Consider the following 144,179-nt stretch of genomic DNA (forward strand, 5'->3'; position numbering starts at 1 on the left):
GAGTTCTATGGGAATTGTTGCAAGGGGGCGGCACTGGTCTTCTCTCACCTCTGTGCCACCTGCCTCAGTTTTGTGTGACTTTGATCCCACTAAGCTTCGCTCATTAAAAAAAAGTAGACCCGTGACATCCCCTGCAACATCTTAAAAGTAATTTATACAGGCTGGAAGCACGCTGGGAGAGTCACCAACTAACAACACAGCAACTCCAACAGAAACACAGTTTTCTCCATCTGCCACACAGAAAGTGGACAGCAACATGTGCGATGCACCCAAGATCCAGGGAATCCAACTAGGAAACCCAGTATCGGGATATAACCAGCACATTTTTCTTAATAAAAGCAATTTTAAAGAAAGTCTAAAGCTGTCTTTTCGCGTCTATTTCCAGTTTTACCTTTCTTCCTGGGTAGACCATCACAGAATCAGAGTCATTTCCAGGACCGTGGTCAGTGATGCTTCGGTCCTATTGAACCTCTCCCGTGATCTCTGCCTCGGTGGGCACTGTGCAAGACCAACAGCTGTATCATGCCTTCCTGGAACACTTAATAGGCTTGATTCCCATTGCTTTGAGAAAAGGGAGACAAAAGAAGGCACCCCTTAACCATGGTCTTTTATGCCATCTCAGTGTTGAGGCCAACACCTAATGCCCATTTTCCTACACAAGGCAACCTGTAAAGAGGTAAAAACACACAGACAGACGAAGTGGCCAGTGCAAATGTATAAACTGACCCCTACCTCCCCCCACACAGACACAGAACTTGGCTCTGCAATGGAGAAAAAAAACCATGGTTAGTTAGCCTGGAAAAATAAAATCAAAATTAAAACACCACTGCCAACGACATGGACCCCCCCCCAAAAAAAAATTTTTTTTAAATAGAAAATAGAAAAACAATAATCACCGGAAAACCTGTGTCTTGTAAAGGTTTCTTTCCAGCAGAAGATGCAGAAACATCCCCCCCTCTCCCCCCGGTGGTGCCAAGGAAAGGGTTTTCCTCAAGCACCCCCGGGGTCTTCCCCGCTCCCCCCGCCCCAGGCGCCGGTGTAGACGGCCGGTGTGGACGGTTTTCCGGAGATGAGAAGTCGGGATGTGTACTTTATCGGGAGCGGGTGCACTTTTCCCCCCGGCCCCCCTTTGCTCGGCCTCCAAGATGGTAGGAAAGTTGTCGTTTCGGAGGCCGAGGAGCGGCTCTCTGGTGTTATGTCCTCGCAGTGCCTGTAGTGGTGCTGTAGGAGGCTGCCGCCTCTTCTAGTGCGGCCCCGGCAGCCCTGCCTTCTTGGCTGCAGAGTATATTCAGGGATTTCCCCTTAATAATCACCGACCCCGGGAGCACTTTTGAGTTTCCAAAATAAAAATATGATCCTCACCCCTCTTGCCTGACCGGGAAAGGCTCCCGCCGGAGCCCAGGGGGAGCAGCAGCAGCGGCAGCCGAGCCTCCCGGTCCATCGCCAGCGCCTCTCACTCCGATCTGTCAGCCCGGCCGAGGGAAAAAGGGGGGAAGGAGGAGAAGAGAGAAAAAAAAAAAAAAAAAAAAAAAAAAAAAGCAGCTGAAAGGTAAGCAGAGGCGGCCCGAGGCCCGGCCCACATCCCCGGGCTCCCGTAGGGCGGCGGGCAGGGCCGCGCGGGCAGGGCGGGCGGCGAGCGCGCTTACGTGAGGCCGGGGATCCGCCGGCCCGCGTCAGGCCCCGGGCAGAGGATGAAAGGGTGAGAGGGGCCGGCGCCGGGGCGGCGGGGCGGCGGGGCGGCGGGGGCGCGGGGGCGCGGGGGGCGGCCCCGCGGGGCTGGGGGGCGGCCGGGGCCCGGGCGGGCGGCGCGGCCTGCGCGGGCCGGGGTGGGGGGGGGGCGCCGGGGCGGGGGGTGGCGGCGGCCGGCTAGGCCTCGGGCGGCCGGGCCCCTCAGCGGCCGCGCCCTGCCCCGCGCCCCGGGCCTCCGCGCGGCCCCCCGGCTCCCCCGGGGCCTCCGGGCGGGACGGCGGCGCTGCGGGGCTCGGGGCGCCCGGCCGGGAGGCTCCCCGCGGGGCGGCAGGCCTCGCAGTGGGCAATGGGCGCCCGCCCGCCCCTTCCCCCCGGTCTCCCGCACCCCCTCCTCCTCTTCCTCCCCGTCCTCCCCGTCCTCCTCTTCCTCCTCTTCCTCCTCTCCCCCCCCCCCCCCCCGGGATTCCGGTAATAGTTGAATTTATTTATCCCCCCTCGGCGCTCCGGGCGGCCGGGCCGGGGCGGGGCGGGCGGCCTGGCGGGCGTGGGGTGGGGTGGAGGGGCGGTGAGGAGTCAGGTGCAGCCGCGGCCCGGAAAGTTTCCTCTCAGGCCCGAATTGGGGGCTGCCCTCCTGGCGGGGAGCCCCGGTCCTAGCGCCCGCGACCCCCGAGGGCGCGGGGGGCAGACTCGGCTAGTGGGCAACTCTTTGCCAGTTCCCGTCCGTCCAAGGTACTCCGCCCCGGCACCCCTCGCCCGCGCCCCACCCGCTCCCCGGCCGGCCCTGCCCGGGCGGCCCCTGCGGCCCGCGCCCCCGCGCCCCGCGCCCCGCGGCCCCGCGCCCCCGCGCCCCGGCTGGGGAGGGGGCCCGCCCTGCCCCTTCGGAAAAAGTTTTCCAGGGAATTTTTTTTTTTTTTTTTTTTTTTTTGCTTATTAGTTAGTGACTGGGCTTTTGCTGTGGGAGAGGAGGAGGTAAATTCAGGTGGTATCTCTACAGGGCCGGCTCTCCTCATCGCCTCTCTCTCTCTCTCTCTCTTTTTTTTCTTTTAAAAAGCTCTTAGTCCCCGAAAGCGGGGGTGTTGGTTTCCGAGGAAGCACCCGCCGCCCCGCGTCCCTCCCGGACTCGCGTGGGTCTCGAGCCCCCGCCCTGGGCGGTCCCCGCGGAGGGAACGACGTAGGGAGCGGCGGGGAGACTGACAGGAGAGGGGGCTGCGCTGCTGCGGCGGCCCCCACCCCCTCCCCTGCCCTCCCCCTCCCCTCCCCTGCCCTCCCCCTCCCCTCCCCCTCCCACCCCTCCCCAGGCCTAGGAGTTTCCTGCCCTCTGTGGTCAGGGGCTGGTAATAAATCCGCCCCAGGAGTGGAGCCCAAGGGTGGGGTGGGGTGCGGTGAGGTGTGTGTGGGGGGACCCTGGTTGTCAGAACCCTCAGGAAGCCTTAAAAAAGATCGGGAGGAGGGAGAGGAGGTGGGCAGGGCAGCTCCTGACACAAGGTCTAACAGTTTAAGGATGAGTGGTTGATTTATCCTGACAATAATAACTCTTCGGATTTGTGGGACAGCCTTGGCGTTCGATGGCTAGAGCTAGAAAAACGGGGGTTTTAAGGAGAATTTGTTATTGCCCCCAACTCAGAAGGGTCGGTGGAAGAGCCCCCCCCCCCCCCCCCCCCCCCCCAGGGAACTGAACATAGCTGACACAAGTGTGGTTTGGGTAGAAATTCTTTTTTTTTTTTTTTCTATGTTTAAACGGATTTAATTTTAGCTTGATTTCTGGTGCCATGAGCTTTGAAAGTTGCAAAAAAAAAAAAAAAAAAAAAGTCAAAAAACTTAAAATTTCCAAATCTAGATTTCCTGGTTTTCAGGGATGGGATGTTTCCTGTGGCTACACTTAACCTCCTTCTGGTTGTTCTTTAGTATGGAAGTGGAAATGTTAATGGGCCCTGCCCCCACCACCAGCTCCCGGTGTGGGCAACTTTGGAGGTTATTTTTCCTCTTTTCATTTGTTCCTTTTTTACTGCCCCCCTCCCCCCCTTTTTGAGGGGACCTAGGGCATTATGCTCTGTGGTTGTGAGCGTGTCCTGCCTCCTATAGCAGGCTGTAGTTCCCCGGCGGAGGTGTTCCCCGTTCTGGCCGCACAGCCCCCAGAGCACTGTTACCTAGTGAAAAGCTGGCACTTGCAGGGCAATAGATAACCCATGACTTGGTCTGACTTCTGTCAGGCGTGGAAGTGAGACTCCTTCTGTGATTCTTACTAAGTGTGGCTTTCTTTTCCTTTTGTCTGCCTAAAATAAAACTCCTTCTGTCTCTCCACCATGACAGATATCCAGCCATTTAGCATTTTGCTTAAGAAAAGCTTGGTATTTGAGGTTGTATGGATCTCATACAAAAAAATGCAAATTACATTTAATGGTTGTTTAACTTTATTGATTAACTGAAATTGCTTATTGACTTGGGCATTTTCATATACTTGCGCACCCAGAATTGCTACTTCTGTTATAGCTCGCCCTTATTTTTAGAGCATGTTGGATGGGAGAAAATCGTTCAGGGAGTCTCTTTTCCTAGAACATGTGAGGATTTAAAAAGATCTCTTTGCCCCATAATTCGATATCTTTAAGGGATATTGTGGACTTCTGAGCTTTCAAAAGCCTTACGTGTGTACAAATCCCAAAAGTTTTCTACTTTTCCCCGTCCTGTCCCAAACCTACATAAATTTCCTAATCTGATCGCCTCATGGGCTACTTTATTCTTGAGGGAATGGGAGGATTTGATTTTTTTTTAAAAAGTTACATTTTATTTGAAACTACTGAGACTTTCAGGGCAAATATTGAATTCTAAATTGCCAAGGTAATATATTTTTCACCATTAAATATTTAGTTTCGAAATCAAAAGTAGATGTTTAATTTGTAAGTCTGAAATGAGCATGTTCTATTTCCTCTGAAAGATGGTATAAGGAAATTTGTATACTCCCACCCCAGCTATTTTCCTCAGCAAGTGATTTTAAAGAGACCAAATACTACTATTTTAGAGACATGAATTTTAGTTTATACGGATTTTAAAATTTTGAAGTCAGAGCACAGAAAATTAAACCTGTCATTTCAAAAAAAAGTGCTGATCCATTCATTCTTACCTGAGATGTTTCCCAAGGGTTCGAGGCTCTCACTATCCAGGTTTGGAACAGTAGTTCTAAATAATGAGAGGTCATTTATCTCTGAATGCAGTTGGCAATATTCTCAGACATGTAACACCCCGTTTCTCCCCACATACACCTGGTAACTTGTAAACAATAGATGAATAGGTGAGACTGGGTCGGAGGCAGCCAATTGTCCCCAAAGCAGATACTCTGCTGCATATACAATGGAGTCACATTTAAGTCCTTGTAACTCATGCTAATGCCATTCTGCTTTGCAAAACAAACAGCAATGGAATCTCCTTCCCACTCCCATCAGGTACCCGTCTGTCCCAGAGTCCTCACAGTCATGGCTGATTTTAGAGATCATGCTTCTGGCTCTTTTGAGATACTTGCAGAGATAACTCTTGGCTAAAGTTAAAACCTTAAGCCTCTATCTTTTCCCACCTTCACTTAATATGTCAGGCTACGTCCTTCTGATTCTTTCCCAGATTGTAGTTTGTTTTTAAACAGCTTCTCAGTTAACTTTTATTTGTAGTGTGGTATCCTGCAATCAGACACATTTGGACTGGGCTTTGGGTTCTTTTTTTTTTTTTTTTTTTTTTTAAGATTTTATTGATTTATTCATGAGAGACGCAGAGAGGCAGAGACACTGGCAGAGGGGGAAGCAGGCTCCCTGTGGGGAGCTCAGTGTGGGACTCTATCCCTGGACCCCAGGATCACCACCTGACCTGAAGGCAGACCAGACCCTCAACCACTGAACCACCCAGGCGTCCCTGGGCTTTGGGTTCTAATCCTAGCTCTTCCACTGGGTGGGTCACGTAATCTTTGGTTTCGTTATCTGTAAAATGAAATGTAACATTTTTTTATAGAAGTATTAGACGAGATAGCCCATGTGTGTGGCTCTTAGTAGGTGCTCATTAACTAGTCCGCTAACCCACCTTAACCTTTTTTTTATTAAAACATTTAAATACTGTCTCTCTTATTTGCTTGTTTGTTTTTTTCTGACTAAAAGTCATGCTCATGTTCATCCCGCCCAGACCTTATTTTTCACACTCAGGAGACAACCACTGTTAACATTTTTTGTTGTGTTCTCTCTCCTTGTGTGATTTTGTGTGTGTGTGTATACTTGCAACACACTCTTAGGATCTTGCATTTAACAGTATTGTGTAGTTTTGTGTTGGTTAAGCGCTTGGGCTCTGAAGTCAAACAGGCCTCAAATCTCATGTGACTGGGACAAATTGCTTAATTTCATGAAGTCTCGGTCTCTTCATCTGTGAAAAGGGGTGATAATAACACTTTTTTATAGGGTTGCCGTGGCTATTAAATGAGGAATCGCACATAGTTTTTAGAATGGTGGCTGATGCGTGACTTTTATATAATATTTTTTTCCTCTGAAGGTTTTTGCTATTCTAGATGTGAGATTTTTCAGTGTGAATAAGTTCTTGGCTCCATAGGTATTACTAATACCAGTAAGTATTTAAGTACAGATAGAATATTATAATTATCTTCATGGGGCAAATAAATGTTTTTGTGCCAATAAAAAGTTGGCAGTATATTCATAGAAGCCTCAGCAGCTTGATGGTGGTCTAGCTGTTGAATTCTGGGAGTTGGCGGATGTAAAGGACTGGTAAGTGCACCAGCAGGCAAAGAAAGTGGGGTTACTTCTGGTTGCTTCTTTGACACACTTGGTAGTTCTTGGCCTGCTGGCAAGTGTGCCGCATAGCTTTGAGGAAGCCCTAGTCCGGGACTTAGGTGGGTTTATCCTGGGAGGGTGGGGTGTTTACCTGAGGCATGATGGGAGTTGCCAGGACCGGTGTAGTTTCATTCATTTACTGGATTGGCTTCCTATTGGTCACAGTGGCCTCCTTATACGGAGACATATTCTCTGCCCTTGAGGAGTTTTTAGTCTAGTGAGGGGGAAAAAAAAAAAAAAGGATGCCATTTACCACATTGAATGATAAGGGATAGATTAGCCTGGAGGAAGAAAACCTATTTATTCTGGCCTAGGGGTAAATCTTAAAGAGAAGTAGGACTTTCCAGGATTTCTAGACTTTTAGAGTTTCTGCCCTAAGCGATTGGGAGGAGTTAGAAAGGCATTCCAAGAGGTGGGACCTGCTAGTATGAATAAATGCCTGAGGACAAAAGAGTATTCTGTGTTGCAAATTGTAGGAGTGTAGGAATAGGAATAAATAGTGGGAGGTCTCCAAGGCTGGGTCCTGAGGAGTTTATGTGGTGGGCTCGGGAGTTTCGTTCCTTTTATCTTCCTACCAGACCCTTAAGGCCTTTGGCCAAGTAAATTATTTGCGTTTTAGAGGATCCGGGTTGTACAGAGTAGAGTGAAGGAAAGCAAGACTGGAACAGGCCAGTGAGGCAGCTGCAAAGATGGAAGGTTTGAACTGAGGCCATGGCATTGACAGTGGAGATGGAGAGAAGTCAGTGGAGAGGCTGCTCACAGAGGTAAAGTGGTCTGCATAGGCTGGCCAGACGTAAATTGGGGGATCATCCTTTCAGACATGACAGCTGAAGCTGTAGAAGCAGAAACATTTGGCTTAGTCTGGTTCTTAATCTTTTGGGGGAATCTGATGAACTCTGGATTCTTCTCCAGAAGAATGCATTTATGTGTGTTTACAATTCGTGCATGTGGTTTAAAACACTGGAATCATAACCCGTAGTCTTGGGGTAGATGTAGAGTGGAAGATAAAATGAAAGGCTGCAGAAATGTTTTGTTTGATACACTTTTTATATGTGTGTGGCTTTATCACTGCCATTTCATAGATGAGGAAACAGATTTATGAAGTAACTTGCTCAAGGTCCGGCATCTTTATTTTAACAATGGGCTGCTGATACTTTATGGGAAGGAGATTTTGTGGGGAAATCTGGATTCTACCTTTTGAAAATTTGCTAAGATTAAAACCGTAGATCTGCGTTTTTCTTTCCTTCTTTCTTTCTTTCTTTCTTTCTTTCTTTCTTCCTTCCTTCCTTTCTTTCTTTCTTTCTTTCTTTCTTTCTTTCTTTCTTTCTTCCTTTCTTTCCTTTTCTTTCCTTTCTTTCATCAGGACAACTGGGACACCTGGGTGGCTCAGTGGTTGAGCATCTGCCTTTGGCTCAAGGCATGATCCCAGATCCAGGAATCGAGCCCCACATTGGGCTCCCTTTGAGAAGCCCACTTCTCCCTCAATGTCTCTGCCTCTCTCTTTATCTCTCATGAATAAACAAAATCTTTAAAAAAGAAAAATCAGGACAACTTGCTGGAAGTGGTTTGAGTGAGCCACCTTTAGATGAGTAAAGTTGGCCAGCCTGCCCCTGGCCCACCCCTGTGGCACGGCACATATAGGCATTTCATCTTGCATCCCTCCAAAACAAGAATAAGAAAATCTTGGGAAACATCAATATTTTACGTGTGGGAGCAAGAGAAAGGAAGCCACTGAGCTGCCAGAAAGAGATTTTCAAGAAAGAGAAAGTGGTCAACAGTGTCAAATGCTGCAGAGGTTAAGTAAGATAAAGATGGAAAAGTGTATATGGAATTTAGCAACAGAGACCATTAGTTTCAGATTCTTAGAACAAAAGAACTTTGAGGACTATAGCTATAACTTAGTTTTTCTTCTGGTCCTACAATATAGGGTTTCTGCAACAATTGAGAGTGACTGTGGCATGGATAGGGACACAGAAAGCATTTGTTGTAAAGGACTATTAAGTGGAGCTCATAAATGCTGTGACCAAATGAGCGCTGCTCATTGGTGTTTGTTTTTTTTTTTTAAGATTTTATTTATTCATGAGGCAGAGACACAGGCAGAGGGAGAAGCAGGCTCCATGCAGGGAGCCTGACGTGGGACTTGATCCCTGGTCTCCAGGATCACGCTCTGGCGCTCTGGACTGAAGGCGGCACTAAACCGCTGAGCCACAGGGGCTGCCCAAAAAGATGTTTTTTAACGTTGGATTCTTAATATGGATTATAGGAAACAATTCTTAGTGGATTCTGTTAACTCTAGCCCTAAGAAGTTTGGGAGGGTCTGACTTAATGGAGAATTACCCAGTACCATTCAGAAAAGCACTAGCAGCTGGAGAGTGCATTTTAGCCCTGCAGATTCTAGATTAAAATGATAATACCAATAAACTACTACTTACTGCTTCTAATAGTAGTTAAGATTAAGTGATTACTATGTGCTGGGTACCATGCTAAGTACGGTTCATGAAATACCTAATTTAATTCTCCTAAACGACTCAATGAGGTACATGCCATTATAGTCCTCTCTTTACATATGAGAAAACTCAAACCTAAATAGTTTGCCCAAGGTCACACACCTAGTAATTGGCAGAACCAGGTTGGACCATCACCTTTGATACGCACCAGAGCCGAAGGGTGCTTTCACCTGCTTGGTAAACCAGCCTTACCTTTCTCATGAATCAGCTGAGGAACTCAACCAGCGTAAAGGCCATTTTAATTTAAATTCATTATGCAGACTGATTTGTACAGTGCTGTTTGAGCACGGTGTTAGGCACATAATCGATGTTCAGTGAGCACTTATTTACTTTATTTTATTTTGAACTTTAGTTGTTCTGAGTATTATTTATATTTGGAGGTGATAGACAATTTTTCTCTCTGATCTTTCTCTTCAGATCACATCAGTGGGCAGATTTTCATCACTTCCGCATCTAATTTTACCACTTTCCATGTTGATATGTGGGATGTTAGGTTTTTGTTTTTGTTTTTTTAATGAGCATGCTCAACTGTTTCGAATCTCATTACCTTTTTGAGCTCCGTGAAGTTGAGCTAAAACTTATTTCAAAAAAAGCTTAAAATGGGGAGAAAAGTTTTTTAAGACCTAAAAGTATAGGACTCTGGGATAAGCAAATGTGTTTTTCATTGTGTTAATGAATATATTAGAAAGCTAGCATTCGGGAAATTTAGGTGCCGGATTTACAAAAATTGTAAGGTATGTTGTTGATCTAGATCTGAAACAGGGATAGAATATAAAATTACAGATAGCAATTAGGGGAAAATGCTGTGGCAGTGAAATGAACATGCTTCTGAAACACGAGACTCAAAAGAACAGTAATGACATGCAGAGTTTCCACATGGATGTGGTAGTGGTAGTCCCAAAGAGACTAATGTTCATATCTTGGTCAGATTGCTTTGTGTGTTGCTTTGGGGAGACTGAAAGGGCCATAGGTTGCTTTTGTGAAAAGCTTGTCTTCCTTTTCTCCCTGCTAATGTCTTATTCCTCTGTAATTGCAAAGAAGAAACTATGGAAAGGACTTGCTTTTTTATTTTCCAGTTAAACTCAGCATATATTATCAAGGAAGGTGTTTTTAAGATTTTTACACCTAACCATTATTCCCTGCTTTTGAATTCCAGTATATGGATGTGTTTGCTGTGGAAATATTCATTCTGTGAGACTATTCTCAGTAATCATTACTCTTGGCTTTTGGTAATGAATAAGGGTGTATATTCTGCTGCTGCTCTAAAGTGCTTAATTACTTGCATTCTCTTCTTTAAGGGAGCATAGATCCACTTATATTCCAAACAAGTTATTTCCGCAGCTGAAGATAACATCTACAGTTGCTGGTTAGGATTTTTTTCTTCTATTTTGAAGTGATACTGATCATGCGTAAAAAAGTAGAGCTTAGGGCACAGCTTTTCTTCTTCATGGATTAGGCCCTGCGATAGGGTTTTAAATATTAGGGTCTGTAAGAATTTGATTAAGATCATGTGGACTTTATATGTTTCTTCTCTTTATATCTTTTTAAGATTTTTTATTAGAAAGCATGAGCGGGGGGAGGGGTGGAGGGAGAAGCAGACTCCCCACAAGCAGGGAACCCCACTGGAGGTGGGGTTCCATCTCTGGACCTTGAGACCCTGACCTGAGCTGGAGGCAGACACTTAACCAGCTGAACCACCTAGGTACCCCTCCTCTCTTTGTATCTTACTACAAATGTTACATGAAGGCTCCCTGAATTTCACCTTTGGAGTTGGGGTAAAGAACTTCAATTGTACGAGGCTACATGTAAAAATGAAGAAAAAAGTAGTATTTTTTCTGAGATCTGCCTTAGTGCTCGTTATGATTTCTTTTTTAATTAAAAAGAAAAACTCATTGATGTAGAGAAGACCAGATGAATGATTGTTTCCAGTTTATAGACAAAGTGATTTTGATATTAAATAACACTCATTTAGTAGGAAGTTCGATTTTGAAGCAGGGAGCCATTTTCCTCCAAGATTCGTTACGTAAAGTGAGTCTTAATACTTTAGGGAATTGGAAATATTAAGTATGAAGATTAAATTGAGCTTTTTTTTTTTTTTTTAGAGAGCGAGAACATGAGCTGTGGGGGAGGGACAGAGAGGGAGAATCTTTTTTTTTTTTTTTTTTTTTTTAGATTTGTTTATTTATTCATGAGAGGCACAGAGAGACAGAGAGAGATAGGCAGAGACACAGGCAGAGGGAGAAGCAGGCTCTATGCAGGGAGCCTGATGTGGGACTCGATCCCAGATCCTGGGATCACACTATGAGCCAAAGACAGACACCCAACCGCTGAGCCACCCAGGCTTCCTGGGAGAGAGAATCTTAAGGAGCTTCCACATCCGGCCTCAAGCCCAATGCAGGGCTGTATCTCACAACCCTGAGAGCATGACCTGAGTGGAAATCAAGAGTCGGTCGCTTAACTCTCAGAACCACCTAGGCACCCCTAAATTGAACATTTAATAGAGGGATTTGAAAATCAAGTGTTGGTTGATTTAAAAAAAAAAAAAGGAAGATGGAAAGAATTATACAGAGTTGGCTTTTAGTAGGATTTTAAAATATTAAAAATCAAAGAAATGGGAAGAAAATTAATCACAGAAAAAAAATTAAGATCGAAGAGAAGTTGTTTATAAGATGTTGAAATTAAACACCTCTTTATAATGTCATAGAGGTGATTAGTGAGAGTTTTGGCAACTTGTCACAAATACTGAAAGAGTGCGGTTGGGTAGATTAGTGAATTCTTCGAGTTAGAAAGATGTTGAATAGGCAGATTTAATGCATTCTTATATATTTTTCAAACATTACTTGCTGAATAGCAATTATGTGACATCTATTTGATGTTCATGAGATGTACTGGAATATTTAAAAATTTTCAAGTTTTAAATTATACTTTGTCTTGCTGTATGACTGTGGCTATTAGAAATCATTGTGTAGACTATCTGAAGTCCTAATTTGGTGATTTTTTAAAAAGTTATTTAATGGTCCCTGAGTGAATCTAGTAACTGTTGTTTCAGGTAGACCACCAGGAATTAAGAGTTAACCATCACAGGGATGCCTGGGTGGCTCAGAGGTTGGGTTGCCTTTGGCTCAGGGATCCTGGGATCAAGTCCCGCATTGGTCTCCCTGCAGGGAGCCTGCTTCTCCTTCTGCCTGTGTCTTTGCTTCTCTCTCTGTCTCTCATGAATAAATAAAATCTTAAAAAAAAAAAGTTACTGTCACAGAAGCTATTTATGTAAGTAGCAAGTATTGATGAGCACCTGTTAACTTCTGGGGACTGTGTTAGGCCTTGGGATATGGTGATGAACGGAAAGTGGTTTACCCTCTGGGAACTTCTTTTTTAGGAGGGAAGACAACAGAAGAACGGGCAATTACAGTAGAATGTGATGATTGCACAGAATAACTCAGCCTTTGGGAATCTGCAGTAGGTTCTGAAGCCTTGGCCTAGGGCTGACCAGAGGTGGGGAAGGGGCTCACAAAGAGGGAAGATGACCACTGCTCTGGACAGAAGGAGCAGCCTCTTAGATTCAGTGAGACTAGGGGATCCCTGGGTGGCTCAGCGGTTTAGTGCCTGCCTTGGGCCCAGCGTGTGATCCTGGAAACCTGGATCCTGGATTGAGTTCCACATTGGGCTCCCTGCATGGAGCCTGCTTCTCCCTCTGCCTGTGTCTCTGCTCTTCTTCCTCTCTCTCTCTCTCTCTGTCTCTCATGAATAAATAAATAAAATCTCAAAAAAAAAGATTCAATGAGACCAGAAGTCTGGGTGCTCAGAGCTGTGGGTGAGGTCCTCCAGCTATGTGCTTCTTTTTGAATGCATCTCATCTTATAGACTATATCTTCTAAAGGAGAAAATTCTGTCTTTTTTTCAGTTTGTCTTTATTTTAATTCCAGTTAACACACAGTGTTATATTAGTTATATTAGTTAAAACTTGTCTTTTACTAATAATATATTTCCCACAGTTTCTGAGAAAATGATGGGCTTTTCAGAAATGTTTAATAAATAGTGAAATTAATTGAGTCAAACTTATTAACTTTTTTAAGCTTATTAACTTTTTAATAGCGTATTGATTCTTTAAAAAACTAGATTACAGAAGTAATATGTTTGTTGTAAAAAATTAGATAAGACATTTGTTTTGTGATTTTAGTTTTAATTTTGATGTATTTTACTATACAGAATTTTAAAATGTATTTCTGGTTAATGATGGTGAAGTACTGACATATTTGTTCTCTCTAAACCAACTAGAAATAAATAAGGAGTGCAAGAAACAGAAAAGCAGCTCTTTCCTTTGATAACTAACGAAACCTTATATACCAGAGTATGTGAATTAATGCTGGTATTTGCAGTGGAAATTGAACTGAGGCAGGAAGAAGGATGGCAGGGGAGCATGAACTCGGGCAGAGTGAGGGTGCAGCTTTCTCCCAAGTGGCTGACACACCATGGGAACCAAACCCATAAGGTGCCTATGTGCAATGGCAAAGTTGGGATGTACATTGGGCTCCCTGAGTGGCAAGAGGTGGGGCTGAATTACAGGCTGTGCCGTCATACTGTTTCACCAAGAAGTTTAGAATGAAGGAGAAACTGGCAACAGGTAGCCTTACAGCTGCTGATCTTGGTCAACTGAAGAGAAATAAAGCCTCCATTATCATCCCCTGAAAATCTATGGCGTGTGGGCCTCTGTGAGTTGGGGAGACGAGGGCAGCATTCAAGGGAAGAGTGTTGGTGGTAATCCTTTTCAGAAACAGCACAGCAAGTGAAAATTATGAACAGTTCCCTATAGTGGGAGGTGGCATGTGGAGTTGGGGGTGAGATATGGGTCCTCTGAGGCAGGAGTCTAAAGATGAGACACAAAAGCTCAAGAAATCAATGATAAGACAACAGGAAGAGATAAGAGTGAACTGATGGAACCAGGTTACAAAAGAAAAGAATGTAGTCATTATAGAAATGAAGGTCACTTTCAAAGCAGCAGATATACACTCTAGCTGGGAATAATGGAAGTAAGCTTGAGAGATCTGAGCAATCCAAAATGGAAACCGGTAAAAATTAAGAAAGAGGGCAGCCTACGTGGCTCAGCGGTTTAGTGCCGCCTTCAGCCCAGGGTGTGATCCTAGAAACCCGGGATCAAGTCCCACGTCAGGCTCCCTGCATGGAGCCTGCTTCTCTCTCTGCCTGTGTCTCTCACGAATAAATAAGTAAAATCTTAAAAAAAAAAAAAAAAAAAAATTGGAAAGACTAGAGGGTAATAGATTTGAAACACAGTGAATTCTTTTTTTCTTTTTTTGAGAGAGACAGTGGGAGAGAACAGAGGGAGAGGGAGAAGCAGACTCTCCACTTAGCAGGGAGCCCCATATGGGGCTAGATCCCAGGACCCCAAGACCATGACTTGAGCTGAAGGCAGATGCTTGACCGACTGGGCCACTGAGGTACCCCTGAAACACAGTGAATTTAGCATACCAATAATTGACACCCCTGACATACAGAATCATTGAAGTAGAAAGAATTTGTCAAGTCATTAATAAGAGTTCCCCACAATTAAAGACTTGAAATTAGGATGGTTTCTAGTCTTTAAATGTAAAGAATATTGTTAGGTCAAAATGGGGGAAAAAAAAAATCAAGTCTCATATGAAATAAAGAGGCCGGCCTTACAGGCTTTTCCATTCTGTAAGATGTGGGAAAAAAGATGCAAAGTCACTAGTCAAGAAAAATATGACCCAAGAATTTTATGTCCAGGCAAGCTATAGTTTAATATCAGTTGACATATATTTCCAAAAAGAAAAACCACGGCTTAGTTCTTATAAGTCAGTCAGGCAGGTGGGATGTGGGGGTTGAGGGGGCAGGACTGGTGAAGGGAGGCGACTCTTGAATCAAGACATGAATTGAAAACTACGTTAAAAGGATTAGTGATTAATATTAAATGAATTTAAGTGTAGAACTAATATTAATACTGTGGCAATGTAGAAATATAAGGGAAAAATTCAGAGTTGGGGATTGGGTAGATGGTTACAAAAATGAAAATTTTTCTCGTTCATAGCATGAGATCAATCACAATAATACTAAGTCCAGCTGACCCTTGAACAACATGGTTTGAACTGTGCAGGTCCAAACTGGGATTTTTTTTTTGTATAAATACAGTATTGTAAATGTATTTTCTTTATGACTTCATTAATATTTTCTTTGGCTTTATTGTAAAAATATAGTATATAATATGTATAACATGCGAAATATGTGTTAACTGTTTACATTATCAGTCAGGCTTCTGGTCAGCAGTAGGCAAAAGTTGTATTTGGATTTTTGACTATGTAGGATATTGCTGCACCTAATTCCTGCATTGTTCAGGGGTCAACTGTATACTAATTTTCTTAGTGTGGAGTAAAGAGATGTTATCTCAAGGATATAGACTGTAAATCTTTTTTTTTTTTTTAAGATTTCATTTATTTATTCATGAGAGCCTAGAGGCTGAGACACAGGCAGAGGGAGAAGCAGGCTCCCTGTGAGAAGCCTCATGTGGGACTTGATTCCAGGATCCTAGGATCATGACCTGAGCCAAAGGCAGACGCTCAACCACTGAGCCACCCAGGTGCCCCATAGACTATAAATCTTCCAAGAAAACAGACTGTATAGTGAAATATGTAATAAAAAATTAAAAGCTAAAAGGGTTACCAAAAAAATCAGATGAAATTATGACAAACTATCATAAACAAATAGAAAATTGTAAATTGTCTATACTCATTTATTAGTAGAGAAGGATAGATTGGAGCAAAAAAGTTAAATCTACTAAGAGCTGCATCTGAAAAGGGATCAGCAAGTAATATTTTAGTGAACTTATTATTTATTTATTTATTTTAGTGAAATTTTTTATGTATCCTGACCATACAATCTCTTTTGCAACTACTCAGCTCTACTGTTAACAGTGTGAAAGCAGCCATAGACAACATGTAAATCAATGAATAGGACAGCGTTCCAGTAAAACTATTTACAAAAACAGGTAATGGGCCAAATTTGCCCTTTAAAACCAGTTTGCTGACCCATGATCTAAAACAGTGCTTCAGAAGACTTTAAATAAAAAGGTTAATAACATGATGCATAGAATAACAAACAACATACCCTGGAAACAATGAATACTCTTTTTCAAGCATACTTATTAGACCCCAAAGAAAATATCAGTCAGATCCAAAAAGCAGAGATAAATGCAGAATATGCTCTTTATTCTTTTTTTTTTTTTCTAAGATTTTATTTATTTATTCATGAGAGACACACAGAGAGAGGCAGAGACACAGGCAGAGAGAGAAGCAGGCTCCATGCAGGGAGCCTGATGTGGGACTTGATCCCAGGTCTCCGGGATCATGCCCTGGGCCAAAGACAGGCGCTCAACCATTGAGCCACCCAGGCGTCCCTATGCTCTTTATTCTTAACTAAAACTAAAGCAAAAGAAACTATAAAACTTTGCCATCTGAGAAAATTAAAAAGCTCTTGGGCCAAAGGAAAAATTGAGAAATCGACTCCAAATCAACTAGAAAGTACTAATAATTAAAATTCTGTGTTAGTGCCTATGGGATATGACTAAAGCAGTACTCAGGAAAATAAATATAAATAACTAAGCAAGAAAGCATGATATAGTAAAATAATTCAGCTCAGGAAGTTACCAAAAAATAAATAAGTAAAGAAATAAATGGAAAGGAAGCAGAAAGAAGATATTGGCAAACATAAAAGCGGAAATTAATGAATTTAGAAAAAACAAACAAACACGGGGGTACTAATAAAGCCAAGAGATTTGGACTTACCTATTTATTTGAAAATGCTAGTAACAGTTTTAAACAGATAAACTATTGAGGCTAATCATGAACAAAAGGGAGAGTGCACAAATGTCACCTGTGTATGAATACACAGAATATAAGAGTGAATCACAGATATTTAGGAAATTGAGCGTGAGTGGTCATGTTGCTAAATTGTGTTCAGGTAAATTTTAAGGCCTGATGTGCGTTGAAAGGCAGTATGAGGCCCAGGCAACCTTCTGAGGAACATTAGCTGCAGTGATATTTAAGTTGTTCCAGAAATGTTTTGTTGTTGTTGTTGTTTGTTGTTGTTGTTTGTTTTTTAAGATTTTATTTGAGAGTGAAAGAGCATAGGCAGGGGGAGCAACAGAGGGAGAGAGAGAAGCAGGCGTTCTGCTAAGCGCGGAGCCCCATGCCAGTGATCCCAGCACTCTGAGATCATGACCTGAGCCAAAGGCAGATGCTTAACTGACTGAGCCACCCAAGTGACCCCGGGAAAGATTTCCAAATAATTTTTTGAAATACTATTTTGATACCAAGTTCTGAAAAACAGAAAAACTAAGCTTCTAGACCATTCTCAAATTAAAAAATCCTAAAAATTAGCAAGTATAACTTAGCAACACATTAAAAAAAAATACACAGTGACCAAGTTCTCAGGATAAAGTATCAGGAGATCAGGAAATACGAAATACATCGGTATTAGAAAAAACTAAAAGCCACATTTTTAACAGTACAAAGGAAAAAAATGATTTTCTCTCAAGAAGCTGAAAAAGAATTTGGTAAAATTTAACCATCAATTCTGAGGGTTGTTTTTTTTTTTTTTAAAGCAACAACTCTTAGTAAAACAGGAATTACTTGATATTTCCTTAACATAACAGGAAATATGTCTTATGATGAAAGTCTGCATTATTCCACCCATTGACAATAAGCAGTTCTTATTTAACAGGCATAACAGTGGGTGCCTTTTTAAATTTTTTTTAAAGATTTTATTTATTTATTCATGATAGACATAGAAGGAGAGAGAGGCAGAGACACAGGCAGAGGGAGAAGCAGGCTCCATGCCGGGAGCCCGACGCGGGACTGACTTGGGACTGACTCGATCCTGGGACTCCAGGATCATGCTTTGGGCCAAAGGCAGGCGCTAAACCACTGAGCCACCCAGGGATCCCTCAGTGGTCGCCTTATTACTAACATTATTCCAGCAGTTCTGGCAAATTCAAAAGGGGGAAATAAAAGATGTATAAAAATTGGAAAGAAAGAGGAAATCCTCAGTCTAGATATATCACATCTGATTGTAGACCTAGAATATGTCTTAAAAGTGAAGGTTGTCCTTCTCTATCTCTCTACCCTGCCCCATTCTTCTTTCTGTGGCTTATAAAATATTCTCATACAGATAGATATATTTTCATTTATATCCAGTGTATTTTTTTTAAGATTTCATTTATTTATCTGTGAGAGACACACAGAGAGGCAGAGATATAGGCAGAGAGAAGCACGTTCCCCGAGGGAAACTTGATGTGGGACTCGATCCCAGGACCCTGGGATCACGCCCTGAAATATCCAAAAGAAACAGCATGGGTTTGCTTCAAAGTATTTCCTGTCCTTGAACAACTCGACCTTTAGGGCAGTTAAATTAAAAATTTTAATACAACTTTTTCCCCTTGTATCCTAATAAAGTAAAAAGGGAAAGCTCTTACTTTTGAATTACATTGATATCTCATTAGGTTTACTTGGTAATGAAGGTGATTCTTATTAACTAAACTAATATTTTAATATTTCAGGTGTCTTTCTGCTATAGTAAGTGAAATACTCAGGGGCAATACAGATTCTCTACCTATATTAGGTAGAATGTAAATAATAAACATTGACTTTTTTTTTTTTTTTTGCATTTTTTGACATTTTCTAATAACTTCATTTGTTCAGTGCTGAACGCGCACTAGGCAAGGTAGTTGGGGTGTTGCATGCTTTGTATCACTTGATCCTTAGAGCAACCTGATGATAACACAGCTGCTATTATCCCAATTTTACAGACAAGAAAACTGAGGTTGCATTATTTATTTAAGGTAACACTAAGAAGCAGATTTTGGGAAACATGTCTTCTGACCTTTAAGTGTATATGTGTCTTGACATTCATGGGTGTGAGGAATTTCATATTTAATAGTTTTGTAAAGAAGAGAGTATTGAGTTTTTCTGTGGCTGATATCCAGGCTACTCTGCCAAGCCATCTGGGTGATGTGTAGATTCTGGAGAAAGTGGGTAGACCACATCAGCCCACTACAGTTCTGACTTGATACCGCAGTTGGTCCAGTTTCATTGTAGACTGGTGTTAAAATATGTAAAAGTTTCTGCTGGACATTGTGTGTGCAGAGAAGTAGTGGGTATTACGTGATTTCTTTCTTCCATTTTGTTACTAAAACTCCAAACATTCCCTAAGTCATGATTGTTATCCTGTTTAGTGTAATTGGGTGCAGCATGTGGATAGCAGTGCACTAAAAGGTGGCGGTATAGTCTTTAGGCTCAAGAAGTTTATAGTTTGGATGGAATAAATGTGGGGAAATATTACAGGGAAAAAAGGTCTTTTAAAAGAGGAATTTGCCCCTTCCCTTTTGGTATTTCATAGAAACGTTTGTTGCAAATTGCCAAATATTTTGCCAATACATAAAAAAATGTGGAACTTCTGAGGGACATTTTAGGTCTGTAGGTTCATTCCAATGGTATTGTGAAGAGATTTGTGTTCTGAAAATAGATACAACATTCGATCGCCAGTAATGATATAAAAAGACCTGCCACCTTATGACATTTGTTTGGTGGAAGAGCCCTGCTGCTTTGAGGTACTTAAAAGACTTAACCAGAATAAAAGTTACTTAGTACAATTTGGAGGGGTAAGATACCTGGTATTTAACGTGGTATTTCATAATGTCTCTTGTTATTTGAATTTAATGTTGGGATGATGGATTACAAGGAAGAATCCATCCCATTAGGAAGGGTGATACCCTAGTATTTCATGTCCCAGGTGAGCAAGCCTTTCTTGTTTCTTTTTGTTAACTAGGCCTTTTGATATTTTTGTAGACAATCTGCTTCATCTTGATTCTGCAGCATTCCAAACTGTGGTATCCTTGGGGTTCTCTTAACATTGCTATGGTGCAGAAGATTTAAAATCAGGTATGGCTGTGGGGCCAGAAGTCCCTCAGTGAAATTGTCAACTTACCTCTGCCTTATACTCTCTGATTTATCATTTGGGTTTCTTTTTTTGTGGTGGTCTTTTAGCTGATGTTCACAAGGAATAGAGTCACGTGATGTATGAAGGGAAACATATACACTTCTCTGAGGTTGACAATAAGCCCTTGTGCTCATATAGCCCCAAACTGTGCAAGCAGCGGCGACTCAACGGGTACGCTTTCTGTATCAGACACGTTCTGGAGGACAAGACTGCCCCCTTCAAGCAATGTGAATATGTGGCCAAGTATAACAGCCAACGCTGCACCAACCCCATCCCCAAATCAGAGGATCGTAGGTAAGAGCTAATCATGGGAATCCATCTTTGATTTCATTTGTAGGCTTGGAAGTTTTCTTGTCTTTTTTTTTTTTTTTTTTTTTTAATGTGAATTTAAACATTGAGTTCTGGGGTAATCTAAGTAAACCTTGAAAGGTTTCTAAAGACAATAGATGGCAGTTTGAAAAAAATGGAATAGTAAACTTGGAATTATTTGAAAAGTATGTTTGACTTATTTTATTTTATTTAATAGACTTTAAGAGATTTTTTTTCATCAATCATTGTTTGTGTTTGGTTTGCAGTCTTATAAAGTAGTTCCTGATTATGATAGAAATCTGCTTAAACAACAGGTATTATAGGAATTACTTAGGTGTTGTAATTAATGGTAATAATTTTGGAATTTTTTAATCTGTGCTTGAAAGGTAGCAAGGGGTATGTACTTATTGAAAAAGAATTATTCATAAGAATGATTACTTGAATTATTGAGAAGATTTACTTTCTATCAGACTTAAGCGGTGTTTGGCATTGTTCTATAATCTTGCTTCTTTTGGTTAAAAGAGTTCCATGTAGAGTATGTTTACCATAATTAAGAAATGGGACGTGCATAGTAAGAGTAGCCTTTATCACTAGGATAGTGAATTTTTACTTGGCTGAATTAAGAAACATAGAGGTGTTTTTAGAGAAAAATGTTATGATATTTATCTTTTATATTCTCAGAAAAATTCACACTATTTCATATATAATCTCTTTTTCATTTCTTTTTCAATTCTCCAGAAACCATGTGGATCATTGTAGAGTATTAGAGAGAGATGCACAATTATTTTCCCAAAACTTAAATACTTGTTACCTTCAGGTAGAAAATGTGAACTTTTTACTTTTATCTTTAAAATATGTATACACATAACCTTCATCCTTGTTCCTATGTGTAAGCAGATGTCACCTGCATAAATTGGTTGAAAAGAAGTCATGTTTTGAGCAACTTTTACACTTTTAGGGTAAAATAAATAATTTGTGTTGATAGAGCTCCTACCTAAATGAGTGTAGCATCATGTGGTGATTTGGGAATACTCTCTTAGAATTTCTAATGAGCACTTAAAGTTTCACATTACAATACCTGAAAGTTAGAAGCAGCTGTTCAGTGAGGTAAGGAATAAAATTTTAATCTGAGGTGAGAAAGGGACCACTGGACCTGACAAACTAAACATATCTGTCCAGCTGGTTCTAGCTGTCTTAACATGACCATTTCTTACCCCTGGCCTTTTTTAATTTGAAGAATTCATGAACTTGGATTCATTTTTTTTTACTTCAAAGTCCATTGTAAATGCATCTATAATTTTGCCCCTCCCCCTTTTTAAGTTTATTTATTTATTTAAGTAATCTCCACCCATTGTAGGGCTCAAACTCATGACCCCAAGATCAGTGGTCACAGGCTCCTCCAACTGTGCTAGCCAGGCACACCCATAAGTATGTATTAAATTCAGTTTACCACATTGCACCCTGGATTTTTTTTTTTTCATTTTAGCGGAAACAAGTTCTATCTTAATAGCTGGAGCAAGAAGTAAAACAGAGTTGCTCTGAATTTCTCCAGAATATTAATTCTCTGAATCATAGGTCTTCACCTTGATATTCAAAGTAATTTCCTCTTTTTAGAACAAGATAAAAAGGGGAAGGACTTTTGTGTGGCTTTGTCAAGAGAAACTATACTTTAAGTACTAAGTTGCATATTTTTTCAAAATTGGTTCAAACCCAATGCAAATGATATTACTATTTTCATTATTTGTAAGATTGTTTGGAAATAGATTAAAGTAGACTTCAGTAAGAGGTAATATTCTGATGTTACCTCAAGAAATCCAGGTTGAATTCATATAAGCCCTAAACATGTAAATAAGTATTGATAGTTACAACTACACTATATGACATGATGTCGAAAAGATTGATATTCTTTTGAAAATAAAAAGTAAATTTCATTTTCTAATATACTTGTACAGTGGGAACTATGGCTTATTCTGTAGCTTTGGTTTCTCAGAGATAAGTGTATATTAGGTTGGTTATTTTATATAATATTTTATATATTTTTAGTGTTTTCCTATTTGCCAGGAAGTTTTCTGTATGCTTTATGCTTTTCTGAAACAGCTTAAGATATAATTCACATCTGATACAATCTGCTCATTTGAAGTACACTTCAGTACTTTTTAGTATATTCACAGGCTTGCACAACAATCATTACGGTCTAATTTACAACATTTTTCATCCCCTCCAAAGAACCTGTGAGCAGTCACTCCCTTGAATTGTCATTCATTCAGTTCATATTTGCATACTTCTTTTAAACACTGATCGTAACTGAGTAAGCTATTGTTAATTCTAGCTATGAAAAAAATTTTCCCTCTTAAAAGAGGGAAGTGTTTTTACAAGTTCAGACTCTGTGTGGTGGTAGCGCTGGCAGGGCAGGTGGCTGGAGCAGGAGTTGGTGGTGAGGCTGAAGGAGGGCTGTCATGCCCACAGCCTCTGCCCTGTTACATGAGGTGGCACCAAGCGGGCTCAGTTCGTGACCTGCTCAGGCTGCCCATTTGTACTGAGCAGAAGAATTGCATTCCTAAATTTAAAAACTATCCCACCTCATTTCTCTCCACTAATCTTTTTGTTAATTTAAAAATGACTGGGCAGGGCAGCCCTGGTGACCCAGCGGTTTAGCGCCGCCTTCAGCCCAGGGCCTGATCCTGGAGACCCGAGATCAAGTCCCATGTCGGGCTCCCTGCATGGAGCCTGCTTCTCCCTCTGCCTGTGTCTCTGACTCTCTCTCTCTCTCTGTCTCTCATGAATAAATAAATTTAAAAATGACTTAAAAACAACAAAAATCACGCAGTTATCCCTGAAACTTTTTTTCCTTCTTGGCCACAGCTTTATAAATCTATTCGGTTTAAGGTATATGTGTGACCTAGCCCAAACCATGCGCGCACACACAGTGTAGATTCTCTTTACAGTCCAGAAAGTTTTTCCTTAATAGTCTTGTTAAAATTGAGGCGTGCCTCTGATAGATGTATTTCTAAGACAAACCAACAAAACCATGTCTCCTGATTGTTTGGTGAGTCCATATTCCTTTTTTTTTTTTAATTTTTTATTTATTTATTTTTGTGAGTCCATATTCACAGTGATTTAAAAATTTGTTTGATGCAGTCCAATGAGTTTGAGGATTGACATTAATTATTTACCTTATTGCCTTTTTCCCCAAACTGTACTGTGGAGATATCACAGGTGCACTACAATAAAAATAGATACCATTTCCAAATAAGTTTGGGAAACACTGCCACCTTGAAGCATAATGTACATTATCTTACAAAATGCTTTGAGAAGCTGTTCAGCAGAAACAAACAACAAAATCATTGTCTAATTCTGTTGAAGCCAGCATTTTCCAAATTTATTTAAGCATGGAATACTCTTTATTGGCACACTTGTTAATCTTCTGAACTGCATGAGGAATACCGGTCTGGAAAACACAACTTTTCTACTGGTTGAAAGCCTCCATAGGTTTTCAGTGTGGTTTATGGGAACAACACGCATTCTACTTTCTTATTAAGTAGTAGAGTCTGTCCTTTTTAGTATTTTTAGAATACCATTTACATTACAAAAGTAACCTGCCTGCTGAAGACTACTTCAGCATGAGGATTCTTCTTAGAGTCTCAGCTGTCAGTTTCCAGATGGGGGATTTGGGGCAAGTTACATTTTTATCAAGTTCCAGCTTCCTCATCTGTATAAAGGGAATTATTTTAGTACCTACTGCAGGTAGAAACATGTACTTCTCCAGGGAGTTGTGGAACTCATTTCATCTATAATCCCACTAACTAGTTTTATTATTTTACCTTCTCCTTCCATGTTCTCTTTATCTCTCTCAATCTCTCTGTGTGTGTAGATATACTGTAGACACTTGACGTTCTTAGGGATTATGTCATAAGATCTTTGTGAATCTACAAATACTTGAGTGACATTGGAATGCATATATGTATATATATATATGTACATGTATATATGTATATATCCCCTTCATAAGAGTTTTAAGTGATCCTTTAGACTTGCTGAAGTTACTTTGTATGCTCTGAATACAAAATGACAGAGCAGAACACAATGAGAAGCAATAGCTTGATGGTTATCTAGGGCCACTCAGTATTTGAGTGACTTGCTTCTATCTGGCAACCTCTGCGCAGACACAACTCACATATTGGCCTCAGGAAAGTTGCAGGCTTTGAAGATGGCTTGAGAGTAGTGGAAGTGTTTATATTAAATCTGTGCATGCCATGAGTTCCCGTGGTCATGCTATTTTTATATACTTGGTAGGATTCACATTTTATGGTATGTAGTTTTATATTCTGCTTTTCTTACTATACATCATAAACATTTTCCTGTGTATGTGTGTTTTTCAAAGGTACTGCAACAGCCACTTGCAGGTACTTGGCTTTATCCCGAAAAAAGAGAGGAAGAAAAAGAATGATCCTATAGATGAGGTGAAGGTCAGGCACCAGATGGATACCATGGCCTTTAGCCTTGCGGTGCCCCCGCTGGCCTTGAAGATGCCCAATGGACTGGATGGAATGTCCCTCTCTCCACCTGGGGCTAGGGTCCCTCTCCACTACCTGGAAACCGAGTTGGAAGACCCATTTGCTTTCAACGAGGAAGATGATGACCTAAAGAAAGGGGCAACTGTGAGAAAGAAGTTGCAGAGCAAGTTGGCCCAGAATCGGCAGCGCCAGAGAGAGACCGAGATTTTAAAAGTTCGACAAGAGCACTTTAGTCCCCCTCCTGCGCCTTCACAGCAGCAGCCCCCGCAGCAGCACTCCCACCTGTCACCGTTATCCACTTCTCTAAAACCTCCAGCGCCACCGCCACCACAGGGGTTAGTCTGCAAGTCACCTCCACCTCCGAACACCAGCCTACCAATGCAGGGAGTGGCCCCCACCACACACACTATAGCACAAGCAAGGCAGTTGTCCCACAAGAGGCCGCTGCCCCTCCTGCCATCCAGTAGGGCTCCCGCCGCGGACCCGCCCAGGACTGACCGGGTCCTCATGAAAGCCACAGCCTTCTCTCCACACTTCTCCTGTATAAGTCGCCTGCAGAGACTGGTGAAACTGTGCACCCAGAAACATCAGTTGGACACTGATCTCTTTCCCCATTTAGGTGAGTTACCTCCTTTAACCAGGTCACATGCACGTAACAACACGTGCCCTCTCACGGGAGGCTTTGTGTTCAGAGCTGCCGTGTCTGTGACAGCAGTGGAAGAAACTGGGACCGAGTGGTCCAGCGAAGGAGTCTGCATTTAGGTAGGCCATCGTGAAGGAGATATGCCAGTGGAGAGGATCATCCTTGGTGGATGGGATACAGAAGTTGGAGTTGGGAAATTTGGGATCCCAGTCTCAGCTTCTAGTTAGTGGTGGTAGCAGCAGCCCCTGAGCTCAGCACCTGGGTCTATGAAGTTTTCAACACGTCTTATCATAGGACTTTGGAATAATGATAGTATTGTTGATACCGAGCTGACAGTTTAAAAAAAAAAAACAAAGCTTGTAAAAAAAAGTTCCCAAAGCAATACCTGTTCATGATTTAAAAGTGAAAAAATACAGGCAAAACTTTAATGTAGTAAAATATCTGTCTTTTCTTTATTGCTTCTGAATTTTTTTGCTCAAGAAAATCTTTCTGATCCCAAGTTTTTATAGGTATGTTGCTTTCTTATTGATAGTTTTATTTTGTGTTATTTAAACCTTTAGTTCATTTGGAATGTATTCGTGAATATGGCGTGAGCTGTGATTCTAATTTTAGAAAAAATCATTTGCATGACATGATAGCAGTAGAAAAATAGGAAAAGGATGGGAATAGAGGAAGAAGAAATATAAATGGTCGGCAGACCAATGAAAACCTCAATCCCCTTAGCAGGTGAGAAAATGCAAGTTAAAATAACAATGAATTACTGTCAGATTTGCAAAAATTATATCCAGTGTTAATGAGGCTTATACATTGCTGGTGAGTAATGTGACAATATTTACCAATTAAGAATATGTGTGTGTGTGTGTGTGTGTGTGTGTGTATACACACACACACACACACACACACACACACACATTGCCAGCAAACTCACTTTTGGGACTCTATTCCTATGAGTGAAAAAAATCAATATAAAGATGCATGTTCAAGGATGTTTATTGCAACATTGCTTGCAGTATTAAAAATCCACAAATAACCTTTATAACCAATAGGAGACCTTGAGTAGATTATGGTAGATACATGTCTTATAAAGTATTATGTAACTACTAAAAAGAATGAAATCTGTATCTTTTTTTTTTAATCTGTATCTTTTAACTAGATGTATTTATGTTATATTAGCAAGTAGAAAAAAATCAAGAGGTATCGTATTACCCCATTTTTGTTAAAAAGAAAGTAAATAAACAAGGGGCATCAATGTATCTGTTGATCAAGTCTATGGACAGATAGATTTTTGCCTATTGGGTGTGAATGGTTATACACTACCCGGCTGTTAACACTGGCTATCAAGAGGAGGGCAGAACCGGACAGGATGTGTTTTTACGGAGATGGGAATGGTAACTCTTCTTATGTTAAGAGTTTTATATTGTTTCACCTGTTATTAAACCATGTGTGACTTCTGATAATTAAAACAACTAATAAAACTTAAAAGGTATAGATAAAAATAATAAGTTAAAGCACCCAAACCTAATTGATACCCATTTGTTAATGCCTTGGTATATATCAGATCTATAAAATTAGGTTCCTGCTATACATAACAGTTTTATAACCTGTTTTAAAAATTTTTTGTAGTATACTATGAAGGTAGTAATTTTCCATACACAACATAATTTGTCACAGCTGAATTCATTCTCTAATTTAGGTTGTTTCCAGTTTATGTCATTATAAAGTATTATAGCCGTATAGCCTCATAGTAAAATAATTACTGTCACATCTTTAATTTTTCCTTCAAATAGATTCCTAGAAGCAGAATTGTTGATTCCAAGCATTTACATTTTTTAAAAAGCTTTTTGATACGTTGTCAAATTTTCCTTCAGAACTATTTTGTCACATTACCCTTCTTCCAGCGGGGTATGAGAATTACAGTTTCTCTACATCTTTACTGTATTGGATATTGGTTGTTATTGTGTCTTTGCAAATTTGATAGAAAATTTGCTTTAATTTGCATACCTTAGATTAGTGTTTCTCAAATTCTTTGACTTTAGAATCCCTTTACACTTTAAAATTATTGAGGACAGAGCAGCCCCAGTGGCCCAGCAGTTTAGTGCCACCTTCAGCCCAGGGCATGATCTTGAAGACCCGGGATCGAGTCCCACATCAGGCTCCCTACATAGAGCCTGCTTCTCCCTCTGCCTGTGTCTCTGTCTCTCTCTCTCTCTCTCTCTCTGTCTTTCTCTCTGTTCTCTCATGAATGAATAAATAATAAATAAAAAAAATTATTGAGGACACCATAGAGCCTTTGTATGTGAGTTACATTTCTTGATATTTACTGAATTGAAGATAAGACTGAGAAATTTTAAAATATTAATGCATTCAAAGATAAAGGGGGCAGCCCGGGTGGCTCAGCGATTTAGCACCGCCTTCAGCCCAGGGCGTGATCCTGGAGACCTGGGATCAAGTCCCATGTCAGGCTCCCTGCATGGATCCTGCTTCTCCCTCTGCCTGTGTTGCCCCTCTCTCTCTGTTTCTAATGAATAAATAAATAAAGTCTTTTTAAAAAAATAAAGTTCCCACATAGTAACATATTCTTTTTATGAAGTAGGATTTCCCAAAAGAAAAAAGGAAATAAAATGAATAGCAGCATTATTTTACATTGTTTGTAAATCTTAATGTGTGGTTTGCTGGAAGACAGCTAGCTTGTCCTATCTGCTTCTGTATTCAATCTGTCGTGGTATGTGGTTTTGATTAGTATGTGAAAATATGGCCTTACAAGTTTGTTGGAAGTTGGAAAAGGGAAGAATACTAGCTTGTAAAAAATAATTGTGGATATTCTTATTCGATTCTACACTACAATTTGACAAATGAGAGATTCTTAAAGATTACTTGCAGTTTGAAATCTGAAACCATATCAAGGAATTTTGCAAACACTACATCAATGGATTTTACATCGACCTGCTTTGCATTTTGAATGGATCTTTTAACCCATGCATGGTTTTGTAACATAATATATTGTCCATTTGGAAAATACTGGTTTACCTAGTGAAACCTATGTTCCAAATGTGGACATACTTCATTATGCAAAATTTAAAAAATCATATCCATGGGATGCCTGGGTGGCTCAGTTGTTTAAACATCCAACTCTTAATCTCAGCTTAGGTCTTGATCTCAGGGTCATGGCTTCAAGCCAGGTGTTGGGCTCCATGCTAGTTGTGGAGCCTACTTAAAAACAAAACAAAGTTACATTCATTAATATTACCACCAATCTCATTAGAAAAGTCTATTAGAAAGTTGTCATAGACTCACTGATGACTTCAAGTTTAAAGAAAATATCAAACTTTCAAGTGAAAATTTGAATCTCATTGTTGGCAACAAATATTGTACATTGTTTCCCTTGAAGTTATAGTTTCACTGTTCATTTTAGAAAAAATGACTGTCGGATATCTATGTCTTAATAACCATAGTTTGTCAGTCATTGGTTCAAATAAAAATGATGTTGAATGAAAAGAAAGCCGCTAGTTCAGGTCACAGAACAGTGGTGCAAGACAACCACTGTACTTACTTGCTGTGCAGCAGAGGTGCTTTATGACTTCATATGATCACAAAGACTGCTGTAAAGATGTGTAGTTAAGAACTAAGATTTCTTTTTTTAAGATTTTATTTATTCATGAGAGAGCGAAGCGGCTCCATGCAGGGAGCCCGATATGGGACTCCATCCTAGGACTCCAGGATCACGCCCTGGGCCAAAGGCAGACGCTCAACTGTTGAGCCACCCAGGCGTCTCAAGAACTAAGATTTAATAAACAGTCTTTGATATATAGTGCTTTGTCAAGGATATTCTTAAAACTGTTTATTTAAAAAAAAATTTAACCACAAGTCATGGTGTGAAACGTAGAATGACTGCTAGTATGGTTGGTGCCACTGTGCTGAGTGCCACTCAGGTTTACCTACCTGGTGCCAATTCGTGCCGAGGTGCCAGCAGGTTTACCTACCATGGGTTTTTTGTTGTTTTCTTTCTTTCTTTCCTTTTTACCATTAGTGCCAACACCAACATAGTGAAAAAAGCTAAAGACGTCTAAACGCATCTAATAGTGTTGACCTAAGGAACTCCCTTAGAGGATTTCAGGGACCCCTTGAGATCTTTGGACCATTCTTTAAGTGAGAACTGCTATTTTGAATTAGTAATGTAGCTTTGAATATTTGTTTATAATGCTTTGTGGACATTTGTATTTCTTGTTTATTTTATGTTTTGAGTTTTTTCACTCATTTTTATTGAAGGGCTTCTTTTTTCTTTATTGATTTGGTGAGATCTTTTTATACATAGTTCATGTTTTTTTGCAAAGTCTCCTCCCATTTGTTATCTTTGAAATACCTATGATAATGATTTTGGAATTTAGGAGTTAAAATTGTTTATGTTTTCTACTTTTTTAGAATTTCTTCCTTTTGAATCAGGTGTTTTGTTTTATTTTGTTTTGTTTCTTGTTTGGGCTCCAAAAGTATGTAATATATTCACCCATATTTTCTTTTAGTCCTTTTATTTATATCAAATGGTTATTTACATTGTAGTCCTCTATTTGGAATTCATTAGGTTTTAGTTTTGAGACAGACATCTAACTTTATTTCTTCCCAAATGTTTGCCTCTCATTCCACAATGTACCCACATCATCTACTAAATACTGATTTATACTTTTGTGTGTTTATGGATGTTGGTAATTTTTTTAGCTATGGAAACAAACAGTATGTTGTTTGTGTTGGGAGATGGTTTTCTGTCATTTTGAACAAAATGAAAACTTGCCTTTATTTTTTTTTTTAATTCCAGCATATTAGGGGGCCTAGGTTTTCAAAACAAAGGTTACTTTGGAAAAGCCAGAAATTGTAATGTACCGTTAGGACCAAGTATAGTCTGCATTCATGTCAGCAAAGAATACTTTTAGAAAAATTCAGTCTTAAAAATAAATTAAATTAAAAAGAAAAAAGAAAAAAATTCAGTCTTGTAATCGCCTTTTAAAGTACAGTCTTGTCTGGGCTGGTTTGTCTGGGCTGGTTATCTCAGTTAGTTATATTAAAACTAGTGATAATGAAGCCAAGATCAAAGGTTTGCTTTATTGGACAGTTAATTTCACAAGAGAAACAATTCCAACTTAGTTCTTACGACTTAGATTTTGACTTTTTGAGAGAAGGAATAGATGACTTAGCATTGATTATTACTAATTACACAAAAACAATAAAAGATAACTCATATCCTATTTTTAAAAGGTCCTTTTAGGTGTCACTTTGTGTTTGAAAGACCTCACCTTTCAATATCCTATCCTGAAGCTAATGCTATTGTGGTTACTTGTTTTTTTTTTTTTTTTTTTTATGATAGTCACACAGAGAGAGAGAGGGGGGCAGAGACACAGGCAGAGGGAGAAGCAGGCTCCATGCACCGGGAGCCCGACATGGGATTCGATCCCGGGTCTCCAGGATCGCGCCCTGGGCCAAAGGCAGGCGCCAAACCACTGCGCCACCCAGGGATCCCTGTTTTTTTTTTGTTTTTTTTTTTTTTTATGCTTTTTTATCACTATTTTAGTTGAGAAAAAGTACCTTTTTTTTTTTTTTTTTAAGTAAGTTACTTTTTAAGGTGACATTCGGATAGTCACCTTGGAACTAGATTTGAGGCTTCTTTATTCCAGTGGCAATGTATTACTTGATTTTAAGCATTTATAATTTGCATTTCGATTAACCTTTTCTTAATATCCCTGTTTGGCACATGTAAACTCATTTAAATTATAGAAGCAACCTGTGAGGTTCTTTCTAACATAACTGCCTAGTGAAGATGGTCTTTTGATTTTTGAGGGTCTCCAGAAGGAAGACTGAATCCTAGCTACCAAGGAATCCAATTCAAGTCTCCTAGTGGTATGAGTATATTAAAGTTATGTATGTTAGACTGTGTAACATCAGTATTTTTCAAGATACAAAACTTCTAAAAAGGCAAAACCTTTATGTTAGTAGCTAGTAATTATCCAGTCATTAAAAATAGTAGCATTTGACAAAATAAGTTAGCATTATTCACACTCTGGTTTTCTATTTTTCCCTCTAAACTTGTTTTTCAAAAGGCCAGGAAATGTGGCAGCTCTCGTTGAAACGAATTAAAAGAAACACCAAGCCACCTTAGAAATAGAATATTGTCGTCTTACCATCACTCTTCCTGCAAAGGGCAAGAGCCAGGGCATGGTCCTGCCTGATGGATGGAGTCCTTTTCCCCGGAGGTGTTGAGAAAGGGCATGAAGTGTCAGCCTTTGACAACTTATTCTAGGGCCCTTCTTTGTGGAAGTATGGAGTGAATCCACAAGTACCTTTTGACCTTTTTTTTTTTTTTAAAGATTTTATTTATTTATTAATGAGAGAGAGAGAGAGAGAGAGAGAGAGAGGTAGTCAGAGGGAGAAGCTGGCTCCCTATAGGGAGCCTGATGGAGGACTCGATCCTAGGACCCTGGGATCAAGCCCTGAGCCAAAGGCAAACTCTCAACCGCTGAGTCACCCAGGCATCCTGCTTTTGTCTTCTTTTATACCTAAACATACATTAGCCTCCTCTGCCCACGATCTTGAATATGTTTTATTTTTTTTCTGACAGGTTTAATGTATGATATTTTGATACTTAAGAAATTCTACCTTTTTGCGGGGAGAAGGGACTTGAACTCTGCTTATGTTTCTACTCTGAAGTATCTAACAGGAGTTCATCCTTGGAATATAGCTTTTTTGCTCTAATGCCAGTATTTTAAACCTGAGTATATATCAGAGGCTCATTATTAATATTTTTGTCATAATAGGGATGAACCTACTCAGGAGGCATTTATTCACACTGTGATAGTATGTGCTATGGATTTGGATATCTTTTTTTCCTAAATTTTAAATAAAAAAAAAATATATATTTTCTAACTTGCAATATCCTCTCCTATGTCCCAGGGTTGGACTGGTCGGAAGAGAGCGGAGAGGAACTGGAGGACTCAGAGCAGGCCTCGCCATACCAGGTGGCGTGGTCCATCCGAGAAACCCTCAGATATGAAAGACACACGTAAGTCTTCCTCTTTGTTTTTATTCTTAAATTACCCCTGCAGTGGCCTGATTTTTCGCTCTATATGCTAATGTTCTTTTATCGCATTGGATCTCATTTGATTGTAATGGAGGTAAGATAAATTCCTCTTGGGAAGAATCGTACTATATTGTTTGAGGGAAGCTACTCTTCAGTTTTCTTGGTAAATTTGCTTCTGTACCTTTCCCATTTATTACTGAAGGAACCAACTATAATAGAACTTAGAATTGAAAAGGGACCTTAGAGATTACTTAGTCTATCTCCTCATTTTACAGAAGAGGACACCAAGGCCCAGCCAAGTGGAGGAACTGGCCTGTGGTCCCAGGGCTACTTGGAGTCCCGCTGCCTGACTTGTGGATATTCTTAGGCCCTATCCCTATATAGAGTAGCTGGGAACATTTTACTTCACCACTGTCTTCTACAAGATTGATCCGTTCTTTTTAGGCATTTAACATGTGCTAAAATGTTTTTTTGAGATAATTTCATTAGAGGTTCTTGGTATCTGCCTTATCAGAAGGCTGTAGAGTGACGAATGCACAGCCCCTTCCGTGATAGAAAGCTTTCTGTTTCAGGCCACTGACTTAGGGATCCACTTAGTTCAGTGGGGCCATCCCAAGATAGATCCCTGTCTGTGGAGCCAAAAGATGAGTTTCAGACTCCACTAATATTGTTGTTGTTATTTTTAAGTATTGTCATTTGAATGGATCTTTGGCGAGATAGAGGGGAGACCAGTTCTCTATCTGCCCTATTTTATGTATCATTCAAGACTGCTTCCTTCCTTACCATTAGCATATTTTTTTCAGATAAAGTACAGTTGCACTTTCACCATTATAGATACCACTAGTCATGCTTCCTCAGGGGAATGCTCATGCCAGCTTAACTTGATAGGGGATATTTTGAGTTAATTTTACGAATTGCTGTCAATGAGGTAGCATGAGTAAATGCTTAGCACAATAGCTGGTACCCGGGAGATGAATGATAAATGGTAGTACAGATTCCTGTTGGAATTCTCAGGATGACCCGAACATCTGGATGGGATATATTTGCTCTTATTACTGTTTCTGTCCTCTATTCTTGCAGACTTTTCAGGATATTTCTTTTGTTGTTTTAGACTTGTGACCATCATATTTTTCTTCATCCCTGCGGCATTTTACTTCCTTGGTTGCTTCTGCTAACTGGCTTGCTCTTTGCCTTACCATGATACTCGTTTCCTCGTTCTTCTTTTCCTTCATATTTGTCTTCTTTTCACATAGCTATCCTTGTCCAGCTGTCACTTTAGTCTCCTTCCTTCCTTCCTTCCTTCCCAGATTCAGGATATTCCTATAGAACTCGTGTTGTGCGAGGCATGGGGTGCTTCATATTGGTTCCCTGGAGTGAAACTTGATTGACATAGTTCCCTATCCTTTTCTTGTCTGTGTCTACCACTGTGCCCCTCTCATGGGAATGTTTGTCCTGCATTGAAACCACCCATAGAATAACCTTATTCCAGTTTCTTGTTGCAGCTACTTGTCATTTATTTTACCTTGTGCTTAGTGCAGTAGAAAATGGAAAGCTGTAGAAAATTGGCCCTACCTTGCCTGTCCATAATATCTTCAAGAAGTTTTTGGCATTTAAAATTTCTCAAAATGTTTTACCATTTAAATTCCTCTGAGTTCATTGAATTTTTGGAAGAAACTGGTAGTGGTCTGATTACCATTCTCTGCCACCCACCTACCCACCTGCTTACCCCCCAAACCTCCTTTTTGTGAGTTTTCTTGCTAAATCAGGATTATACTTGAAGAAATCTTAGGGAGAAAGTTCGGCTTTTTTTTTTTTTTTTTTTTTTTTAAAGTAAGCTTTATGCCCAGCAAGGGGCTTAAATTCACAATCCAGAGATCAGGAGCCAAATGTTCTACTGACTGAGCCAACCAGGCACCCCTGGCCTTGTTTTGGGAAAGATTTTTGGTTAGTTTAACTGTAGATGCATGTGCTGAAGGAGATCTTTCAGGCTCTTATATCTCAATAACGGAAAAAGTTGGTATCTTAAATTCATTATTAACTGTAATTATTCCTAGTAACTGCTTACCTTTTCATATTCTTGATTGTGTCTTTGATAGAAAATGGTTCTTAATTTTTTTTTAAAGATTTATTTTTAGAGAGACAGGCAGAGCGTGAGTGGAAGCAGGGATAGAGGGAGAGAATCTTCAAGACTGCATGCTGAGCGTGGAGTCCAATGTAGGACTCTGTCCCATGACCCATGAAATCCATGACCTGAGCTGAGAGACCCAGAGTTGGATGCTTAAACAGCTGAGTCATCCAGGCGCCCCTAGTTCTTAACTTTAATGAGTACCATTTATTGGTCTTCTTTATGGATAATGTATTTGTGGCCCTTTAAGAAATCATTGCTTACCCCACAGTCATGAAGCTCTTCCCTAATACTATCTTCTAGAAACTTTGTTTTACTGATAATCTTCGCAGAATTTATTCTTGTATAATTGGTATATAATGTGAGGTGCAGTGCTAAGGATCATTTTTTTCTGCGTGGATCTTCTGTTTAACCAACACTATTGAAAAGCCTGTTGATCTTGCATTGTAACCCTTGGTATGTACATGTATGTTTATTTGTGCATTTTCTATATTTATTGGTCTTTTTAAAGAACCAGCTTTTGGTTTCATTGATTTTTCTTTTAGCTTCATTTCATTGCTTTCTGTTCTTTGTTATTTCTTTCTATTATGTTCTTCTATTCTTTCCTTTGTTTGAATTTGTTTCTCTTTCTCAAGTAGGTGATAGCTTAAATTAGGTAAACCTGAGGTCTTCCTTGTTTTCTGTCACGTGGTGCTATACATGTCCCCCAACATTTGTTATAACCCCCGTAATATAATGCTGTTGTGTTTAAGCAGTTACTTATCTTTTAAGGGGATTGAAAAGAGAAATATTTACAATTTCTAGGGATTTTTTCTTTGAATAGTTCCCTATTTCCATCTGATGTCATTTTCTTTCTGTGTGAATGGTTTACTTGAACGTCTTGTAGTGCTGTTCTTCTGGTAATGAATTCTTTCAGTTTTATGTCTGGAAGACTTGGTTTTGTCTTCATTTTTAAAATTTTCACTGAGGTATAATGGACTATGCCTTTTTAGTGGGGGATGGGAGGGCAGAGGGAGAGGGAGCCCAGTTTGGAGCCTGACGTGGGACTTGATCTCACAACCCTGTTTATGACCGGAGCCAAAATCAAGAGTCGGACACTTAACTGACTGAGCCACCAGGCATCCCTATGCCTTTTTTATTTAATTGAAGTACAACTGACACAGTGTTACATTAATTCCAGGTATATAACAGAGTGATTTGACAAGCCTGTACGTTTGCTCTGTTCACCGCAAGTGTAGCTCCCATCTGTCAGAATACAACCCTAATACTATTGACTGTATCCCCTGTGCTGTACTTTTTATTCCCATAACTTACTGCATAACTGGGAGTCTGCACCTCCCTCTCCCCTTCACCCCATTTTGCCTATGTCCCTATCCCCTGCCCTCTGGCAAGCACCAGTTTGTCCTCTATATTTATAGGTATGTTTCTGCTTTGATTTGTTTTTTTAGATTCCACATGTTAGTGAAATCATATGGTATTTGTCTTCTCTGACTTATTTCCCTTATGCCCTCTAGGTCCATCCATGTTTGAAAGATATTTTTTGCTGGCATAAAATCCTAGGTTGACAGTTTTTCTTTCAGTATTTAAGGGTGCTGCTTACATGTCCTGCATTATTTCCGATGAGAAGTTAGCTATCCTTCACATCTTTGGTCCAAGGAATGTTATGTATCTTTTTTTTCTCTCTCTTAAGATTTTTCTCTTTATATTAATAGTTTTAAACCATTTGTATAGTTCATTTTCTTTATGTTTCTTGTCCTTGTGATTCATTGACTTTTTTGGATCTCTAGGTTTATAATTTTCATGAAATTTAGAAAAATTTTGCCCTAGTCTTCAATTATTTTTCTTCCCCTTTCAATTTGAGAGACTGAGTTATACATATTTTAGGCTGCTTGAAATGATCACACAGCTTATTGATAATTACTTTTTTCCCAGTGTGTTTTTTCCTTTCTGTTTTTCATTTTGGAAAATTTCTATTACTGTCTTCAGGCTCCTTGATCTTTTATGGCACCTAACCAGCCATCAATCCCATTCAATATATTTTTCATATTAGACATTGTATTTTTCATCCCTAGAAGTCTCTTTTGGGTCTTCTTAATATTGTCCATGTCTCTCCTTGACCTGGTCATGATGATTCTACATTCTCAAACGTGTGAGATATGGTTAGAATAACTGTTTTTTGGGTTTTTTTCAAAGATTTTATTCATCCATGAGAGACACAGAGAGAGAGAGGCAGAGACATAGGCAGAGGGAGAAGCAGGTACTCTGCGGAGAGCCCGATGCAGCATTCAATCCCGAGACCAGGATCCCAACCTGAGCCAAAGGCAGATGCTCAACCACTGAGCCACCCAGGTGCCCCTAATAACTGTTCTTTGATTCTCGGCTTACTAATTCTGTCATCTATATCATTTCTGGATCTGTTTCTGTTGATTAATTTTTCTCCTTGTGGGTTCTAGTTCCCTGTTTCTTTGAATGTCTGATAATTTCTAACTAGATGCCAGGCATCGTTAATTTTACTTATTTGATTCTGGTATTTTTGTCTTCCTTTAAGAGCGTTGTTTAGGGACATAGTTAACTTACTTAGAAATAGTTTTCAAGGCTTGCTTTTTAAATTTTGTGATATGGGGCCACAGCAGCCTTTAATTGAGGGCTGATTATACCCCCCACTACTGAGGCAGTCTCCTCCTGGGTGGTCTACCCTGTGCCCTGCACTTTTGTGGGGTTTTCCCCCTCTAGATGGTAGGATCTCAAACTAAGTCTGCCCTGTGTGAGTCACTGGGACTGGTGCAGCCTCCTCTTTTCAGATAGCTCTTTCCTGGCCTCAGATATTCATATACACTCTTGCACTGATCAGTACTCAAGTGAAGAACTGAGAGAGGAACATTCTGTACATTGTCCTCAGAGTACTTCTCTGTGCACCTCTCTCCTTTCTAGTACTCTGTCCTAATTCCAGCATTCCTGAGTTAGTTGGATGTGGGCGAGCACCCCAAATCAATATCTTGTGTCTGAAATATAATTGTTAGGTATCATCTAGAGAACAAACTTGTGTCTTCAGTATTTCAGTGATGTTGAAGTTCTGAAGATAAAAGGAAAAGAAGAATAGGTTTTTTGCAGAAGAGAGGTCTAGTAAGATTGGATTGAAAAATAGTTGTGTTCTACATTAGTTAACCCAGATTGGCTATTTCTTTTTTATATATATATTCTGCTAGATTCAACTTACTAATGATTTTTGACTCTAAGATCATAATTTTTTTTTATTTTATTTATTTATTCATGAGAGACACACACAGAGAGAATGAGAGAGAGAGGCAGAGGGAGAAGCAGGTTCCATGCAGAGAGCCCAACGCGGGACTCGATCCCGGGTCTCCAGGATCACACCCTGGGCTGAAGACCGCGCTAAACTGCTGAGCCACCTGGGCTGCCTGACTCTAAGATTATTAAGATTTTCCTACAGGGCAGCTGGGTGGCTCAGCCATCTGTCTTTGGCTCAGGTCATGATCCTGGATCGAGCCCCACATCGGACTTCCCAGTTCATTGGGGGGTCTGCTTCTCCCTCTCTCCTAACCGTCCCCATTATTGTACTCTCAATAAATAAAATCTTAAAAAAGATTTTCCTTTTGTCATATTGTCCTTATTAATAAGTTTTTTTTTTTTTTTTTTTTGCAATCCTTCTTTTTTATTTTTTTTTTATTTTTATTTTTTTTATGATAGTCACACAGTGAGAGAGAGAGAGGCAGAGACACAGGCAGAGGGAGAAGCAGGCTCCATGCACCGGGAGCCCGATGTGGGACTCGATCCTGGGTCTCCAGGATCGCGCCCTGGGCCAAAGGCAGGCGCTAAACCGCTGCGCCACCCAGGGATCCCGCAATCCTTTTTTTAAAAAAAAGAATCTTCCTTTCTTTTCTGATATCCGGAATATTTTGTGTATGATTGGAATCATTTTTTCTTTGACTATTCTTGAATAGAGCTCATGATAGAACCGTTTAGGCCAGGAGTTTTGTGTGTGTATTTCATAACTGATTTAATTTTAGTTAATGGATATAGATTTTGGGATCTAATAATACTACCTGTACTTATATTGTCATTTCAGATAGATAGGTCATTTCTTTTTGTTCTCTTCACAACCTTGGGAGATAGGCGAACCAGCTCTCATGATTTCACAGGTGAGGAAAGCAGCATAGTGAGAATGCAGTAGGTGGCAGGCCTGTCACTGCTGGTAAATGATGGCCACTGGCTTTTCTCTGCCCTGTCTGCTACTCTTCCTCCACAACCAGGTGTGAAATATAGATGTTACAGCATGTTAGAAGTGGGAGGCATGTTGAGATTGTCTGTTTAGGGACCACAGGTCCCATAGACCTGTGCAGGTCTGCAAACTAGATCAGCACGGAACTTCTGAATACACTTTGGAAACTTGTATGATAATGACGGAACATGCCGCAACATCCAGGTGCATCTGTCCATTTATTGTCAACTTGAGAACTGCTGACCTGTTCTGTCCTCCCCACCATTACAGAGTGTTTTCAAACAATTGCTTTGGCAAGTGACTCTTACCTGAACTTTACTTTCCCTTTAAGACTAGCTGTTTCTCCTCTCTTTCTTTCTATTAATAACCCTTCCATTCCCCTAGTTATGCAAGTTCAAAGTCATTGAGTCATTATTGACTTTCTTATCCTTCATATGCAGTCACCAAATTGAGTTCATTCTTTTATGATAATGGCCCTCATAGGTTTTGTTCTTTCTATTATCTCTGGGGCCTTTTCCTTAGTCACTCCCTTGCCCTTCAGTTGCTCGGTGTTGGCGGTGAAATCTGTAGTCCTTCCTGCACTGTGCTCCTGTTTATCATTTCCAACGGTTTTTCCCACTCTGCCTTCGAGGCCTCAGCTGTACTTTAAATCCTTTATGTCTGAGATGGAATTTATTTCCTGCCCCAGATCTGCTCTTGCTCCTGTTCCATGATCTTCCACTCATGGAAACGGCCATGTGAGTCGTGTCCCTTGCATCTTCCTCTCCCAGTTGACAAGACTTGCCTTTTATACATTCAGGATGCCTTCCGTCTTCTGCAGTCCTGCTGCTGCCACACTGGTGTGGGTTCTTGTTACATGTCACCTGGAGTTTTATGATTTCCTCCGTGCCCTCTTCCCTGTCTCTTCCTCATTTCTTTTTTTTTTCCTCTTCCTCATTTCTACCTGATGACGGCGTAATCTTTCTCACGCATGGCTCTATTAGTGTTATCTATTGTTTTCAAACTGAAGTTCTCCACCACCAGTAGAATAAAGATTAAACTCTTTCATCTGGTGTTTAGGTTTAGAAAGTTCTCCTTACCCGCCGTCATTCACTTACGTGCACCAGCCACATCTTAGCCAAAGCGAGCTACTTAGTACTTGTGTTACCTGTCCGTCTCTGAAGCCAGCCTTGTATTCCTTTATCCTTGTAAGACATCCTTTTTCTTCTCTTCAAATTCTACACCCTCTTGATGATTCAGTTCTTTTCTCTTTTTTTTAAGATTTTATTTATTCATGAGAGACACAAAGAGAGAGAGGCAGAGACATAGGCAGAGGGAGAAGCAGGCAAGCAGGCTCCCTTTGGGGAGCCTGATACAGGACTCGATCCCAGGACCCCGGGGTCATGCCCTGGGCCAAAGGCAGACACGCTCAACCACTGAGCCACCCAGGGGTCCCGACAGTTCAGTTCTGTTGGCATCTCCTCTACAAAGCCCCTCATCCTGCAGTCTTGCTAGTGAACTTCAGTAGCACTTTAGCCATATCTGTACCTCTCTCTGTCACTTATTGTTCTCTGCCTCACATCAAAGGTTATTTATAGTACCTCCTGGCTCGACTAGAATTCCCAAATGAAAACCTGCTATGGGACTTCGGGGAACAATTCAAAATAAAGATTCCTGGGTCCCATTCCATGGAAATTCTGGTTCAGTAGATCTCAAAGTGTGAAAAGCTCCTAGATTTTTCTAATGGAAGGTCAGATACTTGAATCCTCAGGCAGCCTGCTCCACGGTTTTAGTTACTGATTCAATCTTTTGAATTGTTTAACTTTGGCAATGTGTTTATCTTGTCTAAACTGCATTGTAAGCCGCTTAAATTTTTTTCTCCTTTATAGTACTCAACATAGTAGACATACAGCAAATGTTGAATGCTAAATAAATGAAAAGATTGAAGTAAGAGCCTTCAGTTGGTATATTTGTAGTAGTCACTCTACTGAAGAGAAATACTTCTTAGGACTTATTTTTTAGACCAGAAGTTTGCGAAGTAACCTATATGGGCTATTCTGAAGGAAAAGAGAATGAAACCACTTAACAAAGTTGAGAGAAACCAAGCAATGATTTACAGAAGATTGGTAGTATATGGTTGGTAGTATCACGTGTGTGCCATTTAAAGAAGGTAAAATAACACCAGTTTTCAAGTCTAGTGTATATTATCCTTAACAGTAAAAAGTGAGATTACATTTATTCCATAAAAAAGTGACCTTTGTAATCTCACTGGGGGCAGACATGGTGACTAACCATTGACTCTCTCGTGGAGTCTAGACGTGGTCTCAGCATCTTTTCAAGGTAGCACTCTAGTGCGGTCCGCCAGTTGGTCACAGTAGCATGATGCACAGCCACCTCTGTGTAATCCCTGGAGTATGCGGTGTTGTTTAAGGTATCTCCTGTGTTAAAAATAAAAACAATAATAATAATAATAAATACTCGAGAATGATTACAACCCACATTCTGTAAGTGCCTGGCAAGAAAAGGGTAGTTAAAGCCAGTACATCTGAAAGGGCAGCTCTTTGATAAGACACTGGTGGAATTCAGTGCTCTATTTCTGGTACGACCTCTCTTTAATGAAATGATGCTGAGTGTTTCCTCATCCCTGCCCTGTCATTTACTCAGACTTTGTAGTCAGCAAAGGTAAAGGAATGATTTTCTTCCTGAGAACCCCCTAGTCTCTTAAAATTCAGAAGAGCCTGATGTATGAAGTATTTTAACTGTGACATGCGGAGCAAGGGAAGCATCTGAAGGCATTGGGTGGTCTCTGCTGCCTTATTTATTGTTGACATACCGTACTTGCCTTCAGCTCTGGAAAGCCCCTCCTTGGTGACATTGGTGGTCACCTGCCACAGATTTTAACCCCTTTGCACCCGACCAGCTTCCTCACCCGCCCCCCCCACTCAGCCTAACTTTTAATCGGTTTCTTACTTCTCTCCCTGCGCTTTCCAGGTCAGATGACGATGATACGGAGAGTAGGAGCTCCAGGGTGACCCAACTTTGCACTTACTTTCAGCAGAAATATAAGCACCTCTGCCGCCTGGAACGGGCAGAATCGCGTCAAAAGAAATGCCGGCACACGTTTAGGAAAGCCCTGCTGCAGGCGGCCAGCCGGGAGCCCGAGAGCACTGGGCAGCTGATGCAGGACCTGCGCAGAGCGGCGTGCCGCCGCACCAGGTGAGCGCAGCCGCCTCTCGGCACCTCGCCTCGGCTCTCTGTATTTGTGGGTTTGTGTTGTTTTGTTTTGTTTTGTTTTGTTTAAGATTTTTAAAAAATTTATTGGGCAGCCCAGGTGGCTCCGCGGTTTAGCGCCGCCTTCAGCCCAGGGCGTGATCCTGGAGACCTGGGATCGAGTTTCGCGTCGGGCTCCCTGCATGGAGCCTGCTTCTCCCTCTGCCTGTGTCTCTGCCTCTCTCTGTGTGCGTCTCTGTGTGTCTCTCATGAATAAATAAAATCTTTAAAAAAAATTTATTCATGAGAGAGAGAGAGAGAGGCACAGACAGATAGTGGGAGAAGCAGGCTCCACGCAGGGAGCCCGACGCGGGACTCGATCCAAGACCCTGGGGTCAAGCCCTGGGCCAGAGGCAGACACTCAAGCAGTGAGTCGCGGAGCCACCCAGGCGCCTGCGTTTTCTGTGTGTTTCGAGGGCATCGTTGAGACACAGTGGGCAGTGGGCGTTTAAGCCTGAAATAATCAGGCGTTGGCATTTTGGGTTTGTGGCTCAGATAAAGTTCTACACATGTGCAGAAGAACAGCGCCACAAGCTGTCAGTAAAAGCCTGGCTGTTATTTTGCCAGAGTTTGACTAGAATTTATTCAGTAACGTATTTGGGAATGTTACCTGTCTTTAAAAAGATAACAATGCTTAAAAATTTCATGTATTAGAAGTAATATTTATAGTTGTTGGGGTTTTTGTTTTGTTTTACTACAGAAGTAGTATTTTAGATTTCTTAAATTATTTTAAAGTTTTCTTTCTAGTGTATTTTCTGTCTTCAGAATACTACATTGCATTTCTTTTGGGGGGGGGGGAATCTTTTCTGTTTGTAATCCAGGTATTTGCTTGTTATAAATTTGAAAAAATAGAACATAAAGAAGGGAGACATTTCCACGATATCACTGCACAAAACCGAGAATGAGTACTATGAGCATTTTGATTGTTTCCTTCTAGTCTTTTTTTCTTCGTGTATGTATGCGTGTGTAAGGAATCCCCAGTGAGCCATGCTTATGTATTAAAGCGCAAAATTGAGGTCAAGCCATGTGCATAATATATTTTCTCCTTTTTTCCATTTAATATTGGAATATGACGTTTTTCTCATTGTAATAATTCTTTAAAACATGGCTTTTAATGGCTTTATAATATGACGTCAGTCCTTGGACTGTTTCTGTTTTATGTATGTATTTAAGTAAAACTGGGTCTGTATACTTTAACAGCTGTGTCCAGTTTTTTTCCCTTAAAAATATATTATAGCTATCCCCCTATGTTCTTAGAAATTATTATGAAAACATGATTTTTAATGTGTGTGTACTATTTCCTTGACTAAAATTCCATATATTGGGTATTTAGAGTTATTTGATTTTTCAGTGAAGAAATTATGGTGTTATTACCATTTTGGAAATTAGGTGGTGAAGACTAAATAATTACTTATTTAGGTTATGTACCTTTTAAAAATACTAGCTTAATTGGATTGAAATATTCCAAAATATATTCATATTTAATTAAAGAAATAATTTTACAATTTAGAAGGCATAGTTCTTTATGGAGTTTATTGTTTCACACTTTTTTTTTTTTTTTTCACATAACAGCCTTCAGGTATACACACACATACACACACACATTTTTAGGAGCTTATATACCAAAATATTAGCAGTGGCTATCTCTAAAGGGTGGTATTATTGATAAAGTAAAAAAAAAAAATAAGTAGTCTGTTTGTTCTAATTTTTGTATAGTGATCACGAATCAGAGTGAGAGGGTTTAAAACAAAACTAAAAAAAGATAACCTTTGTTTTATAGCTACTGATCATATTTTTTAGCAGATATTTTTGAAATTTCAGTTTGCTTTTCTGTATTTCGGTGTTCATTATATTTGTCATAAAAAGAATAACCTGTTTTTCAAATGCATATATTAAAAACTACTATGCCCTTAAGAATTTTCTGTTGCTTGGCATATTCAGAGTTGTTTGAAACTTTGTATGTGATCTAATATGCCTACATAATGATTGCTGCCTGCAGTATATTCCCTCACTCTAGGAGCCCCCACTCCTGTGTAGGGGAGAAGGTAGTGTCTATTCTAGAACATCTTTTAAGTATTAGCTTATTTACTGAGAGATTTATTTTCTCAGAGAAACATTCCCAGGTTCCCCTATGTTAGGATACCCTCTTATATGTGCCTGTTGTGCTCTGTACTCTGCTTCATTGTAGAATTGTATATTAATATTTCTGTCAGGCTAGACAGTCATCTTTTTTTTTTTTTTTTTTTAAGATTTTATTTATTTGAGAGAGAGAATACAAGCAGCGGGGAATGGGGGGCGGCCAGCAGAGAGAGAAAGACTCCCCGCTGAGCAGGGAGCCCCACGCCAGGCTGGATCCCAGGATCCTGAGATCATGATCCGAGCTGAAGACAGATGCTCAACCAACAGAGCCACCCAGGCGCCCCAAGCTAGACAGTCATTTTTGTGAGGGCAGGAGCAATGTACTTTTTTTTTAATCTCTAGCATTGATGAATAAATGGATAGAATTAAATAAGTGAAGAGACACTTGTTCTCTATTTGAAAGAATTCACTGATTTGACATAGGTTTTAAAATAATGATACCTAACATTTATGTTAGTTAAGGCTTTCAAGTGTACAATTTCAGTAGAGACTTCGTTTTGTCCAGCTTGAAGCAATCTGTATGTAGAGCATTGATTGTGTACATTGAATCTAGTATATTATTATGACCTTGTCAAAGGTGTAAGTAAGGGACTGTACTCTTTTGAGTTTGAGACAATTTGGTATTTGTGTAGAAAACTGTATTTATCTATGATTTTTAACCGGCAGAATCAATCCCCTACCACACACTCCTGCTTTTTTTCTTTTTTCTTTTTTTTAATTTTTTTAATTTTTTAATTTTTTTTTTAATTTTTATTTATTTAGGATAGTCACAGTGAGAGAAAGAGAGAGAGGCAGAGACACAGGCAGAGGGAGAAGCAGGCTCCATGCACTGGGAGCCCGATGTGGGATTCGATCCCGGGTCTCCAGGATCGCGCCCTGGGCCAAAGGCAGGCGCCAAACTGCTGCGCCACCCAGGGATCCTCCCCCCCCCCTTTTTTTTTTTTTTTACACTCCTGCTTTTTTTCAAAACATTTCCCAAACCATCATCAGTGATTTGGGGGAAAAAAAAATTTCATGATAACTAAATTACTAAACAGATACCAAGGTGAACTCTAATACTCAGTTCTCAAATTTATTTGTTGTCATTTGGTTATGTCACTCATGTTTAATAAAAGGTTTATTGCCCAGTGCCTCCCTGATAATCGTTTAACAGTGAACCAAAATCATTTGTTGGTGATTGGTAGTGTAGTACTTTATATTTTAGGCTCAAAAAATCAGCTGTCAGCTATTTGATATTTTTGCTTTCAAAGACTAATTTCACAAAAGACTTTTTTTTTTTTTTTTTTTTTTTTTTAAGATTTTGGTTTCTTTTATTCATGAGAGAAAGAGGCAGAGACATAGGCAGAAGCAGGCTCCCTGCAGGAAGCCCGATGTGGGATTCGATCCCAGGACCCCGGGATCACGCCAAGTCAAAGTCAGATGCTCAACCGCTGAGCCACCCAGGCACCCCTCAAAAGACATTTAAAAAGTTGCTTTTAAATGTTTTACAAGTTAAAACTTTAATGACTGCTTTTTAATAGATATTCTTTAACATACAGTTTGAATATAAACTGAGTAACATTTTTCTTTCTCATCTAATAGCTTTGTCATATATATTGGTGAATATGTGGAATAAGCCACTGAAATAGGTTAAGTATATAAACTCAAATCTGAGTATCTTGTAGCCAACAATCCTGCAGAGGCTAGTGTTGTTTGTGTAGAAACTATTGTGAAGGGAGAGGATCTAATCATACAAAAGGGAACCTTGTAGTAGATGTTTTCACATTAAAAAACATCAAAATGTTTTGGTAAATTCTCCCTTTGTTTTGTTGGGATTATTTGGATAATAAAATCTAACATCAGGCATTTTTACCTCAATTATCCAGGGGGGGTATTGAAATTCTGACTGAGTTTATTTTACTGTTTAAGAGAAAGATTGTTGAGTTGGAACATATCATCAGTTTTACAAAATGAAACCGGTAGTTCCCTCTGAAGTCTAGGTTAGATAAAAATGAGGTAATGTGTTATACGCTAGGCTTGATAGATGGCTGAACAGATTACTGAAGTGTCCCACAAAAATAATCCATTCAATATAGAGAACTGCCTTCTATTTAATCTAGACCAAGAGAATGGGATAAACTGCTGCAATAGTACAGCTTCATTTGAAATTGTGTATCCTTTTTACAGACCTAACTTAATGGCTCACTTCCCAGCTCTTGTGATTCTGATGTATCTTGCAGAACTTACTTTTTTTTTTTTTTCCCAGAACTCTTAGTTAAAGCAACTTTGATGGCAGCTCCTGGTTCTCTGTTTGCATTTACTATGTATATGAAAGTTATAGTGAGGGATCCCTGGGTGGCGCAGCGGTTTGGCGCCTGCCTTTGGCCCAGGGCGCGATCCTGGAGACCCGGGATCGAATCCCACATCGGGCTCCCGGTGCATGGAGCCTGCTTCTCCCTCTGCCTGTGTCTCTGCCTCTCTCTCTCTCACACTGTGTGCCTATCATAAATAAATTAAAAAAAAAAAAAAAAAAAGAAAAAAAGTTATAGTGAAATTTTGTTTAGATTTTCTGTAAATTCGTATGTAATTTGGGTTCTATATGACCTTCTAATCAGTATAAATCATTCCACTGAAATTCTTAGATACAGAAACAATTCAAAAGATAATTTTGATGCCCCACGTGCGATTTTAGTATATTATGTAGATGCTTTTTCTACCTCAGACATGTGTAAAGTCCTACCAGTTTGTGATGCATAAGAGAGTCAAATAAACAGGACAGTTTTATGCTTCTAAGAACTTCATTATTGTTTATTTTTATTTTTTAATGTTTGTATAAAACTATGGAAAGATCCCATTAACTAGTGAAATGAATACTTAATATAGAAGGACTGGGAACTGGCAAATTGGGACAAGGGTAGAAAAGAAACTCTTGGCTGCCTAACTTTTTATTCTTTGGTGTTTCTGGAACCATGTGAATGCATCAAATATTTAAATGTTGAATATACAGAGTGGAGATAACATTTAATGAAAGATGGAGTTGCACATATTATAAAAAGTTGTAAAAATATATCCAAAGTGAGTTCATTTTGGAGAGCAAATCAGTTACTTCTGCAGGTCATTATCCCCTTCCTCCTATATTAGATCAAGTTTTTTGCAGCTTGACATGACCAAAATCTAATGAGGATAATAATACCAGCAACTAACAACCATTGACCATTTACTAGGTATTATACTACCTACTATATGTGATAAGTATTTTAGATGTGTTGTATCTTTTGGTGCTTACCTATCAGTCAAAAGTACTCTTATCTTCACTTGATAGGTGAAAAAGTTGATGCTTAAGCAAGGCTAAGTAACTTGCCCAAGATCACGCAGCTGGAGGAGGTAGAGCTGAGATTCAGAATTAGGCCTGACTGATCTAGGCTCATGTTCTTTATCACTTTTTTGTTTATTCACTGCCTCTTAGTAAAAGGAACCAGAAATAACACTTAAAATAGGAAAAAAACAGGGATAGTTGAAATCGATAATAATACAATAATTGTTTTGTCAGTAGATTGGGGAAATACTGGAACTGGTCGTTATAACTCCTATTTACCTTTAGTTGATGAACATAGGTAAAATGTTGGTGTTACGATCTGCTAACATAGTGCTGAAAAGTTGCCCTGGATTCTTAAAGCATTTTTCAAAGTTAATTTTTCTCTTTGCTTTCTTAGCATAAGCCGGACCAAGTCGAGGGAGGTAGAGCCAGCAGCATGCAGTGGAACCATGAAGGGTGAACGGTGCCCTAACAGAGCCCTTCCATTCACCAGACATTGTTTCCAGCGTATCCTCTTAACTGAATTGAATGTGCATTGAAAAGTATTCACTCATTGGGCGCTAGTATTTCATTCTTAAGCCAAGGAAATGACTTCTATAATCAGAACTATTTTATGTTTAAAATTTTTATACAACTTCTCTTTTTCATGATGTCTTCCTAATAATTTTTTCTCTGCTTCTGTCATTGTGACTCTTTATTCAAGAATTACATTAGAATCTGCGAAACCGATACCAAGTAGCAGATTTCTTCCGTGGCCATCACTTAAATTAAAAGAATTCTGGTTCTTGCAGTGGTTCTTGTGAGAAGCAACTATAACACTCATTGATGGAGAAATCATGTCCTATTATTCAAAAACTGATTTTAGTCTTCCAAGAAAGTTACGCACAATGTGCCTTTTGGTCTGGGAATAATTTCTTTTTATGGAGCACAGTGCTGATTTGAAATGAAAGAAAGATAAACATCACTGACTAGGAAAGAAGATACATTAAGACAGAATATACTTGAGGAAAACCTTTGTGGTAAAGGGCTTCAGGCTGGTTATGAAATCTTATTACTCTCACTTTTATTAAACATTTAAAATTGAGTAGCATTTAAAAAATTTATACAGTAGCAATTACTTGCTCTTCTTTATTATCTTTGACTTTTTTGCCCTCCTTTCTGTTCTTTGTCATTAAATTTTCACAACTTTTTTAGCAGCCCTTTCTGCACAGCAAAGGTTTTATAAATAGCCTTAACTATAAAAGCATAAAGGTAAAACAGAAAGGTACCTTCTTGATAGGGTGTAAAGTATGTCTTGAGGAAATGTGCTAGGAGCTAAAAGTTTGGATGCTTAGAAATGTTGACAAAGTAAAGGTGATGTTCCAGTTTTAATGGTAAAGTTTTGATGTAAAAGTAATTTTTCATAAGTTATAAATTTGAATTTTGTGTTAGAAATGGGAAATGGAAAATCAAATTTGGATAGATGAGCTTTTTTTAATTATATCTTAAAATTTTTATTCTTGATGAGAATTATATGTGAAAGTTTTCCTTAAAAGAGAGTGATTTTTTTCTAACCATTGTAGTGGAATTTTTAGGAGATAGTGTATTTAAGAAGGAAACAACCCTCTGTTTTCCAAATAACAAAAATCAGAATGTCCATAAAGGAGACTCCTATTCGGAGCCCTTAGCAAAATAGTCTCCTTTAGTAATATGTTCTGATAAATTCAACAATGATCATTTCCCATATCAGTAGTGGGGGTTGGTCCTTCAGCTTTAAAGGATAAGAAAATTTATTACTTACAAATAGAAGTAAGGGAAAAAGCAGATTTTTTTTTTCTTAAAGGTTAATTTCTTTATTTTGAGAGAGCGTGCTTGTGCATGCTGCAGGGGAGAGGGAGAAGGTGAGAGAATCTCAAGTAGACTCCCCACTGAGCATGGAGCCCCAGATGGGCTCAAACCCACGACCCTGAAATCACAACCTGAGTCAAAACCAGAGTCGAGTGCTAAACTGACTCTGCCACCCAGGTACTCCAGGAGTAGATTTTATATAAAAATTTAAAACTTAATAAATAATTTGAGTTTCAGTGCATTATATTCCTAACTTTGAAAACCACAGATATCCTCTTGAACCGCTCTCAGCAGCTTTTCTCAAGTTGCACGGCCAAGTTTGCAGACGGACAGCAGTGCTCTGTGCCCGTGTTTGACATTACACACCAGACCCCTCTGTGTGAAGAACATGCCAAAAAAATGGTGAGTTCAGATTTTATTTTCTGCAGCTGAGGCTTTCAAACTTCTGATAGCAATCCACAGTAGAAAATATTTCTTAACTTCGTACAAACTGTGTGTAAATGTATATATTAATATATAAATATGTATATAAAATATTATATATGCTGATCATGAGCCACTGGATTAATTTCATAGCCTCATTTTTTTTTAAATGTTCTAGGAGGTATTTAGTAGTTACTCATTATTTTATTGTCTATCCCTATTCTTTACTTCCCTTCTCATTAAGGTACATTTTCTTACTACTTAACGGGTTTTTCAAGCTTTCTTTGCCCCATTTCTTTAGATTTTTTTGCTTTTTTTATATGCAATTCTGTGAATGTCTTAGATATTTGATGAAGTTTCAGCCAAAAACCAATCATTTCTATAATTCTATTGAACTTAATTATTGCTTTTGTTAATGTATCATAAGCCCTTCAGAAGAATTTGAAGGAGAGGTATGTCTGAACTAGTAGACTATCTGAATTCTATCATTACTTAAAAGAAGTGCTTTTTTACTGTTTTTACCCCGATACTTGCTGAGTCCTGCTATTTGCAAGGTAGTATGTAAGGTATATGTATTAAAAAGCTGAATAAGACCATTTTTTCCCTCTGTAAGCATTTTGCAGTTTCAGGGGTGCATCAGGGTAACTGAATGGCCATTGGACCAGGACTTAATAGTATAAGCTGTGATCCTGGTGTTGCAACCAGCTAAATGTATAACAAGGACTGTTTAAGTTAAAAATTACAGCTGAGTATAGCAAACATCTGTAGCCTATCAGTCCCACAGTGAGAGACTCACACTGGGTGAAAAGAACTGGACAGATCTCTTGATTTTACTTTCAAACTGTCTTGAATCCAAACACATTGTGCCAGCTTGGCTGGTACATTCTAGCCTTGGTGTTCAACTTTGCCTGGATTACTATAATAGTCTCCTAATTGGTCTCCCTTCTTCTTGCCATGCACCCCACCTGGACATATTCACATACCAGCCAGAGTAGGCTGTGTGTGTTCCACTTCCTTTGAGTTTATATGCAGTAAAAATCACTGTTTTTGGTCTACGGTTCTGAGTTTGACAATGCACACAGTCCTGTAACCACTTCATAATGAGATATATCACTAACACCCTAAATTCTCTTGTGCTCCCCTTCTGCAGTCTACTTCTTCCTCCATCTCCACTGTCTTCCTGTCCCTGTGATTTTACATTTTCTAGAATGTCTTATAATTGGAATCTATAGTATGTGCCCATTAGAGCAAACCTTTGATAATATTCATGTGGTCATTTTGGTTTCCTGGTCAGAGCCTTCCAGTGGCTTTCCATCAGATCCAGAATCAAATCCACGATTCTTAACCATGGCCTTTGAGAATTCCCCATCTGGTCTTTGCAATCTCTCCTGCTTCACCTTGTACCTTCCCCTTATTTCTGGAGTTCTAGCAGCATCAGCCTTCTTGCTTCTGCTTCAACACCCCCAACTCATGGGCTTTCCACTTGTTTTTCTCTTTTCCTAGGATGTTCTTTTCCTCCATTTCTACCTCCTTCCCTCCCTCATTCAGGTTTTCAATCAGTTGTCACTTCATCAAAGAAGTCTTCCACCTCCCCTCTACCCTGTCATTTTTTTTTTTTTTAAGATTTTATTTATTCATGAGAGATACACAGAGAGAAAGAGAGAGAGGCAGAGGGAGAAGCAGGCTCCATGCAGGGATCCCTATGTGGGACTCGATCCCAGGACTCCAGGATCATACCCTGGGCTGAAGGCAGTGCTAAACTTCTGAGCCACCTGGGCTGCCCCTACCCTGTCATTTTTTATCCTCATACTCTACCTTGCTTTTCTTCCTAACATTGGTATCAGCCTAATATCATACTATTAACTAATAGTTTATTGCTAGTATCCCTCTACTAAAATGTAAATTTTACAAAAGCAGGAACATTTTTTGTTCATTGCTATATCCTCAGTGCTTAAAACAGATGCTCAATTAAGTAATTGCTGAATAACAGTTAGAAACATGGCTGGGAAAGGTTGAAATTTGGAATTAGATTCCACTGGACAGAGTAGCCATTGGTAGAAGAAGCTCAAGCTTCAGGAAGTCCAGGCTGGCACACAGAACATGGTATTTGATGAGTATGAGCCCATACAATGGATGGTAAGTTAGTAAAGGCAGTGTCCTGGCATGTAAGTAGAATGAGACAGCAAGTTGGCAGGGAATCGTGTTTACAAATAGCGTAAGCAATGAACAGTTGGCATTAGGGAAGGCCCTAGGGTGCAGGGGCTCCAGTTTTCCAGAGGAGCTTTGTGGTGGACTACCAAGAGCATGGTGGAACCTCAGTCGAGGGTAGTTCTGTGTGGAGTACCTGGCCCATTACCAAAAACGTTGGCCTATGAGGTTTAAGTTTAGGAGAATAAGACAGACACCTAGCACTAGAATTAGGTGATATGGGAGTGTCTTTAAAGTAGGACACGTGTATCTTGGGCCAAAGTGTCCCTCACCTAACATCTGTACTGGTCCTAGAGGGAGAGCCTGGATGGTACTGGTGGTTGCTCAGACTCTCTTTGTTGAATTACATAGTGGATATAATAAAAGTAGACCTCAAGTATCGAGCCAGAGAACTACAGAGGCTGGGAAATAGCCTTTCTTTTTTTGGTTTGTTTTACAAATTTGTACATTTATGACTTGAGTCTGTGTTTAGATTTCAAGTATTTGGCTCATATTAAACTTCTTTCCGATTTCTTGAATTGATACTTTAATCTTATTCTTTCTTGTCTTGAATTTGTTTGCTAGCATTAATAACTTAATGCTAGTGATTATTATTAGTTTTCAAATACTGTTGTCTGTACTCTTTATGTATTTAGTTTTGGGTTACTACTGAATTCATTAAAGGTGATGTCAATTGTAAAAACCACAATTGTTTTACATACCACCAGGAAATAAGAAAAACACAGCACAGTGAGTACATTTCTTGTCACCTATAATTTTTGTTTTATATTTATCAAAATCGCTTCTGTAGACTTAATTGGACATAGATTATTTTATCTTCCCTAATGCTGAATTACTTTCCTTCGTTTCCGCTGAATTCCTTGACATGGAAAAGGCAGTATTGTCTATGTACATCAACTATAACACAGCTTTGTCTACTTTGTGGTTATGTTCCTTTCTCAAAAACAAACAAAAAAACCCCACAAAGGAATCATGGTCATGTCTTCAATAATGAGTATTTGCTTCACTGATGGCAGTTTTATACCCTGTTGCTCAACTTTTTGCACACACAACAGTTTTTCTTTCCTCTTCGTGTTAAACCAACCATGTCCATATCTTGACTCAAACAGTGATAGTACCAAGAACTTTTCTCACCCTTGCACATATGTAGGCAGTGCCAGCTACAGTGACCATCCCTGGGCCCAACAGCAATTGTAAAAGGCACCTCAATTGCAGAGATACTAAAATATGTATCTTGGAATTAGTGAAATGCAATATTCAGATTGAAGGGTTGTGGCTGAAGAAAACTGGTTATATTGTTAATTTCTTGTTCTTCCTTGCTGGTTCTTTCTCAGACGTCTGCTTACTTAATTGAAACCGTATTATAAACTGCAGTCCAGTTGTATTCTCTCCTCTCTCTACCGTATCTCCCTGGCCTGTGTAAATTATCTGAAGGACTTTACTTTGTCATGATTTCTGAGGCTACGTGTCCATCTCATTCTTTATCCCTCATGCTGTTTTTTCCTATCTCCTAGAAAATCTTCATACCCCAAATTGTTTGTGAGCCAAACTGAACTCCTTACCTTTTCTTCTGAATCCTTATTCCACTCTGCACTCTGTTCCAGCAAATGGTATCATCTGACAGTCACCCAACCTAGAAACCCCAGAGACCTCTTCAGGTGCTCTCTTCCTTTCATCCTCACCACATCCAAGGAGCTCTCAGATCTTGACAATTCTGTGCCTACGGGGCATTGCTTTTCCATACCCCGCTCACATCGCCCTTAGCCGTTTATCTTGTGTTGACTGCTGAAGTGACTCTCCAGAAATAACACCCCTGTGACTTAAAATCCAACTTTTCTTTTAATCACACAAAACGAAAAATAATTAATTTTCCTTCTATATACCCATAGAAGGTACTTATGTCATTATTGACCTATTTTCATTGTATATTTAAGTATACTTGTATTCATGTTTTTCCTGTGGAAGAGTAAGTTTTTTTAGAGTGCAATTTCATTCATTGTATTTTTACCCTACACACCTATCCCACTGTCTTTTTTTCCCCATCCTTTCTACCCACCCACATCTCTCCCTTGGCCTATTACAGTTTCATGGTGTCTTTAAGTGGGGGATGAACTGTATGTATATATTGAATTGATTTGATTTAAATTTAAAAATGAATTCTTTTTTTCTCATTTACTTATTGTTAGGCATAGTTGTAGGCATGTTTTAAGCGTTCCATAGAATGTTAAGAGATATATTTTTTTTCAGGTAGCTGTTGGGTTTTTCACAAACAATCTCAGTTTCAAAAATACCTATTTCTTCATTCTAAAGGATAATTTCTTGAGAGGAGATAGCTCCCGTAAAGTTCAGCACCAGCAGCAGAGGAAACCCAGGAAAAAAACCAAGCCTCCTGCACTTACCAAAAAACATAAGAAAAAGAGAAGGCGTGGACCTCGTCGACCCCAAAAACCCATTCCCCCTGCAGTGCCCCAAGGAAACCTCAGCATGCCCACCAGCGTCTCACTGCCAGTGGAGGCTGCCCAGATCCGGTCAGTGACAGCACCAAAGCTTATGTTTCCTTTCTATGTTCTGATAGCTCTCAGAGCACTTAGCCTTACTTTCTTCTCTAGCCTTGTGGCTGGGCTACAGAAGCTATTCGATAGATCAGCCTAGACTTTGTAGTTTTCATTCTAATTTCTACCAGATATTTGATTGAGTGAGATCTGAAATAAAGCTTTTGGCTGTAACATAGAAAGCAGATGCTGAAATTAAGAATTTAATTGTCTACTCTCAGATTGTTCTGTTTTAACAGAAATCCCATGTATGTTTTGACAGAAATATTACATCAGAAATCTGGTGCATTACCAGTTTTGGCAGGGGTTAGCCAAATGAATGAGGCTTCTGTTTCAGCTAAGCATTTTCCCTTTTTTCTGTTTATTTCGTTTTTTTAAGTTATTATTTTGACTAGATTTGAAATTTACTAAAAAGTATTAAAACACAGTACACAAAATGGTAATTCATTCTACTAATGAAGTAAACATATTATCTCAAAATGATTGTCTTAATACATGGGTACAAGCCAGAGAACTACATGACTGTGTATGGTGAGATCTTCCTTTTGCTATCACATTTCCTTCTCTGAAAGTAGGAAAAGGAGACATTTGAGTTAGGATTTCTTTCACATCTTCATGTTTGATGAACTTGTTTCTGGGACACTGGTGTGAAGGTAAAAGGGGAGTGGTGAGGCCAACCGTGTCCTCTTCCCCAGGAGCCCGTCCACGCCAGAGCTGAGTGCTGATGAGTTGCCGGATGACATTGCCAATGAGATCACTGACATTCCACATGACTTGGAATTGAACCAGGAGGACTTTTCAGACGTCCTGCCACGGCTACCTGATGACTTACAAGATTTTGATTTTTTTGAAGGTATGGTCAACACTTTGATTCAAGTCCAGTTTTTGTGTTTTTTTAAATGAGTTTTTTAAAAAAGGAAATCGTGTTTTTGAGATGTGCTTGAAGTGCTCCTCATACATACTGTCTTTCACTGTCAATGGCAAATGCAGCGCTGCTAAAGCTATTTTACCCATTTCACAAGGCAGGGATGTGCACTTTGTGTTCACCATTACTATAGGCTTAGGAGATAATGATTCGATTGTTAGGTTTTAATGTTGTTGCTTTAAAATGAGTCATTTTACTTGATTTTTTTCAACAAAAACATTTAAATTTGAGTTTATTGAAGCCTTTTAGGATTTCTCCTAATCTTAATACCTCACCCTATACTTCATTTGAAGTGTATTTTCCCAAAACAAAGTTTGCTTAATCCCACCAGTTCTCTGGTGCTTTCAGGGGAAACCTATTTTTGTACTCTTAGAATGTTCCTTTCACCATTAAAAACAGTATTTTTGTGGAGATTAGTCAAGTTCCCAAATATATAGATTTTTTATATAGGAAATGAAATTAACAGCAGCCCAAGGGCTTCTGTTTTATGAAAACTAGAGTGAGAGGAGCAGGATTAATGGGTGACACAAAAGCATTTTAAAAGATAATGGGGGAGTGGAGCGGATTGCAGAGTGTTGTGCTCACATGCACGCATGAATCTCTGTATTACAGTCTTCCACAGCCCCCCTCCGGCTGGAGGAAGGAGTTTAAGAGCAGAAGAACCAAGGGGGACTCCTACACAGCCTTTTGTCTCCCGGCTGAACCAATATGACACATCTTCTATTTTAATGATTTTGACATAAGTTTATATAAAAACCCATGTGTGGTCAGACAGTTACCATGCATTTTAAGTTAGTATTGCTTAGAATCCTTAATTTAATGCCTCAGTGAGATGAGTTTAGGGAGTGCTGTGAATAATTGAAGATGGGATACAGGTTCCAGGATAGCTCAACCTTTCAGGCCTGTCCTACAGATTAATATTTCACTCTTTCCTTCCAGTCCAGTCCTGGGAAGCTCCTCTATTCCAATATTTCATTTTGTTTAATTTTTTCTTAAAGATCTATTTATTTGGGGGAGAGAGTTTGGGCATGTATAGGGGAGAGGGGTAGAGAGAGAGGAGGGAGAGTCTCAAGCAGACTCCCTGCTAAGTGCAGAGCCCACTGCGGGGCTCAATCCCACAAGCCTGAGATCAAAATCAAGAGTCAGATGCTTAATTTGACTGAGTCACCCAGGCACCTGGTTTTATTTTGTTTTGATTTTTAAAGGTTTTATTTATTTATCAAAGAGAGAGGGGCACCTGGGTGGCTCAGTTGCTTAAGCGTCTGCCTTTGGCTCAGGTCATGATCCCAGGGTCCTGGGATCGAGCCCCACATGGGCTCCCTGCTCTGGGGGGAGCCTGCTTCTCCTCCTCTGCCTCTGCTTGCTTGCTCACTCTCTCTGTCAAATAAATAAATAAAATCTTTATTAAAAAAAAGAGAGAGAGAGAGAGAGCGAGGATGAGCATAGAGCCTGAATGGGGCTTGATCCCAGGACTCTGGGATCATGACCTGAGCCGAAGGCAGATGCTTAACTGACTGAGCCACCCAGATGCCCCATTTCTTTTAAAGATTTACTTATTTGAGAGAGAGAGAGAAATTTAAGCAGACTCGCCACTGAGCATGGAGCTTGATGCAAGCCTCGATCCCACTTGCTGAGATTTTGACCTGAGCCAAAACCGAGAGTCAGACACTCAACTGACTGAGCCGCCCAGGCACCCCGTTAATAGAATATTGCTAAAAAATAATTCAGTCGTGTGGTTTCTGTGGTATGGGACAAGTAAAAACTCTGCTGATTCTTGACGGCTTTTCTTTTACTCAGGAAAGAATGGAGACCTCCTTCCAACTACCGAAGAGGCCGAGGAACTTGAACGGGCCTTACAGGCTGTAACTTCTCTCGAGTGCCTGAGTACCATTGGGGTACTTACTCAGTCAGATGGTGTGCCAGTCCAGGAGTTGTCAGATAGAGGAATAGGGGTGTTCTCCGCAGGTACTGGAGCTTCAGGAATTCAGTCCTTGAGCCGAGAAGTAAACACGGACCTAGGGGAGCTACTGAATGGGCGCATAGTACATGATAATTTTTCTAGTCTAGAGCTGGATGAGAACCTGCTCCGTTCTGCTACCTTGTCTAACCCACCTACACCCCTGGCAGGGCAGATTCAGGGGCAGTTCTCTGCCCCAGCCAACGTCGGCCTTACTTCTGCCACTCTGATGAGCCAGAGTGCACTTGGGGAGAGAGCCTTCCCAGGACAGTTTCATGGACTACATGATGGCAGCCATGCCTCCCAGAGGCCACATCCTGCCCAGCTGCTGAGCAAGGCAGATGACCTAATCACCTCACGACAGCAATACAGCAGTGATCATTCACACTCCTCGCCCCATGGAAGCCATTATGATAGTGAGCACGTGCCGTCTCCCTATAGTGACCATATCACCTCTCCCCACACGACATCTTACTCTGGTGATAATATGGCAGCTACCTTTTCAGCAGAGATGCCCATCATGGCGCAGCACTTGCTCCCAACCCCACTCGAGGTGCCACTTGGAGGAGTCGTAAACCCCAGAACTCACTGGGGCAATCTCCCTGTCAACCTTGGAGACCCCTCTCCATTTAGCAACCTTCTCGGCGCAGATGGACATCTTCTTTCCACTTCCCTATCCACGCCACCCACCACTTCGAACTCAGAGACCACACAGCCTGCCTTCGCCACCGTGACCCCCAGCAGCTCCAGCGTGCTTCCGGGGTTACCGCAGACCAGCTTCAGTGGCATGGGGCCTTCTGCTGAACTCATGGCCTCCACCTCTCCCAAGCAGCAGCTCCCTCAGTTCAGCGCAGCCTTCGGCCACCAGCTGGGTTCTCACAGTGGCATTCCTAAGGACCTGCAGCCCAGCCACAGCTCGATAGCCCCTCCTACAGGCTTCACAGTAACAGGTGCCACAGCTACAAGTACCAATAATGCATCTTCTCCCTTTACCTCCCCTAACTGAGCGTGTCTGTGGGTTTGCAGGCAGGTGGGGAACCTGGTGTTTTCTATCTTTGTTTCCTGTTTCTCATCCCTTTCCCCCTTTTCCTAAAGAAGATTTTAAAAATCACAGGTGGGGACAAAGGGGGGAACGCTCCCTTTTCCAGTTAAACAAGTAACCCCGCGGTGGACCTTGCTTCAGTGTTCACATGTGCTCCTTTGCACTGGTGCTCATTCCCTCCTGGCAGGTTCACTCTACCCCAGTGGTTTCCTCAGTGGCTCAGCACCGTGACTGGATAGAATTGATTTTTAGCAGCAAGTCCTAGAAGTGGAAGATACCTCAGATTACCAGTGCCCTTTACTATTTCCTAGTATTCAGATCAATGCTTTCCATTCTATGACCAGGTCTTCACAGAGGTGGTTCTAGATAGAATGGTCCTATCCATTGAGTTCCCGTCTACGTGATAGCAGATGGTGCGTAGGGGAGTAGATCAAGGCTCTGACTTCACACCAACTGCTAAACACTGCACGAGGCCAGGATTCCATTCCTAATTGTGATCATGTTCGATTTAAAAAGAAAAAAATTTTAGTCTTTTGACCGCCTGTGTGTATGTGCACCCACGTGTGTGTTTTTGTGCAGGGCAGGAAGCACCTGTCCCGTCGTCGTCGTCGTCGTTTCTTTTTTTTCCTAATGAGTCTAAGGCTCTTCTTTCCCACATCTCACAACCCCAATCAGGTTGGCCATTTTCTCCCCACTGTATTAACTCAGTCTCCCGCGTAGAGAGGGTGGTGGTCCGACCAGGCGAGTTACACGACCCTGTTCTGCTAAGTCACCCAGGAGCGCAGCGGGCCGCATTCACGTCGGGGCTGTGGGGATGTCACTAGTTACCCAGCTCGTGCAGTGTGACTGCAGGGTTGCTGAGATTCTGAGGTCTGGTGGTTATTTTTGCCTTTTTAGACGAGCATTTGTTTCTCCATCCCTCTCTCACGGAATACATTCATGAGATGTAATTATAAAAAAAGACCATATTTTGATGTGAAAAAGCAGGAGAGGTCAGATAGATTTGGAAAGATGGGATCACTGAACTCCTTGATCCGTCTATTACTTTTGACTTTTTCATGTTTACAGTAGTGATTCTTCGGTAAGATTTGTAAAATGTTGAAGACACTTGTAGAATCAATGTATCAGTTGTGAAGTGATGTGTAATATCTGAAGGATACACATTTTAAAGTTTCTTTCAAAGCGGAATATGGAAACGAGACATAAATTTTACCCTTTGGTACTTTTAAAATAATTGAAGTGCTTAGGTTTAAGTTCGGGGACTTTTTTTTTTTTTTTAAGTACCAGGATTTTAGGGTTAAAAATCATATTGGGTAGTTTAGTAAGTTGGTGACTATGAAATAAATCTGTGAGGTTTCTTTTTACCTGCCTTCTCCCCTGCCCTCTCCCCAAGGGTGGAACTAGATTCTAAAGGCATCTGTGCTCTGCTTTTGCTGAGAAGTTTCACTGTCCCCTGAGATACCATTGGCTATTTATACCTGAGTCGAGTCTAATTTACATATATATATTTTAAAAGATGAGTAGAGAACATATCTATTAATGATGTGATATAATAATTCATTTGTCAGGGAATATTTGATCTTAATTCCTTTTCAATAGGTAAAGATTTGGATGTATTTTCCTACTTCCTATATGTATTCTCTTTATGCCATGCTAATTCTAACCAGTCCCTTCTTTTGAAAGCTTTTCTTTCTCTGCTTTTTAAAGGAATGATGGTGATCAGCAGGCATTATGCAGATACCATGTGCCTGAGATTATGGAGGGGAAATGTCACGTGACTGTATGAAATCATTATATGCCCTAGTTTGTATTTATTGAAGTTTCTTTTTGTGGGCCAAAAATACATTTGTAATATATTTAGTTTGTGTTTTTTTTTAATCATGATAATTGATTGGAAGATTTATTTTTAATAGCTTTGCCTTTTTTGCAGATTGAGAAATTTCTAAATTATAAATTATGTCACAAAGCAAAATTATATTTGGTATCACCATAAATTTCTATTCTGAGTGGTGAGAACAGATCATTTAAGTATTTCTCACCTGTGAAACCTATGTTAGTAAGCTTTTTTATTTTAATGTACTGTAATGAAATGATTACGAGTAGTTACCTCTGCTCAAAAGTATCACTTAGTTTGCTCCACTCTTTCACTTCCCGTTACAATCATCACTAGAAAACTGTCCATTCCCAGCAATTTGATCTAGTCTCCACTGTGTACAAATTCAAGGTTGTAGCAGAGCAGCAGCACACTATCTTATCTATCAGCCCTTCTTTGACAGCAAAGAGAAAGTCACGGGTAGTCGGTTTGAACTTTTCTGGCTATTTGTCCCTCGTGGTAGCTGCTTAAAATTCTTCAGTTATCAAAACTGAGTTTGCAGTAAGTTGCACATTTTCTTGTTTGCAATTTTCTGTTCTATGTGCATTGAAAAGCCCTTTTCCTGCTTTCTAGTAAGGAGGCATGAAATGATCAGGAATGTTGCCAGTTAACAGCTTCACACCAAAAACTTTGAGTAAATTCATTTTTGTTTAGATGCCCCCAGTGATAGCCGAAGCAGGGGCACCCGTAGAGAGTACCAGCATAGGTCTGGGGAATTAGCAAAAAAACACAAATTTGTCCTCTCCTTTCATCTCTGTCAAAACAAATAGCCAAGCTTGCGATTCGCTTTGCTCTTGCGGTTTCTTGTGAGTCCCTTTTTGGAAGCGAGAAGAACGTCTGTGAACCCAGAGATACCGGTCCCGTTTTTCTTTTAGCTGACACGGAACAATTCTAGTCTATTAGTAGTAGGTGTGCTGTTAATGTGTAGAGAAAGAAATGAAGTGTCTTTTACTCCAGAAATAGGAAAATTAGTGTCTTTTAAATAGCACTTATGCTATCATAAGGCAATACTGGAATCAAAAACAAATTTTACGTAAGGTCCTAATTAGGTGGAAACTAGCTTTTATTCTAGTGTGAAATGAGAAATAGTGGCAGAGAAGTTCACTCTGTCTCTGCAGTTCTTTGGGACCATTTATAAAGGCCAGTTAGATTGTGTTAATGTGATTTACTTACAAAGTTGCTGCAGTTCATGGATACATTCTGTGCTTGGAGAATCTGAATTCCATTCTAAGGAATGATACTCACTGGCTGTGATCTTATAGCATCGAAGGAAAGATGTGTTTTCTCTCCTTTACTCTCTCTACATAATTGTTAATATTATTTTAATTAAAGTACTTAAGACATTGTTTTCTCCTCTGTAAAAATGGCTTAGTAATTTGCACATCTGCGTAGGTTATGTAGCTAGTAAACAATTCACAGTAGTAAATAGCAATTACACTTAACCCACCAAATGACAGACTATGCAATGGAAAATTTTGTAATTATCGTCACATAGCTTATATGGTGAAGGATTTTTTTTTCCCTCTCTCTCTAGTAACCTACCACGTGAGATAGAACTGCTTTATAAATGACTTCCTGAGCAATTTCATGCTGGCAGGCAGTGTGGTGTGTCTAGTGTCCCTCCACGAAGAGATTATAATTTAATGAGAAGCAAATAGTAGGTATGGACATAAAGTTAGAAAATGTGTCTGGTTTTTTGTTTTGTTTTTCTCAGAATTGTAGTTACCGTCTTGAGTGGCATCAGGCTTAAGGAAAGCTAATACTTTATCTTTGCCAAATAATTATTTATAAGATTTATTTCTTCAATAGGCCCAGTCTCTCAACTGCAAGCTAAGAGTCCTCACTTTCTGTGACTAACACTAAAGCTTTTCCTTATCAGAGCTCGCTCACAGTCCATGATCACAACCCAGAGGCAAAGACAGTGCTTTGATTTGGAAGGAAATGGTGTCTGTGATACATGCCCGATTTGTAAGCTTTCTTCTTATGAAAAAGAATTTATATTTCTATTGACCTGTACCATTCAGTTTTGCTTAGTTTTTTTTAGTTTAAGTAGGTTCCACACCTAATGTGGGGCTTGAACTCACAACCCTGAGATCGAGAGTCACATGCGCTACCAGCTGAGCCAGCCACATACCCCTGTACCATTCGGTTTTTATCACTTGGCCCTAGAATTTGAGCATATGTAGGTAACTCCCATGCCCTTGGTTCGTGTTACTTGCCTGCAGTCTCTCCTGCACCCCTGCATCACAGGGGTGGTGGTGGCGGCGGTCGTGGGCTGCATCAGCAATGTTTGTGTGAGGCAATCGCCTTCCCTCCAAGTTCAGTAGGTTGTTGTGGATTGGTATTGTAAAAAGATGAGGATATTCATAACACTAAACTAATTATTTTGATAGGTTTGGAATTCATTTTTAAAAATTAGGTATCTAGTTTCCACATTCTTCAACCTCTTCTTTTTAGCCTTTTAACATCCTACTAAGTTCTGTTTTTAATCTGGTATAATAGATTAGTCTAATACAGTGGTCTTCTACATGGTCAACAGAACTCTGCAGGCGAATGAGGCGATTTCAAGGATTCCTTAAAAGAAAATGTCATACTGAATAGTCTTCATTTGTATCTCTTTCATCACCAACACCTACATCGTTCCAAGGATTTTTTTCCTGATGAGAAATACATTTCTTGGGGGTGAGGTAGGAGGTGGAAATATATATATGATAGAACATAGATTTTCCCCCCTCTCACAATACATTGAAAATACGGAATCTTTACTGGCATTCTATAGAAAGGTTAAACAATGACTTCTTAATATCTGCAGCCTTATGAGCTTCCCAGTATCCTGTTCCGCATGGAACCAGAATTCATGTTTAGTAGATTAAAGTGACATTTTCAATGCTACCTTTCAAAAGATTTGAAATAAGATACCAGTGAAGAACATATTTGGGGTATCTGTTCAGCGTTTCCCCCTGACCAGTGAGTTAGGAAAGAAAACCTAAAATGCAAGTGAATAGTTATGTCTCCTAATAGCCAGTGTCATTAATGCAAAAATTGTGGGGCCGACTTAGCCTCTTTTCTAAATAGCAAAAATTCTCTTTGCCCTCAGCTCTAACTTCTCTTAGCCTCCCTCTCTCTGCACTGTGATCCAGAGCCAATAAAGGACACGTCGTATTTCAGGGAGAGAGAGCAAATTTGGTATGACTTTCTTTACCAGAAACTAGGTTCCCAAATCTTGGGGATGTCTGACTACTTAGAGTGGCGGAGTTTTGGGGGATCTAAAGTTGAGTCTGAAAAACAATGTTGTAAGAGAAAAGTTGTCTAACTCTTAGTAAGCCTCTTGTCGGGCAGCCCAGCTCTCCTTCCCTTTGCCCTCCTGCCTGCTGGCCTCAGTACTCCCCTACACCCCTTCTCAAGCCTACACACATACATCCCTGATCTGCCCTGATCCTGGCCTAAGAGTCATAGACACCACTTCTTTCACTTGTTTTTGTTTTGTTTTGTTTTTTGTTTTCATTTGAGCTGGGGACCACTGAAGTAAGCTCTATATGCACCCAAAGTTCCCCTTGGGAAAATGTTCACCATGCACTGTAGAAGCTTCCAGTGCAGCGAAACCACACCAGTGCTTTTGCCTGGGGAATAGACTGATTGCCCTGAACTGACTCCACCCTGCGTCGGTAAGGCCCCGTGGGCACCAGCAGATAAGCGTGCAAGTGATGGGAAGCTGGATGCTGGTGACATTGTCTTCATCTGCTCGGAAGGGTTGCAATCAGTCCCTCTTCGCAGTGATTCTTCTTTTCACTGTATAGTGTTGAGTATGTCTCAGGGATTCCTTGTGGAAATTAGGGCAGTTTGTAAAATAAGAAACTAGTTTTAAGAGAAACTAAAGGTGACTCATTGAAGAGAGCGCAAGAAAGAGAAAGCGTTCGGTTTTGTAGCCCACCGTGTCTCGCATAGGACCTCTTTCCTTTCTCCTTCAGGCTCTCCGCTTCAGCAAACAGAATCCTTTCCCATCACGCACAGCTTTAAAAGTTTTATTTAAAAGTTTCCTTCCCCAATGAGCTTTCAGAATACTTATTGTAGATTTTAAGAGAAAAGGTATATTAATTTATACTATTAACATCACCTCATAAATTATAAGTTTTATACTAAAGCTGTATTGAGTGTAATGAATTATGTTGCCTATGTGTTTTAATAGCGTAAGAAATTATATATGAGCTTTTTGGGTTTTTTTGTTTTGGTTTTTTTGTTTTTGTTTTTTGTTTTTTTAACAAAACAAACTAGTGAAGCACCTTTTTACACTGGATCTCTGCCGTGTCAAGGTGTATAGCTATCCTTTGCTACCTTGCAGATATATAAAATAAAAGGATATCCTGGGGCCTCAATGTAGAACACCTTTAGACCATTTATTACTGCTCATAGAACTGTTGGGAATCGTGTTTCTCTAGTAAATGATCTGTGGTTTACACTTAAGACGGCTAGAAGCTTAGTTACAGGGTAAATAGAAATACATAGATCAAGCAAAACTCCCAACTACTGTAGCTGGAATTTGTAAACTAAGTTTTTAAGACCTCTTTTATTTGCTATGGAGTTATTCTTTAATTTACAGTTCCTTCTGTAAGTTGGGAAGTAAAATAGAAAAAATAATAAATTTAGATGTTCTCAGTGTCTTATTCAGGAACTTTTTTACCCCTCCTCACTAAGGAATTCCCACTGTGACTTAAAAATAGAATTAAATTACTTGTGTGCTTGTCTCCGTCTGTGTTTTTACACACATGCAAAAATATACATTGGGGGCACGTGTGTGAGAGAGATGAATGTGTGCTTAGGTAAAAAATAGAAGAAGGTAACAATGTATTGTAGAAATACGGTTTATTTAGATGAGGCTATCAAGAGTTATTTTCTCATCGTGTCTGTAGTATAAATACACCAAATTCTTCATTATGCTATTTTATGTTAAAAGGCTAGCTCTGATATCATGTGCATTTTATTTTAACCTTTTGATTAACTTATGCTATGTTTTTAAAATGACCTGAGAAACAGGTTCAAAGACCAGCCTCTCACTTTTGAGCATAAAAATATGAGAGAGAGAGAGAGAGACAAACCAGACATAGAGAGACAAACCAGACATGAGCTGTGTTTATCTGCTGGGGTGATGGGACCAGATCAGTTGAAACAACTTTTTTTATGTTAATAATAGATTTCTTTGTATTCTGAGTTAGAAAATCTTATTGATCATCTTTTCTTGGTGAAGTTAAGAAAATTATAGGCTTTCAATAAAGAATGCCATTTTTTGAAGGGACTGCTTGTTGAAAGAGTTGGTGGGATCATTTCACCATGTATACTTCAAAGCTGGGATGATTTCAGTTATTTCCAAAAATTAAAAAAAAAAATTACTCCGTTGTGCTATTTATGAAGTTAGCGTGCCCCCGACCCCCGTATTTTGGTTATTTATAGGAAAAATTATGCTACCCTTGACTTTTACCTGATTCATATGGAATTAAAAAAAGATACATTCCTATATTTTGAGTTTTGTCATTTTGCTATACTACACATTCAGTACTGGAGTATCATGTGGTCTAACATAGCCAAAACTAGAGTTGTTATTAAATGCTCCAATCACATTTATTTTTACTATTAAAAAAAATCATGTGCTTTGATATATGTCAAAACAACTTCTGATAACACACCAGAATTTGTAGTTCTCTTTGAAGCCTCATTCATCTTAGGTATAGTCAAGACCTAGGAAAGCTTTACATGTCGTTCCTTTTATAGTTGTATTTCTGCATCTCCCAGTTTCATTCACTCTTGCTTTATGGATTTTTTAAAAATCTGCATATTTCTTGTACATATGCATGCAAATGAAAGAAGGGAGTTTGTATTGGTGCCATTTCTCCCTTCAGTTACTCTGGTTAATGGGATTTGCTAGAATAAACTCCCCCTGATTGAAGGGTGAAAATAGACCCTTTTGTGTATATCTGTACAGAGATGTGTATATGGGATGTGGTGGCACTTTGCTGAATGTGAACTTGCCTTGTCAATGGAAAGATTGAAAAGTATTATGTTTATTTATACATTTGTATAAATCTATATATACACGTATGTATATGTGTGTGTATAGATAAAGCTATATACATATATTTCCCTAAAAAATGTGTGTGTGTAATAGATAAACAGCCTTTGTTAAAGCAAGATTATACGTCGATGGAAAACTCGATGATTCTGTAAGCAAGAGGAGGTGACAGCCTAGAGCACACCATCGGTGCATACGAAGATGGGAGTCCTTTGGATTATAGTCTTGTTTATGGTTATTATAATTGAATTCCTGCTAGAACTCTTACCAGTTCCATTGTTCTTCATCTTCACTGCCTTCTAAATCAATCTCATCACACTTCATTGTATTTTCCGCTTTTTATTATGTCCTTCCTAGCCGAAAGCATTTGGCTTAAGCATAATTCATTAACTTCTCAGTCATTTCTTTTAAAGATCTTTATCTCTGAAATTTTCCTGAAGATGTAGATTTTGGTAATAGTTTGTCTAGTAATTTTGAGGATTGGGTATTCATCTTCATCTCAAAAATAAACAGAAAACCAACATTCAAACAAGGCTAATCTGAAAGTTATCTAGATCATTTGGAGACCTTTTACTCACGTTGGAAAACAGCATAATTATAATCTTATTGGTAACAGCGTTAGGTTTATTTCCCCATTTACTGTCTTCAATTTGTCATTTAAAAATGTGGTTTACTTTGTGTCTTAATCATAAACTTACCATTTTCATTTTAATGGAAAGCATACAAAGTCACATAAACCTCTTGAATTCTACAACTAACTCATTTTGCTCATAAAACTGCTTTAACAAATTCTTAAGTAATGAATTTTGCTGTATTTCCTTTTGACTTTTTCCACATTTGTGACATTCTGTTTTAACTTTGCTGCAGCTCTCTAGAAAACTTGCATCCCTATATATTGTGCCTTTAAAGCTCTTATGCACACACAGACAAAAGTGTATATATACATGTCAGAGCATGTGTACATATACTTTCGTATATACTCACACAGTATGTCTCATATATTGTGGGAGTGAATATATAGATATTCAAAGGCAATGAAATGTTGCTTTCTAGATATATATGTATATAAATAGTGTTGATATACTGTATATACACATGTATATGTATGAGTTTTAAATGGCAATCTTTTACATTTAGCAAAATGCTGCCCCTACTGGAATATTGTCACTGCAGTGGCAGTTGTATGTAATGATTTAAAATACATTATCGAAAATTATTTAAAGAACATTTAAAAGTCTCATCTAAAGACATCCACACATTATTTATTTATCTTTTCCTTTTTATTGTTACTTTTTTTTTTTTTTTTAACTGAAAGGGAGACTGTCATTTTTTAAAATGCCACCTGTCCTATGGGAGAAAGAGAGAGAGCCGGGGATTCACTTGAGAACCTCGTGCATTTTCCCTCTCTCTGAAATGGAGATGTACCACAAACCAGCCTGTTTGTTTCAGTTATAAAGCAATCCTAACATTTCCATTAGCGTACGTCCTCCACCATCTTCCAGATCAACTTAATTCACCAATCTGCCTCTTCCTTTCATTAATAAATAATGATCATTGAGATCATTTTGCCTGGGGGAAGTTAACTACTCTAGCTGCAGGGAAATCTATCACCTAACTGTTATGCTGCCTTGTTCAAAATTCAACTTTGAGGGGAGGCAGCTCTCATGAAGCTGTCTTAAGCATGTTTTGCATATATTTAGTTAAAGGTCTTCCCAGACGCTTTTTTCTTGTTAAAGAGCTCGGAGTCTGCATGCACCTGCCATAGATTCAATCCCTATTCCCCACCGCTTCAGGTGTTTTCATTAATATATCAGTTTGACGCACTGAACGACAGACTAGGAAGAAAAAAAAAAACATTAAATCTTTAATTTTGCGATGAGTTGGCAACAGATTACATTTCAAGACCTTCCAGAGAGAGGAACATAGATGGACAATCCTAAATTGTAAGATGTTAACAAAAAGCAAAAGAGAACCAAGAACCAACAGTGGAGTAAGAGTCCCCCCTGAAGACCAGAACCGAGAGGTTGGGGTTTGAGTGATTTTACAGAGTAGTTTAGCTGGAACTTGATATCAGAAGCAGCCTTTAACAAAAAGCCTCTTGGCAATCAGGGTAGGTACTAACTGGAGAACTGAGGTATAAATTGAAACCAAGTTGCAGTGGGAAATCACAGGTGAGGTGGTCTCTTCTTTGGATCCTGCAAGTGACAGACAGGTTGCACAGTTTTAAAATCTCTTCTTACAAAGTAACTGCACGGTAGCAAGGACTAGCAGTTCTCAAAGCCCTTCTTTTTCAGTGTTCTCATTCACCTTGGCACACAAGTATGTTTAACAGGCCATACATTAAAAATATTTACAAAAAAAAAAAAGCTGCTTAAAGGGAACTTACAAACTGAGGATCTTGTCTGGATTTGCGTGAATAGTGGCTAGAAGCTTAAGTTATATGCACAAAAGCCAAGGGGCCACTCGTTTCTGCACAGACTGTAGCAGCAAGATGAGGAGGTTGGCAGGTTTAGTAAGAGCCCCCCACCCCGCACCGTTGTGGCGGAAAGGCGTGTCTGATTATGAGTGGTGTTGCTGGGTGGGGGCGGGGAACCACATTTTGGGAGGTGATGGGCTTTTGGTTTGTAATTTCCCTTTAAACATGAAGAGATGGCTCACATTTTCCATATATATCTCAATGAATGTACTGTATTACTGTTTTAAAAATTTGATGAAATAATAATGGATTGGTCTCCTTTTGTTATCTGGTCCTTGTTTAATTTGTTTAAGGGTTTTTGTATACAAAAGTTTACATTTTTATGTATATTTTTCTTGTGTAAAAACTGATGTAATATGTGTATAAAACACTGTATGTATTATCTGTATATAGTGTGACAAAATGATTTTTCTTTCTTTCTTTTGGATGTATTAATAAATCTTGCTGTGAAGTAGCTTTGTTTCGGGTATAATTTCCTTTGCCTGGATATAGATCAAAGCTGCAAATCCAGGGTAGGCATTTTCCCCCTTTTGTTATTTAAGTAGAGTGATTTTTCAAGATCTATTTTATCAAGAATTCTGGGGATATAAATTCATGGCTCTTTATGGTTAGATCAACAACGATTAATATTTGCAATAGCTATGGACCAAGTAAATGCTAGGTGAGCTTTGTGTGGTTATCTAGAACCTTGAAATCCAATCAGAAGTTGCATTTGAAATTGTTACATGTTGGGACGCCTGGGTGGCTCAGTGGTTGAGTCCTGGAGTCCCGGGATCGAGCCCCACGTCGGGCTCCCTGCATGGAGCCTGCTTCTCCCTCTGCCTGTGTCTCTGCCTCTATCTCTCATGAATAAATAAATAAAATCTTAAAAAAAAAAAAAAAAAAGAAATTGTTACATGTCATGATGGAGGTCTTCCAAGCCAATTTCTATGTCATTTAATCAGAAGACCTTTCTTTTTATAGCTTTAGAAGTATAAGAACTTTATGCTATATAACCAAAAGTTAAAAAAAAAAAGAAAAAGAAAAAAACCTCAAACATTCCTTTCAAGCATTGCCAAGTGTCTTCCTTGTATCTCCTTGGAACTTAATTGTTACTTTTTTTTTTTTTAAGATTTTATTTATTCATGAGAGATAGAGAGGCAGAGACAGGCAGAGGGAGAAGCAGGCTCCATGCAGGGAGCCCAACGCGGGGCTCGATCCCGGGTCTCCAGGATCACACCCTGGACTAAAGGCAGCGCCAAACCGCTGAGCCACCGGGGCTGTCCTACTTTATTTTTTAATATGTAGACTGGAACATTTCCTCTGCTGTCTTGTTGCCGAAGGATTTTGTGGTACACATAGAGGCTAGGATAAAATTCATAAAGAAATATTAGTAATCTAATTACACATTGCTTTTACTAGAGATTTACTATTCTTTGTTCTTGTGGGGCATTTAGGCTGGTTTTGCTTCTCCAAAAAAAGTTAACATTTTGAGACTAGCAGCAAATGCCCATAATACTGGTAAAATGGCTGGCGTCCCCAGCTCCACTTCTGAAATTGACAATATATGAAGAATAATGCTCGAAATTGATCTGTCCATCTCTTTGGCTATATGATAGTTGATTTTAAACTCTTGTTTGCTTCTATTAAGGATGCTCCTTTTCTAAATATCTGCACAAATGACAAACTTGAGATTGTGCTGGCTCAGTTCTGGATTGATTATTTATTTACTTACTTACTTACTTATTTATTTTATGAGGGAGAGAGCGAGAATCTCAAGCAGGTTCCACTCCCAGCACGGAGCCCCACACAGGACTCCATCTCCCTGCCCTGAGAACATAACCTGAGCCGAAGTCGAGTCAATTGCTTAACAACTGAGACCCCCAGGCTCTCCACTTGATTAATTTTTTTTTAATAGCAGCCTTAAGGAGACAAGCTTTGGAGGGAAATGTTTGGGTTGAAGCTACATGTTTAAAAGTGTGGTATTGGAGAGCCTGTGGTCACCAAGTAAAAGCAAAAAATAGGATTTATAAGAGAATCTATTTTCTTAACTCTTCATTGACATATCTTCACCCCCTTGGTCTTTTCCTGTTTCGTTAATAATAATGTATATTTTTTAAGTATGCTCCATACCTAACGTTGGTATGGAGTTTACTTAAAAAAAATAAGTTTTTTTTTTTTTAACTTCCAGACTTGAAGTCATGATCAAGAGTTGCATGTTCTACCAACTGAGCCAGCTGGGCACCCCATTAACAGTAAATTCTTGGGGGAATAAAGCCTATATTATTTAAAAATCTGCTAATCTGCATTAATAGTACCTTTCTGTTATGTGTGGATATGAACGTTAAGGTGGTATTATTTTGTTCCTTTCACATAACTGGCTTCCTGGAAAATCCTTTAACTGACATGCTGTGACTGTAGTCAGTTATTTTTCCTCCTTGAAATCCCTGTGATGGAGAGATGTCTACTGTGGTGTGTGGTTGCCATTTCTGTTCTTCCATCTTTCCGATCTTTTGTCTTTCAGGTCTTCCATTCGTTTTCTTATTCACTTTGTTATATTTTTGAGCACCCTGTGTAGAGACAGTGGGACACCTAAAAATGAATCACACCTGGATTCTACAGCCGAAGACTTTGCCATGTAGCGGAAGAGAGAAGATGGGTAACTAAACAGACAAGGTAGGAGTTGCTCCGAAGAGTGTTCTGTAAGTTCATGTCGGAAAGAGATGATTTCCAATCAAAGGAGAGAAAACTTTGTAGAGGACAGTACATGTGTGCATTCAAGGCCAGGCGGTGCTGGGACATTGAGAAATGGAGAGTGTTCCAGATGGAGGAGCAGTGTAAGTAAGCAGTTTGTGCGAGAGCAGGGAGCAGCTGAACTCAGACAGGCGTGAAATGCATGTAGGAGAGAGGTGAAGAATGGAGTGGAGAAGCCAATGGTAGGGATGGAGTGGAGAGGCCAATGGTAGGGATGGAGCGGAGAAGCCAATGGCAATTGCATAGGGAGCATGGAAGGCAGAACAGGCAGGGTTAGGATTCTTAAGGAAGTAGAAACTAGTCATGGCAGTAAAAATACAAAGGAGGGAGAAATTCAAAGACTGGGAAACAGACTGATGAGATGGTGGGACAAGAGAGGAGGTGGAATCAAAAGGAGCTTCACCCAGACTTCTGGAAGAGCGCTGCTGCCAGGGGCAGAAGTGGGCAGCACCACTCAAGGCCAAGGGTTGTGAGAGAGCCAGTGAGTTTGCATATACATATATTTTAGAGAGAGAGCAGAGAAGGGGCAGAGGGAGATGGAGAGAGGGAATCTCCAACAGGCCTCACGACCAGTGCAGAGCCTGATGCAGGGCTTGATCTCAAAACCCTGAGATCCCTGTCCTGAGCTGAAATCAAAGGGTTGGCCGCTTAAGCGACTGAGCCACCCAGGTGTCCTGAGCCAGTGAGTTTTAGATTTATGAAGTTAGGAGTTGGAAGCAGGGACATCCGGTGGGCATGGGCAACCAGGAGGGCAGTGAGGACTCAGGAGAAAGAGAGGTATAAACATTAATGGGCGTGGGGTTCATTGTGGAAGCCAGGTGTAAATGATGGAGGAAGAAAGCTAGGGGCAGATTTTGGGGAGCAGCGCTGTACAATCATTACTGTATTTTATTTACAGCCCAGAAAGAGCTCCACTTGCCCAGTCTCCCACCCAGGGAACACGGAGCTGGTATGCAGAGGCTGGCAGGCTGACCTGCATCCTTCGCCTGGTATTGAGGAACATCAGTGCCCTCCCGCCATCCCCTCCCAGCAAGGGCCTGCGGGTGTGCAGCCCTCACCCCCACACTCCTTGTTTGCCTCCCCCGCCAGGCGGTATGCTCCAGGGTCTGCATCGTTAGCTCCGGATCCCCGGCCCCAAGCACAGCGTGCTTGGCCACGATCTCACAGTGCATATTACTGAATGAGGTCAGTAACCTCAAGTCGTTTGTGAATAGACGGAAGGCAGATCTCCGGAGACTTAGAGCATCTGGTAAGAGGCAGTGCAGCGATTGGTTAGGGCTGTGGACTTTGAACAAGACTTCCTTAGTCCTAACGTTGACTCCGTTATGAACTGTGTGACCTCAGGTAAGTCCCCTAACCTCTCCCTGCTTCAGTTTCCTTATCCGTAAAATGCACTGTGAGGATTACAGGACACAGCCTGAGAGCACCCTGAGAAGGGTCCCTGGCACCTACTAAGCACTTGGGACATTTTAGTTATGCTCATTTTATAACCAGAGGACACGACTGAAGATACCCACAACATAGGCCCCTTCCTAAAATAAGCATCTGGGGGAAAATGAACAAAGAGGAGGTGTGGAGGAGGAGCACGGGGATAGACAAGAAGCCCAGCCGAGACCTTCTGATGAGGGAGTGCTGACAGTTTGCAATCCGAGAGGACACAAGCAACCAACAGACAGGCACTTCCAAAATACTCTAGGATGCAATCAGTTACTAAAATCCAGTTAACTGAAATACAACTTTGCCTTTTGCTTTGTGACTTTAAAAAATTCTCCCACGTTTCATCTTACATAGCAAAGCGTTTTGAGGGACAAAGGGACAAAATGTATCATTGTATCCTCACTTGGAGAATACGTGTTGGGTTAAAAAGTATCTAAGAAAATAAAAGTATAAAGAACTAGTAGAAGGGCCTTTATTAAAATCTGTGCCTGTCACCTGTTAACCTTAAAAACTGAGATAAAATTTAAAGAGCCAGACTAGGGGAGGGATGTACAAGTTTGAATATACATTATAAAGCTTATTTTCCTCTTTTGTTTTACCCAGACAAAATTTTCAAAATAAAAGAAATTAAAAATCAAAAATCAAAAATCAATCAATCAATAAATAAATAAATAGCCAGACCAGATATCACCTTCACGGTCTGCAGAGGCCAAATATGGTGCCCGTGGCACTTAACCCTCTTAACCGTGGAAATTTCTTTAAGACTGAAATGTTCCCTTTACTTTCTTTTCCCTTCAAATGCTGTCGTTTCTTTTTCCTGCTAGACATTATACTTGCTCTTCCCACCATTATCCCTTGATCCATTGCAATTTAGCTTTCACCTTGTCATTTTCCTGAAGCTGTTCTTGCTGAGGTCTTACCAGTGACCTTGGCTGTCCTCCTCTCTAACCTCTCTGAACCAGTCAGCACTGACGACCAGTCATTGTCCTGTTTCCCCACTAAATTTTCTCTTTCTTTCTTTCTTTCTTTCTTTCTATTTCTTTCTTTCTTTCTTTCTTTCTTTCTTTCTTTCTTTCTTTCTTTCTTTCTTTTTTTAAGATTTTATTTATTTATTCTTTAAAGACACACAGAGAGAGGCAGAGACACAGGCAGAGGGAGAAGCAGGCTCCACGCAGGGAGCCCAACGTGGGACTCAATCCTGGGTCTCCAGGGTCAGGCCCTGGGCCGAAGGCGGCGCTAAACCGCTGAGCCACCTGGGCTGCCCTCTCCACTTAATTTTCACGTGTCTTTTCTGGGTTCTTTGTTAGTTCCAACTCTCTTCTCCCTCAGTCTGAACAGGTCTCAAATGCATTCTTCAACCTTCCCCATCGTTCTTCCTCTGCACACGAGCTCCCACTGCAGGATCCTTCTACTCCCGAGGCCTAAACGCTGACCTCCCTGGAGATTAACTCCAAACCTACGTCTGTAGCTCTGATGCCTCTCAGACTTCAGCCTTACATCTCCTCCGGCTTCCTGAGGCCCTCCACTTTCATGTCTGACCATTCCTGAGTTTAATTCGTCTAAATCCAAACTTAACTTTCCCCTTTTTAAAAGTTTTTATTTAAATTCCAGTTTTAACATACAGTGTAATATTAGTTTCAGGGGTACAACATAGTGATTCAATACTTCCCATACAATACCTGGTGCTCATAAGTGCTCATCTTAATCCCCATCACTTATTTCATCCATTCTCCTACCTGCCTCCCTCCTGGTAACCATCAGTTTGTTCACTAAATATTATGTTTCTTGGTTTGCTTCTCTCTCTCTCTCTCTCTCTCTCTCTCTCTCTTTTTTTTTTTTTTTACCTTTGCTTGCTTGTTTGGTTTCTTAAATACACATATGAGTAAAATTATATGGCATTTGTCTTTCTCTGACTTATTTCACTTAGCATAATAGCTCTCTAGCTTCATCTATATTCTTGCAAATGGCAAGATTTTGTTCTTTTTTATGACTGACTAATGTTTACATACATACACCACATTTTCTTTATCCATTCGTCAGTCAATAGACATTTGGGCTCTTTCCAAAATTTGGCTACTGTAGATAAAGCTGCTATAAACTTTGGGTGCACATAACTCTTTGAATTAGTATTTTTATATTCTTTGGGTAAATACCTAATAGTGAGATTACTGACTGGATCATAGGGTAGTCCTATTTTTGACTTTTTGAGGAATCTCCATCCTATTTTTTTTTTAATTTTTATTTATTTATGATAGTCACAGAGAGAGAGAGGCAGAGACACAGGCAGAGGGAGGAGCAGGCTCCACGCACTGGGAGCCCGACGTGGGATTCGATCCCAGGTCTCCAGGATCGCGCCCTGGGCCAAAGGCAGGTGCTAAACCACTGCGCCACCCAGGGATCCCCCGGAATCTCCATCCTATTTTCCAGAGTCACTCGTTTTTCCCTTTTAAGCCAGTTCTCACCTTGAATTTTTGGCCTTGTTCATTTGTTCACTTATTCATTCAGCAAACAAAGACTCCAAGTTACCCACACTAGAATTTCCCGTTATCTTGATTTCTCCCAGTTTCTTCCAGCTTTTTATCACTTGGTGGCTAAACCAGTACAGTAGTTTCCTAGCTAGTAACCTTGCTTCCAACCTCTCCTCCCTGCAATCAGCGCTTTACAAACATTCCTGCCAGACTGATCTTCCCAGGACACTCCAAAACTGGCTGAGAGTAATTTGTGATTTCAGATCTGAACCTCCTTCAATCTCCTTCCATCCTCCATTGGAAAGTCCCAACATGGGTTGATTCTCAAGGCTCCTCATAATGTTTTTTATAACCGGCTTGAGCCACATTTCATTGTGTGATCATCAACAGCAAATGTGCTTCCCTTCACAGACCCTCTTCCAGCCAGACTTCTGTGCACACCCACCACCCTGTGTAGACCATCCCTTTGCTTACCTAAGTACTACCTTCTTTCCAGCCTGCTTTCAAGCCATCCTGCCCTCGAGAAGACTTCCCTTTCCAGAGAAACCCTCAGTCACTGTTCCTTGGCCCCACTCATTGCCTTAGAACACTAACTTGCTGCAGAACAAGCTTCCTTGACTTATATCTATCTTTGTACGTCCACTGCCTCCTCAAGAAGAAGACCAAGCCACATTAGGATAAAGACCTCTCCTTTTAAAATCTTTATTGCTTGGAATGTGGCACAGCACACACATAGAAGAAACTTAATAAATTGTTGCTTATTATGATGCCAGCAGAAGCTAAATAATACATCTGATTTCTTTGGGTAGGAGGAGGATGAGGAACCTTCAAATATATCTTGATATTTAAAAATTGGTGATCTCGTCTCTAACAATCATTTGTCACAGCATATGCTAGATTGTCAGCATTTCAATTTATCCATGTCCTATCTCCCTTAAAATATGTGCAGAGTGAGGTGCCTGAGTGGCTCAGTTGGTTAATGGGCTGCTTCTGGCTCAGGTCATGATCCCCGGGGTGCTAGGATCCAGCCCTGCCTCGAGTCCAAGTCTGGCTCCTGGCTCAGCAGGGAGTCTGCTTTTACCTCTTCCTTTGCCCCTCTCCTGTCTCCCATCCCACTTGTGTGGTTTCTCTCTCATGCACTCGCTCTCCAATGAATAAATTCTTTTAAAATATAGATGCAAAGGGGATCCCTGGGTGGCGCAGCGGTTTGGCGCCTGCCTTTGGCCCAGGGCGCGATCCTGGAGACCCGGGATCGAATCCCACATCAGGCTCCCGGTGCATGGAGCCTGCTTCTCCCTCTGCCTGTGTCTCTGCCTCTCTCTCTCTCTCTCTCTCTATGACTATCATAAATAAATAATAATAAAAAAAAAAAAAGAAAAAAAAATATAGATGCAAAGTAATAATCATTTAAAAAGCATATCATATCTTCTTTTGATTTTTATATGCTGATGGACTAGCATGCCAAAACTGTATTTGATTTTTTTTAAGATTTCATTTATTTATTCATGAGAGACACAGACAGAGAGGCAGAGACACAGGCAGAGGGAGAAGCAGGCTCCATGTAGGGAGCTTGATACGGGACTTGATCCCAGGACCCTGGGATCACAACCTGAGCCCAAGGCAGACACTCAACCACTGAGCCACCCAGGCATCCCAAAATTTGAATTTTGATATTTAAAGTATAACATTGGGATTCCTGGGTGGCTCAACAGTTAAGCGTCTCCCTTTGGCTCAGGTCATGATCCCAGGGTCCTGGGATCGATTCCCACATTGGGCTTCCTGCATGGAGCCTGCTTCTTCCTCTGCCTATGTCTCTGTCTCTCTGTGTGTGTGTGTCTCTCATGAATAAATAAATAAAATCTTAAAGAAATAAAGTATAACATCTTTGGGGGGCCTGGCTGGCTCAGTCAGCAGAGTATGCAATTCTTGGTCTCAGGATCATGAGTTCAAGCCCCAAGTTAGGCGTAGAGCCTGCTAGAAAGAAGAAAAGAAAGAAAGAAAAGAAAAGAAAAGAAAAGAAAAGAAAAAAAAGAAAAGAAAAGAAAGAAAAGAAAAACATACCTTTTTGTGTTCATGGCTATTACTTACAACATTTCTTTCTGAATATAATAAGAAACTTGGGGCTGTAATTTGTTTGTTTTATTATCATTTGTTTCCCTTATCATATTTCTGTTTAATTAATAGACTACTTGACAAAATAAATTTATTCCTGAAAAGTTGGCAGTTAATCTGATCTATATTAATTAATCATATTTTCTTGTTGACATAAATTACCAAACTGGAGATGCTCTTCTTTGGGAAGTGTTTTGGGTCTAAGATTAAATAAAAACCTTTCTAGAAAACGCAACAAAACATTAAAATCACATACAGGCATACCTCGGAGATACTGCTGGTTCAGTTCCAGACCACTGCAATAAAGTGAATATTGCCATAAAACAAGTCAACGGTGTTTTTTGGCTTCCCAGTGCATATAAAAATTATATTTATAACTATAGTAAAATCTACTAAGTGTGCAATAGCATGATGTTTAAAAAATGCCCACATACAGACATTAATTAAATTATACTTTATTGCTAAAAAAACAATGCCAACCATCTTCTGAGCTTTCAGTGAGTCGACATCATTTTGCTGCTGGAGGGTCTTGCCTCGATGTTGATGGCTGCTGACTGACCAGCGTGCTGGTTGCTGAAGGTCGGGATGGCTGTGACAATTTGTTAAAGTAAGACAACAATGAATTTGGCCACATTGACTGAGTCTTTCTTGCGCAACGATTTCTCTGTAAGCATGTGATGCTGCTTCGTAGCATGTCACTCACAGTAGAGCTTCTTTCAAAATTGGAGTCGATCCTCTCAAACCCTGCTGCTACTTTATCAACTAAGTTTCTGTAATATTCTAAATCCTTTGCTGTCGTTTCAACAGTCTTTACAGCCTCTTCACTAGGAGTAGAAACCATTCTTTGCTCATCAGACAAATACCACTATACGTGAGGAAGTGCTCAGGAGTCCGAGCTGTCTCTACAGTAGAAGTATGGGACATCTGGGTGGCTCAGCGGTTGAGCGTCTGCCTTTGGCTCAGGTCATGACCCCAGGGTCCTGGGATAGAGCGGGGAGCTTGCTTCTCTCTCTGCCTGTGTCCCTCTCTCTCTCTCTCTCTCTCTCTGTGTGTGTGTGTGTGTGTGTGTCTTGTGAATAAATAAATAAAATCTTAAAAAAAACAACCCAAAACTAGAAGTTTAACCTTGGGAAAATAACCCCGGCATCTTCATTTCCCTGTCCATAAACAGGGAACTCGGCTAGAAGACTGGTTTCTAAAGTTTGCTCTGTGAGGTCCTTGAGGGTCCTCAGAGAGGTGAGTGGGACCACAAACTGGAGTGGGATGACCCTTCAGGCTCCATGCTCCCCTCCTTTTTCATGGGCTTTTGTGTGGCCAGTGAGTTCTGGAGCTAGACATTTTATTTTATTATTTTTAAGATTTTATTTATTCATGAGAGGCAGGGAGAGAGAGAGAGAGGCAGAGACACAGGCAGAGGGAGAAGCAGGCTCCTTGCAGGGAGCCCGACGTGGGACTCAATCCCGAGACTCCAGGATCACACCCTGGGCCAAAGGCAGGCGCCAAACCATTGAGCCACCCGGGCGTCCCAGGAGCTAGAAATTTTAAATGTTTGAAACTCTTTTGATTATACGATCTCCCAGATTCCTTCTAACTCCGAAATTCTAACAGCTCTTATTTTTTTGTTTTGAAAATAATGTCTTCCCTTTGAAGTACAGATATGCTAAGCTAACTGTTTTGGATTCTTTTTTAAAAAATCATACTTTTCCCTCCTTATGCCACCAGATTCTAGCTTTGGGGGGTCTTGAAGATTAGGAAGATCCAAATTCTAACAAAGTCTGTTGAGTACAGTAATTAGGGATCATCATGCCGTGACAGAAACTCTTCAAATGCATATTCATGTACCATAACATTACCGTATCCTGGAAGTATTTTGTGATTTTGTTTGTTAGCCTTTAAAAATTCCTTGTTCTGAAAAGCTTAAAGCCTTCTATTTTTAGATTTGTTGATCTAAAGTGATGTTTCCAGGTCCCTGACAGGCTGGGGATGCTCTGGACTCTCCTGTTATGTTGTGTCCAGTGGGTTTTTCCTTAGCTCCTCGCCCCTAACAGATCCCACCTCAGGGAACCAATGTGGCCGCTGCAAGCTCCTTCCCTTGCTGACTAATCACTGCCTCTCCTTCCTCATCAGAGCCCTTTTGGCTACTTTTACTGACTTCTGCATCCCTCTCTTTCATGATCTTTCCCAAGAGACTATTTATTTATTTAATTTTTTTAAGGTTTATTTATTTATTTTTAAAGATTTTATTTATTTATTCATGAGAGACACACACAGAGAGAGGCAGAGACACAGGCAGAGGGAGAAGCAGGCTGCTCGCAGGGAGCCCGATGTGGGACTCGATCCTGGGTCTCCAGGATCAGGCCGTGAGCTGAAGGCAGACGCTCAGCCACTGAGCCACTCGGGCTGCCTCTGATTGTATTTTAAAGACACCTCTGCTGCAGCAATTCCTATTTGTTGGAATAGCAATTTATTCGTCATTTCTAAGCAGTGTTTCCTTTGGAGCAACCTTATAATCCCTTCACTGGTTGGCACTGGGAAAATGTTTGGATTAGTTTTAGTGCCATTAATAATGTTTGTCCGAGTAATAGCCTTAAAGCCTAAGTTCATCAATTATTCAAGGGCTAATTATCTGTTCTGTTTATTACCCAAGCTCCTGAGGTCTCCCTCCTCTTCCTCTGGCTACTTGTTTTACCAGCATTTCATGCTGTACCCATGTGCCCCAGTGTGGGTAGGGGAAGCAAGGAACTTCAGTTAGTTCTGATACTTCAAGAGTTGTAAGTGAAGAATTTTAGGGGAGGAGGCTTTTTTTTTTTTTAAAGATTGATTTTATTCTTTCATTCATTCATTCATTCATTTAGAGAGCACATGAGTGGGGGGAGAGGCGGACAGAGGAGAGAATCTCCAACAGGCTCCACACTGAGCGAGGAGCTGGACGTGGGGGGCGGTGCTTGATCTCATCACCCTGAGATCCTCACCTGAGCTGAAACCAAGGGTTGGGAACTCAACGGACTGAGCCACCAGGGGCCCAGGGAAGAGTTTTATAAGAGGGCTGTGGGCCTTGGTTATTGGTAATCCCAACGCTGCCCTGGCTGCCCTTGCATTCCTTTTCTCCTAGCCTGTGCACACTTCCATTCCAAGTGTAGAACGTCAGAAGTGGAAGCATAATTTAGATTTAATGTAGGAACCACCCTTCACTGCTCTTAAAAGATGCCTTCCACCTTCACTCCCTCAGGTAGCCCAGGCTATCCTTGTACATCTCTCATAAGATGATGTCATACGCAGTGGAACCCTATACATTCCAGCCATCCCTGCGTCTTCTGTACTTGGGGGACACGCCTGTCACGCTTTCATTCTCTCCCCCCACAATAAAGGTATGGGTTCTACCAATACCCCATTTAGGGACCTTGTTTAGCAAATGTCCTAATTTCCTTGAGCTTCTATTTCCTTCTCTATGAAAGAAAGAAGTCGAATGATAATATTTAAAGTGGCTTCCAATTCGGAAAGTCTAGGCTATTCTGATTTTAGTAGTGACCTCAGTATTTCCATTAATTGATTCCTAGTTATTCTTAAAAATAGAATTATAAATAGTAGGTCTCAAACATGATTTCTGGTCACTAAATTCAAGCATACCCTTAATGCTGCCTAGCAAAAAAATATTCCTTTTACTCTTCTCTCCTTTTCCTAAGAGGATAAGTTCATACTCGGCCTTACCTTGAGCGGATATCCTTGCTTCCTATTTCACTAAGAAAAGCAAAGCAATCAAAGACCAGTCCTACATGTTCCTCTGACACTCCTACTTCATTGGAAGGTGTCTCGGTTCCCCTTAACTCCACCTTCTTCTTTGGTACTGGAGAAGATGTGTCTGTGCCCCCAGCAAGGGCCTCCCCTTCCCCTTGGACTTGGGGCCCCTTTCATTTACCCAGAGCCACTGCTCCAGTAACTTCCCCTCCTCTTTCCTATTGTTTCCTTATCTACAGGATCATTTCCACTTTCATTTACATAAAAAAAATGCTGGATGTTTCACATCTTAAAAGAAAAAAAAAAAAAAGGAGCCACTCTAACTTCCTCATCTCTAGCTCTTTTTTCCATTATTCTTCTAACCCTTGGAGCCGATCTTGAAAGAATCTTGTTGGAATAGCAATTTATTCGTCATAAATTGCTGGTATGTCTGCCCTTTATCTTCTCCCATTCTCTCTGGAACCTACTCCTATGAGACCCTCACTACTGCCTCCTGCCCTCTGGGCCACAGAACTGTCTTTTCAAGGTCATTTTCACATCCATGTTGCTAAATCAGCCCTCACTCCTCACTTTTCTTAGCCTAGCAGTAGCACTAGACACAGCTGACCATGCCCTCCGTCTTAAAACTCTTTTTACAGTGATCTCTATTTACATTTAGGACCCTAGATTCTCTTGGGCTTTTTTCACTGGTGCTTTTCACTCTCTCTGGATCCTCCTCTTCTCCCCGCCCCTTTAACACTAGGTACTCCACATTCTTCTCTCCACACTCACAATCTAGTGACTTCGCCAGCTCTTGGCTCTTAGTTCCATCTATTTGATAGCTCATGATTTATATCTGGTAAAAAAAAATAATAATAATAATAAGAAGAAGAAGACAACAGGCTCCGAATGGAGTCACTTATGCTAAGCCCATATCACCAAAATGAGCTTTAGCTTAATCGCAGTTTTGGCTCTCTCAGAAATGGGATCTTAGATCAATTCAGAGTTGTCTGATCAGCACTAGTTAGGTCATCTGCCTGCTAGGTCCCTCCTCTCCCCAGTAAGGAAAGTAACCTTATAACCAATAACCAATAATCAATCCACTGTTTTGCCTAATATAACTTGTTCCTACCCCCTTCTGCCTATAAAAGTCTTTTATTTTGTACTGCTCCTTGGAGCTCCTTTCTACCTGCTGATTGGATGCTGCCCAATTCATGAATCATTGAGTAAAGCCAGTAAGATCTTCAAGTTTACTCAGTTGGATTTTGTTTTTTAACATCTCTATCTGGTACCTTTCTTTGTATTTCTAGACACATATACCTGTGTTTTTGACATCTCTATTTGATTGTCCAAAAGGTTTTCAAATTCAGTGTTCGAAATCCTTATTCCCTTCTTTTCTTATCCCCTGTGTCTAGTTCATGGGCAAACCCTGAAGGCTGTGCTCTCACAATATACTCTTGGGCCACTAACAGTAGGTCATCTGATTAGCCACCTCCACTGGTTACTGCGCTGTTCCAAGCCACTGTCATCTCTTGCTTGGATTATTTCAGTGGCCACCTGGTCACCCTACTTCTGTCCTCGTCCCACTTGTCTGTTCTCAACATAGCAGAGTGGTTCTATTAAGACCTACATGGGATCATATAAGTCCTCTGCTCAGACACCTGTGTGGCTGCCCATCCTAAGTTGATGCAATGCCCTACTGGTTTGGCCAACACTCTGACCTTGTACCCTCTCCCTACACCCTCCATGCCAGCCATGCTGGGTTCTCTGGTATTTCTTGAATGTGGGCCATGCTCCTGCCTTGGGGTCTTTGTAATCTCTTTTGACTTGGGACACTTTTTCCGCAGATACCTAGATAGAGCTCATCCCTGTACCTACTCAGGTCTGTACTCAAATGGTACCTTCTCATGAGGCTTTCCCTGACAATCTTACCTAAAATTTCAATCTCCCCCAAAACTTGCTACTCTTTCCCTGCTTTTTTTTTCTCCTTACCATTTGTCACTACTAATATACTATATTTTTACTAATTTGTTTTTTTTATTTTTTTAAATTTTATTTATTTATGATAGTCACACACACAGAGAGAGAGAGAGGCAAAGACATAGGCAGAGGGAGAAGCAGGCTCCATGCACTGGGAGCCCGACGTGGGATTCGATCCTGGGTCTCCAGGATCGCTCCCTGGGCCAAAGGCAGGCGCCAAACCGCTGCGCCACCCAGGGATCCCACTAATTTGTTTTTTAATGTCTGTCTCCTTCATTGGAATGTAAGTTTCAGAGCAGGAATTATTGTCTGTCTTGTACTTACAGCTGCACCTAGAAGAGTGTCTGGCATCTAGTAAGTATTCATTCATTGAACGAACAAATGAATGATTTGTCATTGCTCCTTATCTGCTGTGAGGACTGGCTATAATTTATATTTATTTATATTAAACATTATTTAATGCTATTGTACAAGTACCACATGCTCGTAGAGAAGAATTAGAAAACGTGGTTAAGCAAGAAGACAAAAACATCTGTAATGCCTTCATTCATAAATAACCACGGTGACATTTTAGAGTGTATTCCTCTAGACTTTTCTCTCTGTAAAACTATACTTATAGATTAAAATAAATAAGATTCTACTATCCATATGGTTTGCTAGCCTGCCTTTTAATTACTTAACATACGGTGAAAGTCTTCCAGTGTCAATAAATCTACATCCCATTATCATTTTTAAATGGCTGTATAATAATTCATTGTGTGAATGTACTGAAATTTATTTAACTAATCCTCTTTCTGGGCACTTATACTATACATACTGGTATTGAATGATGTAAAGGTGTTGGCGGACTTGAACAGCAAGAGATGGAGGACAAGCATGCCAGAACAGCTGTCTTCAATTATTTAAGAATAAGGATGACAAGTAGTTTGTGTAGTTCCGGAACTAGGACTTGGATTAGTGGATGAACTTTAAGTGAAACTAAATTTCAGCTTGATAGAAATGACTTTGTCAGACTTCTTAAAAAATGGAAAAGGATGTCTTCTTGAGGTAGGAAACCCTTTGTGGAAGTTTTCAAGGAAACACTGGCAGTCCTTGTTTCTGAAATAATTCCTGCCTTGCAGGGAGTTTGAAGTCAACGGTCGTCCAGTTCTGTGACTTCCCTAAGCAGATGCTGGCTTTATGTGGCTAAATGCTTTGGCTTCAGGCCTCTTCCTGTCTCTAGGCAAAGGCAGGAAAATCAAGTTCCAAAATTTATCTTTCCGTGTATAGCCTGGGAACTAAGAGTGAGAAAGCCAAAAGGGGTTAAGTGTTTAGAAGTGTTTTTCTTTTTCTTGCAATTCTTTTATGTCCTGCTAACCGTTCTTTACATTTTTTTTAAAAAAATTATTCATTTATTCTAGAGACAAGGGGTAGATAGGGGCACAGGGGGAGGGAGATACAATCTCAAGCAGACTCCCCACTGAGTGCAGAGCCTGACATGAGGCTCCATCCATCTCACAACCTTGGGTTCATGATCTGAGCCAAAATCAAGAGTTGGCTGCTCAACCGACTGAGCCACCCAGATGCCCCACCTCATCTTCCATTTGTATCTTAAAAATTCTTTATCCTTTAAACATTTTTTTTTCCTTTCCTCCTTAACTTCATTTTTGATACTAAATGCAAGCTACAGGGTTGATAAGTTTGGCTGTGGTTAAAGGGTCAGGTCCAGGATGGATGGCAAAGTGTCAGGGGATGAGCAAGTAGCAAAAGAGCCCTGGGGCCTCTGCCCTGCCTCTCATCCATTGGGTTCAGCCTCTCCCAGCTTCCCATTGTGCTGGCTACATTCCCTGTTGGAAACCTTCTCATTGCAAATACCCTCTTTCCTCTCTTACAATCATGCCCCTTCCTGTTTCTGATAAGTAGACCTCAAAAGACTAGGCATTTCTTATCTCCATTTCTGAGTCTGTAAGGCCCTTTAGTGTACCTCTCACTAGTAGAAAAGGAGAGTAGACTGAGAATCATTTCCCTCAGTGTGGGCTGCTTGTGCTATGCCTGTCTAGGTACTTCAGACCACTTGAGGAGGACCCTAGAGCTCCTACACAGCAGCCACTGGTCACACAGGACTTCCGGGCCCTTGAAACACGACCAGTTGAATTGAGATGTGCTGTGAGTATAAAATACATACCAATTTTTTTAAAGGTTTTATTTATTTATAAATAAAAATTACAGAGAGAGAGAGAGAGAGAGAGAGAGAGAGGCAGAGACACAGGCAGAGGGAGAAGCAGGCTCCATGCAGGGAGCCTGACGTGGGACCTGATCCAGGGACTCCAGGATCAGGCCCTGGGCTGAAGGCAGACGCCCAACCACTGAGCCACGCAGGCATCCCCATACCAAATTCTGAATGCTTAATGGGAACAAAAGAATGTAGAACATCTCATAAATAAATTCTCATATCAGTTACATATTGAAATCGTATTTTGAATTACTGGGTTAAGTAAAAGTGTATTGTTAAAATTAATTTTATCTATTTCTTTTTACTTTTTTAATGTAGCTACTGGAAAATTTAAAGTTGTGTCTGTGGCTCGCATTCTTGCAGCAGCCTACATTTCTCCTGAACAGGGCTGCTCTAGAACGTTGCTAACTGAAGTGTGGTCGCTGTACTAGCAGCAGCAGCAGCAGCATTTCCTGAGCTTGTTAGAGATGCAGCCTCTCAGAGCTCACCCCAGACCTAGTGGGTAAGGCTCTGTATTTTATTCAGATCCACAGGTGATTCAGGTACAAATTCAAGTCTGAGAAGCACCTCTTCCAGGGCTTCCTGCAGGCTTAGCGGACCTCTCAGCTACCAGGAATGCACTGGGGCATGGCCCTGCCACGTGGCTGCTAAACAACACGCAAAAAGGCTCTCCCACGATGCTACCACCTTGGCTTGGGCTTTCCAAAGGTGTTACCCAGATCTTCTTTTCTTTCCTTTTTCTCTCTCTCTCTCTCCCTTTTTTTAGGTCTTCAGCATGGACTGTTTAGTCTGAGTTGGACTTCCACAGTGAGGCTGCCCTCTGATAACACCTAGCACGGTGGGCTGGGAGGTGGGCTGGGCAAAGGCAGGTGTGTCGGGGAGAGGGGCCAAGCATTAGAGATCCCTGTTTGGCCTCAAGGTAATGGTTAACTTACCATGGAGAAAGAAGCAATTGAGACCGTGGACTTTAGTTTCTGGTTCTTTTTCTACAAACTTCCGTGGCCTTGGTTTAATTATCCTCCCATCTTGGAGTAGAGCAAACACTGAGGATAGGCGGGGTCCTTTTATATCCAAGTGTCATGAATGAGGACACTGAGCCAAGGAGAGCAATGTGTGGGCTTTTCATCGTGGTCTGGTTTCCTCCCAGTCTCCAAATGAGCCGACAAGTCATTTAGCTTCTTGGAACCTCTGTGAGATCTCCCACCAAAAAATGTGGATTTGGAAAAAACAAAAAACAAAAAACAAAAAACAAAAAATGTGGATGTGGATTTGGGTTTTGAAAATAGTAATGAGTGGATGACTCAAGTAGATTTTTTTTAACAGTTATTGAATATCTCAGTTGGTTTGGGCTTTTATCATATAGTACGATAGACTGAGTGGCTTACAAAAAACAGAATTTTTTTAGAAATATTTTATTTATTCATGAGAGACAGAGAGAGGCAGAGACATAGGCAGAGGGAGAAGCAGGCTCCCTGTGGGGAGCCCGATGCAGGACTCAATCCCAGGACCCCAGGATCACAACCTGAGCCAAAGGCAGGCGCTCAACCACTGAGCCACCAGGCACCCCCAGGAATTTATTTCTCACAGTTCTGGAGGCTGGAAACCTGACATGAGGGTGCCAGCATGGTCAGAGTTCTGGAGAAGGCTCTCTTGTGGATACCCACCTCCTTGAAACCTCCCCTGGTAGAGAGCAGAGGGAAGCAAGGTCTCTCTTCCCTCTCCTTTGGGCATTCATCCCATTCATGAATACACAGCCCCCATGGTGTCATCTACCCCTTTTTACCTCCCAAAGCCCACATTGAAGGGTAGGGGTTCAACATGTGATTTTTGGGCAAACACAGTCAGGCCATAACATTGAGACATAATTTGCATGCCATAAAATTTACCCATTTTAAGTGTATGATACCACTAGAATTTTTATTATAACTAAGAAGAAAAGCAATGACACTTTCCTGAGTCTTCCTTCATTAGATTCAGTCAGACAAAATTGTCGATGTTTAACTGTTTTTGACCTACAACGTGACTCAAACTTACCTCTGAAATGCTATTTGTCAAAATTCTTTTAGAATGGAAGAATATTTTCCCAGAGAAATTTCCAGTTAGTGTGATGTTATTCCATATTTTAAATCTCTCTTCACAGTAAATTGCAGTAGCAGCTATTTTACACAACTCTCGATTTGATATTTCTATTTTTTACAAATAACTCTTTTCATACTATAATTCATTCTACACTTGGAAAATGGATTTTTTTATCCAATAAACAAATCTAATCAACTTTTTCTGATAAAGATATTTTTTAATATTCCGAAAAAAGAATTAAGAGACCTGAGGGAGAACTAGAATGGATATTTCGCTGTGTGTAGAAATTATGGTTTTCATAAAGAAAATAAATATACATGCAATAAAAAGCAGAGATGTAACAGAGAAATCAGTAACGAGCACACAGTAAGTAGCAGACCCAGGCTGGCTCATGCCCAATTAGCTCCTCAGGCTGAAAATGAAATGTGAATATTAACACTCTATTTTATCTCCTACTCTCACTTTCTTCTTAACATAATTGAGAAATACATATTTGAGGAATAGAAATACCCATTTCATTTATATATATCTGTGTATATTCTTTTCTTGGTTAGAAAGAAATGTCTTATTCTAGCCTTCAGGGTTTCTTTTTTTCTTTCTCTTTTCATTTCCTGAAATATTTTAATATTTTAAAATCATCATTTTTACCTTTTAACCAAAATTATAAATGGACATGGTTTAAAATTTCAGGTATTTCAAGGCTTGTTATGAAAAAAGAGCAGACCTCACTGCCTTCCCATTATCTCTTTCCAGACTCAAACTTTATTATTTATTAGGTAATCCCATTTTACAGGTGAGAAAAGAGGCTTGGAGGGGTCCATTGATACACCCAATTTCATGTGGATAGGAAGTGACAAAACTAGGGTCGGAATTCAAATTTCTTTGACTCCAGAGCTGGACCTCTGAGCTTTATTGCTTCTCAGTTACAAAGTGTCTGGGACTCTGCTGTTTCTGATAGGACTTTTCCTTAGGCATCTTACACACACACACACACACACACCCCATCAGGCAGAAAGGAAAGGGAAAAATACAAAGTTAGTAAAATCAAGCCTCCCAGGACTCTAGGTGGATGAAGTCTGCTGTTGATTCCAGAAGTGCTGGGAGGAACCAGGGCCCTGGCAGTGGATGTTCCCGTCCTTCTCTGTTGGGGAGTCACTGCTTTGCTTTCCTCCACCCTATCCAATGCTTCTTTTCTTTTCTTTTCTTTTCTTTTCTTTTCTTTTCTTTTCTTTTCTTTCTTTTCTTTTCTTTCTTTTCTTTTTTCTTTCTTCTTCTTTCTTTCTTCTTTCTTTCTTTCTTTCTTTCTTTCTTTCTTTCTTTCTTTCTTTCTTTCTTTCCTTCCTTCCTTTCTTCTTTCCTCAGTTTTAATGTCTCAGTTGGTTATTTTGATTTAGAAGGGTCCAAAATATTTTTTATATCTAATACAATGATGATGTTGACATTTTTGTATATTTTTTTATTGGAGTTCGATTTGCCAACATATAGCCTAACACCCAGTGCTCATCCCATCAAGTGCCCCCCTCAGTGCCCATCACCCAGTTACCCCATCCCCCTGCCCATCTCCCCTTCTACAACTCCTTGTTTCATTTCCCAGAGCTAGGAGTCTCTCATGTTCTGTCTCCCTCACTGATATTTCCAATTCATTTTCTCTCCTTTCCCCTTTATTCCCTTTCACTACTTTTTATATTCCCCCAAATGAATGAGACCATATAATGTTTGTCCTCCTCCGATTGACTTACTTCACTGAGCACCATACCCTCCAGTTCCATCCACCTCGAAGCAAATGGTGGGTATTTGTCGTTTCTAATGGCTGAGGAATATTCCATTGTATACATAGACCGCAGCTTCTTTATCCATCATCTTCCGATGGACACCGAGGCTCCTTCCACAGTTTGGCTGCTGTGGACATTGCTGCTACAAACATCGGGGTGCAGGTGTCCTGCCGTGTCACTGCATCTGTGTCTTTGGGGTCAATCCCAGTGCAATTGCTGGGTGGTAGGTAGTTCTCGTTGCTTTCTTGCCCTGTAGTATTGCAAAGCTCGGGCGGGTCGCAGCCCGCGCCCAGTCCCTGCGGCAGCTGCTCACACAGGTGCACCACGAAGGTATCTTCAAGGTGGCCTGGATGAACTTTTTGGCTGGAGCATGGAGTGTATAGGGCGGAAAAAGCCTTAAAAATAGGTGTCTGGTAGAAAAAAATCCTCACAAAAATGAAAGGAAGGAACCCCCCCCTTGAAGTCTTTCTTGGGGGACAGCTTGACCCTGTGGCCTCAGTGGGGAAGCTCGGGAGCACCAGGCTGCCACCTGGCCCTGCTCTGCCATCTGGATCCCAGGCTTCCTTCCTTCCCACCCACCTGCCGGCTTCCCCCTGAGAGCCGCTTTCACGGCCACGGCCACGGCCAGGGCTCAGCCCTGGGGCGGGGGGGGGGGGGGGGTCATCGGAAATGGGCTGTCGAGGGGCAGGCTTGCCGCGCGGACGTCCTAGGTGGCTAGGCCCACAGGTGCCGCGGCCATTCGTTTCCCCTTTAATTTCCCACGAATCCAGCCCCTGACTACCCGATGGGGGCAGCCCAGTCCCTCTTCCCCAGGAAGCGCTCAGAGCTCGGCCGCCCCGGGGTGCACGGGACGGCGCTGCCCGGGCGGCTCCACCCGCGGGGCCCTCGGCCTGCGCCCCCCCCCCCCGCCCCGCGCCCAGGGCTCGTGCCCCCTCCCGCGGTGACAACCGGGCGGGTTCCGACCGAGAGGACCCCGGCGGGGCACGGCCTTGGCCCGAGGGCAGGGGAGGAGGGGGAGGGGCAGGAGGAGGGAGGGGGAGGGGAGGGGGAGGAAGGGGGAGGGGGCAGGGGGCAGGGGAGGGGGAGGGGGCAGGGGGCAGGGGAGGGGGAGGAAGGGGGAGGGGGCAGGGGGCAGGGGACGGGGAGGGGAGGGGGAGGGGAGGGGGCAGGGCTGCCCCCGCCCCCGCCCCGCGCGCCTCTCCCTGCGCGGGCTCCTCCTCGTGCGCTCCCCACCCCCCGCCGGGCCTTCCCCGCGGGCGGCGCGCACTCGGCGGGCGGGGGCGGGGGCGGGGGCGGGGGCGGGCCCGGGGGGTCCCTCGGCGGCGGCCCGAGCCCCAGCACGCTCGCCGGCCCCGCGCCTCTCGGGGAGCCGGGAAGCTGCTCCACAGGCTCCTGCCTCCGACGAGGCCCGGGCTCCCCGGGGCGCTGGGCGCGCTCGCTCGCTTCTCCTCCCCCCCTTCTTTGCTTTCTCCTCCCTCCCTTCCTTCCTGATAGTCCTCCCTCCCTCCGTCCTTTCCTTCCTCCCTTCTCCCTCCCTCCCTTACTTCCTCCCTCCCTCCCTCATTCCCTTCCTGCCTTCCTTATAGTCCTTCCTTTCCTTTCCTTTCCTTCCTACCTACCTCCCTCCCTTCCTTCCTTCCTTCCTTCCCCTTCCTCCCTCCCTCCCTTCCTTCGCCTTCCTCTCTCCCTCCCTTCCCCTTCCTCTCTCCCTCCCTCCCTTCCTCCCTTCCTCCCTCCCTCCTTTCCTTCCTTCCTTCTCTCTTTCCTTCACCTTTCCAGGCTATTTAATCAAGCTACTTACAATGTACTCATTCCTAAGAATACCCCATGGTAGTGACATTGTTTATTTCCAGATTTTTCTGCATTCAACCTAAAAGGTATTTCTTCCCAAGAAACTGAACTTTTCTGTTAAATGCACTTGATCACGTAGGAGAGTTGGGTTCATAAAATCAATTCATTGCAAACTTTATGTATAAATCATAGGTATCAGTAAAGAAGGTCTTCCCTTATGTCATGGAGCCTAATAAATCCCACATGACCTGCAGTAACCAAGGCTGAAACAAGCCACTCATTGACCTTGTCCATGGTTTTCAAGTACATGTCATCAGACAAGCCACAGATTCTCATCTACGAGGTCAAGAGCTATGAACTGGTTCAGACGACGATGACCATCTTCGGACTCTGCTTTCAAAGACTCCCTTTCAGAAACTGGATTATCATGATGGACAACAACTACAAAATAGAAGCTTCCAGGCATTGTCTTCTATCTATCTATCTATCTATCTATCTATCTATCTATCTATCTATCTCCCCTGCAGGGAGACACTAGCTACAGAAACGGCCAGTCGGTTCCCACCTTAGACCCTGCTCCTGGAGGATGCTGTTTTGATTATTGATGGAAAGAAATTGTGGCCAGAAGGAAGGCCAGGGGGTGGAGAGTCCAGGATTTGGTTTCTCTTTTCAGGTTTACTTTGGGCAGGTTGGTGTTTTTCTTAAATTGGTGGTAAATTTTCATTTAAGTTTTTGAAACCACTATTGAGTACTAACCCCCTTAGAATTTTTTTAAAAAGATTATTTATTTGAGAGAGAGAGACAGTGTGAGCATGAATGGAGGGGGTGGGATGGGGTGGAGTGGGGTGGGATGGGTGGGGAGGGGCAGAGGGAGAGGGATCAGCAGACTCGGTGCCGAGTGCAGAACCTGACACGAAGCTCGAACCCACAGCCTATGAGATCACGACTTGAGCCAAAACCAAGAGTCAGACAGACACCCAACTGCCCAACCGACCCTGCCACCCAGTGCTCCCAAATACCTTTTTTTTTTTTAATTTTATTTTATTTTTATTTTTATTTTTATTTTATTTATTTTATTTATTTATGATAGTCACAGAGAGACCGAGAGAGAGGCAGAGACATAGGCAGAGGGAGAAGCAGGCTCCATGCACCGGGAGCCCGACGTGGGATTCGATCCCGGGTCTCCAGGATCGTGCCCTGGGCCAAAGGCAAGCGCCAAACCACTGCGCCACCCAGGGATCCCTCCCAAATACCTTTGAATTTAATATCCGCAATTATGGTGACTCCAGGTTTATTTATTTATTTTTTGGCCCTCTGGTCTCTCTGTCCCAAAGCTTTAGTAGTTTCATTCTTGCTACTCCTTGCCTGTGAGTGCACGTGTGTGTTGACTTTCCTAATCATCTAGAAGGTACCCCTCTGCTGCGGTGGCTTGTCCCTAGACTACCAGCTCTTTCTCTCTGTCCCACTTCTCTCCACCACTTCCAGCTGCATCATGGGAGTGATTGCCCTCCCAGCCCGGCCCTGCCACAAGCTCAATGTCGCTGCTCCAACAGGCCCTGGGATCCCAGCCCCTGCCTCTGCACCTACCAGGTGGCCTCGTGCGAGTCACTCATCACCTTGGAACTTCTGTGTCCTTTCAACTTGAACCAGGGTGGCCAGGGTCTGGATTTGACCCACAGACACAGATGCATTTTATGTGTCCTGCACAATGTATTAAGGATATTTAAAATTAAGAAAATTTTTTTTTAAAATATAGAGAAGGTATGTATGAGTGCATATATGTGTATATGTGTATATATACCTGCACTCTGTGTTTTTCTAGCTTCTCTGAAAAATTCCTGAATCGGGCTGCTCTAATTTTGCAGCATGCCAAGCTGAGCAGTGGCTGTCTCCTTTAGATGACATGCTCTTTGTCACCAAGCCTGCCTCATGTCAGTTTTTTAATTTCAAATGATTGACTCACCTGAATTACTCTGATGGCTCTTGGAGCCCGCTGTCTCCTGACCGTCTTCTGAGCTGTGTGTTTGGGTCCCTAGGACAGGATGAAGGGGCTGGGAGACAGGAGCCAGCTGTCTGAGGACTGCTACGTTTGCTACATGCCTTTCTTGCCAGGACGGTGTGTTCATGTCCAGGACCTTTGCTCACACTGCACCTTGACCCTGGCCTGTCTTTGATCAGTTTTTTACCTAAGGAAGCATCTCTACCTTCAGAGCCCAGCATAAGGGGTGCCCCTGGCTACTCTGAACCTTCTACTTTCCCTCAGCACTAAGAATAGGTCCCTCCTTTGCTTGGTTCCTGTTGAGCACCCATCTCAGTCAGTGGCATGTCTGCCTTCCCCTCCCTGTTTCTGGGGCTCCAACACAGGGGTCCCATCCAGCTCACCCCATGTCCCGTCCCCCTCCCTTGCTCTATAGCCTTCTAGCCCTGAACATACTGTCTGGACCCAAGCTGCAGACCAGATGGATGTTCGGTGAACTGAAATCCTTGGGAAGATTCAATTGTCTATTTTCCCATCACTGACCAACACTTACACGTGAGGAAAGGTACTGGTTCCAGGCTGCAGGGCTCCATGAGAGGAGCTGCTGGTGAATCTGACTTCCTCACCCACTGTTTTCACAACGCCCGACGTGCCCAGGAGTGCAATACACAGCAAGTAAAGGAAAGAAGGGGTCTTCACAGCAAAGGCTGGAACCCGAGTCTCTGTATCCTCCCCTGTGTGATAGACATTCAACCAAACTGAATTCTGCATTGGTTGGGAATTGGCCTTCCAAGAATGTCCACACTGTTCTCTCTCCAATTAATTAGGGTGCTGCCTAAAAAAAAAAGTACCCAGAGAAAAGTTGCTCTTCTCAGCCCTCACCAGAGGCAGTTCTGGTAGGATACAGATTTTGTGGTTTTCTACACTTGGGCCATCCCACACTGAGTGGTGGCAGGATGTGGGAAACCTCTAATAATGAAATCAATAGATTACTACGTCTTTCCCAGGCAGTTTGATACAGAACTTCTTAGAGCTTTGTTCAGAGAAATCTTTACATCTTCTCTAATTCAACCTTGCCTCCACCCCCAAAGGAGCTCAGCTTTTATTCAAATGCTATTCAAGGGGGAGAGTTTCACATGCTGGTTAGTGGGAGGTACCAAAAGCCCAATTTCCCCTGATTTGCTGCATTTCTATGTTATAATTGGATGGCACAGATATCTGGAATAGTATGATTAAAGTTGAAGTCAAGTGTGAGGGGAAAAAAAAGAACTCTCCTTATAAGAATTCCCTTAACCTCCCCCTCCTTTTCCCTAGTTGATTCTACATCATAGGTGATGGTTTCTCAAGTCCTGGAGACAAGTGGACCTTCTTACCTAGTGTGTCTAGTGTGGCAGGTTGGCCCTGCCCAGGGATGTATTTTTGACATCTTTAGGATCTAGGCATTTGGAGTTAGTTCCAGGAAGATGTTTGCTTCCTGCTACGGGTTGAATCGTCCTTGTCTCCCCACTCACCTCCAAGCCGTTCATGTAGTGAATCCCTTCTACCTCAGAACATGACCTTATTTGGAATTAGGGTCATTGCAGATGTGATTACTTAAGATGAAGTCATACTGGAGTATGGCCTCCATTCCAGGATGATTGCGTTCTTATGAAAAGGGAAAATCTGGAGACATGCACACTGCAAGAACACCATGGGAACATGAAGGCAGAGATCGGGTGTGTGGTGTGTCTATCCACAAAAGAACACCAAAGACAGTAGGCAAACTGCCTGAAGCTAGGCAAGAGACATGGAAGAGACTCTCCCTCCCAACCAGCAGAAGGAACCAACCCTGGCCACACCCTGACCTTGGACCTCTGCCTCCAGACCTGTGAGACCGAATGTTTCTGTTGTTTAAGCCTCCCAGTGTGTGGTACTTTTGGCAGCCCTAGTAAGCTCACACTTACCTTTTAGCTTCTCTTCCAAAATGAATGGCTTGCAAAGCTGAGGTGCTTACCTGAAGGCCTGGTGGGAGGATTCATGAGGGAAAGAAAATTCTAGCTTCTCTGTTCCTGGTGTCAGTTCTGCATCCTTTGCCAGCAGCAGGGTACCGCCATTAAGGATGAGGGCACTTGGGCTGGACGTGAATCTTGACCCCCCCCCCCACCCCGAGTACTTACCTTGCTTACGTTTTGATTGCTTGATTGCTTGATACGTATAAATAGGGGTTACGAGGACACCACCTCTATGGGGCTGTTGTGTGGAGTAAATGAGATAAATTACAAAGCGCATAGTGTGCTCGGCACATTGTAACTGCACAAGGAATCAAACGTTAGCTCCTTTTAGTATCCTACTACTTGTAGGGAGTTTTGTTGTTTAAGTAGGCTCCATGCCCAGTGTGGAGCCCAAGGTGAGGCTTGAACTCAGGACCTTGAGATCAAGACCTGACTGAGCTGAAGGGCACCTGGGCGGTGCAGTTGGTTGAGTGCACAACTCTTGGTTTCCGCTCAAGTCATGATCTCAGGGTCGTGGGATCAAGCCCCGTGTAGGGCTCCACGCTTAGCACGGAGTCTGCTTAAGACTCTCTCTCTCCCTCAGCTCCTCCGCCAACCCTGTGCACATGCTCTCTCTCTTTCTAAAATAAATCAATACATCTTAAAAACAAAACAAAACAAAAGATCTGAGCTGAGATCAAGAGTTGGATGCTTAACTGACCGAGCCCCCTAGGTGCCCCTACTTGTGCTGTTTATGGAACCCCTCTTCCTGTTTCTCTCCAGCCAGCCTGTTTGACACTGGGCCCTTCCTTCTAGCTCTCGTGTATCTTCACAGGACCCATCTGCTCAGGTGACCTGGGAACACAGGTGAGAGTTCATGTAGGGAGGTGGCTCTGGGCAGTATCTGCATCCCTATGATCCGGGGACCTAGTGGAAATGCAGATTCCTAGATTCCACCCAGAGTTACCAAAGGGGAAATGCTGGGGCGGGACCCAGAATCTATGCCAGGTGATTCTGATATGTTTAAGCTTGAGAGCCACTGAGGCAGGATGGCTTTCCTGCTCCTCTATACAGCAGCAGCTTCGCCATGTGGCCGTGGCTTCTCAGACGGGCCTTCCTTCTCTCCTTCCTGCCTGCCCTGTCTCCAGGCCCGTTGGGCAATACTGGCTCACAAAATAGGAGGTGGTGACACTGCCTATGCCCCCACCCCCAACCTGCTTCTCTGAATTCACGCTGCCCCTCTGGATTTAAAAGGAGAATGGCTTTCTCTGGGAAGGACCACAGGAGGAACACCTTCTGCTTTATTTTTAACTTTGGATGTGACTCCGTCTCCACTGCATTCGGGGACCCAGAGTCAATCTCTCCATGCGCTCAGTGCCCTGCTATAGGTCCCGTGTCAGATGGACCTTCCGTAAGTGTTTACCGACAGGAGGAAGGACTGGCAGTGCATCGACTGCCGACAGGTTTCTTAGTGCAGATCCTTCTACGGAGGCGAGTGAGGGCTGGCCGCCGTCCTTAGCATCGCTTGTGTTCAGTTTGTGCAGAACCAGCCCACACTCAGCTCCCTGAGGCAGGGGAGCCTTGGGCTTACCGTGCTGGCTCTGCCACTGTGGCTCATGGCCTGTCCCTAATCTTTAGTGACCCCTTCGTCCTGGTGTGGAGCCCTCCGGCCCTGCCATGCCATGGTGGCTGGTGACACTGTGCCCCCCGATTTCCTTCACGTTGTCATCTCCTGGTCTGTTGTAAATCTCCTAGAGGTCTTTTCCTGCCTGTACTCTAAGTGCCCACACTGTCACATGTGGGAGTGCAGCGCGGTGAAGGGAGGTTAGGGACCTCAGTGTGGGATGTGGAGGCTTGTCCCTGCCACGCCCTACCTTCACCTCCCATGATGCACTGAAAAGCTCCACCATTCACAGACTTCATGTCCTCCTTTCTCTGTCCCATATCCATCCCACACCTGCTCTCACCTGCCATCACTGTCTCCAGAGTCAGGCAAGGGCCCCCTGCCTCAACCCCCTCCTCCTGCCCCCGTGGGGCCCCGTGGCTGCAGGCTCAGCTGAGCTTCAGCATTTTTGCAATACCCGTGCTAACGCATTGCGAGGCAGGGGGCCAGCAGCTTCTCCTCCAAGACTGCCTTCCACCTTCAGGAGACACTGCTATTCTAGAACTCTCCAGGGAGTATTTGCATGTTAATAGGAGGCTCTTGATTATTAAAAGCCTTCACGTGTCAAAGTAATAAGTACTTAAGGATAGAATACAAGTCACTAAGCCAGGCAATGGGGAAAAGTAGCCCAGGGGCAGGCCCACCAAACTTCCCACCAGAGGCCCTTCCGCAGAGTTGACCACGAGCTCTCTCGCTACTCACTCTGTGGATTCATCCCTCTGTGTCTTAGGTGAAGCCCTGCACAGCCAGTTTATTTTTAAAAGTATTTTTGTAACAGTCTTATTGAGATGTAATTCATAGACCCTAAAATGCCTTTTTTAAAAAAAGTTTATTTTTAGTAATCTCTGCACCCAGTGTGGGGCTTGAACCTGCAACCCTGAGATCAAGAGTCATGCACTCTTCCAATGGAGTCCACTAGGTGCTCTAAAGTCTACTCTTTTAATTAAAAAAAAAAAAGATTTATTTATTTGAGAGAGAGAGCAACAAGCAGGGGGGAGGAAGGAAGAGGAGAGGCAGAGGGAGAGAGAGAATCTCATGCAGACTCCCCACCAAGTGTGCAGCCTGATATGGGGGCTCAATCCCAGGACCCTGAGATCATGACCTGAACCTAAACCTAGAGTGGGACGCCCGAGACTGAGCCCCCCAGGTGCCCCTGAAGTCTACTCTTTTAAAGTGTATGATTCAATATGATTTTCTCTTTCATATGTTCAACCATCACTACTACCATCTAATTTTAGAACATTTTCATTACCTCCTCCCAAAAAACTTTACACCCACCAGCAATCATGCCCCATTGCCCCTTCCCCTCAGCCCCTGACAACGCTAATTTATTTTCTGTCTCTCTAGATTCACCAACTCCGGATGTTTCACAGAAATGGAATCATACAATATGTGTTCCTTTGTACCTGGCTTCTTTCATGTAGTACGTTTTCAAGGTTAATCCAGGGTGTAGCATCTTCCAGTACTTCATTCCTTTTTATTGAAGAATAATATTCCATCGTATAGATAAACCACATTTTGCTCATCCCAGTCCGCTGATGCGCATTTGGGTATATGCTCGGTTTTGTCCGCTCATGAGATGACCCAGCCATTTGAGTTGGACGCAATCTGTAGAGGAGAAAACCTCTGTCAGGCTCCGTTCACCTCTCTTGGCTGAATATCTCCTTTTCACAGACCCATGCACACTCAGCAAGAATAAATTTACTCTTTCCCATAGTTCGTTCTTCATTCTGACATTCCCTTTGTGTACCAACTGTGGCTTTTATTTTCTGTATTCTGATGCTTTGTTCTTTGGGGCTTCAAGACCCCAGGGGGACTGCCTCTCCCAGCGATAGCCAGTTTCTAGAAATGATAGCCAGCTGGCCCTCTAGTGTGCTTTTCAAACACATACCAACCAATCCAGAGCCCGCAACCACAACCACTTCCTTTGTTGGGCTTCAGGCTCTGGGCCCCTGTCCACCTACCCTGGTCATCCTAGGGACCCCACTAGGGATCAAGGAACAGTTGCCATGCCCAGAGCCTGCTGAAATGATCCAAACTAGCCGATCCTAAACCTGCTTAGCTCAGCCTGCCTACTCTGTCTTACCCATTCTTTACCACAGACTCTTGCCCATGCCTCTTGAGAGCTATGACTAACAAACTATCTTTTAATGGCAGTCATCTCCTGATCTGTTGGCCTGATCATACCTATACCTCACAAAACACCTTACCCTAGCCTATTGTCAGATCTTTCATTTCTGGTGTGATGTCATAATCGTACATAACATCTGTTCATTCCAACTAGCGTCATGCCGATATCTCAAACTTGCCTCACGGCATCTAATGTTCTCCTTACTACTAGGAAACGAACACTTCTTACTTTATTTTGAGCATGGACATCTCTCGTCAAACTGTTTTTCTCCCTAGTTTTGTATACAGATTTTATTTTTTACCATCTCCAGCTTCCCCTGGGAAACAAGACTTTAAAAAAAAGCATGTCAAAAAAAAAAAAAAAAACATGTCACGCAGAGCATCTTTTATGAGATGTCTGTGCCTGCTCAGGAGAGATGGTAATAGTGTGAGTTTTGATCTTATTTGGGAAGGATTGACTGGTGTTCTTGCAAACGCACCTGTCTATAAATGGTCCCAATTTCAGCACATGGTCTGGAACACATTCTATCAAGCCGAGTATTTATAGATAATAGAAGTAAAAGAAGAAAACAGCTAATCTTTGTAGCTCATTTGAATAATTGTATCACAGTTTCTAGCACATGGCTTGTCAGTCTGGGCGCTATTAACATTTTGGGTCAGATAATACTTCATTGGAGTGGGAATGGGTGGGGAGCTGTCCTGTGTATTGTAGGATATTTTGCAGCATTCCAGGCTTCTATCTACTAGATGCCAGGGGCATCCCACCACCAGTGCCCAGTTGTAGGCCACAAAAATATCTCTAGACATGGCTAATGTCTCGTGGAGGGAGGTGGGTGGGCAAAATTGCTTTAGGCCACCACCACTCTAGGGTTATTAGGGACTTGGGAATCTAGCCTCCTGTATGCGGGAAGCCCACTGTGCCATCCCCTGGGGCTGGGGGTGACTGATGCTCCAACTCCCACTGCCTGAGGGAATTTACTTTACTCCGGTCACTTTTCTTCGGTTGAATTTCCTAGATGCTGCTGCTCTCAACCAAATCGTATATCCCAGGAAAATTCCAAGCTTCTTTCTTGTCCCTGTGGTCCCAGAGTGGCCCCAGATGTTGTGGAGGGAGGAACTGCTAGCCTGGATTGAGAGGTGCAGGGACCAGATGGGGAAGAGCACCCCTCCTGTGGAGCAGGGTCCTGGAGCAGTGGTCCCCCCCCCTCACCTGAGGGGTGTGCTGCAAATGCACGTCTCCACACCCCACCTGCACCTGCTGGGGCACTAGCAATACAGAGGCATGTGCGGAAACACGTGCTGCTCCCATCAGAAAGTGGTTCACCCTAGACAGACACTAAGCTTCCTAGCCATTGTACATGTATCACGTATTCTGTAACTTAGGAAATTAAAACAAAATTTCCTGGTTTGGGTTTCATATATTTTGAATTATATGAGGAGTAAGTACTGAGGCACTTTTGGTTTATTTAGGGCATCTACAGAAGTCTAGACTCCCCGGGGAGAGGCCTAGGCTTCTACATTTTAAGCCTCTCCCCGGGTAATTTCAATGCATAGCCACATTTTGGGACTATCACTTTGTTATAAATATTCGCAACATGTTCTTTAAAGTGTTTATTGGAACTTTTCCATTGCAAACCTATTACATTCTTATTATTGAAAATCTGGAAAATGTGAAAAAGGAAAAGGAGAAACAATGCCTAGGATCTTGCCATCCAGGACTGCTACAATCTCTCCTCAGATTTTTCTTATATTCTAATCAATTTCCTTGTCTTTTATATGTATGTCTGTATGTCTGTATGTCTGTAAGTATTTATATCGAGGACATACAGGCACATAGTTGAAAAACCAGTGAGTATCAAAGGGCTTATAAAGAAAAATATTAACTTCCTGCTCATTTCTCTCTGGTCTCCATAGGTCCCCATTTAGGACTCTATGGTTCTTCTGTGTCTGCTCCCTACACCTAAATAATATGCTTATCTTGTGACAAGTTAATTATCCATCTTGGACATGATCTCCTCTTGGCTTCCTGGTGGTGGAGGACTTAGCTCACTTACATTTCTCCTTCTCCGCCTTTCTTTTCCCCATCCTCCAACACAATTGGGAGCTAGATTAATAGTCATGTCTTTTTACTGCTGGGTTACATTGTATAATGTTTTGCTTTTCCTGGGGTTAATAATTACCTTAATTTTTTAGTGTTGTAGTTTGCTACGGCTCTACCACTACACACACAAAATTTTTTTCTAGATACTTCAACAGAAATTTCCGAAGAAACACTTGATAATGGTTTTTCCAAGTGCTCAAACAAAGCAGGCAATGCATCAGTCCTGTGTATCCCTGGGGTCCGCCCGCCCTCTGCGTAGTTTGTCCGGTGTTCTCTGGCCTGGTGCACACACGACTTTCTGTGATTTCCCTGTGCTGCTCCATGGAGCTATGCTTCATTTTCTCTGTTCTTATTGTCTGGATCTTGTATTAGATGTTGAGCCCTCCTCGATTGAGCCCCGACTCTTCCTCCCCTCCCCTCATTTTCCATCTCATTTTCTTCTGATTCAGCTTTCTGAAAGATTTAGCCAGCTTTATCTAATAAGCCTTCTATTGAATTTTTTATTTCAGAGACTACATTTTTATTTTGTACAAGCTCTTGTTCTGTTTATTCTTATGTGGCCTGCTACCCCAATAGCTTCCAAGTCTTGTTATGTGGATGCTATATATCTCTCTGAGGATATTAATTAATACCTGTTGAAACTTCATTCTGTTCTTTGCATTGATTGCATTTTCCTCTGTTTTTTTTTTCTGATTGTCTTATTCATTTAGTTATTCATCAAATATTTATTGAGTGCCTTTTATGTGCTAAGTATTGTTCTACATGTTGAGGATGTAGTGGTTAATAAGATAAAGTCCCCTGGCCTTATGAAAGACTATATTCTAGCAAGGGAGAAAAATAAACACGTGACTTACATTATGGCTATGAATAAAAATAAAGCAGGAGGAGGGTGTTGTTTTAGAGTAGCCTAGGAAAGCTTCTATGAGTGGGGCCTCTTTACTCCTGCCACCTGGGCTGGGATGGCTCAAAGCCCGGCTCAGCTGGGCCTGTGCACCAGAGTGCCTACAAAGCGTTACTTCATGTGGCTTGGGCTTCCTCGCAGCATGGCTAATGGCATCCAAGAGGGAATGTTTTGGGAGAAAGCTTTTCAAAAGGCCAAGACAGATCTGCAAGACTTCTGTTGGTTCCAGGCAAGTCATTAAGGCAAGCCCAGATTCAAGGAGGGAAATTAGACTATCCCTCTTGATGGGAGGGTGTCTGTTGAGGTCACACTGTGAAGATCACGGGAGCTAGGCCGTCTGGGGAAAATACAATCTGCTGCATGTTCTGATTTATGCTAGTTGCTATTTCTCCAGTGACCTAGCATTTTTTGAAATTATGTATCTTTGGCTCTTCCCTCTCCTATTCTTCTTTTCCTTATAATTTCTTCCTTATTCCTTCATGTCCTTGTTGGATGTGGGGAGAGGAAGGGAACAAATGCGTGTTGTCCATTGGCTATTTCACAGACGAGCGGCTTCGGATAATCCTCAGTGTAGATTGTTGAAAATTGGTTGCTGATGGGGAAGCAACGGTACAGCTTAGAGACAGCGGAAGTAAAATGTTTTCTTTTTCCTTTCTTTTCCACTCTGGGTTTCTATCTGAAGAAAAAGGCATCCAGAGGTTAGGCGACTTTCCAAAATATTGCTCGGCTAGTGGCAGAGCTGAGACTGCATTTAGAGTTGAGTTTCTCAATTTTTAAAAAGGATTCCCCAAACAGAAACCTAACTAAAAAACCCAAATAAACAACAACAAATAAAATGTATTCAGAAGTCGCAGAAACTTAGGCTATTCTGAATTAAGTTAAACCAGTTTTCCATGGGACTTCTCTGAGGCTTTCCTGTGCTACTGCACGTTATGAATCACGAAGGAGGAAGAAATGGGACACCTGGGTGGCTCAGTGGTTGTCTCCCTTCAGCTCAGGGCATCATCCCGGGGTCCTGGGATCGAGTCCCACGTCGGGCTCCCCGCATGAGGCCTGCTTCTCCCTCTGCCTGTGTCTCTGCCTCTTTCTCTGTGTCTCTCATGAATAAAGAAATAAAATCTTAAAACACACACACACAACGAAGGAGAGAGAAATGATAGATGTGCTGGAGAGAAGGGGCTGGGGGCCGATTTTCCAAATTTCTGTGACCAGTTTTGGAAGTCGTCTCCGGAAGTGGTGCTTCACACACCAGCTCCCGCAGGCCACAACTATTTTTTTAAAAATTTTTATTTTATTTATTTTTATTTATTTATGATAGTCACAGAGAGAGAGAGAGAGAGAGAGAGAGAGAGAGAGGCAGAGACACAGGCAGAGGGAGAAGCAGGCTCCATGCACCGGGAGCCCGACGTGGGATTCGATCCCGGGTCTCCAGGATCGCGCCCTGGGCCAAAGGCAGGCGCCAAACCGCTGCGCCACCCAGGGATCCCGGCCACAACTATTTAGACACATTCACGGGTGTCTCTCCGAAGGTCCCGGCTCCCTTTCCCATCCTGAACTTGTGTCACCCTGATGAGCTACCTGTTTCTCCGCTTGGCCACCGCCAGAGGCGCGCACGGCGCGGACAGAGGGTCAGTGTGGCCAGTGGGGTCTGCAGACGCAGTAGCTGTCCAAGCCCGCGACCTCAGGGCATGTCACTATACCGGGAGGTTAGGGAAGAAGATCCTCCCATACCTAATTTGTCTTTTCAGGCTCCCAGCTCCCACAGCTCGTTGGAAGTGGACTTGAGAAAACCACTCTGCTCGCGGTGTCGTTGCGCGATTCACCTGTTCTTTTTGGCTGAAGGTTCAGGGTCATTTCACTTCCGGCCACCAGGTGGCAGAGCGCTGTCGCTCTATGACGCTCGGACTGTCCCTGTGACCGATCAGCATCACCCACCAAGAGAAGAGGCGTGCAGGGTGCGCCTTTGCGGGACAGCTGTACTTCTGGAACACTCTGGACATGGGGTTCCAGCTTGTGTTAATGATGCCTGAGTCTATTCCTGGGCCGAGTAATCGAGCCACAAACAGGACGTTTTATAAAAAGTGTTTTGTTTTTTCTTGGTGATTTGTCAGCTTCCCAGATTTACTTGTGGGCATCTGTTGCTTCAAGGTCCGTTTTCAGAAGGCCACAACAGAAGGCCACAACAGAAGGCCACAACAGCTACTTTTTATTTTATTTTAAATATTTTATTTATTTATTCATGATAGGGAGAGAAAGGCAGAGACACAGGCAGAGGGAGAAGCAGGCTCCCTGCAAGGAGCCCGACGTGGGACTCCATCCCGGGTCTCCAGGATCACACCCTGGGCCAAAGGCTCAACCGCTGAGCCACCCATGGATCCCCCGTTTTTTTATTTTTATTTTTTTAATTTTTTAATTGGAAAAGTAAACTGAGGGCAAGCCCGGGTGGCTCAGCGGTTTAGCGCCTGCCTTAGGCCCAGGGCGTGATCCTGGAGTCCCGGGATCCAGTCCCACGTCAGGCTCCCGGCATGGGGCCTGCTTCTCCCTCTGCCTGTGTCTCTACCTCTCTCTCATGATTAAATAAAATCTTAAAAAAAAAAAAAAATAAATAAAAAAAATAAAACGTGAAATGTCAACTTTTAAAACTCCTCCCATTCAGAGTTTGGATATTATAAAGAAGACCGGAAGGACACAGAATCACCTCCACTTGTTTTATTTGGCTCTCGAGAACAAAGATGTTATAGGTTTTTATGGGCGCAGGATACTTTCTACTTTTCTAGTCAAAGACAAGATTAACTTTTTCAAAGGAGAGGGAGGATCACGATAACGCGTAGAGGTCGGGAGGGAGCCGCACCAGACAGCCCTGAGCCGCTTGGCTGGAGCACTTAGGCTTGTGGGGCCCGTGGAGGGCGCTGTCCTAAAGGGGCCTGGGACCTCGTGACACGAGGACAGACTGCGGATCAGCATGTTTGCAACCAAGGCGCCAGACCCTCGCCTCAAACTGGTCCTCGTGCACGTGGCCGCGGTCCTGGCGCGTGCGGATGTGGGAGGGCTGAAGGCACTGCCTGTCCCGCCTCCCTTCCCCTCCGCCCTGTGCCGCCCCGGGATGCGGCCGCCGCGGGCCTCTGACTCTGCACCACGTGCGTCAAGGCTACTGCCCTGGGCTTCACCGAGGGCCGTGGGGCGGCGGGCGGAAGGCGGGGCCACAGCCGCTGGCGCGGGCTCCCGGGGGCAGGAGTGCGGCCCGGGCCCCCGTGTCGCGGGGCTTCGTGTCGCGGCCGCTCCTGCTCCGAGTCTCGCCGGGGCGGCCTACGGGCGGCGCCTCCCGCCCCGCCCAGCCGCCGCGCAGCCCCTCGGGCTCACCCGGGCGCCGCAGCTCGCGGGGTTGTCGCCTCCGCGGCCCTCGGCGCCCCCCGCCGCCCTCGCCGCCCCCCGCCGCCCTCGGCGCCCCCCGCCGCCCCCCGCCGGCCCTCGGCGCCCCCCGCCGCCCTCCACCGCCCTCGGCGCCCCCGCCGCCCTCGGCGCCCCCCGCCGCCCCCAGCGCAGGCCCGGGGGGGGGCACGTCCCGCGGCTCCGGCTGCCCCGTGTCCCCGCAGCAGCGCAGGCCCTGGCCAAGGCCCCGCCCCCTGCCCGCCAAGGCCCCGCCCCCTGCCCGCCAAGGCCCCGCCCCCTGCCCGCCGAGTTGGGGCGGCCTCCGGGAGGGGCCGGGAGGCGCCTGAGGAGCTGCCGTCCGTTATTGTCGCTACTGCCCGGAGTCTGCGGTCTCGCAGGCCCCTCATTGATCTCTCCGGACGCCGATTACCGCCGCTTACGGAGAAAACGTGCTTTCATGAAAGATTCATGAAAAGAGGCAGTTTGTGGGGCCCACCGCCTGGGGTCCTAAAACCATCAAAAGGAGCCAGTTGTCCCCACGCCCCTGGGGACCAGGAGGGGAAGCTGCAAAGTGGTTCTGTGGACCGCGGGGCTCCCTGGGGGCGGGGTCCCGGGGGGCGGGGTTCCCTGGGGGCGGGGCTCCCTGGGGGTCGGGGTTCCCGTTGGGGTCGGGGTTCCCTGGGCGTCAGGGTTCCCGTTGGGGTCGGGGCTCCCTGGGGGCGGGGCTCCCCGGGGGCGGGGCTCCCTGCAGGGGGCGGGGCTTGCGTTTGGGGCTGGGACCGCCTTGGCGGACGCACTGGCTTTCCTGAGCTCTGGTCTCCCGCGAAGGCGCGTGGGTTCTGGGCCCCCCAGCATCAGAGGCTGCTCTGAAGCCCGGCTGAGAAGAATCGTAACAGAAATCTATAAGCCGTGGCCTTTGTATTTCCCCTTGACTGGATTCCTTTAGTGTAGAAGTAGCGTGTTCTGCGGCGTTCGGCACAGGGTCGGTCTCGGGAGAGAAGCCGAGGGGGGCTGCGAGGCGGGCGGATTCGGGGGGGGCCAGGCCGGGGCGCAGATCCCCCCCCGGGGCTGCTCCGGCCGCTCTCCGCTCCCGTTCGGTTCCCTTCGTGTGTTTGTGGTTTTCTAGAGGTTATGGCGAGTATTAGGGCTGAAGGGTGTCGTCTAAGTTTCATGTTTGTTTGGTTCTCAAAAAATATTTTATTAAACAAGTGACAAAAAATGGCACAAGAATAAACTTAGCATCAAAGCACCTTTGGTTTCTTCTGGCTAAAACCTTCATTTCCTTACAGTTTTCTCAGAAATCCGGGTGTGGAATCGAACTGAATGCGGGTCGGAGGACGACTTACTTAAAGTTTGACTTCATGTCCTCCTTGAAGAGAGTCTATAGCGGTTGCTTTCTCCGCCGTTCCCTGGCTTTCTGAGTCTCGTTATCCTCTTTCTGAGCCCTTTATCCACTGCTGGCAAAGCCACGCCTGTACCACAGGTGCCAGGAGGTGTTTTCACCAGGTCACTTGGTGGTGGTGACAAGTGTGACAGCTTGCGCTCACTGGCGTCCCTAAGTCACTACGTAGGCTGAGTGCAGGGTTCCTCATCCTGGGAAGCCAAACCCAGGGCCCTGTGCACCGTCCTGCCAGAGGAGGGCGGGAGTGTGTGGTGGCCCAGGCCCAGCAGGACACCAGATCCCCCCTCACAGCACCCCACCACCGCTGGGCCGGGCCCACTGATCACATTCGAGCTTCTTTTCCTCCTTTTCTTTTTTTCTTTTCTTTTCTTTTTTTTTTTAATTTTTATGTATTTATGATAGTCACAGAGAGAGAGAGAGGCAGAGACACAGGAGGAGAGAGAAGCAGGCTCCATGCCAGGAACCCGACGTGGGACTCGATCCTGGGACTCCAGGATAGCACCCTGGGCCAAAGGCAGGTGCTAAACCACTGAGCCACCCAGGGATCCCCCCTCCTTTTCTTTTTGGATGCGTTTCTGCCCCCCATCCTGAGTGCTCCCAGGCTAGTTTGTCTGCCTTTGGGGAGCCAGCTCTCCTAGAATGGGGGTTTGATGCTTCTCAGAGAATGTGAGTTGATGGGCATGAAGGGGCTACCAAGGCGCCTGTCATGGTGGGGGACCCATGGCAGTGATTTCTGGCCCTAACGGCCTTCTGTCGGCTGACCTGGCTTGAATGGCTCTTTTCTACAGATGGAGAAACGGAGGCAGGTTTTTCCTAGAAGTCGGAGGGTCTGCTGGTGGCTTGCCTTAGTGGAATCACACCTCAGGGGGCTCAGGAAGGCTCAATGAGTTATGTCTCCCCTAACTACAAGGCCCCACACACTTGGCTGCTGTTGGAAAAGGACTGGTCTGCTTTATGCCACTTGGGTCCCTTTTGGGGCTGACTCCCAGGGCCCCCTGCAGAAAGGGCAGGCTGGTTATAATAACTGCAATCTGCTGCACGCCTTTACCTCCTTTGGGAGGTGACCAACAGCAATATGACCCTGAATGTGCCTGGCTTTGCAGGGTTGGGATGCCACTCTCACTACCAGAACACATGCGTCAAACTGTCTCTTGGGGAATCTCCCTAAATTTGATATTTTGGTACAACCTGTTTCCAGTGCTGAAAATATACATTTCTTCTCCATTAGCTCATTATCACCTAGGAAATTACCTGTTCTCAATTATCCTGACAACTCATAAGCTCATAGTCCTAGATTTTCTTTTTAAATCTCCTTCTAGTTTTTTTTTTTTTAAGTTCGTCAGGATGTCTGTACAATAGCTCTTTTGTCTTTTTCTTTCTTTCCCCACACCTAGCAACTTTTCAGGATGTGGTGTTATCTTTCTCACACAAACTCAAATTGACTGCAAATAGGCCCCACTGGATACTTCACTTGCCTAAGCCAATCCTCTGTTCTCTTCAGGGAAAAACACTCTATAAGGGGTGGGAGAGGAGAGAGACAAAACCCAAGCAGTATTACATTCTGGTGAACTCTATCAAAAAGTCTTGGTTTAATTGAACATTATAGACTTAAACCCCACTCCTTCCCATATGTCAAAATATTGCTTAAAATACTATTTAATTAGGGTTAAAACACTTTAACTATTTCATCAATAGGGTGAAATTATTCATGAAATATTATATTAAGAAACTCATCACAGATTAATAAAGCTGAAAAGGGACTTATATACATATCCTGATGACCCTCAGAAGAGGAATTAGAAACCCTTGCAGAGAGGTAAGGTAATGTGAGCAACGATGGAAGGATTGTGCAAGGTGAAAGGATGGCCCCAGTGCTCCACCCCTCTCTGAACCCTGCTGACGAGTGTCACTTTATAGTGTCCTCCATGCTGTCAATGGACTGGCGTGAGCCAATGGACTGGTAACAAATGTGACACACCCAGATGATGGAAAAGGCTCCCTTTCTCTCTTGCTCCTCTGCTACCAACAGGAGCATGTGGCCAGGCCAGCCTGCTGGAGGAAGGAGACATGGGCCTCCAGGGACATGGGCCCTAGGTGATCCAGTCTACATCAGCCAACCCCCAGTTGGACCTCAGATACAGAAATTGGCCCTCCAGATGAAATCAGGGAACCTCACAGGTGTGTGAGTTTGTTGTTGCAATGGCTCTGAGCTTTGTGGTTACTTATTTTAGGGCCTGTAGTCATATAATGGACTAAAGGATTGTGTGCCCCCGCCTCCCCCCACAATGTGTTGAAGCCCTACCCCCCAGTGTGATGGCATTTGGAGAGGGAACATTTGGGATGCAGTTAGGATTAGATGAGGTCGTTAGAGTGGACCGTGGTCTGATGGGATTGGTAACTTTATAAGAAGAGACACCAGGGGCGCCTGGGTGTCTCAGCCGGTAAAGTGTTTGCCTCTTGATCTCAGCTCAGGACTCTATCTCAGGGTCTCGATCTCAGGGTTGTGAGTTAAAGGCCAACAGTGGGCTCCTCTCTGGGCATGGAGCCTACTTAACAACAATAAAATACATACCTACACAGACACATACATACATAAGAAGAGACACCAGAGAGCCCCTGTCTGTCTGTCTCTCTGTCTCTCCCTCCCTCCCTCCCCTTGCACACACCGAGGAAAGGCCACCTGAGGACACAGGCAGAAGGCAGCCGTCTACCAGCCAGGGAGAGAATGCTTACCAGCAACTCAACCTGCTGGCGCCTTGATTCTGGGCTTCCAGGCCCCGTAGCTGTGAGAGCTAAGTCTGAGCCCCCAGCAGGGCAGCAGGAGAGCCTCCTGCGGGGCGAGGGCAAGGGCAGCCTGACTGGGTCTTAGGCAACTTCCTGGCCTGGAGAGCGCTTTTCTATTTTATGCACATCCCCTCACCCTTTTTGTGAATGTACGCACGAAAGTTTGGAAGTTCTTTCTTCTCTTCTCCTTAAGGGTTTTCTTCACTTGGTGCCCTCTCCGTGTTCATGGGCCCAGGCCAGGGCTTGTTGGCACCAGGCTGCCATTGTGTGCGGGCCAGCGCTCCCTGCTCCTGCGAGCACGGGCCTCCCACCTTCAGAGGAGGCGTAAGGACCCCCGAAGCGGCTGCACAACCTGTTTTGGACTCAGAACTGTCTGCTTTCTTCCTTTCACCTGTTTCAAATGACAACAGAAAGAGGAAGTTTGAGATGTAGTCATAATGTTTTCTGATTTCTTTCTCCAACAGGGAGATATCCATTTGGGAGGAAGGTCCTAGTTAAGCAGAACAAAAATTGACGTTGGAGAATGGAAATAATTTGATAGAACCTGCTGACAATGATCAGAGCAAAGGACTCCCTGAGGAACTAACTTTAGACTTCAGGCATCGCGTTATTTTTCGTATTCGCTAAGCTTAGGATTTGTAAAAAGGATGTGCTTCCTGTCTGGGTCTGGCTAAAGAGGTTCACTATTGAGGCTAAAAAGTGTATCAACCTTATTAGTAACCCATTTGAAAAATAATGATATTCTATGTGGTGTTATTCAGATTATGAACACGTGTGCGACTATGGAACTATATATGATTATGCTCATTTCATTAGTCAGTATATCCTAAATGATGATTTCTAATATATATAAAATCTAAACCATTTTAAAATGTAAATGCAGTACATGGAATTGACGGGAAAGAACTGTCTGCTATGCCCAGAGCCTTGAGGGCTCTTGTACATTTTGCTACTGGGGTTGACTGAAAGGAGAAGGTCAAAAGTTTGTTATTATTCTTTGTCGAATGCATTTATACCAAGCCTTTCCCCCAAAAGATTTAAGATGGCTGATTTGGTTTTCTCTCTGGAGTATGCATAAGAAATGCAGACCAAGAAGCAGCAAATTGTGGAAACTAAAGATGAAGGTTGGAGGCCACGAGGGGCAGGGCCTCTTTGGGACAGCTGGGTGACCTGAACCATCCTGTGCTATTCAGACTCAGATGAAAGTGCTTTCAGCTACCCCCATTCCTTTAATCGCTGTCACCTCCCATCAAAAAGAGGAGAGGCGAAATCCTGGAATCTTCCTTGGGACAGAGTGGGGAGGGGTCTCCCTGCGAGCATTGGCGTAAAGTCAACAGAAAACTCTTTCATGCTTTCAGCCCACTTGAGTAGGATCTGCTAGGCTCCGCCATCGATGAACCTGACCTTAGACACAGAGCAAGGCAACAGCTGTTGAAACAGGAATATCTAAGCTGGGAGTGGGCCTGTCCGTGAAATTTGTGTATCTCCTCAAACATGAGAAATAATACAGTGATTTAGTCACACAGGGAATCCATTAGACTTGGCAATTTAATTCCTACTTCCTTAAGATCCTTTTTTGAAGGCTTGGGTGGGGGTGGGGGGGCAGGACTGTCTTCATAGTTAGCATAATAGAGCTGATTAGATTCCCTAGGGATTCCTGATTTGTTCTTTGGGTGATTTTAAGAAGGTGATTTTTAAAAAAAATGTCAGTCTTGTCTGAAAAGAAAATAGGTTATGAGCCTTGATCGCTTATCATTTCAGATTAATATTGAGATGCTAGAGGTTGGAGATCTGTCAAATGGGGCAGCAGAAAATACAGTTATCTCCAAACTGGAGAAGTGCAGATTAACAAATTTCATATCCAATAATATTTATTGAGCGTTTGCTTTGCTAAACTGCAAATTCTCCATTCTGAGTCAGTGAGTGTTCAAAGCTTCACAGAATAAATCTGTATTAAATGAAAAATAAATCAATTGTCACGGTCGTATTGCCCAGAAAATTTACAGCTGAAATAAGACAGAGAAAAGTGACCCCACCTTCCTCTTTCCCTCTGGCTCCCCCTGTCACTTCACACCTATTGGCGGGTCTCCGAGGCATATACCCGCCGGTTCTGCTCAGGATTATCCAGGTGCGTAGGAAGAAGGGTGGTAGGGCTCCTGCTTAACGTGGTTTGCTTTGTTTTATCAGGAGCAGTTCAGATGCTGAGTGTCAGCAGTGGAAGCTCTGTTGCTTCACCCAGCCATCGCCTGGGCTCGTTCTCCTCACTATGCTGCCTTTCTCTCGAAAGCCTCACAAGAAAGTCAAACGGTAGTACTTTTTCCCAAGTGTTTTAATTAATTCCACTTCCAGCTGAAAAGGAGAGATCTTACAGGAGTTTTGGCCGTACCACTCTCGTTCACATTTCAAAGGGAAAAGAAGATTATTTCTAATTGTGGGGTTTGGGGTGGGTGGCATTTTATTTTAATAATTAAAAATTTGTCTTACCAGTAGCCTCTGTCTGGAGAACTTAAGGAATTTGCCAACAAGGGACAGAACACTGGCTGAAGGATCTGCACACTCTGCCCTTGACCGCAGATGGTCCCACAGGCAAATCCACTTTTTTTCCAGTCCTCCCTGATGGAAACTTAGGGGTTTGGCTTTTCAAGGTCCCTTCTAGCTCTACAATTATATAAGGGGCACTGTTTCTGCAATCAATAGCTGAACTAGCAGCTCATTCCGTGGGGAAGTTGGAGCCAACCCAAGTTCCTGATGGGGAGCTGTCCTACGTAAGCCTGGATGCCCCAGATGCTTTTCCTTCATGGGTGCACGTGCCTTCCAAGGGTGAATCTGGAAGAACGATCCAAACTCTTGGGGTCAGAGGGCTTTACTTGTGAAACTTAGCTCTTTCCTTTTGTATCCTGTGGGTCCCACAAGACTTCACCAATTTGAGGTCAGGATATAATCTTTGTACTGCAAGATTGTGACCCAGACTCTTATTGCTCATTCTGTCACCGTGGCTGAGTTTTTTCAAACCAAATCAGTAGGGAAATAAGAATTGTTCAAGCCCATTGGGAGTTTTGGGGAAAAAACTAATTTCTTTTTTTCCCTAATTGCTAACGATAGTGCCAGAGAGACAGTCTAGCTGCTAGTGACATACTCATCCAAGTAAAGTTATTTAAGTTCCAAACCCCCACTCTGATAGAGACTGATCTTGTCAATTTACTGTTTGGCATGTACCGCAGAAGTGCTCTTATTATCTCATAGGTAACAATGACTCATTGTTAGTTCATCTAAAAAACTGGTTGAAGTGGGAGGGGCATCATAAAAAATGTTATGTGCATGTCATAAAACATTTGTTATAACTTAAAATATATACCATAATTCATGGATGCTAAGATGCACATTTTTTTTTTACGTTAACGTCTCTGAAATCAGGATTGTTTTGTAATTGCTGTCTGCCAGGTAAAGTTCAGGGTGTGCTTGCCATTGGCAGCTTGAGTGTATTAGTCTGCTCTTCCTGGTGCCACCACTGGACAACTGCAGATCCTCTATGTTTTGAGCCACAGACCATTTAAGGGCTCTTTGAGGGAGGAATATGAGTCCTGGCTGTGGTTGGCAAACATTCCTTTGACACCTTCCAGTAAGATCAAAGAGGGGACAGCACTGAAACTAGCTGAAATTGCGTGAATATGATGTCATAGGGGAAGGTACTGAGTAGAAAGATACAGACTCTAGAAAGAAAATGATGTACGAATAAGGTTCTGCATGTTAAGAAGTTTAACCAATTTATTTTCATATATATGTATATTTTATATGTACAAGACTGATAAGCAACAGCAATCAATGTCTTCTCTGTCTAAAATAATTTTTCCAAGAAGTATGAAATAAGAATTCTAAGTGATAGGAAAGCTTTGATTATAGTTTTGGCTATATTTTTTCTTTCTAATGTAGTATGCATTAAATAATGCATATCTCACAATCAATTTCCTCAAAATCTTAGATTTGAGGAAATACAGTGAGTATAAATTTGTTCTCCAATCTTCTTTTGCATGAGCAATTTCCTTTGAACAGACGTTGGTGTGCCCTAGTATCTTCTTTGCATCTTCTTCTTCTTTTATTTTCTTTCAAGATTTTTTTTAAAGTAATCTCTACACCCAATATGGGGCTTGAACCTGTAACCCCGAGATCAAGAGGTGCATGCTCCACCAACTGATCCATCCAGGCATTGTCTTTCTTGCATCTTCTATAATTTGCAGCTTCTTTAAAGTGGAGTGAGAACTTAAAGTTGGTTAGGAAGAGCAGAATTCAGAAATACTTAGGAGGCGAGATTGGCACTCATCTGCAGATTGGATGTATGGGGCTAAAGAGGGAAGGAAACATGATGGTTCCCAGGTTTCTGGTCAAAAAGGTGGACAAGTTACGACCCAAGGGCCAAATATGGGGAACCATCTGTTTTTGCAAATACAGTTTCCTTGGAACACTGGCGCACTATTCCTTTACATACCTGGCTCATCGGCTGCTCTCACACTACAACAGAAATAAGTCGTTGTGGCAGAGACCATACGGTTCCTAAGACCTACGGGATCTTTGCAGGGAAAGGTTGCCAACTCTTGGATTAAGGGAGCGGTGTTGTCCTTGAATTAGCATAAAGGATAGGAGAGGAAGAACAGATTTATAGGGAAAGGTGATGGGTTTGCTATGTTGGGCTTGTCTTGTAGATGGGTTTACAGATGAGTGAGCAATGTATTTGTTTAATGAGAAGTCTCAAATTCGGTAAAACAAAGAACTGAACTGAAGGCAAAGATATTTTTAATGGTCTGGAAGGAGAATGTTAACACGGACAGATACTTTTGGCTCTGGTTGTGAACTAGAAGCATGGGAGAGAGAAAACTTGATATCAGAGGGTTTCCTTCTCAGCCCCCTATGGGGCATAAAGTGTACCAAAAACATACACAGAGCACTTTCTCCGGGAGGACTGGAGACAGAAGCGAGCCCTGGTTGTGCAGATGTGGGAACGGGGAGCATGGTCTGTCCTAGCAGCAGAGCCAGTTAGAAGGGAGAGCTTTCCATTTCAACATGATCTTGATGGATGGGATCTCATCAACATCCAGAACATTAAATCTGAAAGTTCGTTTCATAGATACTTTATCCTCTGAAGGTGAAACCAGAAGCTGTATTTTAGTTGGTTTTATTTGGAGCCTGGAAAAAAGTAAAGCTAAAAAAGCATTGTGAGAAAGCAATTTGTAAGAAGCAAAATGATCAGTTTAAAGGACTCCTTTGCCTTCTGGTCTCTTGGAGTTAGGGTGTAGGAGTGGATTTTATGCAAAACAAAAGGTCAGTCATTTCTGGGCTGCAGAAGGATTGCAGAGCTGTCAGCCTCTCTGCTTCCTGCTGATGAAGGCCTCAAATATTACAGAAAGCAGAAAGCGGCCAGGTCTGGGGGTAAGAGCTCCCAGACCGGTGTGGGGGCGGGTGGAGGGAGCAGTGGGGGGAGATTGGAGTGGGGGGTTGGTGCTTAGGGTGGGGTGGAGGTTACAAACACTGGGTTTTTAATCCTAGTTTGGAAATCGCTTGGAATGTCCGGGGAGGAGAGGCCAGTTGGAAAACTAAATAAACGGCCAATTGAAATTCATTAGACAACTTGAGTGAGTTCTGATCAAACAGAGTAGAATTACCTGCATTGTGAAAAATCAAAGAATGCCAGGAAAAAAAGAAAACACAGATGAGATAAAGAGATCAACATTAGCCCTCTTCTGGGAAGACTTGCTAGGGTATTAATAACCTGCTGGAGCTTTTGATTTTTGTGACTGCCTCTGAAATGAACAATCTGTTCACTGTGGGATAAGGATTTGCCAAACCGAGTTCACCAATTCACCCCAGATAAGCGGCTCCGTGCGCCTCAAGGCTCCGCTGCCAGGATAGGCCCTGTCGGGGCGGGGTCCGCATGGACGCTCCTGTGGCCTGAGCTCTGTGCAGTTTTTGGATAAGGAAGGTGGTGCTGGAGAGGAGGGGGGCATCAGGACTGCAGGGGCCCCCGGGGGGCTCAGTGAGGGTCCCACGCAGCTCTCCCGCATGTGGCAACAGGGCATTTACTTCTGGGGGCTGGGCCTCGGACACAGTCCCAAATATTTGAAATGGGAAGGAGACAGAAGGAAAATGAAGCACCGAAGCCAGCCATGGTTGTTAGACTAACCGGCGGCTGGGATGGCCTCCTCAAGGTGACCTTTGGACACGGCTTTATGGAAGTGTGGAGAATCTGGGATGCCTGGCAGCCCCTGTTCTTGCTTGTATGCATGGCATGTTGGCAGGCAATTACTGAGCATGGGAAAGGGATTGCATTATTAATATATGAATTATTAATTATTATAATTGCATTTGTCATTTATTGAGCACCAGCCATGCACTAGAAGCTGAGCAGACCTTAAGAGTCCCTGCCCAGTGGGGGGTGACTGAGGTAATTACATTTGAAATAGCTACAATCACCGGCTCACAGAACTTGTGGCATGTACAGCGTGCACAGTGTTGACTCCCCTTCTTTTCCTCTCTCTAGATCCATAGATGATTTTTAAGATTTGTTTATGAAAAGATGGAGGATGAGGTTGTTTGTCAGGATGAAAGGTGCTGCATCAGGTTATATTTTAATTAGTATTTATTACATCTCCCCCCTGGCAATACACCAAGGGAGCAAATGCTTCTGTGACAAAACACGTGCTGTCCTTTCTTTCTGACCAGCCATCTCTTGCATGAGGGCTGATGGGTGGAAGGGGCGTCCACACACGAGTGGGGGGACCGATTTGGCCGTGTTCAGGAATCCCTTCTGGGCTCTGCTGAGTCATACGCATCACCGTATTTGCGTGGTATGGGTAGCACGTTTTAATATTTAATTCTTAACACGTAACATGTAAAGTCCTAGAATGTTAAGGTTGGAGATGCTTTCAGAAATCTTGTCCAAACTTCTCATTTTGCAGATTGAGAAAGCGAGTCTCAGGATGCTGCATACCCTGCCTGAGCCTGAGGTTATACATTTGAGGAGAAGCTGGGACTACACGGGTGTGTGTGTGTGTGTGTGTGTGTGTGTGTGTGTGTGTGAAGCCTAGGTCAGGGCCCCCACTGCTAGGCCTCGTCTCATTTTCTTTAAATAAAAAGCTACTGTAGAACTGGACTCAGGAATTTGAAAGGAGAAAAATCAAATTCAAGTCAAGAGGGTCACTGTAGGAATTTTCCAAGCTGTTCCTTCGCAGGGACTCCTTTTTCCACTTTCCTCTGTTCGTGGAGCAAAGGGCTCCACCGGTGATGCCATTCATTGCGTACAGTGATCCCCACCAGGGGGAGAATGTCTCCATGTCCTCCCTTAGGCAGCCTTCTCTCCAAACTCTGTAGTGGGTCTGGAGAAGGGGCGGGTGAAGGTTTTTGAGTCTCTGTCCCACCCAGGTGGAATCGATCCATCCAGAAGAGCAGGTTTCCCACCCATTGTGGCCGGGAAGGTGGTCAGAGGTCGTGTTGTCAGGGCTCTCCAGTATGACTCTTCGGGACAGCATCTTTGGCGGTGCTTCCCAAAGGCTCAGGGAAGCCACATTTGGTCTGAACCTCTGTAAATCATTTTGGGGCCCCCGGCTGCAAAATGTTGCAAACTTGATACCTCAGAGGCTGCATTTGTCTTTCGGTCCAGGTGTGGGTGGGACAATGTCTGTGTGTTTCACCCTCTCCTGGCATGGAAGGATCATGTTGCCATGATCATCCTCACCTGAGGGATGTTTTTCTGAAATTTTAAGCATCATAGATGATGTAGGAAAGACGTTAGGGTTCGGGGCTGATGGACAATAAAGAATTCTTGAGACGTCTTTGGTGCAAAAAGGTGATTTTATTAATGCTTGGGGACAGGACCTGTGGGCAGAAAGAGCTGCAGCAGGGTCATGAGGAGTGGCAATTATATACTTTCAAGTTGGGAGGCATTAGGGAGAGCCTAAGTCTCTAAGGAGTTTTTTTTTAAATTTTAAATATTTTATTTATTTATTTGCGAGAGACACAGAGAGAGAGGCAGAGACACAGGCAGAGGGAGAAGCAGGCTCCATGCAGGGAGCCCGATGGGGGCCTGGATCCCAGGACTCCAGGATCACGCCCTGAGCCAAAGGCAGGCGCTCAACCGCTGAGCCACCCAGGCGTCCCTATAAGGAATTTTGGAAACAAGGTTTCCAGGACCTTGAGGGGGCTAGCTATTGTTGGGAAAAGGTCACTTATTACTGTCTAATAAACCCTTAGTCATGAGACCCTTCAGATGTATGTCAGTGGGTCATATGCTTGGGGGATGATCGCCAGCATGTATCTTGGATGGTAAAGGAAGTTTCCAAAGGAATTTTTATTTTTTATTTATTTATTTTTTTTTTTTTGAGAATTCTTTTTTTTTTTTTTTTAATTTATTTATTTATGATAGTCACAGAGGGAGAGAGAGAGAGAGAGAGGCAGAGACACAGGCAGAGGGAGAAGCAGGCTCCATGCACAGGGAGCCCGACATGGGATTCGATCCCGGGTCTCCAGGATCGCGCCCTGGGCCAAAGGCAGGCGCTAAACTGCTGCGCCACCCAGGGATCCCCCCAAAGGAATTTTTATATGTTAAAGTAGACTTACAGGATCCTGGTGGGTCGGGCTAAGATGGCCTTTTTCCCTTAGCAAAGTATCAGCATGGAGGCAGTTGAGTCCCTAGAGGAAATGTCACTGTGCCTGTTTCGAGAACTTGTCAATGGGCTGTAAGTAGTAAGGAAATTTAATTTGTCCTTTGCCTTTGTTTTCCACATGATAGACACTCTGTATTCCCATTACTCTTAATAAGCACTCTGCTGGGGATGGTGGACGTTTACATATTTCCTCTTCCTAAAGGACTATCGTGGGACCGTTTAATAAAACATATGCAGCCTTCAGTAAATGAGTTATTTATTTACAATGAAAATTATAACAGGGGAATATCACCTATAGCAGGGCTTTGCCATTCATTTCTGGGAACACTCTGCATATGTTTCTAGATTCCATTGTCCAGGTAAAGAATCTCTGCATTAAACTGCTCATGTAACCTGGAAATATTTATGTTGGAGGATCAGATCCAGAATCAAGCCTCCACTTTCTTTGCACTCGGGTACGATTTGTTTTTTCCAACTGGATTTTAAAATCTTAGCTTGCCTGAACACCAGGCTCACATGTGCCATCTTGAATGTCTGCTTCTTTACGCACACTGTGCCTCATCACCAACGCCAGCTAGGGCTCTCCTAACGCGGGTGTAGAAATGACCACGTTCCCATCTATTTTTGTAAATGCTTTGGCATTCACACCACATATACATTTTATTGAATTTCCCCGTATTATGGCTTTTCCACTGGGGATTAAGAGGCTAATTCAGAGGCCCGTGATTACAGGAAGATGTGTGAGGAAAGCAACAGGGATACCATTCTATAAGGTCCGCTGGGCCCAAACAAGGAATCCATATGTTTCCATTTCCCTAATAGGCAGAGAAAATAAAAAACAAAGAGGCCTAGAGACACGCACCTGCATAAGCAGCCGAGCAGAAGTAACCTATAAACACATGAAAAGCAGCTCTCCAACAATTCCATCTGCATTTTATTGAAAGAAACCTTTGAAAAGGAGAGAGAGAAGGTACAATTTACAAGAACCGTGGTATAAATCCTGCCACAGTGCCAATTGCTAAAAGCATTGGAGCCGGGGAAGGAGGGAGAAATCCATTCATTCATTGCCCCCAGAAAATAGGCATCCAGGCCAGCGGCATACCTCATGCGCCCCAAGGGACTTACACCTCTGACGGACTGATTGCATGAATCACCTTGGATTGATTGCTTCTACGTAGAATGTTCCTTTATAGCGTATATGCTTTCTCATTGCGGACCTCGGCTCAATTCCATTCTGCCGATGGAGGCTCTTTGGGACACTTTGCATGAGAGATGGGGGAGACCGGAATGTTTTTGTTTGCTGGTTTCTCTGGTGCATTTCAAGACCGATTTAGTCCTAAGCTGGGTGCAGAGGGAAATTCCATCATTCCCACATCAGGTGAATCCCAAATCGAGCGGCCTCTTCCCTGCTTCTACAGAGGAGGAGCCTGCACTTTTCTCGTTCACATATTATTTGCCCTTTAAAAAAATTCCTCATGGGCACACATGTATTTCTTTTCTTTTCTTTTTTCTTTTTTTCTTTTCTTTTCCTTTCCTTTCCTTTCTTCTTTTTCTTTCTTTCTCTTTCTTCCTCTCTTTCCTTCCTTCCTTTCTTCCTTCCTTTTCTTTTTCTTTCCTTTCCTTTCCTTTCTTCTTCTTTCTTTCTTTTCTTTTCTTTTTCTTCCCTTTCTTCTTTCTTTCTCTCTCTCTCTCTCCTTCCTTTCTTCTTTTCTTCTTTCTTTTCTTTTCCTTTCCTTTCTTCTCTTTCTCTCCTTCCTTTCTTTTCTTTTTTTTTTCTTTCCTTTTCCATGAGAAAATAATTTTGTTCATTGGATGTATCCTTTGGTGCGGCTGGTATTGATGGGGTGCTCAGAGTAGCTGGGCTCCGAGGCTTACGTTTCTCTCTCTCTATCCACCTTGCCTGGCTCTTCCGGAAACATCGGGTTTCTCTGGGGGGGGGGGGCTGTGCAACTGTTTCAGGCTTTTAAGGGTTTCGAGCACTGTCACAGTGGTCATTTTTTGCTCGTTGTCATCCGCAGTCTCGGCGAACGTGCTCGGGCCACCGAAGCCGTCGCTGGAAAACTTCTTCAGATCCTCCGAACCGACCATGCCGGACCCCAGGTTTGGGAGACCCGGAGCTGGGGAAGGTTCCGAGGTCCCTCCCGCAGGACGGCGCCCGCCCAGCCGCGGCCCGGGGTCCAGCGCGCTCCCCGGGATGCTTGTGCCCGTGACGCGCACTAGGGGGCGCTCCAGGCCCGCGCACCGGAGGGAGCCGCCGGCTCCGGCTCGACCGCGACTCCTCCGCGGTGGCAGCGGCCCCGCCCCCCGGGGCAGGTGCCTGGGCCAGCTCCTCCCCTCCCCGCGTCCTCAGGCTCCCACCCACGCCGACCTGCCGCACCCCTGCGGGCCGAGGGAGCAAGTGGGCTGCAGCTGGCAGGAAGCATGTAGCAAAGGCTGGGCTGGCTCCGCCCCATGGGGAGCCCCTCTTCGGGTCCTTGAGCAACGAACTGGGGTGCAGCACTCCGGCCGCCTCCAGTGACTTAGTTTGACAGTAGGAAGTGATTACAGTTTTTATGAATGAATGGATTAATTAATGCATGCACGCATGCATGCATGAATTAATTAATGCATGAATGAATTAATGCATGCATGCATGAATGAATGAATGAACGAAGGACCCCAAGAGCCTGCTCTGTGGGCAACAGGCGTGGGGGCGTAGGGTGTGGACCGCGCTGACCCCGAAGACATGGATTTGAGTCTGTTCTCCAAATTAAAAGCCTCCAACAGGCTGCTTAATCTCTCCGAGTCTCTGAACCTCAAGCCTCAGTTGTCTTCTCTGTGAAATGGGCACGGCACCGCGGCTGTGAAGGACAGGGCCGACTGTGGCCTCGGGGCCTCCTCTCCTTCCTCTGTTTTCCCCACACCACCTTCTCCTGATTTTTCTTTTTTCTTGTATTTTCTTACTTAAAAAAAAAAAAAGAGGGATCCCTGGGTGGCGCAGTGGTTTGGCGCCTGCCTTTGGCCCAGGGCGCGATCCTGGAGACCCGGGATCGAATCCCACATCGGGCTCCCGGTGCATGGAGCCTGCTTCTTCCTCCGCCTGTGTCTCTGCCTCTCTCTCTCTCTCTGTGACTATCATAAATAAAAATTAAAAAAAAAAAAAAAAAGAGTTATCATAACGTGGACCCCTCCTGAGTTTTCTTCTCCTTCTCAAGCTTTTAAAGTCTTCTATGTGGATTTTCTCCCTTTCTGTGGTTTCTTAAATACTGGAGTCTCCTGGGTTCCAGCCACGCCCGTGTCTTTTTTCCTTTGTTGTGGCTGTCTTCAGCAATCCTGTGTGCTTTCCCTGGGTGACATGCCCCCCAGGATTAGCTTGGCCTGGGAGTTCCCGCATCCCCAGCTCTTGTTCCCTGCGCGTCCGGCTCCAGAGCCAGAGGTCAGCACCCCTGCCCATGTCCACACAGACCTCCAGAGCACAATCCGCATGCCCCAGCCTGACTTGATGGCCGCTTCCTTCTCTGACTCCTTGCCTCTGCTTCCGAATTTCCACCTTTACAAATGACATCATTTCTACCAGGCTTTTAAGCTGGACCCTGGGAGTCATCCTCGACTCTTTCTCCTTCCCTCCCAACACCCATGGGTCACCAAGGTCGGTTGTTTTCCCTACCCTGCTCTCCATCTGCATGTCTTCACCAGCTCCCTACAGCCACCCTGGGGGTGGCTCCCCCCCCCCCCACCTGCTTTCTCTGCCTCCAGCCTCCTCCCTGCCACACTTTTCGCCCCTTCCCAACTGCAGTCAGAAAGACCTTTCTCAAATGTGGATGCCATCCTGCTGGGATCTTTGTGATAAAAGGTGGGCTCCCTGACTGGAGCATGAGTCCTGTGAACTCAAACCCCTGCTAGCCTTGTCCCATTGTCCCAGCACACCCCTATGGTCAAGGGTGCCATGATGTTGCAGCCCCACAGCCCAGCAGCACCCTGACTCCTCTGGGCCCAGCTCTCCTCGCAGGCCAGTCACAGCTAGCCCTCAGGAGTGGGCTTGGGGTCGCTACCACAAGGATGCCTCCTCAACCGACCTCTGTCCCCATGTGGGCGTGGAGAAGGGGCTCTTCTGTCATTGTATCTGTCACACTGCATGGTAATTTTTCTTTCTCCCGCCATGGGTAGCACAGGGGCTCTGACGTCTTTCATTCCTTGGCCCAGGACAGTGCCAGGCACACACTCGGTGCTCAGAGGCCGTTGGCTGAAGGTGCAAAGGGTGACTGAACAGGAAGGACCCCCCAACCGTGAAACCCAGTACAACTGAAAGCCTGTGGTTGTCAGGTGGCGCACCTGCTGCAAGGGTCGGAAAGGTGAATTAGACTCAGAACTGCCCTCCGTGGAAACACATCTCGAAAACCAACACACAATGCAATGAATGGTTGACGTGGCTCTTACTCAGCTTTTCAGGTCCTGGTGAAGAACTGCGTCATGGTACCCACTTCCCTGTTTACCTCTGCTCAGGTCTGTCCATGCCTGGAAGCCACCGAGGGGCCCTTCTGTTTCTCATGGACCAGCCTCGGCTCTCAAAGGACATGAGCGCCTTCATTTACTTTAAGTGGCCAGATTGCCTTGCTCGGGGACACCCAACGAGGTTAGCAGATGACTTCAGCAGAAGAGAGCACAAAAAATGGAAAGAAAGATCATAAACGCCTTGGGGACTTTGCACCTGGAGACAGGTGGGAGATGTGGAGAGACTCAGCCCCGCAGATTCCCTTTCTGTTCGGCCATAGACTCAGGAGGGAAGCGGTGCTGGGGAGTCTGCAAGAGAGGAGATACATGGTGGCCACAGGCCCCTTCCACTCTTGGATTCTTGGCTCTGTGGAGACTGATCTGTTCTTGCTAAAGGGATGTGATGCAAGGTCATCATGCCAAAGCGTTGGTGGGTGGTCTGGTCGCCACACAGAGGCACATGGCCACAGTGTTTGGAGAACAAGTGACTGGGACCTTTTGGCTGTGTAGACCTCCCCTCACTCCCTCCCTAGATGCTTATGGTCTCAATCACATTCCATTCAGAGTTGATTTTCTGGCAATGTCTCCCATGCGGCATGGTATCATCTATAGTTCAAGACTTTTCTTTATGCTCAGGTTCTTTTAATCACAGCCAAGGGTCCCCTAGTTCACCAGGATCAATATCCTGACAGGATGCAATCCATCAGCTCGGGCAGCCTGCCGAGGGAAGGGCTCTGAGCACGATGGTGGCCAGAATGGGTGGGCTTGGCCTTGCCGGGAGGACGCCTGTGTTGCCTCACCAGGTTCAAGTCAGCAGGGCCCGCCAGGCTAGTGAGAAGCCGAGGATGCCAGAGTGTGAAGGCCAGTCCCTGTGGCCCTCGGGAGCTCGGGTGCTTCTGCGTGCACCTGCTGGCTGTGAGATGCTTTGCCCCTGCATGACGCCGACGCCGTGGGCTGAATTGTGACTGTGGGACATGTGGCTTGCGGGTCTCCGCACTCGTGGGTCATCTGGTCTCCCCTCCCGCCAGGCAGAGTATTCTCCAGAGTGTCTTTCTTCATTTCTGTCCAGCACAGTTATATGAGTCTCGTGTAACAGAGTTTCGGCCACTTTCCTTGAGGGAGTAATTCCACACACATAGGCAGTTGGTTTCACAAAGTCTGCAGCATTACATGATGGATGCCGTGTGGGGCAGAGAGCATTCCCTGGTTGGGCACTCGGCTCTTCAAACGCAACACAAGGCCCCTTAACTCCTTTACTCTCTCTTTTAATTCCTTCCTTTCTTTTTAAAAATTAAATAAATTGAATTGCCCTAAGAACTGCTGCTTCATTCCTAAATATCATCCCTAAATATCATAGCGCTTTCAAATCTGGTGTCTGGATTTTCCTCTAAGCTGAGGATCTTCTATAATTTTAAGGCCCTTTCTAAAAGTGCTTTCCTTAATTTTTTAACATGCTGCATTGTGGTGAATTTAGCAAAAACAAATCCATGGGGCTCATTTCGTTTATCTTTATTTATTTATTTATTTTTATTGGAAAAGATTTTATTTATTTATTCGAGAAATCGAGAGAGAGAGGCAGAGACACAGGCAGAGGGAGAAGCAGGCTCCATGCAGGGAGCCCGACATGGGACTCGATCCCGGGTCTCCAGGATCAGGCCATGTTTAGCAGCGCTAAACCGCTGAGCCACCCGGGCTGCCCCCGTTTATCTTTACCCCAGTCAATCCACATGCACGGCTACTTGAAATTAGACCGACATGGGTTGAAATCTAAGAACTGTCCCTTTTTACAGGCTGTGTGACCTTGAGATACTTGTTTAGCCTCCCTGCGAATCCAGTTCTTTATGTGCCGTGTGGGATTGATATTATTTCACTGGGTGGTTGTGAGTATTCAATGTGATACGTGCTTAGGGGAGCTTGGCACGTTGCAAGGATACTCCTTAGTATTCACTTGATATCAAAATGGCCCTAATAGGCAGACCCAAAGAAGTGTCTACTTATCACTCTGGAGTCGGGCTGATGTCATTTGAGGGGAGAGAGACTCAGAAGTAAGAATCAGGAGTCCCAGCTCTGCCGCTTACCTCCCTGCCAGCTTGACAAGTTACATCACCTCCCTCAGCCTCATGCCCTCACCTAGAAAAATGGCCATTGCCAGGATGACATGAGGTGATGTCTGGAGAAGCAGGTGGCTCTGTGCTTGGGACTTGCGCGCCTCTGTTGCAAAGACTGAGGAAAAGCTGTGAAGCTAACTGCTTGTTCCTTCTCTCAACCCCACTCACTCCCCCTCTTTCCTGCAGATAGAGACCTAGTAGCAGCACCGCCTTCTGTGTGATTCTCAGTCCTCACCACCATCCCAGGAGATGCTCACTGTTTCCAGGTTACTGATGAGGAAGCACCCCTGGCCTCTGTGTGATAATGTCCCACAGGACCTCTGCACTACGTATCATGCTCCTGACGTGCCTGAATCGGTGGATTTTAGCAGAAGAGCCTGGAGAGTTTTAAGCAGTTTGAAGGCATGTGGGGGATGAAGATCTTAAGAAGGTGCTCTAGAAGGTACCCCCCTTTTCTGTGGGAGGTGTTTGGCTAAGTGAACTATAGCAGCCCAGGGTCCTGCTGAAACACGGGCCATTTGACTTAACTCTCTGAGGAAGTGGACTCGGGTAGCAGTCAGTTAGAGAATCTTGGTCTCTATTCGTACTTCACTTCCTTTCAAACCCTGGCTGAGGCCAGACCAGCACTCATTCACCCAGAGATACAAGCAATCCATGGTATTTAATGCATAAACCCCGCTGCAGGATCTTTCATTTTAATATCGAAGGAAACCTCAAGTTACAGGAATGTCTCTCTAATAAGAATCTTAGAAGTGAATTTTAGACACTATCCAGTGAAAGAAGTATTATTTCAGCCAACTCAACCCTAAGATCACACCAGTAGTTCTAAAGACTGGCCTTGGAGACACTAATGCATTTTATTATAAAAGCTTCAAGGAGATGTCTGGCAACAATAAGTACTGGTACTCCATGGAGCCACGACAGGCTTTTGGGAGAAAGTCCATCGAAGACAGATTTGCTCTGCAGATGGAGAAATTCAGTGGCAGGTCTCAGGCCACCATTTCTGACAGGTGAGCCCTTCTCCACCAGGCTGAGGAACACAGCTCTGGGCTGTCATATCCAAGGCTACGTTCAGGTGCCTTGTGCCCAGGCCTACTTGGGCCCCACCTGCGGCCACCCGGGCCTGCAGGCAGCTGGGGGACTTCTTTTTTTAGGATCTTTTCTACGTACACAGTTTAGTTTAGTATTCCACGGGTGCCATGAAAAAAAGTCACGGAATTAGGAGTAGAGAAGGAAGGAAGAAACAGTTCAGCGGATCAAATGAATGGAAGTGGATGGTAGGGTAAAAAGCGAGCAGATATGGTAAGCTGAATTTCCAGTAAAGGCAAAAGTGGAAATGAAGGAGCGGCCAGGAGCACTGCGATATTACCGTCAAGCAGGGCAAACTGTTGGGTTCTCCAAATGGGAATAAGCAGGATTCTTGGTGGCAGGAGGTGCCAAGGAGGGAACAGAGTGAGGAAAGAGGCCTTTACAGACACCTCGTGGTTGGCAGAATGATGGCCCCTCAAAGGTGTCCGTGTTCCAATCCGGAATCTATGTTACGCGGCAGTGAGGAACTCAGGCTGCTAATAGACCGACCTAACGATAGGGAGATTATCCTCCGTTATCCAAATGGGTGGCCCAAGCTAACCACAAAGGTCCTTTCAGTGTGGAGGAGGGAGGCTGAAGTTCAGTGTACGAGAGAGATTTGGAAGATGCTTTGAAGGTGGGGAAGGGGCCGTGAGCCAAGGAGTGCGGGCGGCCTCTAGAAGTTAGAAGGCAAGGACGTGGATGTCCTGTGGGGCCTCCAGAAAGTCATGCAGCCCCGCTGACTCGGGCCTTCCTTTATAGCCCAGTGGGACCCCAGCTTAGTCCTTGGACATCCACAACTGTGACATACTAAATCCACATGTTTTGTAGCACTACCTCTGTGGTGATTTGCTCCAGTGGGGAAAGGAAACCCACACACGCGCTTTCGTGGCCTCACCATTTTGCTTGAGGCCATCACCGAGACTGTTGACTACAGTTAACTTATGTACGTGCTCACTGTGAAGTCTTCATTACTTTCATTGAAAAATGGGATGGGTCCTCAGATGTTTTAAGCTTTAATGAAATACATAACACTAAAACAAGCCCATTGGTAATATTTCTTTGCTAATTTGAAGACATTGGCAGATCCTAGATGTCCCTGGATCCCCATTCGGAACACTGATAGCCAGTGGGCAAGCCTGCCAGCTCACAGAAGTTTCTGTTTGAAGGGATGCCAGACGAACCGACGTGCATGCCACGAATCCAACCTTCCACACACGAGTTATAAACACACAGAGAAAGTGGACACTGCGTCCCCTTCCTTGGAACCTAAGCTCTGAGAAGGGAAGCCCATCATCTCCTGTGTCTCTGAGACGAAGCCACCAAGTGGCAGATATTGCTTGTTAAAGTGTTCATCAGACTACCAAGAAGGAGATCCCTGTTTCCAAATAGAGGCCTCTGAAAGGGCCTCACTTTAGTACATACCCCATGATTTATGGAGGAGACAGGGACACATTAATTGGGGCTGAGACTGAGGTCCCCTTCTTCCCTGCCTCATGTTAATGCTCTTGCACGAGGCCATAAGAGCAGCTGTAAAGTCAGCAGCAGCCGGCAGTACATGTTCAGCCCTGTTTTTTAAATACACATTTCCTCCTGCGTTAGTGCATTACTGGCTGACCTGTTAATTAGTCCTCTGGTCCTGGTAAGTCTTTTTACTTACAGGCTAGAATCTCCATTAGCACTCCCACAATGGCAGTGCTCGCTTTGCCCATTATGTTTTGCCGTGGAAGAAAAAGCATAGGTTTTTGCCATTTCTTTTTAAAGGAAAGAAAACGAAAAAACACAAATACAAAGAATGTAGCTCTGGGTGTCAGCTGTGGCCCATGTCTTGGAAAACTTGATTAGGTCCAGTGGATGAGTGACTTTCTCTCATGAAGTGATTGTAAAAACTTCTTTTCTTCTGCTAGAGCTTCTCTCTGGGGACTTGTTGGCAGAGAGAATGCGGTTTCTCAGCAATAATACATTTCGAAGTTATTATGCGAGGGTAGGAAAAACACTGGGATTTGAGAGAATGTTTTTATGACAGGCCAAAGTGCTAAAAAATAACTAAACTAGTGCAATCTCCAGACAGTCAACATTTCAGACTTGGCTGAAAGTTGGTTGATTGGAGAACGACTTGCTCGTCTGGGTTGTATCCTAAGATAAGGGTAGTAAGTGATACACTTTCACGCTGAGGGACAGAGCGGGCAGACACAAAACCTTCCTAAGAGAATTATGGTTCTCTGCGATTCACAGAAAGTTTTGCTGTTTATTTCTCGTTGGCATCTGCTTACTATCTTTTTATTTTTAAGGATGAGATTAATTGTCAAAATCAAGGGAATCACAGTGTTGCTAGGAGGTCAAAGGGCGGGGGCCTGGGGTGTTCCTTTGAGCAAAGGGAAGGATCTGGAAGAGCAGAAGGACCCTCAGTGGAGGCTCAGTAGATCAGACTCACGGGGGATGAAGCGTGTGGTTTGGAAAATGGATGTGTGCATTCATCCACACGGCGGGAAAGCAATGAATCCAAATGATTGCTGAGCCTGACGCTGTGTGGCAGAGCCATCCCGTCGAGGGACATCTGAGGGCCAGCTCTCAGGACTTTGCTACCTGGCCGTGGAGCTGGGTCATTGACTCATTTGACCTTTTCTGGGGTCACGATGTAAGGTTGGTTAGTTTTATTGAACAGTTCATTAGCTATTGCTGAGGACTTAATTAGTGTCAACCAAGTCAAGGCTGTGCTTAGCAAGAAGGATTAAAACACTTGAGGAGTGTTCTCATTCTGATTTTCTTTGGCGCCGGGGGAATCAAATCCTTTGTGGCCTTACACTCTTGATTCATTTGTTCCTCACCCATTCATTCATGCATGCCTGCATGCATTCATTCAACAAACATTTACTTTTGCACAGCAAATCTTGGGTCACGGTGACACCCAATTGCTGAGCAGTCTAAACACTTCAGAAAATGGGCTTGCTGTTGAATTAGGTACAAGAGCTTAGAGCAGGACAGGAGAAGGAGAAGACGTTATGAAAGGCATGGAATTATTTGGCTGGTCTCCATTATGTAGGTGCAATGTTTCAGATGGGATTTCAATTAGAAGTGTTGTCAGTGACATTAGGCACTGAACCTTATCCTAAGCACTTTGGATGAACAAAAAAGTTATTGTGACCTAATGAATGGGAACAAGATGTTTCCCCCCCCACCGGGGGATGTGATTAAACAGTCATCATCATTAATAAGGCATGCAAAGGAGCAGGGAATGAGCACCTTCCCTGCTGGGGGGTTAAAATACATTTCTTTCCTTCAGCTCAGTATATTTTAATTTTTCATTGCACCTGTTAACCTGATAATGTTCTAGTCTTTTTACCTAGGTTGGTTGCTGTTGTTGTTGTTGTTGGGGGATGAGTAGAATGAGGGTCTAGGTATATATGTGGCAATGCATTCTCTGGGGCCAGACGATACTGAAATCTGATTTTTGTGGGGTTTGTCCTAGGTGCCAGGGACTGCGTGAGGTCATTAGCTGTCTTTCAACTGGGCTATGGATGCCTCTGGGAGTCTGTGGAAACTATAGGGGCATGGATAGCTCAAAGGGCATAGATCTCCTGGAACCCAAGTTCCATACATCCTCTGGGCTAACCCAACTCTATGATGTCTGTCTGTGCTCTGCCAGATTTTTTACTTTATTTTTCGTTTTTTTAAAAAAAATATTTATTTTTATTTAAATTCAGTTAGTTAACATATAGTGTATTATTAGTTTCAGAGGTAGAGGTCAGTGATTTATCCGTCATTGCATCACGTGCCCTTCTTAATGTTCATCACCCAGTTACCCCATCCCCCCAACGCCCCTCCAGTGACCCTCAGTGTGTCTCTTACTGTTTGTCTCTTTCTCTGATTTCATCTTGTTTTATTTTTCCCTCCCTTCCTCTATGCTCCTCTGTTTTGTTTCTTAAATTCTACACGAGTGAGATCATACGATAATTGTCTTTCTCTGATTGACTTAGTTTGCTTAGCGTAATGTCTTCTAGTTCCATCCATTTGACTTTCTTTTTTCTAAGTATCTTTCCCCACATTACAAAAGAAAAAATTTTTTCTCACCAATCTTGGCTTTTATGATGGTGTATATTCTCGGGGGATAGGATACCCCCAGGACAACCCTTCAACAGGAAAATTTAGTAACATCGCTGTTGAGTGTAAGATCTCACGAGACCAATGCAGAAAGAGCTTTCTTAAGAAATTTGAAGGAATATTTGCACACCCATGTTCATTGCAGCATTATTTACAATTGCTGAGAGATGGAAGGAACTCAAATGTTCATCACGGGATGCATGGATAAAGAAAGTATAGAATGTACATACAATGGAACAGTATTCAGTCTTTAAAAAGGAGGAAATCCTATCACATGCTACAACACGGATGAAACTTGAGGACATTATACTAAGTGTAATAAGCCAGCCACAAAAAGATAAACACGGTATGATTCCACTTATATGAGGTACATAAAGTAGTCAGACTTCTAGAAATAGTGTAGGACTATGGTTGCCAGAGGCTGAAGGGAGAGAAAACAGGGAGTTGTTATTCACTGGATAGAGTTTCAGTCTTTCAAGATGAAAAATATCTAGAAATCTGTTCCATAACAATGCATATGTGGTTAACACTATACAACTATACACTTAAAAATGGTTAAGATGGTAAATGTTATGTATATGCTGTTTGCCACAATTAAAAAAATATTGAAGGAGAGGACACCTTCTTTCATCCAGGTGATAAACTCATGGTAAGGCTCTAATCTATTCATCCACCTGCCCATGAATCCATTTTGGAATTAGAATCCAAAACAAAGGATATAGTCATGGGAGCCTGTATAAACACATTTGTTTGAGTTAACAAGGTAAAATTAGACTTCTTCTGGCTTAAAGTGAATTTGACTTGATAATTGGTTTGACAATAAGATTAGGTTTTCTAAACAGGTTGTGTGGGAGACATTTTCCACAAATTGGACTTAAATTCTTAGCTCCAAGACTATGATAAAAATATATTTATAGTATGCATCTAATATACTGGAAGATATATCCTTTACCACTATTTAAATAACATAATAAAAGTTTGAGGTATTAATTTAATGACATGCAAGAGGAAAATCAAATATAGACCATGACTTAGGAGAGAACTATATTAGTTATCCCCATCATCTGCCTCTTCATTTAGTAATTTAGCTACGAGTTGTGAGAAACTTCTTTAAACCTGCAAATAGGGATCCCCAGGTGGCTCAGTGGTTTGACCCCTGCCTTTGGCCTAGGGCGTGATCCTGGAGACCCAGGATCAAGTCCCACGTCGGGCTCCTTGCATGGAGCCGGCTTCTCCCTCTGCCTGTGTCTCTGCCTCTCTCTCTCTCTCTCTCTCTCTATTTCTCTCATGAGTAAATGAATAAAATCTTTTTTTAAAAAACCCTGCAAATATTTCTTATATATGAACATTTCCAAGCACAGCAACAATTATTTGAAGTCTAAATTCCATTACTTTGATCAACAGAAACTACTTATTATGTAGCCCCTACTGATAATGGAAGAAGTAAGCTACTTCTTGTTCCTTCTCCCAGTCTGTAGATGTCCCGTATAGGAAGGCAACCCAGTATCTTGGCCTGAGGGCTTATCCTTTTGGCCATGAAATGTGAAGCTAGGTCTGAGGAATTCTCTGGCCAACCTACAGTTAAGCCTATTTGTTCAGTAATATTTGGTCCTGGCTGAATGGCAGCATACCTAAGGGCTTATCACCCTGACCCTGCTTGGTTGCTCATGGGCATGGTCTCCATTTGGAAGACACGTTATTAGAGTGCAGAGCAAGAAATCAGATACCAAATCTGAAAGACAGAATCTAAATCTGGAGGACCCTTCCTAGACATCCCCAGCTTCACTGGGCTCTTACTGGGATCCTATGCAGGCATGGTGGTCATGAACCCTGGGGCTACTGTGTTCCAATCCTACCCCCACCATATTCCACCTGTAGACCCCTGGGTAAGAAAGGTACACATATTTGATTGTGCCTTCCTTCCATGGAAGTAAGTGTAAAGATTTATACATGAGGCTAGACCTCATGGGATTGCCATGATTTTGAAGGTGTAGGCAGAGAGTACGCTCTAGGTCTAGAATGGTCTAGGCTCATGAATTAGTTCTCGAATGGTAATTCAGCAACACGAATGCCACAAACCCATCCATCATCTTGTTTCTCATTTGTGTCAGGAGAACAGGAAAACAATGGGAGAGATAGATGGTGATGGGGAAAATGGTAGATTCTGGGTGCAGAGACAGAGAAGGCATAGAGAATACTCTGAGATAGTTACAGTGGGTACACATGCCAGTGTCTCTGCCATTAGAGGACAGCAGACACGTGGGGGTACTTAGAGTACTATCAGAGAGCATGAATTCAAGTAGTACTAAATGGGGCCCAGGGATCCCTGGGTGGCGCAGCGGTTTAGCGCCTGCCTTTGGCCCAGGGCGCGATCCTGGAGATCCGGGATCAAATCCCATGTCGGGCTCCCGGTGCATGGAGCCTGCTTCTCCCTCTGCCTGTGTCTCTCTCTGCCTCTCTCTCTCTCTCTGTGTGACTATGATAAATAAATAAAAATTAAAAAAAAATTTTTAAATGGGGCCCAAAGGTCTTTTTCCCTTTTGTGTCTTGGTAAAAGTTCTTCAGGGTCAGTCTCTATGTGAAGTTGTGAACTTGAGGTTTCATCTTCTTGTCAGATCCCCTGCCTGTGGCTATGCAGCTCGTGTACCCCAGAAGGGGGCCTGGCTGAGGAGAAGAGTGGGAGCTGATGGCCAAGCTGCATGCCCTGCCGTGGCGCTGTTTGTCAGGAGGAAGGCGTACCTCTCCCCATTCCACAGAAGTGCCCCCTAGCCTCCAGGTGTAGCTCACTGGACTGTACCCTGAGCACCTGTCCAAGTTTGGGTAGAACCTTCCCCACTTCTGACCTCCATTTCTCTTGCCCTTAGTTCACTTTGCATCCTTAAATGTTCATGATTTCTCCTTTGCTGAAGAATTTGCAAGTATTATGCATGGTAATGAGCAAGGGATAAGACATCTCCTGGGAGGAGTGTGTGGGAAAAAGCCATTCTCAACACACAGAGGTGACTTGATGCATCATGAGGGAGGTGGGTTTTTTTGTTTTTTTTTGTTGTGTGTGTGTGTGTGTGTGTGTGTGTGTGTGTTGGAGGGGCAGCCCTTCATTTTCTGCATTCCCTTGGTATTACCAAATGGTGTCTAGAAGACAAGGCCTGTGTCCTGACCTTAAAAGGGTTGTAGAAATGTGCAAAAACTTGGGCTGTGAATAATTCTCTAACAAAGGCAATGTATTTGTGTCAGTAGCTTCCTGGAGACTTCTCATCTTTTCTTCCTCCGGCTCCTTCTGTTGCTTTTCCATCCCTCTCTCCCTTCTCTTCTTTCCCCAGCAGTCCCTGAAGGAATATTGCGGCAGGGTTAGCACCGACATCTTCCAATCTTGGTGAAATGGGAGCCTCCTTTATTTCCAGGATGAACAGATGTGATCAAGGAGGGACTGGACTGTTTCGTGTTCTCCAAGGGATGGATGAAACCCTCTATTTCCTTCAGTGAAGAAATTAATGTTAATGAGTAAAATTCTGAATTTCAGGTCATATTTTTAAACGGCAGAGAAGATCACCTTTGTTCTTATGATCTTTTGAGCTGATAAGGATTTGTTCTGTGAATCAAAAGGTAAACATCTGGCATCCCTGCATTTGTGTTTCCATAGCGTAGACCGTGTTAATCTCCGTTCTTCCTTGTTCGTGCTAAGATTGGATTTCATTATTGTATTAACCCCAGGTCCTTACATACTGTTATTCTAAATCACATGTTAAGGAAGGAGAGAACTGCCAACATGCTGAATGGTAGAAAACATAGCTCTATCCTAACCGAAACCTTCTTGGGATGCATAGATAAAGGATTTGGGAAAAATACCCTGTGCCGTTTGAGGCTTGTCAGGCAAATCCATGTTCTGTGTAACAGTTGGATGACAGCATCCCAGGAGAGGTTTCACGGCTGCTGAGCCTCCCCCAAGTGTGACATTGGAAGGGAAGCTGGGCCTGGCTCTTGATCAAAATGGCCATCCAACTGGCAACTGCTGAAATCTGCTTCTGGAGGGGTCTTCCTGCCTGACCCAGAGAGTCCTGAGGGAGCATGCGCTGTGGGCTCTCTGGCTGCATTTATTTAGACTCCCTGGACTGTGAGTAATAAACGTGGTTAACAACCTGGCTGGCCAGTTAGTGCCAACCCAGCAGAAATAAAACAGGGTAGTAGGTTGAACTATCACCAGGAAAAGAAAGCTGTCTAATTCTATGAATTTTATTGAGCTGTTTGAAACAGAGAATGGATCAGAAAGGCACTCGCCTACCATCACCACCACCACCACCACCCTTGGCTACGTCTCAGGGTAGAGAGAGCCCTTGTGGTTTGTAAACGACCTAGCCTGTTGCTGAAGGCTGGTGAGCTCACGTTCATGGTTGTGACTGCATTCTTAACCTTCAACAGCGGTGGAAAAATCATGATGTTTCCTCCCCATAATGGAGCAATCAAACTACACAGAGTGTGTGTGTTTATGTGTCTCAGAGATTTAGAGGGAGAGCAAATGCACGCATGACTTCTACGCAGGCAGGGATGCAGGCCAGAGAGAGGGAAGCTTAATAGCTATTTAACCATTTTTAAACAAACCATAAAATCATATTGACCAAAGGCCTACTGGGCATTCTCCACATCTGAGCATCGTCTAGTGAGGTTGTTTCCCAAATGGAGGATTGTTAGCAGAGACTCACGCATCGAAGCTGTCAGAGTCAGTGGGCTCGACGTAAGCGTGTGATTTCACATTGGCCCTTGTTAATATGCTTATGTAACTTCCTCTGACAACAGCTGTCTGGGGTTTCTACTGCAGAACCTTGAAGTGTTTCATGCTCTGTGCTCTGAGATTCCCTGGGCCCCTAATGGAGGGGTAGCTGGCTGGTCACTGGAGGATGATATACTATCCCTGCTGTTAGCACAGGCAAGCTCGAGATACGTGGGAAAGAATTTTCAGAGACACCAGGGTAAGGAATGAGCCACAATCTACTTCTCATCTTGGCAGCAGGAGTGTTTCTGAAACGGTTTGTGTTGCACAAAATTGTAGTTTATGGAGAGTATTTTTGTTGATTCAGCCATAAAAAGGTGACCTACAATATGTTTGTTGAGGGGAATGAGCTCTGTTTCTCTTCTCTATTGAAGAATATACTCTTCAGGGTTGAACCCAGCTTCTAAAAGAAGTCTTTTGTGAAATTCTGGCTGTTTTTAATGCTTCTTTATCAGGGACTGAGGAAGTGATTCCTACAAAGTCTAATCTTACTGTTTAGAACATGTTAATTTGTTAACCAAATGCTAGTGGACACCTGTGTCTTAGGAATAAGAGTCAAGGTTGGTTGTTGGGGTTGGCCGAACGATGGCCCCGGAAGAGCAGGTTCTATTCCCTGGAACCCATATATGCCACTTTATTTGGCAAAAGGGTCTTTGCAGATGTGATTAAGTGAAGGATTTTGACCTGCTGAGATTCTCATGGATTATCGGGGTGGACTCTAAATGTAATAATCACAAGTGCCCTGTATGAGAGAGGCCAACAAACATGGAGAAGGCCATGTGAAGGTGGATGCAGAGTTTGGAGTGAAGTGCTCCTAAACCAAAGAAAGTACCAGCTCTTCAGCTAGAAGAGGCAAAGAATGAATTCTCTCCTAGAGCCTCTTGAGGGAGTACGGTGCTGCCAACAGCTTAATTTTGGCCCAGCGATAATGACTTGAGACCTCTGACCTCGAGCACTGTGAAAGAAGAAATTTTTGTTGTTTTGAGCCACCAGCCTTGTGGTGATTTGCTACTTACTGCAGCCACAGGAAACCAATATGTCTTCTATTAATTCACTGCATTTATGTGAGATGTATCTCTACCTATGTGGGTGCAAAGATGAACATAAGTATTAATACAGACATTAATATGAATACAAATAAATATTTACAAAAGACTGTGTGTGTGTTGTGCATTGTGTGTGTCACACTGTGGGAGGGCACACTGTGAGGCTTATAGAGCTTCAGAGCTCTCCTTAGAAACTTACAGTCTAGCACCTTGCTTAAGTGCAAGGGTCACGCTAATTTAGGCTCAAATCTATGACTTCTGAGCTCGATCTTAGAAAAGTTATATAACTTCTTTGGGACTTAGACAGTTCTTTAAGGATTAAGTGCACTAATCCATGTGAAAGCAGAATGTCTGTCCGGAAGTTCTCTCAAATGTCAGACACCTAGTGATGGTTATCTAGGTTGTTCAAGCTACAACCAAGGCAAGATCGGACATCCACCATATTTATAGAATGAACCAAGTGTGTTCAGAAAAAAGGGGAAAGAAATCACTTTTGTTTGGGTGATCAATGGAAACATTAAGGACAAGAGGGTATTTATTTGTAGACTTGGAAGACAGGTTTTCAATAGGCAAAGATGGGTGAGGTGGGGCCCCCCCAGAGACAATCTAGGTAAAGGAGACATTGTGGAAAAGGAGGCCGAATGAAGAAAAGTGTCCTCGTGGTCTGGAAGGATGATTCCAGGGACAGAGGAGGTCAGGCAGGTAAGACAGGTCAGGATCTGGTAGAGAAGGGTCCTTGCAGACTTGGACTATTTGCAGCTCCACACAACTATGGCATGACCAATGAAGCCACAAGTAATTAAATGTGAGCATTTAATTCCTGCTGGAAATGTGAGCAAATTCCTGGCACAAGTTGCTTGTGGAGGAGCAGGGGAAAAGAGTCTTCCACTTGTGAAGTGTTGGGCGAGAGAATGGCCAGACATTCCTCACCAGTCTGGAGAAAGGATTGCTTTCGGCCTGGCAATTAGTGGCCAGGTTTACAGTAATTGGAGCGGCGCCTTCTTTATCTACAAGGGAATCATTTCGCCCTGCCTTCAACCATTGCTTCAGAATCTGTCCTGTCTAATGCATGAACATCTGCCCATTAAATAGGTAAGTTTTACGCTAGGAGTTCTGGAACAAGCACAGAGGATAAATGGACTTTTTACAAAGCAAATAGCAAACCCAGTATCTCTCACATGGCTTGCTGCAAGGTGGACTTCTCACTGCAGTCAACCTTCTGGGATTTAGGTGCTTGCACATGCGGAAATCAAAGAGGGAAGACATTACACATTTAAGGGTTTCAAAGAGGCAACTGGGGCCTGAGAGCCAGCTATTCTGGGCTGAAAGGATTGACTCTGGAAAAGCAGCAGCCTACGAGTTGACACTGTGCTTGCATCTGGAGCTCAGTTGTCACAGCAAAGAGAAGTACACCCGTATAGTCCCTTTGTTACAGAGAGTGAGACGCGGAAGGAGCCTTCCACTTAAAAACGCATCAGTCCTGAGATACCCGGATAACATATTGAAATTAGCTTGCTTTATAACCAATGGGGAATGTCCCCTGGTTGGGTTGAGGTCTCGGAGATGTGATGGGGAAGGCAGTCATTGGGACCCTTACGTGGGAAACGTGAAAAGGAAACATTTATCTCAAGTCACAGTGGATTCAAAACTCTAAACAGAATCCGTGGGGTTTTCAGTGAGATGTTTGAGTAGGAGGTAATTTCACTCTTTCTTGCTCAGCTAGAGGTAGGTGATAAAAAAAAAAAAGGCTTTATTTATGATGGAGGTGAGATATTTGGAAGGAGAGCAAAGTGAAGTACTTGCAGTGACAGATTAAGATGAATTGGTGACAGTGGGTCTTGGGGAAGCACAGTGGGGGAGAGAGTTAGAGACTGTGGGAGATTCAGGAGATATTTCCAGCTTCTTCTTTTTGTTCTCTTAGCTGTATATCTCCACTGGTGATTTGTTCCTTCCCAGTTCTGAATCTTTCCTTAAGGTGGGTTTCCTGTTGATATCAGGGTTGCTAATTCTAGAACAAATATAGACAATCTGTGTTAGAATATATTGTAAGAACTCAATGTTTCCCAATTTTAGGATGTCCTCAAACTTTCAAGATAAGATTCGAAAAACCCTTAGCCTTAAATAAACTATTCTTACATGTGATAACATGGATGGAGCTCAAACTAATTATGCTGGGTGAAGGAAGTCAGTGAACAAGAGTCCATATTGTATGATTTCATTTATATAAAACTCTAGAAAATGCTAACTAATCTATAGTCACAGAAAGAAGATCAGTGGTTGCCTGAGAAATTGGCTGGGAGAAGGGTGGGGTAACACAGGGAAGTGGAGAGACTTTGGGAGGCAATGACTATGTTCACTGTCTTGATTGTGGTGATGGTTTCATGTATATAAAAATGTCTCTATTTACCAAAATTGTACACTTCAGACACGTGCGATATTTTATGTCAGTTATAAGTCAATCAAGCTATTAAAAAAATTCCCAAGTAGGTTTAGGATACCAGCTGGTTACACATGGCTGAAGGTAAGGATCAGAGGAATAACCAGGTGGTCATAACGTGGTGTGGGAAGCACTGGGCCAGAGCCACTGTGTGCAGAGAGGGGACCTCCTTTGTGGGAGGGCGAGCTCAAACACGCCATTGTTCCTGTGATTTAGGATCGCTTCCCCCTTCTTGCTGAGCTAACTGTTCTCTTTGGTCAGGTCTACATTCTCCGTGGAAAGAAGAGAAAAATTTCCCAAGACGGAAAGCAGGGCTTGTTGGTCCAGAACCAATGAGTCAAGTTCTTAGTCCCACTGTAACAGACCCTGGTAGAAAAATATGGGCACAGACATTTTATGTCCTAAGACTTTATCATTTATTTCAAAAGTCTTTGTTGAACAGATATTATGTGCCAAGATCCAGGCTTATACTTGGCAGTAAGGTAGTGAAGAAGATGGAAATGGTCTCTCATTGCACTTACTGTTTAAGTGAGATGACAAAAAAATAACCAGGCAATTATGACATGGGCTCTCTGTATCTAGAGTGGGCTGGGGAAGACTGGAGAAGACACTTGAGATTTGAAGAGTTGGAAGGTGCTTTTTAGTGTAAGACTGAGAAAATACTTAAATTTTTCTTTATGAAAATATGGAGGGTGATCTTTTACAAGGAAAGTGATTGACTACCCTAGAAACACTTAAGAGCTTAGAATAAAGACATGTAGGGTGGAGTTCATTGGCCTTTGAGGCTGCAGCGAAGTCCTGGGAGGATGGGGCCCTCAGGTAGAGCCCACTGCGGGCACTGGACTGAATGAGATAGGGTGACAGTGCTGTAGCCCACTCAGGCTGGCACCCACAGGGTGAGACAGGCAGTACAAAAGTCCTAATGCAATGGATCTGAGACCGAGTGACAAGGAAATGGACACCCAGGTGACCCAAAGGAGACATGAACCCACTCTCCCTTCTCCCATGTGGAATTGTGAAGAAGTCTCAGGAAAAACAAGAGGCTTGGCCAAGATAAGAAATCAACTGTGATAACGCAGGCCATAAGCTGTCGTAGGGAAAAAGTCACGACTCAGCTGACTTTTAGATTTGTGATTGACAAGCAGTTGAGCTGGGGAGATGCACTGTCCAGGGTCCCTCCTCCACGTGGGGCTAATAATCACAGCAATAATCTCCCGTTGGACTCACAGCGGCCCTACTTGGGAGATGACGGCACACTCAGTCTGGATGCTAAGGTGGTTTTCCGTGAGCTTCCAGGACATGCGGCATGATCCAGGCGGCCCAGGGAGGCTGCTGGGGCTGCCCCCGAGGAGATGGGTGTTCTACAGTTATCCACAAGCTGCTTTTTCTGTTATCAGGATGGTCACTCTCTGGCTAATGAAAAACATCTCTCTGGTCCAAACATGACCTTGAGGTTTATCTAAATCGTTTGTTGCTCAGCAGAACAACATATATCAGAAGTGAAATATGTGCCAAAAGACACTTCTAATGTACCATTTATCTTTTCTGTAATTGATTCTCATGCAGGACAAATGCCCGGTGGGGATTCACAGAGGGCTTAACACGCTCTGCCATTATGATGACATCATCTCACATAAAGCAGCCCTTCTGGATGCTTGATAGATGACAGGGTCTTTTTTCTTTTTTAAGTGCTGCTCACAGCACTACATTTAACCGTGAGACTACAAGGAGCAACCGTTCCTACCATACTCTCCACCCTTCATTTTCTGCCAGCACTGTCAGGCTAGTCCCACACTCCAATCAAAATGAAATTATTTCAAAATCCATACCCAATTGATTGCTCTTGCCAAAGGAAAGTATGTAACAATACATAGCCATCGACTTTCAGTTCTGGCCAGTGTTGAGATTTATTGTCTCAAGGCAAATATTGAGCTGGGTGAAGTTTCGGTCAGTTATGTCTTTCTCAGTCAATAAATAAGTGTTGACTTTGGGAGGAGTCAATGCTCACCATCAAGCATTTGTGTAGACTGATGCCTTTAAAGACTATGAAGGTGACATAGAGCCACACGATTCATTTCAAAACTTTCCAGGACCTGTGGGTTTTCAACAAAGGACCTCAAGATGTACAGTAAAACTGATAAACCAGGTTGTCAGAGGATACTCCTGAATGTCATGCAGGTGGATCAAGCAGCCTCCTTGCTTTGAAGAATAGCCAAGGAAGAAAAGGTCCCCACCTTTGAAAACCATTATATGCAGTTATACATCATAATAATATTAATTACATAATCATTGCAAATGGCCCTCCAGGATGTCATCCTCTGACCCTGAGGGCTGCTCCACGCAAGGCTGTTGAGTAGTAATTGGTAGTTTCGCTGGATCTGTTAAGTGGAGGTGGGGGGAGGCTGAACCTCACTGCTAAAACTGATGTCTTAAAGTGGGCAGGGGGCCTTGAGAGATGCTATCAAATCCATTATACCAGCTGGGGTTCATAGGTTCATTGCAAACTGCGAGAGTATCACTCAGCTAAGCATATCTGTTCTTTGAAACTTGAGCGTACGGTTTCAAGTCCTAAAATTGCATTAAACTATTCTTTTCAAGCTCCGAAGGAAGGAGGTGGAAAGGAGCATATTGCTAAGGCCTGCAGAGATTCTCAGCAGAGTCCAAATGTACCCTGCATAGTCAGGCCAGGCTAGGCTCTACCGCAGTAACAAATACATCTCCCAACCCAAGCGACTTTGCTCAACTGTTTATTTCTCGGTCTCGTGTGATCTAAGCGGCTTTCCTTAGTAAGCTCCTCTTTCTAGCTTGTGTTCCCACCATGTTGAGAGTTTAGCTGAGCTACTCCATGGAATTGCTGCCTTGTCACTCATTTTATTTGGCCAAGGGGCCTGCAGGAGCATTGACCTGCCACTAACCCCTCCTGTAAGCACATGCTCTAGACAGTAGCTGAAGTGTCCCAATCACATGTAAGTTTCTGTTATGGATTTCTCAACAATCCTTGTGACCCGCGGTCTCCCTACCTCCCAGCATCTGCATGCCTTATGCTTACTAAAACCCCACTCTTTTGATTTAAGTTGACCGATCTGGGTCTGGCCAGGGAACCCAAAGCGTCCTACCCATGTTGCGTAATGAAGGAATGTGTCCCAGGTCCTGTTGCTCTATTTCTGCCTGCACTCTGCCTTGACCTCCTCATGGGGCCCCTCCAGGGGTGCTATGTACTTCCTTCAGGAACCGTGAATAATAAACTTCTCTGTTTCAGTTTCTCTTATGATCTGTTGTTGAACTGCAGCTCACCATCCGCCCCCCCTGTGCTCCACTTAACACATGTTAACAAAGTCACAACATGTCATTTAAAACATATGGCCTCCAAGTTAGTCACTGAGAGGCAGATCACCTCGGAGGTTTTTAAGGGTCAGGCCTGGAAGGGACTTCTATCTCTTCTTTCCATATTCTCCTGGGCAGAACTTAGTCCGATGGCAATCCCTTCCCCAACTTAGTTGTGAATGAGGTGGCTTAATTACAAGGGAGCTTGGGACATGTGGTCTTCCTGTGTGCTTAAGGAGAAATGATGTGATGAACACATAGCATTGTCTCTGCCACAGTCTTTTAGAAGAGAAGCTAACCTCCAGGAAGGCAGGTGACGTGGACGTGGTATGCCGCTGATGCTCTGCTCTTATCCCCTAGGCCCACCTCTGTGTTCCCCTTCAGGTGCACGCCGATGGCTCCATACTGCAGATGCCATTGTCTCTGCTTCTCTGTCTGAGGGAGTCAGCCCCAGCACAGGGTGGGCCCCAGGTACCCGGAATTTAATGACCCCAGGGTATTCTTAGCCAAAAGGTTAAGAACTGGTGGATAAATACTTCAACTTCCTTGGTCTTCCCAGAGACAATTGCAAGATGTACGCTATACAGTTCTCTGATGAGGCCAAGCTCCAGAGTCCTCCCATGGTAGCTCACTCACCAGCCTGCCCTTTATTGCATGTTTCATTTTCTCCACTGGCTCACTTGTTCATGCTGGCATTATTCTCCATCACCCCTTCATTCTCAAGTCCTTGTCCCAGCATCTGCTTCCAGGAAAACCCAAACTCTGGACAGATGAGAACAACTTAAAAGCCAATTGGAAGTGTAATCCTATGGGGAAGAGGCCCTTAGATGGATTCACGCAGGCCTCTTCATTGTGTTCTCTTCTCCAGGAGAGGAATATGGTTCAAGGAGCAGGGTCTTCAGTGGAAAGGCTGGGATGGAAAGGCCAGGGGAGTGTCTCATCAGGGATCGTGCTGACAGGGTGAAAATATGAAGTACATCTCACATAATTAAAGGCTCCTGATGAGGAAGGGATACGAATGGTGAGCTTTGGTAAATGCTGCTAATGTGGAACACTGTTCAGGGAATTTTTCCAAAATGCAAACATTTTGCTCAAAGTTCTTCACCTGCAAGATAAAAATTAAAACTCCAGCTTTCTGAACATGGCATACAGGGTCCTTCCTTCATGACCCAATCTCTACTTACATGTCCTCCCCTGTAAGCATCTGGTCACACCACCTGCCTGGTCCCCAAGCATTCCAAGTAGACCCTCTTGTCCTACTAGGATGCTTGTATTTTCTTCAAGAAATAATTTCTTCAAGACTAAGTTCAATCTAATGTCTTCTATGAAGCTTTCCCTGACTTCTCCAGAAAGACTTTCATTATTTATTCATTCAACAAATATTCGTTAAGTGCCTACAATGATGCCAGGCACTGTTTGGTACTGACGAAACAGTAGGGAAAAAACTGACAAATATCCCTGCCCTTATGAGGTTTGCGTGATGGTGTGGGGAGTTAGAAAGAACCACCCATCTTTTCCTGGCCTTTAAGCCTCTCTCAGTCAATGGCCGTGTCTTTCCGTCAATTTATCCCCAGTGTCTAGCAGAATACTCAATTCAGCTGCTTCCTGAATGTGTTCTCAGTGCTGGGAGATGGTCACAGAATAGCTAAGCAGTGATAACAGTTGTATTTAGTAGGAAACAATATTCATACCTTGTTGCCTAGATTTCCTTTAAATCTGGCTCCATATTTTATTTTTTGTTTATTCATTTCTTAGGGAAAGCTGTTAACCTATTTAAAGTTATTTTATTAAGAAGAGATTTTTAAAATTAAAAAGTGTGATGAAACAACATGGTGCATGTACTTAATGCCACTGAATTGCACACTTTAAAATGGTCAGTTTTGGGTTATGTGTATTTTACCATAATAAAATAAAACAAAAATGAGACTCCACATTTCATTTCACAATGAGACACTCACTGTGGACAAGGCACTGCTCTAGGTTTGGGAAATACCCAGACAGTAAGACGTGGTCCCCATCTTCAAGGGACTTACAAGTGTACCAGCAGGAGAGAGTCACATGAGCCATAGGGACAATCAAGAGTTGTTCTTATGCCTGGAGACAGCTCTCTGTTCAGCCCACATCACCTAAGTCACTGGTGAGAGCCATTGGATTTGGAGGCCCGATGAGCGCTCAGAATACAGAGAGGAATTAATTAGTCTTGTAGGGCTAACTTTGTGTTTTTCAAAATGCCAAGTAACGGAAATGTGATGGAACATTCATAAGGGCAGGTTTCCAAGATATCAGTTCAATGGTAAACTGAGGATCTAGCCAAGTGTGTTCCCATGTGGCAAAGCCACTTGATAGTAAAGCACATCCCAAAGTGATCGGACACTGCCCAGGGAGACACAGGCAAATTGCACTTGTCAGGAATATTTAGAAAAGGGGCAGCTATTTTGAGAAAATTGTCAGATTGACATTCGGTTGAGAGAGATGGGGTATGGACAGCAGTCAAGGAATCACACCGACTCTTGGCTTGAGGCCAAGGAAGGGCTCTCATCCACCAGCTGCATTACTCTGCTTCTTAGCAACGCAGATAGCAACGGGAAGCGCTGCAGTGGGCCGGTGTCTGGAGTCCTCCAACACAGAGGGGCTGCGTGGGGCGTGATGGGAGCAGGTTATCG

The 144,179-nt window shown here is 43.1% G+C and overlaps 1 protein-coding gene and 1 pseudogene across 6 annotated transcripts; one reads left to right on the forward strand and one right to left on the reverse strand.

Annotated features, from left to right (window-relative positions):
• Window positions 1–1,017: 1,017 nt before the first annotated feature.
• On the forward strand, window positions 1,018–69,404 carry INO80D (INO80 complex subunit D). Of its 6 annotated transcripts, none has more exons than XM_072742135.1 (11): window positions 1,018–1,549; window positions 19,882–19,974; window positions 20,080–20,326; window positions 24,723–25,474; window positions 32,432–32,540; window positions 41,894–42,118; window positions 48,004–48,113; window positions 49,702–49,835; window positions 54,375–54,592; window positions 55,312–55,469; window positions 57,339–69,404. In XM_072742135.1, the coding sequence occupies exons 3-11, from the start codon at window positions 20,109–20,111 to the stop codon at window positions 58,502–58,504; spliced, it is 3,090 nt and encodes a 1,029-aa protein (XP_072598236.1). In that variant the 5' UTR covers window positions 1,018–1,549; window positions 19,882–19,974; window positions 20,080–20,108; the 3' UTR covers window positions 58,505–69,404. The 6 variants fall into 6 exon arrangements, with proteins under 6 accessions (XP_072598236.1, XP_072598237.1, XP_072598235.1 ...); XM_072742134.1 differs by lacking the exon at window positions 1,018–1,549 and adding an exon at window positions 1,577–1,699; XM_072742137.1 differs by lacking the exon at window positions 1,018–1,549 and adding an exon at window positions 1,942–2,418.
• A 21,918-nt stretch (window positions 69,405–91,322) lies between these two features.
• On the reverse strand, window positions 91,323–91,714 carry LOC112922791 (trafficking protein particle complex subunit 2-like; annotated as a pseudogene).
• Between the last annotated feature and the right edge of the window lie 52,465 nt (window positions 91,715–144,179).

This window comes from Vulpes vulpes, chromosome 16, assembly GCF_048418805.1.
Source record: "Vulpes vulpes isolate BD-2025 chromosome 16, VulVul3, whole genome shotgun sequence".
NCBI classification, from domain to species: domain Eukaryota; kingdom Metazoa; phylum Chordata; class Mammalia; order Carnivora; family Canidae; genus Vulpes; species Vulpes vulpes.

What these genes read in the sequence shown, in the direction of transcription:
- INO80D (XM_072742135.1), top strand. Translation starts at nt 20,109, where the DNA reads ATGTATGAAGGGAAACATATACACTTCTCTGAGGTTGACAATAAGCCC. An exon ending in GTGGAGGCTGCCCAGATCCG is followed by an intron (nt 54,593 to 55,311) that starts GTCAGTGACAGC and finishes CCTCTTCCCCAG; the next exon opens with GAGCCCGTCCACGCCAGAGC. An exon ending in AGATTTTGATTTTTTTGAAG is followed by an intron (nt 55,470 to 57,338) that starts GTATGGTCAACA and finishes TCTTTTACTCAG; the next exon opens with GAAAGAATGGAGACCTCCTT.